This window comes from Pseudopodoces humilis, chromosome 5 (assembly GCF_049639895.1).
Source record: "Pseudopodoces humilis isolate 2021_Gansu_Grassland_sample_001 chromosome 5, ASM4963989v1, whole genome shotgun sequence".
Taxonomy (NCBI): domain Eukaryota; kingdom Metazoa; phylum Chordata; class Aves; order Passeriformes; family Paridae; genus Pseudopodoces; species Pseudopodoces humilis.
The window spans coordinates 44575063-44696958 of NC_142204.1; the positions used below are offsets into that span (position 1 = coordinate 44575063).

General features: G+C 41.0%; 1 protein-coding gene across 3 annotated transcripts; it reads left to right on the top strand.

Moving 5' to 3' along the window:
* The first annotated feature begins 53767 nt into the window (after positions 1–53767).
* Positions 53768–119168, top strand: PRICKLE1 (prickle planar cell polarity protein 1). Of its 3 annotated transcripts, none has more exons than XM_005519289.3 (8): positions 53768–53932; positions 109777–109955; positions 112092–112205; positions 113044–113181; positions 113676–113879; positions 114372–114558; positions 114698–115561; positions 116937–119168. In XM_005519289.3, exons 2-8 carry the CDS (start codon positions 109824–109826, stop codon positions 117791–117793), a joined length of 2496 nt encoding a protein of 831 aa, XP_005519346.1. In that variant the 5' UTR covers positions 53768–53932; positions 109777–109823; the 3' UTR covers positions 117794–119168. The 3 variants fall into 3 exon arrangements, with proteins under 3 accessions (XP_005519346.1, XP_087911886.1, XP_087911888.1); XM_088055760.1 differs by lacking the exon at positions 53768–53932 and adding an exon at positions 103917–103989; XM_088055762.1 differs by lacking the exon at positions 53768–53932 and adding an exon at positions 104254–104366.
* The last annotated feature ends 2728 nt before the right edge of the window (positions 119169–121896 follow it).

Genomic DNA, 121896 nt, shown 5'->3' on the forward strand with positions numbered 1-121896 from the left:
GTAACCCAGTGTGTAGCCTTCACTTTGATTGGATGAGAAGGAAGACTTTGTCAACAAGAAAATAAGGAAAAATGATTAATTCATTTCCCATATGAATTTTAACGCATTCAGAAACATTCATACTAAAATTCATGAGACTTTGGGGATTTTTTCATACCAGGAAACTTGTTTCAACTCATTTTTATAGAGACAGACTTAGTGAATCACGGACCAGTGACCAGCTCAATTCTTTCATAATTTTTTAGTAAAAATCTTTTCCTCCATTTTTTATTTTTTGTATTTGATGAGACTTATATATGTGTGTGTGTGTGTGTGTATACATGAGAACATGAGAAATACATTTCTACGTAAATAAACAGGACTAGGAAAAATCATGTCATGGATAGGAAATACCATAATGGTCATGTTCTTGGAAATTTATAAGGGAGGGGATGCTTTTGTGACCAACATTGCAGTCTTTCCAGGTACTCTGCCCCCTGAGCTTTCCTAAATGGAAAGCTGAACTTACAGGAGAATGAATCAGACCAAACTTTAGCCATTCAAAATTTAGGCACCAGTTAGGCTGGTCAGCTGGATGGTCCTTTGCACCCAAAGGGAATGGCCCCTCCACAACGCAAGTGAGCCCACCAGTCCCAGAAAGGGACAAAACACTATCTGGATTATTTATCTCCATCTATGGGGAGGTGGGACTGTGGGGGCAACTTAGGCAAATAGCTTAGTGAGAAACTTGAGTTTCATGTACTTCAGCATAAGTCAGATGAATCTCAGCCTTTTGTCTGAACTTGGGAAAATAACCAAGTAAGTAAGGAAGTCATAAGAGATTCAATCGGGGTTTTTATTGCACTCTACAAAGCTTCATATAAATGCTGGCTAAGGCATTTCTCTATACAGAACAATAACATGAACTGACATTGCTGGCTGCAATTTTTTTCTCCTTTCATTCTGCAGAGGCTGAACATGGAAAACAAGTCACTGGGAGGGAAGGAAGCGTGAAAAATGTGTCTCTGTCTGCAACTGCAACCTTTTGCTTATTAATTCTCAAAGGACTCAAAGCAGAATCTCATGGAAGTTTAAAATCTGACAAAGCTTAAAAACAAAAAAGCAAGTCTTAAAATTTTTAAGGTACTAAATCATAGTCTTAAGATTGGCCATTTTTTAGAATGTCAGTTAAGAAGAAAGAGCCTGAGAAAGAATAAAATACTTGGTCTTTTTTAATTATTATTTTTCCTAGTCATCATGCCTGTGTTTCTCTTTATTTTGCATACAGAAAATCCATTTCTCTCAGTGTAACTTACAGATAAATTGACATTTAGGGACCCTCTCCACTCATTTGTCTGGGTCAAGGTGTGAGAAACCTGACAGTTCACTCATGGAGAGGCACTTGGCCTGTCCAACCTGCTGTCCTGCCTCCAGCAGCGAGGCAGTGGCCATCAGCTGATGCCTGAGGAGGATGCTGTACAGCCATGCTTGCCCTGTTCCTGCCCCACCTTGTGATGTAATTGCTGCTGTCTTTGTGTCTGATGGCCCTTGATGGCTTTTCCTTCTGTGGCCTCCCCTTCTTACATCATGAACAAAGCCAGTCTCCAGGGATATTTGCGTGCCTAAAGGAGCAGCAGGTCCAGATCGAGGGGCCAGCCAGGAGCAGAGTGGGACAGGCTTTCTGAAGGGCTCCAGGTGCCTCAGCTCCACTCCAGCCTGACAGAGGTGCTGAAAATAGCTAGACTCAGTCTGGCCTCAGGACTTCAATGTTCCTTTTATTGCTGAAGCAATAGCATAAAACATCTGAACAACAGTTTCAGAATGCAATCTAACACATTGTTTTGTTTGCATCTTTTTAAAATGAAATTACTAGGTTATAAAGGCATTCTGTGAGTTATGCTGGCTTTCATGTGCACTGGAATATGATGTTTGAATAAGAAAACTCAGAATAATAGTCTGCTTTGTTAGATACCATATTCACACAGTTAATATAGTGTTATCTTATGATCGGAGAGAGGACATTTCCAGAGCAGACATACTTTGGGTTTTTCCTATTAATCTCCGTAACTCTGAGCATGGATGTTACAGATGAAGCAGAGATGTTCCCTCAACATGCTCTTTAGACCTTCCATGGGGGTTCAGAAGACCCTCTCTCAGCAGCCACCTTCACAGGACACCTCATTGGTCCCTCTCATCACCCCTTCAGGAGCTCAAAGCAGATGGTACAGCTACCCCAGAAAAAGCTGGATTTTTCAAAAGACTTCAGCTCCCATGAAAGCTGAGAGCATTTAAAGTTTCATCACCTCATTTAGCTGCCTACGTGGGAACTGGTGGGTGCTGAACTCTTTGGAAACGCCTGTCCTGTGAAACGAGCCTCCAAGCATTTTACATCACAGCTGACAGTGTCAGTGTCAACTTCTACATGTTGAATAAGTAAGGTCCTGACATAATACACTATAATGACTCCCTGTGCAGCCCTTTAAGGCTTTTATGTAAAGATATACTTAGATGTCTTAATAGCTCAGAGTTGTTACTTTTACTGCTCATAGCTGTCTTACACATGTGGGTTCATATATCGATTCACGTCAGTGTGGCTGCTAGGTGAACATATTCACGTAAGCCTTGGAATTTTTCTTGGAAAATTCACCAAAGCTTTTCCCCCTCCCTGTGAAATAAATTATGTCCATTTGATGAAGTGCTTTCTCTGGTATTCAAAAAAGGCCATTGCTACAAGAGTTATTCAATTATCTGCCAAAAAATCAGTTGCAAACATATGCCTGTCTGGGTACCCACTAAGGTAAGAGTTTTATAGTCTGGTAAACTAAGAACAAGTCTGCATTTAAGTCTCAGGTTCTTTAATTAATCATTCTTTCTTTCCAGCTTTGGAGAGGTTTCTTCATCTAACTGTTGAATTAATGAAAAAAAAGGAGTTTATGTCTGGAGCTGTATGGTAACAAGAGAACCTTTAAACTGTATGTACATTTTAGACAACATGTGTACTTTACAAACACGCTCCATGTGGCTGTGTTTAACAATCTAAAGTATATCGTAATGAATGAACATTTAAAAGTAATAATGGAAAGGACAGGGTAGACCTCTGGATTAATCACTATAACTGTTGGGTGGTCCACGATATGCTTGTAAAATTTTATACTAAGCAAATTTAATATTATGTAGAAAAATCATCTTTGCAGGATATTTCACCTCTGCATTCCTGTGTCTGCCTTTCTCCCTAGCAGAGCCAACATGGCCTCAGGCACTAACAGGGGTTCAGCTCCTGGGAGTGGAACTGCTCTGCAGACCCTTCACCGCTGCAGGACTGACTCTGCAAGCATTTATTTGTTGGTAGATGATGGATTTTTCCACTGGTACTTGCCAGACTGACAAACCAGCTCCTCTTCTTTCAAATGGATTCCTGATGCTTCTGAGACTTTGAGAAAGCCTGTCTATTAATGTGTTTGGCTTCATTTTTGGCAAAGCAGACTCTCTGAACTCAACTAGGACGAATGCTTTTTTCTCCCTTTAGCCTCTAGCAATATGTAAATAGGTGAAATCACCTCTTATATTTGAATAATAATTAAAAAGGTAGAACACTATCTAGCTAAATCTACTTTTTTCAGATCTGGCATTTATTTCTTTCTCTGTTTATGAAAACTAGGTCACACTGTGTGTTCATTTCAAAGAAAAAAAAATTTAAATATACTTTTCAAGCACAAATTAATGCTTCCCAAATTATGCCTTCCTGTGGTGTTTGAAAAAAGTTTTTTAAAACAATAAATTTAGCATAGCAGAAAAGAAAACATTTCTATTAAAAGAGAAAGGCTATCATAATTTGCTGACTAAAACTGTGAAGTTATCAGGTTAAAAGTAAAGTAAGGTAAAAAACAAAGTAATAGAGCTAGAAGCATCTCTCAAAGGATAGATTTATTCACAGACAGTACTGGTTTTGCTACAAACATGGAGCTATTAAAGCAATAATAAATTAAAAAAAAACACCAAAACTGTCCATGAAGAATGAATGAATGAGTGGGGAAAAATGTTTTTCCATACAAGGATATGATAATTGTTCTTGTTATAAATGTCTGCCTATCTATAGAGATCTTCTATTCAAGTAAGAGAATAATTCAAGATCCAAACTTTCTTGCCACTGATATTAAATCTTCCAGGATTTCTTCAGCTGTAATGGCAAGAGAGGAAATAAGAAGGCAGGGTCTTTGGTTCTCTCTTTGGTGTGCTTCCCAAGTGTCATAAGCTGCATGTAGAGTTCAGCATGCCAGCACCCCCCTCATACCAGCACAACAGCACTGGGATGGCAGAAAACACAATTTCCTCCACATTATTATTAATTTTCCAGTGATCATAGAATAATAAAATGGTTTGGATTTGAACAGACCTTAAAGATCATCTAGTTCCTAACCTCCTGCCATGGGCAGGGACATCTTTCCCTAGATTGGCTTGCTCAGAGCCCCATCCAACCTAGTCTTGAATATTTCTAAGGATGGGGCACCCACAACTTCTCTGGGCAGCCCATTCCAGTGCCTCACTATCCTCTGATAAAAATAAATAATTTTTCTCTAGTGTCTGACCTAAATCTTCCATCCTTCAGCTTAAAGCTCTTCCCTCCTCCCCTATCACTGCACAGCCTTATAAAGTGTCAGGTCAGAGAAAAACTCTAGGTAGAGACCAGTAAGAAGAGCTGTGTCCCTCACAATGCTTGATACAGCTGTGGTTCCCTTCAGAGCCCAAGGAAGGGGATATGTGTTGATTGCTACCAGCAGAAGTTCTTGTCAGCTTCAGGAATGCACGAGTTTATTCCCCATTCAGCTGAGACCTCTTGGCTGGATGCAGATGGTGAGAGGCAGTGGCAGAACAGAGCATGCACACACCTCTGCTTGCTGCGGTCTGTGGCCAGATAGGCACCAGCTCCCAGTTAACATCTGAAGGAAGGAGTGACTGAAGCAAGACATCACCTCTGGCATGCCTGTTGGTGGTCCTGCCAGAGTGACTCTTCACCCAGGTGTGGGTCCAATGCAAAACAGCCCTGTGAGGGCCAAGGCTGCAGGGAAACTGGAGGAAAACTTGGCCAAGAGACCAAGCCAGAAATTTGCAGTGCTACTGCCCATATTGACTTGACTGCATGGATAAAAAGCTTGCACTAACAAATAAGTGCATTAAAGCTCTTTATTTTTTTTATGTCTCTCTAGGTTCAGTCCCATTGTCTTTTATCTCTCATGGTTTGACCCCAGATGGCAACTCAGTTCAATGCAGCTGCTTCCTCAACCCTCCTGCGTGCCTGGTGAAATAGGGAGGAAAATCATAGGAGGAAAAATATAACACGAGTGTTGAAATAGGAGCAGTTCAATAATTGAAAAAAAGTAAAATAATATAACAATGGAAATAGTAATGATAATTGTGATAAAAGGGGGAGAGAGCTAAACCCCAAGAAAAACAAATGATGCACAATCCAATTACTCACTACCCATTGACTGAGGCCTGGCATGTCACCAAGTAGCAACTGGCCCCTTCTAGCCAGCTCTCCCCAGTTTATAAACTGGAAATGCCATTCTATGGCATGAAATACTCCTTTGGCCATATCAGATCAGCTGTCCTGGCCATGCTCCTTCCCAGCTTCTTGTGCAGCTCCTCCCTAGCAGAAAGGGAAACTGGAAACTCCTTGACTCAGGGTAAGCACTGCTTCACAACAATTAAAACATCACTGTGTTATCAACATTAATCTCATAATGAATCCAAAACAAAGCATTTTACCAGCTGCTAAAAAGGAAATTAATTCTATTTCAGCCTAAACCAGGACATTATCACCAAAAAAAAAAAAAAGAAAAAAGAAAAAATTCAACTCAAAACCCTTTTCATTGCTCTGGCTAAGCAAGGTACTAAAAGAGGATAGGTGCTGAAAAAAACTGTTTCAGGCAACACCACTGGCAGCACAGATGTAATCAGTGAGGTTTTCACATGGGAAAACCTGCTCCTGACTACCTTCATTTTGAGATAGCTCTCTAGCACTGTCATTTTCCAGCTCACATTCAACATGTAGCAGGACTAACAAGTCATCCTCTAGTCCACTGGCTGCAGAGGATACCTCTGCGTTTATGTCCACAGGCAACCATGTATAAGTACAAAAAAAGCTGGTGTTCCTGGCCCCTGTTGTTTAGAACTGGCAGCAGAAATAAAGCAATAAAACTGTTAATAAACATTTTGAAATCCCTACTCAGTCACAGCTAAACCAGACCTAAACTCAGTATTTTTTGGAAACAGGAAAGAAACAGACACTTCATTTCTGTGCCTCAGCTACACATGAGCACAGCCCTTGTTTGTAAACCTGGCAGGCTCAGGCTTATGGACCTTAAAGTTACAACAGCATGATGTGCAGAAAGCTGTTTCCATTCACCCTTAGCAATACCTAATTGTATGTCTTCTTTTGGCTTTTTCCACACTATGCACAAAGAAAAAAATGCAAAATGCCTGGGATATTAATGGAGAGGTGAGAACCCAGAAGACCTTTTCCCTCAGCCTGGAAGATTTTTTTCAGGAAAGTAAATTCTCTGAGAACTGACATAATTTAGGACCTATTCCAGCTGTAATTGCAGATTAATTTTTTTTTTTTTCATCAAATATGGGGTGAACTGGATCAGCCTTCATTTAAGATGAGCTACAGATATTTATTTGCCTCTCCTTTGCAATGGAATCATCCCTAATAATCACTCTCTAGAGGATCCAAGCCCCACTGATCAAGGGACTGTACACACAATAAAAAGACTATCTAAGGGAGTTTAGTCTATCTAATGTACAATCACAGAATCAGCTGAATGCCAGCTGTATTTACTTAGCTGTTTTTTCTATCTCAAATATACACAATATGTGGAATTTCTTTTAAGATCAGCTGAATATTGGTTAAAAAATTACCTAATAAATAAAATGGTCAAAATATATTACAAATACATTCATTCACTGATTTTGTCCACCGGTTATTAAAAATAATAATGTATGATTAAAAATTGTTTAGGCTAAACTGAAATATCAGTTGTCCCAACCATTAAAATGTCCTGGCTGTGCTCCTAGGTGATGACAGTACTATATTTAGTCACTGAGTACCACCAGCTGTCTTGCTAACAGAAGTCTGGCATTTTCCTTAATTGAGAGATGCAGTATGTGTGAAATGATACCACTCACACTCACTCATGATAATACTAGCATGACCTAGTTGAAAGCTTTTGATTTTTTTTGCTTCTTTGTTCAGAAGAATAACAGTTGGTTCAGTAAAATGCTAAAAACTGAAACCTATCCAAAAGGTTTATAAGGAATTCACTGCAGATTATGATCTAGAAACCTCATTTTTCTGAGTCCCCTGGCAAAGAAGGGCAGGTGGGGGGCTGAAATTGAAAATATAGCCTTCAACATTTGACAATTACCTTCCCAGTCACCCATACTTTGCAAGTCTGTGTGATGTTTCCTTAGGTTTTTTTCCCCTGGCTGGACATTGGGCAAGAGATAGCTCAGAGTGTTACATTCTGGCAGACATTTCTGTCAGCCTTCTACTTTACAAGCAGTGGTATAGGTGGAGGTGGATGATGGTTTTTGTTGCTGAACAGTTTGTCTGTCCGAAAACTTTATTTGTGAATTCTGATTTGAATTCCTAGAGCATAAATTTCAGAGATGAGCCAGTGGTCTTTTCCCCAGTCTCACTCCAAACTGTATTTCCCAGAAGGTAGGAGAGCACCAGGTCAGAGACATAACTAAATGTGCTGCTTCCCAGGAGAGCTCCTTGGCACTGGGGGCTGGGTGGTGGGTGATGTGGGTCATTTGTTCTCTCTTGTTAAAATGCTTCCACTCATATTCATAAATAAACATGCACTGAAGCAGAAACCAAAAACCTGAAGTTCCCCTTGTCAAATGACTTAAAGATTAGAGATGTATATTATTTTTTTATCCAGCAAGTATTTAAGTTTTCATTGTTAAGTGGTCTAGGTATAACAGAAGAGCCATGAGACCCCTGCCTCAGCACACACTGCAGCCTAGCACTTGTGATATTTTCTGAGCGGGTCAGCCTGAGGCTAAAATTCCTGCTGTTGACCAGACAAAAAGGGAATTGGATCCAAGGTTTCCCACATATGATGTGAATGTCCAGCCTGGACTGGGATCTAGGGCATGGGAGGAAGGAACAGCTTTAATACCAGCTTCTCTGGATTACCTCATTCCTTTTGTGAATCTGGCCCTTGGGTTATTTTTATGAAGTCCCAAAGTGAAACCAAATGACTCAAGGTGAATTAAATGTTGCAAGCAGTCCAGAACTGGTTTTTTTTTTGATTCAGTGGAAATGTTGAAAAGCCTTGTCTGGGGGAGCAGTCAACTACAACAGTCAAAAAGGATGGAGGAATGGTTGTTGAGCAGGGAACATCCTCATTCATTGTGCCTGCTCCTGAAGGGCCAGCTGGAGCTGGCATGTGCAGCCAGCCATCCTTACTGAGAGTGTGATGGCCTGTGAATGGGCAAAATAAATATTTAACAGCACTTGCAGGCACTGCAGGCAGGTGAGGAAGCTGATCCTGAGCCGGAGACTCAGACCTGAATTCAGTTCCCAGCTGAGCTACAGAATTTCCACACAACCTCAGGTGAGTGGTTTACTCCCTGGATGTGCAAATGTAATTCTTGTAGCTCTGTAGGTTTCTCTGCTTTAGTGCACCAGTTATACCAGCTGGAGATCTCACACAGGCACCTCATGGCCCTTGGTATAATAAGGTGAATAATGCTTTCCTAGATCTTGAGACATGAGACTAATGATAAAGTCACTAATGGGTCTCATGTGTGCTTATTGTGATGGGCTCATAACGGCCTAAAAAACCAGAATGAGTAAAACAAATAACATTAATAGCAATTTATTGCATGATACACACCAGCTTGCTGTGTACAATTTCAGGCTGCAATTGTGGCCTTTAAATCTTTAAACACAGGATGTTTTCCTGCTCTCACACACTCGATGCTTCCTTCAAATGAGGAACTTCTGGTGCATATGGCAGATCAGCCAATCACATATTCATTGCCCTGTGAAGTCACATTTTACAGGAATTAAGTTGTGACTTTTTGCTTTAGAGGTGATTAAGAAGACAGCTGAACCCATGCAGCTTAGCAAAACAATGTAGTTGGTCAGAACTCCTCACCATGTATTAACTGTGAAATGTACTTGAAAATTGAGATTTTAATTAAAAATCAGTGTTCTTACCTGACATCACTGGAGGGTCACTGAGCAACACAAGAATGCAAATGAGTTCTGTCCTGCTTCAGCAGTGGTTAACAAGCCAAAGAAGATTATAAGGTTTCACAGAATGCCCAAAGAGCTGAAGAGGAAATGTACAGTGTCAATAAATAAAGATCATCAGATCTGTTTTTCTGCTTTTCTGTTCCACATTTTTATCTACCTGGGGAAAAATCTGGAAGGGATGAGCAGGCTCTCAGTCACTGTTTAATTACCTTGCTTTTCACAAAATCGTGAAACAGAAGTGTTTTGTTTTGTTTTTCATTGCAATTCACAGCTTCTGCACACTAAATGCCTTCAGATTCCTGCAGAGAGCTAAATCCGGTGCACAGGCTGCAGCAGGTAAACAAGGTATATCTTAATGAACTGCCAAGTAATAACATGAAGGAGCTTTTTAACATGGCTTTACTTTCATCCCTCATGCTATACTCCATGAGTGCTCCTATAGCCTCTAAGCCCTGAAAAACAGTGTTTGTCCCTGTGATTCCTGATGTAACATGACTAGGAGGCACAAACCTACCTTAATTTTGCATGGCTGAGCCACATGACTTTACAAAAAGACTAGGTTAATTTTTATTTTTGCTTTTTTTTGGAAAAAGAGGAAAAGAGAAAAAGTTAAAGATCTACATTTAATCAGCAAAGATGTTTGGTTCCAGTACTGTGCCCAGCAGGATGGCATTTAGTAACAACATTTTCTCTTCTAAGAGTAGCTGCTCAGAGTAGAGGCATCCAGCTCTACCTGCTATACAAACATAATGTGAGAAATAGGTCCTTTCCAGAATATTTTAGGATCTCAAAATAAAATGTAACAAGCTGGTACAAGCAAAGAGGTCTTGGAAGGGAAAGAGGTCAGGGAAAAAGGAAGTTCACATGACAGGATGGTTTGGCTTACTGTAACTTGGGCACACACTCTTTTAAGAGGAGAAACAAGAGATCCCAGTAGCATCAGTAAGCACCTCCCATCAGCCAGCACTTTGACATGGACATTGTGGTAATAAGGGCTCTTGAAAACCAACCTAAAGGTCAAGACAGAACCCCGTTATCATGGAACGGCTGGGGCTGAAGGGGATCTCGGGGGTCATCTGGTCCAATCCCCACGCACAGGCAGGGACATCTAAGGCAGGTTGCTCAGGATCATGTCCAGACAGCTTCTAAATATGTCCAAGGATGGAGACTCCAAAACATCCCTGGGCAACCTGTGCCAGTGTTCACCCACCCTCATAGTGAAAAAGTGTTTTCTGATGTTCAGAGGAAACCTCCTGTGTTTCAGTTTGTGTCCATTGCCTCTGGTCCTGTCACCAGGCAACAAGCAATAAGTAGGATGTTCTCTAGGAAGTGGTTTTCACGCATAGATTGCAAGACTCCAGGTCTCTGTGCTCACAAAGCATGAGATGGATGACTTGATAAAATTCTTCCCAGATAATTCACAAAACACAGCATTTAAGAAGCAACAGGTCTGCTGCTGACACTAAACTGAAGACTTTTCTTGAAAAACAAGCATACAAAAATTTGGACATTTTTTATCTAGTATGTCACTTTGCAGTAAGCCCGGGGCTGCTTGTTCCATTTGAAATTGCTTTGCTTAGGATTTCTATCAGGGTTGCTCATAATGCCACACTATTATTTCATACACTTCAACATAATTGTTCTCCTTTCCAAATCAGCACCTTATTCTTGCTCCAGAAATCTAAGCTTTCATTTTGAGCATATTAAAATCATTAGCATAATTAACATTAAAAGAAAATGCCAGGTAGCCAATATAAGTTCTCTGATGTTGCAAACACTGTGAAAACAACAGCTTTGTTATGTGACCTACACTCACTCATCTCAGTGCAATATTAACAATGGAATATTAATTACAAGCAGAAGGCTACTTCTTACATCAACATTTTAATCTATTTTAGGGGTCACTATTGTGGGAACATCACCAGCAGTAGCAGTTGTTATGGAAAAGTACAACAGGCTGCTTGCTATTGTCATTCATGCTGTAGGTCTCAAGCATTTTTTGCCAAGGTATAAATTACTCACCAGAAGGAGAATATTCTCCAGATTCTGCACTAAAGGAATCTGCACTTGCCTTCTATTTCTAAAAATCACAACCAGGTTACATATCTCTGTGTCTCTCAACACAGTGGTTCTCTCAAGTCCATTTCCACAGTGCATCCACAGTACAAAATTTGCCATATGACCCATAACTAATTTAGCTTTGATTGTATTGTTTCAAGTGATGGTACATAGCTCACTCCCATCCAGCTGCTTCCACCTGGCCCTGGATTATTTGCTGACTCACAATGGTCTGTTTCTTAATAAGCATTGTAAAAAATTGTTAGCAACCAAAGCAGACCTCCACAGCAGAACGTCTGTATAATGTTCTCTACACAGAAGCCAGATGTCCAACACCACATACTAATGGAGAAAAGTGGGTTTGTGGTTTTTCTTCCCTTATGTGGAGACCTAGCTTAAAAACCCAAATATCTGATGGAATTTGCACAGGAACCTTCTGGAGATGACAGGCTATCAGGAGTACTGCTTAGGCAATGCAAGGCCCCCAAGGATATGTCTGCAGCATCTAAACTTGCCTAAAATGATTTAAGGACTTGAAAATATTTCAAGACTTGAATACCTTTAAAGACCTGAATCTTAACACTGGAAGCTACATTTCTGACAGGTGCAATTTGTGACATGATTGTTGTCCAATTCTAAGGGCCACAAACTACAGAAGATGAAGGTTTTTGATGCCTTTGGGAACAGGAAAGAAAGTGATTGGGGAGCTTGAGGGTGAAGCAGCACCTTACCATCTTCTAGTTACTAGGTGTCTTCCAGCTTCAGAAACCCAGCTGTGAAGGGCCTCTCAGTGGGAAATAGGGAAGTAGCAGGAAAAGTGGAAGTGAGAAAAAAAAATTAGTGTTTGGCAAGGTCTTCCATTACATCAGAAATTGGACAGCTAAATGTAATGAATGATGCCAGAAATTGCTTTGAGCCTGCATCTTTGCCAAACACAGTGACTGTGCAGAGACCATCCCCATTTCTGTGAGCTGTGGACTTAGAGGGAGTTGGGTAACACATCTTAACGAGCAAGGCTGGCAACTCTTGCAGAGAACCCAAGGTTGGAAGCTCTGTATGAATCTGAGGATGTTAAGCCCTCTCTAACCAAATGTAGTTTTTACAAGTGAGCTTCTCCCCTTTTCCATATTCTGCCATGAGGAGAAAACAGGCCAGTTTCAAGCTAGGCATTTTTTCTGGCTTTGCTCTTTCTTGACCAAGCTAAGCACAAATGAGTAAGGAAAGCATAATAAATCACATAACAGATTAGCCTCAATAACTGAAGCAGAAATCAGAAAAATAAGTAAGTAAATAAATAAATAAATCTGAAAATACAGAAGGATCCATCCATAAAAGTGTACGCCTCTTTTGCATTTTTCATTTTTCACTTTCATGTGTAAATTGCATTGGGATGTCTTCAGTATTTTCCATGCCCATTTATCTTATGATATTTTACTGTTCTTGCCTTTTTTCCTCCCTGAGACTTTTCTAGCACTGTGGTTGGAGAGTGCAGCTGGGATACAGCTGTGTACTGTCCAGCTTTGATGAGCTATAAATGTTTTCCCTTATGCTAACGTTGTGACATTCCCTACTGCTTTGGTTTCTTGAATGCTGATGCTTAAAAGGCAGATTTGAAAACCCCAAAACTGCTCTTTTTAGCCAACAGTTGCTCTCTGTTTGTATCAGCAGTTTCTAATTAAACAGTACCATACTAGAAGACCTAAAGGTCATTAAAGGTGCACTCAGGGTGTCCAAGAAAAGCAACACAATGCAGGTGTTTTTTCCTCAGTTCAAAATGGACTGGTCAGTCCCTCATTGATTAACAATTGTGCTAAATGTCATATAAAAGCCTGACCCTAACACTGCTAATACCTACGGTCAGCCAAATAAATTCTTTCAAACTTTCACAGTGGAAAAAACTTTCTATTTTATGATTTTATAACCCTGTCATTAGCAATCTTTGAAACAGCATTCCACCCCCAGGTTGCATTCTGTGGTTATGAACTTCATTTGATCACTGCCCCATCAATTTGACATTAACTGCTACAATTTACAACTGCTCTGGCTTTCCCTCTCTTATTGCCGTACCTCTGCAAGTGCAAAAAACTGCTGCCCAGGGGAAGTCTGAAAGAATGCAATGTCTTGTTAAAACCTGAAAGGGCAACAGGGGTGGGGGAACAACCTCCTAGAAGAGAAAAACCAAAGGCTGATAATGAATAATGCTTCATTCTCCACTGTGAACATGGGTGACCTGGCATGTAGACCACAGCAAAGTAGTGAATAATTCACCTAGAGAGTCATAGACCTCCTGGTAGACCACAGCATTGCTTTGTCTCACAAATATGTTCTCCCACAGAACAGGGCTCGACAGGATGTTTCAGTCTACAAATGTTTAAACAAAGGCAGGTGTGACAGGGTATAGCAGGGGAGCGCTGTGCATGGAGCAGGCCCAAATGCATGGATGTTTCTCCACTAGCAGCCGATTGATAACTCCCCAGGCCCTGGCATAAGGGTGAAGGAGAGAAGAATGGCTTTGGTGGAGGTGAGGCACACAGCTGATGTCCAATTTCTAACCCAGACAAGTAACCAACTGCACTCTCAAAGAGGAATATTGAAGCAGCATTAACTGTCTGAGCTGAAGAAACAGGAGCATGGATATTTTGAGCAGCAGCTGGAATCCAGGCTGATTTCCTGACCTTTGTGCTCATAAAAGGAAAATTATCCAAAGGAACCACTGAGGCTGGAGTATGGTTCCAGTCTCCATGTGAGTTTCTTTCTTTGCTTTTGTGGGTTTCTCAGTCTGAGAGATAAGTATGAGGCCAGATTTGTTTCTGGTTTAGTTTGCAAATGTTCATGTTGCTGAACACTATTCAGTTTCTACCTCCATTCATCTCTGAGCCCAAGGCTGTGAATGTGGGCCTGGGTCCTGGGGGCTGTGCTGGGGACAGAAGAGTGGTGCAAAAACCCCTAAATCCCAGCTCTGCTCTGGGTTGCCATTGTGTTTGGGAACAAAGCTAGCAGGCACTTTTTGTTAACTTGGATATTAAACTGTTTATAGAAGATAACATTTTAACAGCTTTAGCCATTTCTCTAGCTTCTACACCTTTGTAGCCAGAAATAGCCTGATCACAGGCTTATAGAATAATCTTATGGAATATCTGAAGTTTAAATTGTTTGATCTGATGGGGCTACTGAGTGAGTCACTTCTATATCCATATCCTCTCATGTTACTTTACTCAGACTAAAAAAGACCTTTTGATTTAATTGTGGTCATTTCCTGCATATAAGATAGTTCACGTCTAGCCTGTGCTTTATTTTTTTCTCTTACCCAGACAGACTGAGATATTCTCAGGCTCTGTAATGTCCCAAAGTATCAAGCAAATATTCTTACATTCTTCCTCTTGGTTATCCTCCCATGTTACACAACCTTCTATAGATCTTTATTCTAACATACCAGGCAGCATCTTATTCTCTCACATAGTGGAGGATATGTCCGGTCTGTCAGCCAGGAGGAGGTGTCCTGTGACACCTGTGACAGGAGGAGGATGTCCAGATGTTAAACTTCAGTTTGGAGCCATGTGCTTTGGGCATGGGGCAATGAGGCAGGGGACACAAGTTCCCACGAGCTGGTGACTGCTGTACCTGGCTCAGGAAGCCACTGACAGAAGAAATACTTCATGTTGTCACCATGCTTCAGAAACCAGCAGGGTGCAATTGTCAGTGCATGGGCAGGGAATGCAGGGACCAGGACTCTCTGCAGGACTCTCATGCTGTGCTTGGAGCCTCCAAAGGAAGGAAATCATGTTTTGCATGAGACATCTTTCAGTCCCCTTCCCTCTTGGCACTTTTTCCTCAGCCTCACTGCTACTGGCTGATACTCTCAATGACTCAGTTCCACTCAGCATCACACCACAGATGAAAACAGACATTTCTGTTGTGATTCTATGTCAAAAAGCTTTCTGACTTTTCTCTTTACAGATCACAGGCTGGGAAAAGTATGACAACTCATTCAGAAAATCACCTTTCCAATCCATGCAGTTCTGCTCATGCTTGCAGAGTCTCTTTATCAGAATGCTCAGAGTAACCTGGTTTAACAACTATAATGAGAGAATTATTTCAATTGTTTTTCAAAATAGTTGATTTTCGCTCCGTACTCCACATCTGTATAAAAATTTAACTTTTATAAATGAAGACATTTTGGTGTGGCTGCAGAAAGATGACTGTTCCATTTTTTTATGGTGCTTTTAACTCCCAGATCAGATTGGTTCTTTTCTCACTTAGCAAAGCCATAAATGCTCTGTCAAAACTGATACATTTATTGCAGTTCTCAAAATTATTTAGTCACTGTTTTGACTGGTTCAAATGCATTTGAGAAGCTACACCTAATATATAAAAGTTTCTGGTGTAATTTTTTTATTTTTCCAACCATCAAAGTCATATGGTCTGCAAGTTAGCTCATGGAACACCACTTCCTTAGCATCTTTTTCATTATTTCCATCTATTATATACTACTCTCAAGCCGAGAAGAAACTTTAAAAGCACACAACTAAAGAATCTTTGTTTATTATTTGGAAAAGTTTGGATGTATTTCCCTTGGCCAGATATTACTGACTATGACTGGAGGACTAAATGTTCCTGTTATTTCCAGTAAATAAGCTTTAAAATACAATTTTCTGACTTGTGGATAAAGCAGAAAACAAAGCTAGTATTAGTATCAAATGAGCCCTCATATTTTTCCAGTTGATGGATGACTGGCAACTTCTATGAGAATATTATCTGAGAACAGACTTACTTATTGTTCAGCTTCCAATGGCAGGACTCACAGATGTGATCCTGCCCCTCCTGTTTTCCTGCTTTCTGGGGGGGCCTGGTTTGGCTTCCATGGCGCCCAGGGGAACCTGGAGCACTTTCAGCCTCTGAGAAGTCACTCAAGGCCTTCAGGGGAATGAGTCCCACATTTTCATGGATGGCTTAGACAATCTGAATGCGCACAGAAGTAAGAGAGCTGCAATCCCATTTCAAGCAGGGATGCTCTGGCAGCCATTGCACAATGCCTCCTGCAGACTTTAATAGGTGTCCCACCTCCTTCAAGAGAGACAGTTACCACCACAGTGCAACTCCAGTGGTTACTACACTGCTATTTCAATCTGCTTTTTTATCAGGGTGCTTGCCCTGCCGTGAGGGCATCACTCGCTGTTACCGACTTGTTAATGAGACTCTACGTACTGACAGTACAGGCCAGGACCTGTTCCCATGGTGCACACTGAGAAGAGCTTTCCTTCTCCAATTACCCCTTGGAAACAGGACAGACAGAATCTAACCTCTTGCCCTATAAAAATTGCATGTTTTTCTGAAAGTCAAAATGCAAATTATTCATTAATTCTGTAACCATGTTTAAGGGAAGAGGAAAACAGTAGGCAAAATTGGAGTCTTCTATTTTTACCCATGTGTCTAGTTGATTACATGTCATTCTTCTCACACAGAACTAAATACCTTAAATGCAAATAGCCAGAGGTTGTACGTTTTTTTGCCCTTTCCACAGCTGTTCATTACAGAGCTCAACAGCAGCTGACAGCAGGTGAATGTGTGGATGATGGGCCATGGATATATTCTGTTAAATAGAATGAATAAACCATTAAATGATCTTGTTTCTTGATATGCCTAAATGCAAGCTGCACCTTCAAGCAAAGCAACATTAAATTCTGTGTAGCAAATCCCTCTTGTATTTTGCAGCACATCAGTCATGCAAATTTTATGCTATAATCTTTTAAGCAATTATAACCTCCATTTATTTTTAATGATATAGTGTATACCTTTGCTTTTAGTTCTAGACAATTGAAATAAAGATGCATGAACCTGGAATACTAGACTATTTGTATCTGGTTCATTTCATAAACTATATTTGGTATTTTATATAACTTGTTTTACCTGGGTAGAAATGAGTGACAATATATCTTCCCTTTTTGAGAATCGGTATCTCTGAGTTTCACTAATATGTTAATTTAGCTGAATGTCTGTATGCCATTGCTATCATAGGAATTGAGAATGATTGGGAGCATTATTTTAGAGGGAATGCATATTGCAGGTATGTAATATATGTGCATGAATACAAAGTAGATATAAAATAAGAAAGAAATTATAAAATTATTCCCAAATCATCATCTAAAAAAAAACCCAAAAAGTTTTAACCACTTTTTGATTTAGAAATCGGATGCTGGATTTGGAAGTGTCTCTCTTCAATGAAAGGTTTATATTTTCTGTATAAATATTACTTCAGATGTAGATCTGCTCTCCATTTTCTCAAAAGGGGATTTATTTTCCCATGGCTCTGGGAACGAAGGACCTCCAACTCTTTCCATGACACACCATCCACACAGGCATGACCCTCTTCCAGCCCAAAGGCTGTTTGATCCACAAGAGTGTGGGTTTTTGGAAGGTCAAACAGAGCATTCTTCTGTATGAGGAAGAATTAAGAGGGAGAAACACAGGACCAGACTGGGCTGGGGACTTCATCTGAGGGATGGCATCACTGCACAGCTATTACTCTACTTCCAGATGTGAGGCTTGGGAAAAAAAGTGATCAAAGACCATTAAAACGTTAACCATCCCTGCTCTTGTGCCTTCTTGCTTACTCTCCCTACCTTGCTTGCACAGTAGAACTTTTATCTGGATTCCAAAAGTTGGGAATAAGCCTTGCGCCTTCAGAGTCCAGCACTGCATTATCCACTCCGGGAAATACAGGAGAAGACATTTATCTTGGATCAGTAACATCTGCACCTGTAAGACTTGCATGAGCAGTGTGTAAAACAGGATTGACTGCAAAAGCGAGTCGTTCCAATAGCACTAAAGGTCAGGAGGAGGAGATGGTATTTGATATCATGAGGAGTTTTCACATTCCTTCCTTGTATACAAGCAGAAGGCAGTGTGAATTTCTTCTCCTTCCATTCAGTGAAGCTCAGGTAGAGCAAGATTTACTAAAACCAAAACAATAGGGTGTATGATTTACAAGCTTTAGTAAACCTGAGATATCTTATCCTGCCAGCCCACCAGAAAGTCAGACTCGAACCCTCCATAGCCCTCTATTGTATTTTGTGTGGAATTAGATTGCATTGTACAGCTGGCCTAGTGATATTTCTTTGCAGCCAACTGTGGACTAGAAGCAGGTGAGAGAATTAGTAAAGTTTAATCCATTTTTTCCTGCCAGCTTCTGGAAACATGTTGTGTGCTCTATATTTGGAATTTTCTTTCTTTAGAAAATTCCTCTGTAACCAGCTTCCAGGGAAAACTTTTTTCCTGTCATGCTGCTGCTGTTTGGCCGCAATTTTGACCTGATGTTCTTTCAGAGACAGCTGTATCATTTCTCTTAAACATTTGAAATCCATATAAAAGTGATACCGTTATCTGCAGAATTGTCACAGGTTTAGAGGAGTGGGTTTTGCCACTAGCAGAATTAAAGAAGCTTGGTAACAGAAGCATATAAAATATGTTAATAAGAAGATATGGAGACAAAAAGCAAAAATAAAAAGTTACATGTAGGCTACAAAAATACTAACTAGATGGAGATTTATGTATTAAAACATACTTTAGTAATGTTTAGAGAAGTTGAATAATAATGAAAAACAGATACAAAACTGTCCAGCTATATACAACACCACAGATTTGTGCGTGTAAAACTATCAATAAAATGAACATTGAAATAAACCCAGATGAACAGACCAGAAAACAAAGAGCAGCCCTGTCAGCATACCAAGTTGCAGTAAGATTAATATGTGCTGCAAGTGTTGTTCCCAATGTATCTCTCCACACTCATCCATCATCTCCCTCCATGAAGCCAACACAAGCTTGTGGCCTTTTTGCTGCCTAAGGCAACCTTGTGCTTGGGAGTAAATATAGATTATTAGTCCAGTCCCCAAACCAACAGTGCTCACACAGTTGTGTGTCGCCCTGAAAACTCAGTTTTCTGAGCTTGTTGACATAGTTTTCTAAAGACTTTCCCAGGACAGTAACTGTAAACATAGATATGTGTACATTCTTTCTGTTACACGTCTTGTGATGGGCATCTCTCATGGCCAGTGCAGTGAGAAAGTGTTATCCTGGCCATCCAATCCCTGGCCCTGGTCAGAAACCTATAAATCCTGGGAGAAGAAATAAAGTTCTCTCTTCCTTTCACCACACCCTGAGCCATGTTTGTGTGACCTATTTCGTACCCAGCAGCAACAGTGGTTAGTCAGTAGGAGATTTTTCTGTCCCCTTACTGAGAATATCCAGGCTTTCTCCTGTTCTCACCTTCACCTCAACTATGCTGTGCTTTTAAAAAAATTGGTCTTTCAGAGTCCCACACTGAAATTGGTGTGAAAAGCTGGACACTTCTAAAGTCAGGAAGTATATAGACACTTATTTTAAAACTATGAAAGGTATCATATTTACTGTGGAGGAAGCCTAAGTGTCTAGCTCAAGGTAGACACCCACTTATGCATGGTTAACATTGAGTTAATGTGGTGCTTAGGAAGATGTATTCAAAGCCCACTGCACATACAAATAGCTGCTACAGTCCACCTGAACCAATCCATAGCCCGAATACTCATTAGACCAACACCTGAAAAACACCATAGGCTCACTGGCACACACTGGCTGTGGCTTGAAATGAGCTCAGATTAACTTGCTCCCTTCTTTCTAATAAGAACAGTAACTCATAGTGATACCTTTACAAGCCCTTACATACAGCATTAGCATCCACTCCCAATTCCCCTGTCTGTGTATACAGAGCCCATAGTTCATGCCCCATGTTCACAGCAGAGACGAGGGAGAAGTGGGAATTCTCAGAGCCCCCTCAGAGTTTGTAGTGCAATCTTGTTCCTCCCTCCCCAGATTTCCTCTGGTGTCATCTCTGATGTCATTACCAGCACAGAGTGGGGCTAACACATATCTCACAGGAATGTTGTGGGTGTTAATTAATAAATGCTCATAAAATTATTGGAAACCTTCAGGATGAAAAATGAAAAAAAAGCTTTCTTAGAAATATGTTCTTATTTTCTGTATCCAGATACTATGTCTCCTGAGGTCTCTGGAATCTGAAAGTAGGTCAAAACTTGGCTCTTAATAAGTTGAATTGGGAACTCAGAAATTTTCCTCCAGACACTGTTTTGAACTACTTAAATTAAGAAACATGAAGCTCGCTTCCCTGTACCCAAATTGTGCTGTACAACAGCTGAGGATAGCAATGAGGAGCCAAATGTTGGCCTCAAAGTGTCAACCAACCCCATGCTAACACCTCAGCTTCCATGGACTTACAGGTTTTTGTGTTTTGGCTCCCCCAAAAAAGTCATTTGTGCAATATATCATTCAGAGCATGAAATGCCTCCTTTTGGAGGAGCCATGGTGAGCCAAGTGGATGCACACATTTGTTTCATGTCATTTAACCAGGTAAAACATGGGCTGTTAAAATTCTCTGTATGTACCAGCTGGAGTGGCATTAACCCCTGCAAGAAATACACAGCATTGAGCTTTTCATTTCCATTCTGTAGGAACAGACATGGCTGAGACATAGGGTGTTTCCTGAGGTTAATGATAACCTGAGGTTAATGGTTCCTAGCTGAACTTTAGGCCCTTGGCTTCCCCTAACCTGTCATTAATCCCCAGGAAATGCCTGAAACCAAGCGTATTATTTAAATCTGGCAGCAATTAATTTATCTCTGGACCTTACAGATGCTTATATTAAATTAAAAAGAGGATGATTTATGGAGGACACAATAATGTCCAGATCTAGGCAAAGATAGATGTTATCCTTAATATTTAAAATTCAGGTTTCCTTTTTCACTGAGTCGTTATCAGTATTAAAAGGTTTTATTTAATTATTCTATCAAATAGGATCTTTTCCTTAATTATTCCTTTTAAAAAACACTTTATCTTGTATATTCTGCCAGCTGCATCATGATTTTATGTCTTTTCCTCTTTGGGAGTGTTTCATGAACATTGTTCACTGTTGCTTTGAATCAGAAAATAAATGTATTTTTAGCAACTTAGTTTAAAAAGAAGCAATCAGAAGAAATGCAGTGCCATTTGTAAGAAACAAGAATTATCCTCCCTCTCAGCATTAGATCTATAAGTCTCAGACAAAATAACAGCTGTGGTTTTATTTCTACGTATTAAGATGGGCCAAAAACACAGTGTAAGGTTCTCGGTTTCTACAGAGCCAGAAGGTGAAGCTCTGTATTGGTTTCTATACTGTTTATCTCTGGCTTTTAGGCTGAGGCTGCCAGCAGTGTGTACACTCTCTGTTAAGGCTTCTGAAGCCGTAGCAGAGCTCTCAGTGATGTGGTTTGGCAATAGGTACCACTAAATCACCATCATAGGCGTCAGTGCAGTTGGCTCCGTAATTGCAAGCAACAGCCATAAATCCATTGAAACTAATCCATGTACCAACCGAAATAAAATCCTTAATCTCATCTACTTTCTGTTTTTCAGCTTTCACTTTCAAGTCTTATCACAGTATAGTGCCATTAGCTCTACAGATAAAATGGGATCTTCCAGACTGCTTAAAATCTGAAATTCTGCTGTAAAAACAGCTTAAGAAAAATGGACCTTCTGAGTTAAAGGTGAACTGCAGGGGGACAAAAATCAGAGTTATGGATTTTTTTTTCCCTTCTTTGCAGAGAATTCATTGAGTAATATGTTTCATTAAAAAAATGGTTATTGAAAAAAAAACAGTTTATGCTTTAATATTTCTGTAAACTGATTAAACCAATTCCCTACAGAAAAATTACTGCCTGTATTGCAGTATGAGCTCTACTGATACACAGGATTACTCCACTCTTAGAGAATAAGAGGAACAACCTCACATGTGTACATGTGGTCACACATCTGGCTTTATGCAGCATTAGTACTACCCTTCCTGAAATCAATCTCTGTTGAATATTTTTTCCTTAACAGCCTCTTCTCACATGTTGGTTCTGCTGCCTCTCAGCAGTTTCTTGTATAACCCACCCGAGGAGAAGAAGACAGGGCAGGTGCAGTGGTTGTGTTATTCTGGTCAGGCTCCTCCTCGCCAAGGAGGGTCTCAGCCTCAGCACTGCCCTCCCTGGAGCAGCTCCTGATCCTGGTAACGCCAGTCTGTGCATGTGGAGAGGACACAGACACTGCTGTACACGTGTGACCATCAATGCTGCTATGAACATTCTTGTGAGGAATGGAAGACAGACTTCAGCCTTCCCCACTAATGTGTGGCTCCCCCATGTCTGAAGAAAATTATCTTTCTCCAGGTTCAGATCAGGGAGTCTTTTTTAACCCCCTCTTTTTTACAAGCTTAGCTTCATATGGCATAACTTCAGCATCTCTTTTTGTTACAATATTTTGTCTTCGTTTTGAAAATACCACCATAGGTGTTCCAGCTACAGGTGTTGCCCTATTCATAATAACTAATTAAAATATATGTACTGCAAGATCACTTTCTAATGGCTAAGAAGGGATTACAGAAATATGTTTATAAAATATCAGTCAGGGAAGACAAGGGCAGTTATGTCACAGCTGTACCTGCCCTGTTCCTGCAGGGAATGTACAATGTCCATTTCTTCCAGCATGCAATTGAGCAGCTACAGAGCTTCATCAGTGCACTGGAGCCTCCTGTTCCAGCTGGTACAAGCAATTTTGGGCTTTTTCCCTTGGAGGAATCAAAACCTTTTAACCATGATGGAATAACTGAAGTTTCCACAAATTTTAATGAGCTAAAGAAAACATATTTCAAGTGTTCCTCTAAACACTTAGGATCCAGTCTGTATCCAACATAATTTAGGAAGGATTTTCTATGCACTTTACTAAACTTTGGAGTGAAAGAAGATAGAGTATGTTATCATGCATGCTTTGTGGAGATCTTTGTGGCAAGAGTCAGATTCAGTGATGTTTACATGCTGCTTGGCAAATAAATGCTATTCCAAGGAAAAAGAAGCCAGCTATCAATATACTGCTGCATTTCTTATGGTTTCCTGATTTTCTGCCTTTTGGTATACCTAAATCCTCTAAATATGAGCTACTGAATCAGCATTTTGTATGCTCAGATGTAATTGAAGCTGTTCACAGGACACGGATTCCATTTTGCTCTAAATTTCAAGGTTTCAGAATTTGTTTTCACTATTCGGAGGAATGAAAAGAACCCCCTCAAACATTTTTGCAAATGGAAATTGTTATGAAATGTCTGTTTATGGATATAAAACCTGATCTTTTCGGCTCAAGTTCTTCCTCCTCTGGCTGTAAGTGACAAGGGAACCCCAGGCAAAAACTTTCTCAAGAAATGTTTGTCAAAACTGATATGTTGATACAACATTTTGGCTTTGATGAAGTGACATATTTCATTTCACTGAAAATATTCTGACCAGCTCCAGATGGGATTGACTTATTTAAGCTAAGAAAATGATTCATTGTGAGAGTCTGAATAACCCAATAAAATAATAGAGTAATGCACGGGGGAGTCTAAATAAGCCAATAAAATAACAGAATAAAGCAATATTCTTCAAATCAACATCATTGGATCTGAACCCTTGTCTTTATGTCTGAGATAAACTCATAAAATATAAACAGATTTAAATAGTAGAAAGGAAGTTTATGTCAATCCAATATAGAGTCCTGGATAATATTGGCCTTTTCCTTTAGAATCCTGAAGCCATAGGAAAGTAAGGTCTGAATCCAACTTTCTCCTATGCTGAAGAGCTAATAAAAAGAGAAGACATCTGAGAAAAATTTGTGAAACATATTTCTTGAGTTTTTTGTTAGAGGCGAGTCTAAAACCTACCCAGATAGTTATTTCTTTACTGTTAGGATGGGCTGATAATTGAAAATATTTTTCTACAATGTAACCTGATGAAACCTCAGATAATTAGTTTAAGCAAAAGTTTAGAAGATCATCCATTCACTTAGAGGATAATCAATAATTTTAGCAGTTCCAGGTGTATTTTGAATATAGTAAAACTTCACAAGGTCCTCACTTGTAATTAATCTTTCTTAAGTAAATATAACATTTCTTGAAGAGTTTCCCAACTACCTGTGTTTTCTGCATTTTTTAACTTTTTGAAGAGAAGAGAAAATAAAAAAATATTATGCAATGATTTTTGAATCATCTTCATATTATTAATTTCAATACATAACCATATATTCAAGTACTTGAGTAACATTTTCTACATCAGCTTCAGCTACTACGACACATTTAGTAAGGGGCCTCAACCTCCTTTTCAATGAGAGAAAGGTAGTCGAATTGTCCCGCCAGTTCACCACTCGCACTGTCATAATGATGTCTGGATTTAAGTGGAGCTCTGACCACCAGAATATGTTATGAAAGCCTTGACACAGCCACCAGATGCAGAAAATGTAGGATGGCTGACTTCTCATGAACTTCACACTTATCAGGGATTGGAAATCCCTGCCTGAACTAGAGCTTTGAGTATCGGCTGTGGAATTTCCCAAGCCATCTGACAAAGTGCAGGCATCACATCAATAGCTCCTGCCAAGCCATAGCAGTGATCCAAACACCTTTTCCTCTTAGTGTGTCAAGAAGATTGGTGTGTTATCAGCCCAGGCTAGAATTAAATCACAGAGATGGTTTTGCTGTGAACAGGACAGAGGGGATAAATAATCATTTGCTTTGTTTTCAAAACCAGGGAAAACCAAGACTTGCCACACTGATTTTCAATGAAAATGTGATTGCCTAAGCAAGGCTCTACCACCGGCAACCAAAGAAGATAACTTTAAAAATCAGTTTGGGATGTTTGCCTAATTAATATAATAGCAGTATCTAATCTATTTGATCCAGAGCTAAGGCAATTTGGGTAGGGTTCGAGGGTCAATAGGGAACAAAGCCTGATTCCCACTCTTGTCTCTTGGGAACAGGCTGCCCAAGCCCACATGGACTGGAAAATCTAACTCACACTGTTTTCCTTCAAGAAAATTCCTGGGGCCAATGGAAACACATGAGGTTTTATATCAGGTCATTAAATTGTCATGCTTTGTCCTTTGATTTAATTAACATCTTCTTAGTTATTCAGACTTCTGTGCTGCAAGCTGAAATGTAAATGAATGATAAGATGAATGGTTTAATATAACATCTACAGCTCCGTATTTCTTCCTACCTGAGAAGTTAAAATTTGATAATGTATTTCAAACTCCACACCATCATCACTTCTCAGTGTTCAGAGTTACTGCTTGTGTTAGAAAATGATAAAATATATTTTATAGCTTCTATATTACAAATACGCAAAATAAAATTGTCTTCTCTTTTTCTATCCAACAAATGTTTAAAATTCTGTGGAGTTCAAGGAACTGAACAACATCATACAGACTATTCTGATGTTTTCCTATTTTGACTAAATAAGCACACAATTGGATTGATATACATTATAATTCAGTATCTTCCTTTTTTATTCCTTTGTTGAATAGAAAAAGCACTTATTCCCATGACTATAATCTATTTTTTAGTATACCAGTAATGATTTATTATAGGTGTCTCTCAGGAAGAAGAATGAGCTTCTTCTGCATTCTTCTGATGACTTCAGTGATATAATTAGATATTTTATTTTCACTGATACCACTAAGTTCTAGAATTTAAGCAAAAGGTGTATTCCTCAATACCACAGGAAACATTCAACACAGATGTTTGCATTCTGCATAATGAATCCATACGTATTCTGTTTCTAAAATCTCTGCTTAGTGTAGATGGCAAACTACTCAATTACTTTCAGAGTATTTTGCTCTTCCAGACATAACATCTGCAATTCAATTAAATGTTCCATCTATTTTCTTCCTGTCATTCTAGGGCATAGACCTTGATTCTGTTAATCCAGTGTTGATGCTTGTTGTGGAAAGGACATTTAAAAAATGCAATACTTAACAAATGAGAAGAAAAAAGAGTATTTTGATGCAGGAAAAGCTACTGTGGGACCAGATCAGTGATTGCTTCATAACCACAGCTTTTCCCTGGCAGGCAATTAGAGAAGATCATATATGCTGAATTTCTCTGAGGGCCCTGAAATGCTTAGTTTCTGTTCCAGCTTCAACCAAGAAAAGAATTAACAGCTCTACAGATTAAAATTCTGTGAACAGTCTTTGTTATTCACCTGCTTTTTAGATAATTTTGCAATAATTTCTGCAAGAACAAGTCAAGCTTTCAAATGGGGGATTTGCAGGAAGAGAACTCACATGGATTACTGTGGAGAGATTACTAGATCAATACTAGACAACCTGCAAAAATAGCAAACATTTCTACAGATAGGATAAGAAATGCTTGCTTGTCCCAGATAAATACATTTGCAGTCTATTCTGCATTGCACTGACTTTCATAAGACCTTGTCATGATGCTATCTGAGCACATCTAGGCATTATTGGGTGAAAGCATTAATAACTGTTGCATTTTCTTCCATTGCCTGTCATTTCTTCCTTGTAGGGACAGTAGAGGACATTTATCTGTTTAAGTCCATTCACTTAATATGTCCAGTGCTTGTATGAGCCCAGTCACTTTGGAAAGTCAATCCACTGTCTCCAAGGAGGTTCCTCTGCTCCTCAAGGTCATACTGAGGTGTGTGGCTGCCACTCACCACTGCTCTGGCACATCCCTAGGGGTGTCACCCCTCTGCTGATGGAGAGCGCCAGGGAGGGTGGGGCACAGCAGGCAGCCCCAGGACCTCTCCTGTGGGAGGTTTTCCTGTGCTACTCTGGCCACCAGCTCTGTGCTGCTGCTTGCTGCCTTCCCTGGGGACCCTCAAACACTTCCTTTTTTGAGGTATCTCGAAGGCTAACGCTAAACACCGGGTTTTGCCTTTTGTCAAGAAGACTATATTTTGGAACTCACTGTATCTGCCCACACCCAGACTCTTTCACCAAGCTAAACCTGGACATAGAGCAGTTTAGAAGAGTTCTACATCCCAAAATTGTGTCCTTTACTTGGAGTATGTGCTCGTTCCCCAGCCCCATCTTTTTTCTTCTCCTCATTTACATCATGCATCAATGCATTTTAAGTTTAAGCTCAACCTACAAAAATCAAATTACTCAACCAAACAGCACACAGAGGAGACAGCTTACGACAATAGCATCAAGTGTTGATACTCAGGGATTATTACTTTATAATAGAAGCTAGAAGCTAGAACAAATTGTTTTTTGTGAAAGGAAGTCTACTTTCTCAAATGCATGAAGTTTATATAATAGTCAGAAAATGGCCAGTTCAGCAGATTTTATACACATAAATATTATATGTAATATTTTATGTATAAATGTTCCAAGTTTACTCCAGTGTAAAGCTTTCCTTTAAAGAGTAATTCTCACCCCATAATTCACTTTTATGATTTTCTTAGGGCTTTAAGTGTAAAAGCTCAATCTGGTTTTGTTTTATTCTTCCTTAAAAAAAAAAAAAAAAAAAAAAAAAGCACAGAACAAGTTATTTTTTACATTGAATGTGCCAAAGGCATGTTGTCACATATGAAGCTAAACATGTCCCTTTTGCAAACACATGCATAGACACATATGTACATCCAGATACACAATGACTTTTTAAGACTTAATGACAATAGAAATGGTTTCATGTGGAAAAAGGGAGGCCCTGACCAGAGCCGTTGACTGCAGCAGGCTGTGCTCATTCTTGGGCTGCTCTCCAAACCTCCCTCCAGCCCTCCTGTTTCACATCTAGTGCAAAGATATTTCTGTCCCCCATACAGTTTCTCACAAATCTGAAACTTGGGCTTTCTGCCAGATACTGGATCTTAGGCTGAGTCTTTTGCTTTACTGCGACCCTTCCCATGTGCTGTCCCTTCCCTTTGGTCTTGGAGAGCTGCAGCAGACAGCAACAGTCAGGTTCTTTGTTCATCCTCTTCCTCTCCTGCCCTGTATGAACAGAGGAGAGCACTGATTCCTGCTCAGCCATGGGCACATATTCTCCGGTGTTTTAATATGAATCCTCTCAAAAGAGAGGGTTTGGTGAAGCTAGCTGAGGAAATCACGTGTGTTTGGGCTGGAGTGTTATCAGTTTTGAACCACCACGGCTTCATGAGGGGAAAGTCCTGCTTATCGAACCTGATTTCCTTTTATGACAAGGTGACCCACCTAATTGATCAAGGGAAACCAGTTGATGCAATTTTCTTGGATTTCAGTGCAGTTTTTGATAGTGTCTCTCACAAGATCCTTCTGAACAAAATGTGTAGCACATGGCTGAATAAACACATCATGTAATGGGGGAGCAACTGGCTCGCAGGTTGGGCACAAAGGGTTAAGAGAGACCCCAACAAGTGAGAGGGCGGGGCAATCACCAAACATATGAAATTCAGCAAGGGAAAGTGCCAGATTCTGCACTGGGGACAAGGCACCCTGGATGTACAGACAGACTGGGGAATGAGAGGCTGAGAAACAATGCCATGGAAAGGGACCTGGGAGTCCTGCTCGAGGAAAAGTTGGATATGGGTCAGGAGTGCCCTGGGTCCCCAGGGAAGTAGTCAAGCACCAAACCTGACAGAGTCCAAGAAGCATTGGGACAACGCTCTGACGCACATGGTGGGATTTTTGAGAAGGGCCAGGAGTTGGAATCGATGATCCTTGTGGGTCCCTTCCAACTCAGCTCATTCTGTGATTCTGTGATTCGTCAAAGTCAAGGATGCGGCTGCAGGGATGTCTGCTTTTTCAGTCTCCCTGTTTCTTTGACAGCAGTTCAACTTTCAGACATACCCTGTAAACACACTCTTTTTTGCCCCAAAATATTCTATTTTAGACGGAAATTATGCCCAGTATATTACAGGATTTAAATTATAACTGGCTGAATTACAAAACCAAAGCCACACGTGGTTTGCATTACCAGAACTGACTCCCTTAGGATCTGAAGTCCTAATACATTTTCTCCCCATGTAGACAGTGCTGTACTCAGGAGCTGCAAGGATTCCCTTTGCATTCTACTGCACTTTCTAGCAGTAAATAGAACTTTTAACTTGTGTGACTTGCTGCATGGAAATGCTTTTACCATGGGGACAACTCATAAAAGTGTTTAAATCCCCTGCTCATTCACACAGGGGTTTCAGCACAAGTAATGGCAGAAGACACTCTACAGGTACCTCCTGAGTCCCTACCATCTTATTTCTATGGCAATTTAATAGGATGATGCTTAGTGAAGCAACGCTATGGGATCAGACACTAACGTGGTCTCAAGGTTTATTGCATACATAGCACATGGAGCAACTTACAGGATTCTTGCTGCTCTTGAGCAGCTTACAGGTTTTGGTGTGAATATTCCTCAGTTATTTTACCATTTTTCTTAACAACCACATTTTTAGATGTGATTTCAGATGTGTAAAAGTCTATTTGCTCAGATAACAGATTTTTTCCAGTCAAAGGAGATACATGCAGTATCATCCAGGGCAGCATTCAGATTGATCATCTGAAATGAGAAATAAGATTTGGTCTCACAGGATTGCAGAGGGTTCCTCAAATCACTTACAGTCATGATTATCCATGGTGCTCATGTCCTGGTTTACTTTTCAAGTACAAAAATTATGCTCCCCAAGGCAAAAGACGGGTGCAGTTTCAGAGACAATTTACTCCATGAACTACTGCTCACTGCAGCAAGCTTGGCTCCCAGCAAGCCATGTGGTACATGCTCACACACATGCATGCAACTGATAGTATCAGTACTCATAAAAACACCAGTTTGCAACATTACCTCATATTTCATGCACCTTACACTGAAAAATTACTAGCAAAAATAGACATGTGTACACACCTGCACACACACATACACGCCTTATGGTCACAGAAATGCTACTGGTGCTCTGCTGTAGAGAAACTTCCTCAAAAGTGTGCAAGGGAGATTGCTCTGTCTGTACTGTTTGGGTACTGCTTGGTCCCATCCTGCATTATTCTTGCTGTACTGGAAGAGACATCTTTCCTTGGAGCACTTCAATCAAAAAAATTTAACAATTTTTGCATAACTGCTACATGAAGTGAGTGTGATCCTGTAAAGAAAAACATACAAAGAGCACAGCAAAGGAAGGGAACTATGTTTGCACAAGCATCTTAAATTTGGCATTTCCTACCCTAAGAGTGACCTCAATGTAGATTTTGTATTGTGTTTTACTGTGAAAATTCCCATCCTCATTGTAAGGATATTTTTCCACTACAGATCACAGAAAGCTTGAAGTGCTCCAAAATGGAAGTTCACCATCCTTACATCTTTAACTCTTTTTGGATCCAAGCCAGAACTGACTAGTTTAATGTGTCACCATAACAACTGCTGAGCACTTCAGTTTAAGCATATTTTCTCTACTCTTTTGTTCAAGGAACCAGTAGCTGAGCCATAGATTTCACACTCTTATTCTGAAACAGGCTCAAGCAGACCAAGACAACCATTTTCAACTGTTTGCCCTTGACACACAATAGACCACAGGCTAAATGTTTCCTTGTCCCCAAGGGGTAAAGCTGTTGAAGAACAGAGTTTAAATGTGTTATTATTGTGTGATCAGAACAAATTCATACTTCTGACAAAACATTTGTTTTAATTACCATTTTTTGAATATTTCATTTCCATTCCTAGCAAATCTTGAATAAAAAAATATATCTAAGCAACAGATTTCACATATCAATATTTTCAAGGAGATTTATTTTTTTAGTGAGTACACCACATAGATTTTCAGATGAGCTTTAAAATGCTGGTTTCTTTACAAAAATTCCTTTACTGGAATCAAATACTGGAAACTGCTTGACAAAAATATTTACCTAAAGTAGCTCATAATAGTTTCAGTAACAGACATGTTTCATCTCCAAAGCATTTAAACTTAACAGGATTCTTAGTTTTAGAAATGTTAAAATAAAATGCATCTGTTTAATAACCAAGATTTTGTCATATATATAAAAAATATGAAAATAATCATAAACTTGCATGAGAGATTTCCTATAGAACCCTCTTTGCTTTACTCACCTGTTGGGGCTGCAGACAGCAGACACTGAGACACCTGTGGAGACCAAGCTTCTACTTGCATTTGCAGTTCAGATATTTAACTATGCAAATAATGTTGGAACAATGTGAAGAAAGAAAAGTCTCAAAAATATGTGATGCAATATAATTTGGAAGAGGTTTCCAGCTTTGTCAGATGCAAACATCAGGATTAATTTAATGAAGGAGGCAGTTCTGCCATGGCCATAGTGCTATGCACACATGAATAGCGACACGTGTCAGAAAGCTGGGATGCAAGACAAAACATTGACCAATATCAAACAAAAGCAGATGTGTATCATGCCCTTGTTTTTTACACCACTCCTTTCGAGTGGCTGCATAACATGAAGACTTTTTCATTTTATGTTAGAGATGTCCCTGGTGGTATAAAAAGGCAGAATAACATCCCGAGTGCTGAGATCTTAAAGCATTGCTGAGGCCTTTGAAAGCTCATTTACACTAATTCAAATATCAGGTGTAGCTATCAGTCAGTGTACTTCTTAAAGACGCTCTCTAGCACACTGTGAAAGGGTAAGATGTAGACCAGCTCAAGGCAAATCCTTCTGTGGTCTTTCCACAGATGGGGCTGCAGCTGAACACCTGTAGGAAAGATTATGGACAGATGTCTTCAAAGACTCAAAAAGAGAAGAGCATTAAGAAAAACAAGGTCCTGTGAATTCAGGAAACTATATTTGGATCACTACAGTCGCTAGAGCACTGCTGAAGTCAGACTAATTTGTCACCTAGAAAGCTACAAAAGCTAGACCTGTCAAATAAATGTGAACCTCCACCAGACCCTATCCTGTTTCAAGGCTAGAAATAGCATTTGATTAAGTAGCTGAGAAAAAAAAATAATTAAAAAGTAATATAGCAGCTTGCAAGATCATAGCAGTTTTCTATCCCAAAACTGTGTAGATCTAGGATTTATTTACACACAGAGGGGTCATTCATTGCTGTTTTTCAGGGTTAAGACACTAACTTTTAAACAACACACAGTAATATATGTATTCACAAGCATTTTCTCAGACATACAAATTCTCTCAAGTCTTGATTTTGAAAAAGCAAATGGATTTCTAGAGTATGTAATGATACTTTGATGGTGAACCTAAACTTACTTTCAGTATAAATGTTATCTTGTGCCCTCACTGCTCAGACAGAGGTCTCTTGTCATGGCAGTAAAAACATTTAATCTCCACTCTTCGATATGATTACCTACTGACTCGTTGAGGAAAAAACTCAAAAGTTCTTATCCTGAAAAACACAGATTTAATGGCAATTCAGTTAAAAATATTTCATCTCAAATTCAGTTCTCTTGTAAATTAGTTGAAAATATAGGACAAGCTTGTCTGGCTGAGGCAGATTAAATCATCAGGAACATACTGAAGTATGCCCTACAGATCTTTAGAAATTCTGGCAAGATCTCCATAGTTGATGATTGTTATCTTCTCCATAACTAGGCAGGATGAAACAATGCAAGGAAAAGTGATCCAATTTCAAAATAGGATGCTCCAGATACTCTTTTCTAACAATCTAACCACAAATTCCTGTCCTGCATCTGATTCCCTGTTCATAAAACAGTTTACCTCATTGCATAGGATGTTATAAAGCTGTCCACATTAAACAGTGCGATTGATTCCACAGTACAGTAATCCAAAATCCTAAAATGAACAACAAAAAAGAACATGAAGTCTATGAACTCCATTCTTCCATGAGTAGGAAAATGTTCTTAAGGAAGGATTGCTATTAATTTGGAACAGAAGGGAAAACACTCTGGTTTTGAGGGGAAAAATTCATGGCTTGAGCTGTATAGGCATTTGTTTGCACTCAGTGTGCCAAGGACCACTCACTACTCAATGCCCTCAGGCCATGGGCCATATTATTCATATAATTCAGAATAACCATAAATCACAACCCCAGACTAAACACCTTCTACAGCTCCTGAAAGACAAATTCAGCATCTCGTATGTTGTTGTTATTTGTGGTGCTGTTAGTATGCAGGGAAGCACAAGGCATAATAAGGAAAATTTTTCTACTATGCCCTATTCCCACAACCTTCTTCATATTTTCTTTAAATCCCAGGCATGCATTTCTTTCATTATGGAAAATATATGCTTAATTTAAGGCCCAAAACTGAAATGCTGCTTATAGTAATGCTTTCTTGAGTCTTATGAACTTTTGGTGGGTTGCCCAGCACTCAGAGCAGTTTTTCTGTTCTTTTCCAAGCTACATCTAAGTGTTTGTCTCAAGGGCCTGAGGGATTTTTATAATTTTTAGTGAGGGAAAGTCTCAAGAACAATTTTTTAGTGTAGGTCATGTCAATTACAACTGCATTTCTCTCTTTATTCTAAGCTTAGCAGTTCCTGTATACTTAACAAGGGAAGCATTACTCCAATTCTAGACGAGCGATGTACAGGTTAGCTGATGTGCTATTCCTTCTAGAAGCCTTGGGAGTGAGAAGAGGGCCTGATCCACACAGTGGGAATCTATACCCAAAACTGCTTCTATTTCAATGACTCAGGATATTACACAAAGGCCTCAGCAGACTCCAGGTGAGCTGCAAGGCAGTGCAACAAGTACAACACAAGCTTTTGCACCTGTCATTCCCACATAGACAAGCATCCATGAAATGTATGTATAAATCCAAATAATATCCAAATAATGGTCTTTAGCTAGCAGCATTCACAGCTAAAGATGAACCATGGACAACATGGATTATTCAAGTGTGCATGCTTGGACAGTGACAGACCTTCCTTCTTTTCCTATAAAGCCCATTTGTGTAAACAGTATTTCTTGCCCTTGAACTACCTGAAGTGAGACCTGCAAAGTAAACACATTGCTGATGGGATGTGAGCGGCTTAGATTAGTGTATCTTACAGACTACAACCTCTACTTCACCATATACTGGACAATGTTTAGGTGATGGTACATTTCCTGAACCATGCAGGGCAAAATTCATTTAAAAACCATCTCTGACCTTGTGAAAGAAGTCACAAGCTACCCCTGATGCCTGAGGAAGCAGCTGCAGTGTCAGTCAGAGATGCAGGAGCATCAGCAAGTCCCCCTGCCTTGTGCAGATGAAGTAGAACCACCTCGCACACGGCTGAGCAACATGAAGGTCTGTGCTCAGATTCAGCTCCTGCTCCCACCCAGAGCTAGCAGCTGGTGTATACTTTACCACTGTATTTTGCCTCACCAGTTTCTGGAAAACTTGAGAGCAGGATAGAAGATTTTAATTCTTTCTACTTTTTATCCTTTTTCCTGCTGGAAGCAAAGCTCTTTTGTGTTATCCTTTTCAGATGCCTAGTGTGCCTACCGATACAGTAACTTCAAGCCACAGCAGCACATAATGATGCCAGGAGTCCTGAACATGTATTGCCTCAGCAGGAACCCGAAAATCAAACATGGCAAACCAGAAGCTCTTCTTTCAGCAAGCAAATGTCCTGAATTTTCTTCCCAGGGATCAGAGCTTCTCATCCTCCAGCATCTGCTTCTTGCAGAAGAAAACTACTTACATCTATAAACTCCAGAGATCTGCTTGACTAGAAGTGGTCCTTAAGAGCAATCTGGAGTAGACCTAAGTCCACAATATGATTACTTTATGAATGTTATGTGAGATAACCTTTCAATAACCTTCTAATGCAACTCCAAGATTAGGGGCAAATTTGTGATAGCAATAATCACTATGGACATGGATCTGCAAAGAGCAGCCAGGCTTGCTCTTTAATACGTATACAAAATAGACACAGACATATGCTTGAGAAGAGTCCAAAAGAAAAAATTGTATCATGTCTTGCTTGTTTATTTCCTGTGGAGCAGGGAGTGTGGGGATTAATCAATACCTCTGCAGGGTGGATGATGAGAAGACCTCTTGGAACAGGGAGAGAACCAGCCGGTGTGCAGCCCTGTGCTGAGACAGCTGCATGTCACTGTCCTGTGCTGCCCTGGAAACCTGCACAAGAAAATGCAGACCTGTCATCCCATGGGCCTCCCTTGTGTACCAGGCATTTCACTCATGGAAGGAGGAGCTGAGATTAGCTGTTCCTGACTGTTCCCCAGGCTGAGCCTCCTGCACAACACTCAACAGCAACACAACACCAAATCAGCCCACTCAGCTCTGACACTACCCAGACTGGGCAAGTTTTAAGTCTCAGGCTAAGCTTTGCAGTTTACAGACAGTTCTTTTAGTATGTGCTGGGTGATTTTATTCTATGCGTAATGTATTGTAATTCACTATATATTCCCCTTCTCACTGCAACTTCAAAGAAATAAACTTCTTATTTAAAAGTAATTCATTCATTTGCAGCTACAGGCAACCTTAAGTGACCCCAAAGGCAGAGACAGGTAACAAAGACAAGACCTAACCTTGAGCATGTTAATGCTGAGTTTTTTGGGAATTCTGTGAGAGCTGCAATAAGAGCAACTGGCTGCAAAGAATTTATGGAAGCACAGCTCTCTCAGAAAATGGAACCTATTGAACTTTTCCTAATTAGCAATCAGGCTCCTTTCATTCATCTGAATTACAAACATCAGCAAGAGAAGGAGGGAAAAACCATACTGATGCTTTACATCAATTAATTCCAATGGAACATCAGATATTTTTATTTTATTAAACCTCCTATATAATTATAGCTCTCGCAGTTGTTTGCTAGGTATGTAAAGTTATCCCTTTTTTTCTGTATCACTGGTTTCATTTATTTCAAAATTTTAGCTGTCATTAATAGTTCTTTCTCTTTTTCTTTTTTAATATAACAGTTCTTTGGTTCTGATTATCCATATTTCATTGCTAACATTGATTTAACAGCAGTAATGCAGGACCAGACTCTGGTCTCCTTACTCACAATAGCCAAAAGTTGTGCAAACCTCTGCTGACTTCAGTGTAACCTCCTGCGTGAGTATCTGTCCACCAGTGGAAGAGCTTCACAATCTGACATGTGCTGCTTTCTTCTGAGTTCAGCCAACTTTCAAAAAGGTAGTGACTTATTCTGTCATTGATTTACATCTTGACAGTCTTGTAAATAAGCACAGGTAAAAGAAAAATATTCCTATTAGCCCCATTTTATAGATTAGAAAAGGTGCACAGAGGGATGATGCACCACATCTAAGCCTTGCTTTATGGGTATTTTAGAAATAAGACAGAAAGCGATTGCAGCACTCAGTACTGTGGCTCATGGGCCATAAGACAGATTGTTGGGAGACTACTGTCTGCAGCTCCTGGGCTCATGCCTTCTGAGGCCAGGATGAAATCCAGACCTAGGTTGTTCCTATCTATTATTTGTGTATTTATAGGGTGTCAGTCGCTGAAGTACTGAAATGCCAGACTAGCCCAAGGCCACAGACTCAGCATCCAACTGGAATTCAGATCTCAGGAATTCCTCTGTCCCATTCCCATGCTCTGTTGCCTCCTCTGTGCCAAATAAAAATAAAAATAAAGTTCAGGCCACCTTTATCTCCAGGAGTATTTGATTTCATACAATAGACACAAGAACACCATCACTGCTGCCAGAAAAATGTTTATCCATTTTGACCACATTTCTATAGGAATTTTATGATGTAAAAGAGCAGTGCTGCAATCATATAAATTAGGAGACTTATTTCAGTACTGTGATAATAAGCCAACAGCATTCCCCTTGCTTGGAGTGAGCATGGAGGAGTAAGAGAAACAGTGGTGATAGAAAATAGATGTTAATATTCAGCCATATCTCCAGTGTTCTCAGCAAAGTGCTTGTTCATTGTCTTAATTCACTCTCAAGTTCTTTTTTGCCCTTTTCAAGACCAAAAAATACGCAGCTTGGGAAAACAGTGAGGCAGGGCAAGAAAGGAACAGCTGCTTTTTAAAAATTTTTTTATTGCTCTAATTTATGATTTTTTTCTAGTAATAAAAATCATGTTATGAGCAGGGAAGGTGACCTTTTATAAAAGTTTGGCAAACTACAGGGACTTGGGTACCTCAAATCTAAATCTGCTGAGGAATCTAGAGAAGTTAACTCCTTTATTCTCCTCTTGCTTCAACCAGGATAAATCAAAGACAACAGAGCAGGGCTCACCTAATGAAACATATCCCACTGTATCTGAGTGAGTTATCCATGTTTCCTTTACTGCAAACAGAAAGAAACAGACAACTCAGCTAAGGAGGGCCAGATAAACCTTACTCTATTTCTTTTTCTTCAGTAGTTATGTGGGGAGTTTGTTTGCCACCTTAAACATGGCTATCTGTACTAAAGTCCTATGAGACATAATCCCAGATTGAGTCACCACAGTTTCATCAGCTTCATCATTATTGTTTCTGGATGATGAACAGTTTAACACAAGGCAGAACTGTATAACCATTTATTTAATCTGTTTGAAATAAATATTGTAGCTTATCATTTCCCTGTTGTCTGTCAATGACTCAACCCAAAGGGTTGAGTACTCATGAGGTACCACTGAACTACAACTTCTCTTTAAGGAGTAAGAAACAAGTGCCAAAGGCTTGAGCTCACAGAGCTTCTCTGCCCTCACGTCTTTTAACTTCTCCCTGTATTCTTCTCTCTCACCTAAGCTCTCATCACCATCTACAGCTTTTAGCAGCTGGTGGCCATGATAAAGCAGGTCAGCTGCTGAAATTCTTCAGATAGCTTTTGACAGTCAATTTGGATCAACAGTCTACAGGAATAGTGCATTTCTGAAGGCCACACTCATTTTATACACGAGTGCAAATGGCTAACGTTCAAATATGTCAAACGGCTCAGGATTAAGTGTACTGGAAAGTATGAATTTAATTTCCTCTGTTTAAGAATTAGGAGAGAAGCTTGTTTTTAAATTTCCCAGTTGAAAAATAGTAATTTCATTTTATTTCAGGCTTGTTCTCTGTGAGGTGGGGTGGTTGGTACCATGTACAGCATTAATTCAAAAACATGCTTAAGCACACAGAGTTTTAAGTAAGCAAGCATTAGCTCTAATGAAGTAAAGAAATTAATATTACACCATTCTTCAGTAGTCAAGACTGAAAAAAATAATTTCTATTTTCATCCCCACAGGAAAAGCAATAGAAAAACTTTTTTTTTTTTTAAACCTATTCATGGAGTAACTAATGGCTTGACTTTGGACTGTGCCACTGTCATGATAAACGTTCTTTCCAAGATACTGCTTAGTTTACTCTGGACCAGGGAGAAAGTGAGCACGCAAGAAAGATTGACATGGGGTTGTGCTTGAGGCCAGATTACCCAGAGGCAGAAAGTAGTGGGCAGCCTTCCTTGGGACCCTGTTCCAGTGACATAGTATGTCTTTTCATTAGAGAAAAACTTCTTTCAAAGGCATCATAGCAACTCCTGAAGGACACTCTGACATTCAATATGGGACAGAGAGTTTACTGTTTAACACTGAAATACAGTTTATTAGATAAACATTACATTTAAGTAGCAAGAAAGCACATGAAGCCATTGCAAAAGTTAATGTATTTTCTTTGCTGCAGCTTTGTCCTTCATGTTATTTTTCTTGAAGAAAGAGTTTAGTATTGAAGAAAAGGTTCAAAAAGCAACAGCAGTATAACCCAAAATTTACTTGCTCAGTAATTAATACTGTGTATTCACCAAACTGCTCCCTCACTGGTTTCAATGTTTACTCCTGAATAATATTTTTCTTTTTCACAACTCAGGGATCTTCTCATTGGTGCAGGAAGAAAGTAAATCTTCTGCGTGTGTGACAACAATCTGCTGCCACAGCAATGCGTGTCATCTTACATGCAACTTTTCAGGCTAAATTCTGCTCTTAATTATACTTGATTCATGCTTTTGGCTTGCATACTTTTACAGGAATTTCAGAGAGAGATCTCTTGTACGACTGTTATGAGTACAGCTCTACTCCTTTGCTAATCTTACTTCACTGGTCTCAACCAAGTTGCTCCTGATTTATATTAGTTTACCAGAGATCAAGTTCAAGCATGAAAATCACCAGGAAGTTATAGACCTTTATTCAAAATAAAAATATCTTTTCTCATTAATCAGGAAAGGCAATGGAAAAAGTAAAGAAGTGACTTTACATTTTGTTGATATGTGAGAACATTTGTCCAAGTACTAAATCCCCCTTTAAAGAAAAGTAACATGTGCTAAAGCTTTAAAAGGAGTCCAAACAGAGGATTAATTGAGGAGGTTGATTTCAGTTCTCCCCACCTTAGTTTAATAGGCTTTTTCTCAACTGGATTTTGGGGAGTTTGGTCTTTTAGACCACTTATTCTTAACAGCAGTAAGGAAGAAATCTGGAAATTGATTTATTGTGAGGATTTTGCATTGAACTCAATGGACATTCTGTGCTGCCTTGTTTCTTGCTTTTTGTGGGGTTTTGGTTTTGGTTTGGGGGAGGTGGGGTTTGCCTACTTTTTAGCTAATATGAATCTGTTAGGGTTTACACGTTGCACCTACAAATATGATATATCTTCTTCTGAATACAAAAGACTTGGACTCTGTATTTTAAAAAAGAACATTTCATGCTGCTATTTTACTGCAATACCAGTATTTTCAATACAGTACAATACAGTATTTTCAGTTTGCTTGGAATTGAGAACTTGCTGATACACTTCTGTGCTTTAGAAATGCTGTGTTAGCTGAGGAGAGTAGAGTTAGGTTAAACCTGAGAACAAAATATCTCCCGTTACAAATGTAGCATTTGACCAAGGACCAAATCCTGGTTTGGTTTTGGGTCATAAAGGTGAAAGCCCCTCATCAATCAAGTTCTTTTTTGAACTGATCTTATTCCAGGACATTAACTCTTAAGAGCCCCAGGAGCCAAAACAGAGAGGAAATTACTCCTTTTAACAGAGGATGCTCTTGTAACTGCAGCACCACGACACACCGACAAAGGCGGCTGTGTCCACATCTCAGGAGCCGGAGCTCAGGGCAGCTCTGCTCAGGGACCTACACTGACTCCTGGTCGTATTACGGGTGGGGACACACACTCAGAGGAAGCTATTTCTTCGTGTTGCTCTAACCTCCTGCTGTTGGAATCTCTGGCACAGAGCAGCCTGATCCAGCTTTACTGCAGCTCTGCTAGCAGATTTGGTCTGCTCCGTGTGCACCGGTGTAACTCAGAGCAGTCAGACACGCCAGACCCTTGGCTGCATTCACAGACCACACACCAGCAGGCTTAGCCTTACATCAGCTAGTAACAGCTCAAGCTGCTCAGAAACCAGGAGGTGAGTGCTCCTGGATTTTTAACTTCATAGCTTTTAATTGTGAAAATGTTCTTCCAGGTTTATTCAAGCCACAAGAGATCAGAATGGCTGGCAGGGCATCAGCTCCCCAGAATAGTATTCAAGGTCAGGTTGGATGGGGGTTTTAGAAACCTGGCCTAGTGGATGGTGTTTCTGCCCATGGCAGGAGGGGTGGAAGTAGATGATCTTTGAGGTCCTTTCCAACCCAAACCATTCTGGGATTCTATGAAGAGTAGCCCAGGCACACCTCTTTCTCTCTAGGAAGAGATATGTCCATACCATGGCCAGAAATTGCTGACTCTGTGATGCAAGCACATGACCTGGCTCCTGTACTACATTTCCTGTCAAAGCTGTACCTAGAATTTATGAAACTCTGGTGATTTTTTTTCCCTGCTCTGTTCTGTTTTAGATCAGGCTGAGAATACATCTGAGCATTCAGAGATTTTTAATATTGTCTTTTTCTGGCTAAACAGATGTAATGTTTTATTATTTTCCCACACTTCAGGCTTTCCAAAATGTTCTGCTCTTATAAATATAAATGTAGGGGAGGAGAGAAAATGGGCAATTGTATCTCCTATCCTTTCTTATCAAAGCTGTGTGTTGGAAGAGAGGGAGAAACTGTGAAAAAAAATAAGAATAAAATTTATTGCAGACCTTTCCCAGCTGAATGTCTTCCAACTGAGCTTCCTCTCCCAAATTTTGTGATTTTGAAGATGGTGCATGATATATCTTATATACAAGCATTTAAATGTGGGAGGGTTTACAGTTCAAGAAAATAATGTTTCCAGCCTAACCAAACACCAGGGGAAAAAAGTGTGTTCAGTGATATCTCACAGAACTACATCTGCATTGTGATTGTATAGAGATTTTTAAATGCCTGGCCTGTCTATAGAAACCAGCTGGGGAAAAAAAACCCAAAACCCTGTTACTACAGGAACCTGAAGGAAAGCACGGTTAGTGGATGTTCTCACTGGCTCTCCAAACACTATAGCATGTACTTCTTTCCCCAGGACATATATTAGTGATCTCAAAGGAGCAGTTGCCTCTCACATTATACCCTGGAGCTTTGAATCAGTATTCGCCGACTCCTGTCAACCTCAAGCACTTACATGTCGTGACTCCTACCCTAGGCCAATGTATGATGATCTCCCAAATATGTGGATGCTTTTTCCTGACTCTTCCATTTTTCATTAGAAAGTTCAGATCTTATTTTTAGATCTTACCTTTCCTTGCCAGATACCCACGTAATGTTTACAGCACTGCCAGATTCAAAATATTGAGAATATTGAGAAGTACTTTTGGAAGTTCTTTACAAGACTCCCATTTGGGAGCCACATTTGTAGTCAGCTCACCATGGTTTTGTTTGGGCATTATGTCTCCCTCACTTCCACACAAATTCAGGGACATTCATTCCCACATCTACAACTTAACTTTCCACGCAGCTCAACCCAGAGAGCAAAAGCAGGCACACACTCTCTAGTTATAGGTCAGTTCAGCCCACAGACTCACATCTGTTTCTTGACCTAGCATCACCCCTGCTCCTTTTGCAGCACTGGAGGCTCCACATCTTATGGGGTCAATCTAGGGAGAGTTTTGTCCCTTCCCATCCTTTTTGGCCTGAAGAGGGAGACGCCTCCTTCTAAGATGGTAAGATGAGGAGGGAGTGGTCAGCAAGGCCCTAAGTCTTTCTGAACTGCTTGGTAATTTCCCTGACACCCTCTTTTTCTTCTCTCCTCTGGGGTTAATTTGGGGTTATCCTTCTTCTACATTCCTAAGAAAATGTTTCCTGCTCATGCACAAGTGGGAAGGAGTTCTGTTGGCTGTCTCCAGCAGCCCTGCTGTCTTCCCTGTGGCTGCTGGGGACGTGGCAGAGGCAGCAAAGCAAGGACTGCAAAACATGCAAGGACTGCAAGCTGTCACTCACCCTCCTGGGACCTCAGTGTTTGCTGCACATGCTCTTAATACCGACTCCTAAAACGGGACAGTGCTATTTCTTTCCTCCTGTCCCTTGAGAGCCCCAGTCAGGCTGGTTATATTCAACCACACTTGCAGGAGAGATGAGATGCTGTGTCTAAAGCTGCTTTGCAGTGACTTCTTTAATTTCTTCAACTGGAAATTTCCTGGGACTCCATTTCATAAAATATCCAGTTTATCACATTTCTTATTACTTTTAGTGACCAAGCTGTACTTAAACATGCAGCTACCAGTTACCCTCACAGTTCATACTCTAGTAGGAAAATTGGCTAATTAATCACCCATGTGAGAGGCAAGCTTCAGGTTTGGCCTCAGTTTCTGAGGCAGATTATGCAGTTCTTAGTATAAATTGTAATTATACTATTCAATTATAACCAGATATTGGAGTTACCACAGTACTAGTGAGAAAATGTGGAAATCATGATGCAAAACAATGGTTTTTCACCCTGCATACAGGCATAGAGCATTCATTAAATTCCTTGAATGGAAATTGTACAGAATGACATGGGTGTTATGAATTGAGACAAACCACAGGGTTCATATGAAAGATCATGTGTGTCATGGGAATTCAGGTTTGAAGTGAATGTTGGGTTTGGGGGGTTAGACTTTTCACATTTTCCAATGCACCTTCCTCTTCTACATCTATTTTATGGTGATCTATTTGCTTTCTGAAACTACAGCACTGCACAGGTAAGAAAGAAGAATGGTTAGCTGTTTATGGGTATAAATTCTACCCAGTCAATGTGATGAAGTACCATGAACACTTCCACACAGCAGTATCTTTAAAAATAGGTTCAGCCTGACAAGTGGGACTGAAGAGGAAATATCTGGGGAAGAGTGCTGTTGCATCCCAAATCCTTATACTTTAGTATCTGAGAAGTTATGAAAAGCATGTAGGCAGGGGAGGTTCCCTAAGATTTAAAGCAAAGAATATGGAAAATATGAAATCAGATTGAAACACTCAGCAGAATTAAGAAGCCTAGCAATCGAGAGGCAGCTAGCTGGAAAATGGTAGGGAGAGAAAATAGCGAAGAAGGTTTTCTATGAAATATGAGTAGTTATTAAAAGGTTTGCTACTGCTGAATTGAGTGCAATAGGACAAGACAGGACGCTGTTGAGAAACTCAGTAGGGTCTGGTTACTCTTTTTGTGTTGGAGGTTATTCTTTCTATATTTTCCTTCAATCATGTGGCCCTAGGGACTGGATTAGCAGCCTTACATCTTTCATTACTACTATACTTGTCAAAGGAATTGTACTTAAATTATTTACATATTTTTATCTTTGGAACTCCTCTTAAAGGATCCGTCTGTGACTTGGATTTTGCATGCAGGACATGAAGAATTGCATGCATCTCAGAGTTTCAGGGGGACAGTCATGGAGAGCAGAGCTCTCTGCATATTGATATAAAACAGGAAATCAGTCAAAGGAATCGAGTGAAGTGTTACACCTCAACAATATCCACGATGCAGCTGATTTTGATGATTGTGTAAAGCTTTATCTTCACTGTTTGATATTTCCCTTCTTGAATGCATTTACTAGCACACTCTCTCACCCTCCACTACACCTTCTGCAAGCCTGCTGCATTGAAGAAGTATAATTTTGCACACTGATAGTAACTCAGCCTCTCAAAGGCACAAAGTCAACTTTTTCCATTTGAATTGGGAGGGGAGGCAGATAAAGAAAGAAATGTCTGCAAATTTCCAGCAGTGAAGAAAGTAGTGTAGTCTCTACTAGATTCCGTTTTCAGGGCAAAACTCTGCTTTCAGAGTAAAACAGCCACTGTTCACTGACCTCAGCAGAAGTCATGGGTGAGTATCTGAGGGTGGAGCTTGTCCCCTTGACATTTTTGTGAATCAAGGAGCGAGAAACTAGTTGTTCCAGGATTTCAAGGTCCAAGTAGTGCACCAAACATACCCACTACTTCACATACATTTTATACATACAAAATGTATAGTACAGTAGCCTGTGCACCTTGTATTTCACTTTTGTCTGTGAAACAAAACAAAACATAACAAAAAAGAAGGATGTTTCTCTTGCAAAACATTTCAGTGAATAACAAATCAGACTCTAAAGAGGTCATAAATTTTGCTTATAGGAGTCAGATTGATAAAAACCTTAGTGGCTTATAAAACCTTTTGTGGACACAGTGCTGCACCCCTAATTTTTGAATGCTCTCTTCCTGAAGAGGAGCCTGTTAAACAAGCACCCTGGCCCCCAAAAAGGGAATAAGGGAGGGAAAAGCCCTTCACTGCAGCTGTCAAAGCTGTATCACCACCCAAGGACCCTGTGTCCTGTGCTTCCAGTATAGTTTTCAAGTCATTCTTCTGCAAGGTAGGAGACATTCATTTCAGCCCTTAAGCTGTGAATGGAAGAGAAACAAGATAGTCAAGCCTTGGGTTCTGGTGACCAGATGTATGAATATGATGTATGAAAGATGGGAATGAGACTCTCCACCAACTATTATGTGAATCTGAGCCTGAACTTCTCACAGTTGGCATGCAGCCTCTTGATTTTCCAAGCCAGGGACACCTTTTAGGAAGTATCAATACAGGTACAAATTTCCAAAGAGGAGTGCTCTCCTCACTGTCATGGCCTTGTCTGCAGTCTTGACCAAGACTTAACTACAAAAGTATATTCATTAGAAAAGAAAACACTTTCACTTAATTAATGTAATTTCTTCTCTCCCCCTCTTAAAATCTGTTTTCATTTTTTGTGTGTATCAGCTACATTTGATAAATCATGAGCTAGTGGTCAGCGAGATTTTGCCATGGCAAAGGTTTGACAAGTACTGACTAATCCTGACAGATTTCTCACTGATTACATTTCAAGTTTTGTCACTGAATCAAAGAATAGAGACTTTGTAAGGTGTCTTTGTGAGTGAGTGAATTTCTCAGATTAGTACAATGAGAAGAATGAAAGGGATCTGAGCTAACAGGAGCAAGAAAATACTGTTTTCTTAGTATGAAGGAAATGTACTGAAAGATTTTACAAAAGGTTTTGATCCTATATTTTTCGTACCCAATTTTAGGCACAATTGGCTCAATTGCTTTCCTTTGATGCAAATAAACAATGTACAGAATAAAATAATGCTGTATTACAGAGGATCTCAAAGCAATATTTTTGGTTCAAACTGAAAGAGGGGAAATTTAGGTTAGTATATGCAAGAACTTCTTTACAGTGAGGGTGGTGAGGCACAGGTTGTCCATCCCTGTAAGTGTTCCAGACCAGGTTAGGTGGGGCATTGAGCAACCTGGTCTAGTGGGACATGTCCCATGGTAGGGGGAGTGGACCTGGATACCTTTGAGGTTCCTCCCAACCCAATCTATTAAAGAGTACATTCAGTCCTGAGAAATTTTCTTCCCAATTAGCATCAAACTGGCCAAGTAATTCAGTGTAAGTTTGCCAAATCCTGTTTTGCTGACTCCTTTGTTTTGACTTTCTGGAGTTTCCATTATATCACATTTAACTACGTAAAAGCCAAACAAAAAAAATATAAGGTATATTTAACTGATAGATCAGGTGGCTTGACATATTTTCACATCAACTTTGACAGCTAGATAGGCAGAGCCTGAGAAAATTACATCTCCAAATGAACAAGGATGCCTTTTTTTATCCAGTACCTCAGCTTACTTAATTGTTGACATCTCAGAAAGGCAACTAATATCCAATGAACCTTACAGGATGGAAAATGAAAAAGTACAAAAATTTGGCAACACTCCCCTCTGACTGGATCTAGAGAGAGACTTAGTGTTAAAGGGAGCTGTCACGGAGATAGCAAATTGTGTTGTGACACTCCATGGAAGAGAAGAAAACTGAAACACAGATCAGTGCTTAATTATCAAAAACTGGGGGGGAAAAAAACATTCAAATTCTGTAAACATTTCTGATTTTCAGAAATGCTGCCACTCATTATTCTCTTCCCCTTCTGTTGGATTTCTGGCTCTTACCCATCTCCAAAGCGCATCCTTTGAGTAATTTACTCATGGCTTTTATGTTTCTGCCAGCTCCCATGTTACCAAGTTTTAGAACTCAAACATTTTCCGAAAATGCACTTCAAAATAATTTCAAATTGCTAAAAGAAGCAGAATCCTAAATTTGTCAATATACACACTAGCAGCACAGTGTCTTCAGCCAGTAAGTAAATAAAAATAATGTAATATTGCCTGATACATGGGAATATAAATAATTTGAATAAAGAACATCTTATTCTGAAAAAAAGATGTGCATTTAAAACAAAAAAAGCAGATTTGTTGTGTGGTTTCAATAATATAAATCTGAGGATTTTTTTATTTTGTTTGAGGTCTATTTTTTTCACACTTATTTTTCAAAGCAACTTGCAACAAATTTTGAAAATAACTGATTTGTTGATACTTAAAGACACAGTAAAATGTATTTTGTCTAAAAGAGAAGAGAGAGGAAATAAACAGTTCTGATGACATTACCATTTCTGCCTCACTGCATAGGTCTAGCTAAAATGCTATTTAAATGTGATTGAATTCTGTTTATCCTTCTCATTTTCCAAATCAGTGGCCATTTAGGCAATGGAATACATTTGCCCATGTGCACATATGTTACCTGCAAACACTGCATTTATGGATCTGAACTGGTTGTTATAATGCACGTCGTTAAGGCAAAAAGATCTTATAAACTGTGAGACAGCTCATATCTAAATCATAGTCCTAATCATAACAGAAAGTGTATTCCCAGTACATGAATTTCAAATCTACCTAAATATTTGTGCTCTGTGTATTACTGCATTCATCCTATGAGCATCAAAACAATGTCATGTGAGGTTATTATTTGCAACTAATAGCTGCATTCGGTTACATAGCCTGAATAATGATTACTTCCCAAGACCAGTTCACCTCTGGTATTAAAATATCCCCTAACTTTATCAATCCTTCTGAAGTATTTCTCTTTTAATTTGAAAAAGAAACATAATCTGGTACATTAGTGACCTTCCAGTTTACTTCTTTGGGTGGAAGACAATGTAATTCCTTTCACTTTTAGCATGATGGTCAAAAACTCCTGAATACTCGTAGAAAGTTTTGACATCTGCTGGGGACTGCTGTCAAGGTCAGATTTCACTTTGAGTCCAGCTGACTGACAAGTTATTTCATTAACAGTGGTTATGACTAAGACTAATGCTGAGGCTTTTATCTTTTATTATCTTGGAGAATCTTTTTCTGGGTATGTTATGTGACTGAAGACAAAAGGGTACTTCCCATTGATTTAAATGTCCAGCATGTCAGGTCCTTTATTCATGGAAATAACAAATCAATTAGTAAATTTAAAAATCCATAAGATTTGTAAAACTGAATCCTTACAGCAATGTAAATCCATGTTAATTTTTGGCACTTTGGATGAAAAACATAAATTAAGCTAAAGATAAATTTAGCAGAGGAATTAAATGTTTAATTTGTTTTCAATAATGTGCTTTATGTTTTGTAACTGTTGCATTGGTCACATATAATGGAGAAAATTAAAATCTATAATAATAACATCATGCTGGCATTAGACAGAAGTAATGCATGGGAAAAAGTAGAAAATATTTCAGGCATCAAATATTATCTCTGTCCCCATACATGAATAGGCTCGTTCAGATTACACTTTTGTACAATCATTACTCAGTGCCTCAATCAGGCTACTCACATTTTAATTTCAATTTGATTTAATTGCAAGAATTGTAATTTCAAAAGAAATTATCAGTACAGAATCCAGTAGTTTTATCTTAATTACAGCTTATTCTTCGTGTCATCTATTCTTCTCTGAGAATGATGAATAATTGATTACAAGATTTGCCACAATTATTTGATGAAAAATCAATGGTGTTCAATCAATTTGTTTAGCGATTGTACTTTGTAATTTACATTTAAGTAAAAGATTAAGATCTCTGCATAGTTAAATAACAAAATATGTTTAAAGAATGTTAAAACCGTAACACAGTGAAACAAAAGTTAATCAAGTTAGGGTTGTGATTTACACTTTTGCCATTATAGAGAAGGAAAAAGACAAATTGTGTGTCACATTATCCCTAACTTCTAACACCCTGGCTTCCTAAAGTGTCTTTTTAAAGCAAATTTGATTTACTAAGAACAAAAGATACTTAAAATAATCATCATTATTTATCTAAAATAATATTTATTGCCTTCTGTGAAACGATTTTGGAATTTTTTTCTGTGTAGCGCTTTGGTAACTGGATCAGTCTTGAAAAAGAGTTAATCATCAAGTGTCTTACTGCATGGGGGATCAGACATGCTCTCAAAGATATCTTATCTCTTAAAGGGGGGACAACAGAAGGTTGTTGGTGTCTCCTGTTCAAACAGAAACACCTCCATGCAATGAAGTGGCCACAAACTCTTGGGGAAAACACTGTGCAAAATCCTCTAGTCTCATACAGGCAGGAGACTGGTGGAACGGGGAAATGGATAATCAAAGAACCATTGGGTTTCTGAGTATTCTCTTGGAACTAGAGAAATGTAGGGGAATTCTGCCATTGTTTCTTGAATGCAACCAGATTCATCTGAGACCACTCAGAAAGCAGAGTAAAATCATCCATGGCTGGAATAGTTACAGAAATATTGGGATGTTTTCCAAGAGCTGCTCCAAACGTCACTGCAGCTCACAGGACTGACTCCAGCTCTGGCAGAGGGAACAAGGCACTGCAGCAGACCTTGGAAACAGGACTGACATTACTTTTATGTATTGTAAATTAAATGTTGCTTTTTTCATCTCAGTCAAATTGCCTGGTTTTTTCCTAGTCCACAGGAAATAACTAGGCTAGGAGAACCAATGGAACAGTCTGTGACCACAGACAGGGTTTGAAGCTTTTGTGTAAGGGTAACAGTTTGGCTGAGGAAGAACATAAAGAGTTAAACATGTAGGGAAGGTGCCTGTGAAAGCAATCCATAAGAAATGTTTTTTTGGCTGGCCATGCAAGGATTCAGCTGACTTTTAAACAGAGATTAGGCAGGACTATACAGCTGAAAAAGTTATGGGGCCATAACATAAGGCCAAAACAAACAAAACAGACAAAAATCACCAGGAGGGATCTTATACAAAAATGAAGTACTATTGCAAAAATAAAACAAAAAAGGAGATACAGTAAAGTGGAACAATACTTGAACAGGAAAACCTGAGAAGTTTTTCCTTCTCCAAAATGCAAGCATGCACTTCAGCTTTGTCCTGGCCCTGAGGCGGGATGCAATTCCCTCCCTCCTTGCATGCTTCACCCAAGTTTAGATGGGAAAAGAAATCAAACCTGGACACTGTAATGGGACTCATAGTACTCCTCAGTCTGTCCCTGCTTTGACTCACCAGTGACCAGGTTTTCAACTACCCTTCAAAACCATTCAGCACTCAGAGAAGGTTTGGTGTAGATTTTTAGGTTCATGCAGATACCGAAGACAAAAGTGGTACACCTACCAAGGTTAAAACTCATTATTAAGACTGGGATTTTTTTAAACCCAATTCTATAGAACTGATAAAGAACAAGCTGAAGAAAAGAGTTGGGTTTATAAGAATCGGCATTTGAAAGCTTTTACCCAATTGCTTTGGCTAGTCCACATTACTTGATTCCAGTGAAAATGTCCCAAAAACACCAAAACACCTAACATAAAGTTTTAAGAAGCTGCTCTTGTTAATATTAATAATTAATGTGCTTCCATACAGCATTTTGTCTGAAAAACTCTGCATAAAGATTAACTGACCCTTATATGACCCATGTGGTGTAAGACAGTTTTATTCTCTGCATGCAAACAGGGAAACTGAGGCATTCCTACAGCTGCTTAGAGGCACATATAGGAAAGGAAGGACCATTGTATCCATTATGACATCCTTTCCTGAAGAAAGACTAAGTAATAAAAAGAGAAAGTAAAAATCCATTGTACAGTGTTATAGAAAGAAAACAGCAGAAATTAAAGCACTGTTTCTCTCCCAAAATCCCCAAATGAAGCTGATCTATGCTTCACAACTTAGAAAAAAAGCTAAATGAAAACAACACAGTACAATTTGACCTTGCACAAAATTCCAATCTTGTCGCCCATTTAACAAAAATTTTGTTGTAATACGCAATCACAATCCCATCACAGACATCTGTGGAGTGGCTGAAAGTCAGTGTAAAAATTGCTGTGTTTCACTCAAAATTCTCCATCTCCAGGCATGGCCTTTTTCTATTCCCCAAACTTAAATGGCTTCAGTAATCAGCCAATACAGCCAGACCTGTATTGGCTGAATCCAACAGCTCCAGATCACAGGATCAGGGTTGGAAGGCACATCTGAGGGCCGTCTGCTCCAGCCACCTCTTCCAGGCCAGCCTCAAAGCTGCATCAGTGCTAGATTACACATTTGTTACACAAGGAGCTATTCTTGTTTGCTTACCTGCAGTTGCAGCTGGAACTGTGTATGTATGGTTTCCATATGTAAACATGGGATACTTTAAAGATAATAAGAAATATTTAAAGTATTCACTGGAAGAGGTAGGATTGGAAAAGAAGGTCTGATTGATTGCTCTAGGCATTTCCATCCAGGGTACCTGTATGAATCTGTACAGAGACTTTCCTCCTACTTCAAAATCACAGAAAAACGTCTCATACTTCACATTTTTAAATTTTAACCTTCTGCAAAATGGGCCAAAAAACTGCATTCCTCACATGATATACATGATAACTGCCAGCAATACTTTCTACAGAAAAATTCTAAATATAGAACATATTTTAGAAAACACTTTTCAAAAAATGGGCAACAGTCTCATGGAATTAGGGTTTATTATGTTATGGTACCAAAGGTGGGAATCAAACCCCTTTTAAACTTGCTCATCAGCAGTTTTTTGGAGTTTTTTCTTGCATAGATATTTTTGAAATATTTAACAGAAGTTTAAGACATACAAATAGATATTATAATTCTGGGCCTTTTTTATGTGCAAACTTTTCTTATACCCTCTTGCAACTGACTCCAGCAGCAGCCAAGACCCCATCCTCAAATTATCCACATTTCAAATGGATGAAAAGTGCATGCAATTAAAACCTGCGAATAGTACCTGAGGAGAGAATGCAACAAAAGCACAAAACAGCCAAGTGGTTCCCACAGAAAGTGAAAAGAAATGATGGAAATATTATTGTCCCTTCCTCACTAATTGCATTTGCAGGTTGTAATTTTTTATCTTTCCTGCTGTTTGCACTAGGTGTCTTTTCTCTTGGACACACCCAAAGTCCTGTAGGTCCAAAGAGAAAACTGTACTGTTTCAGGATTACAGTTGGTACCTTGGACATGCTTTATTTCTGTCCATGCTGTGAAAAACAGAGCAGGTTATAACACTTTTTAAACAGCCATGCTGGATTTGCATTGCAGACATGGCTGTAGAATGGCTAAATTACATTACTGTAGCAAACTTCCCAGGCTACCCATATGGTTATGCAGAAACTAGGAGTTTATAGCTTAATTAGAGGCACTTGTAAGTGAGGATCAGATAAACAGATATACAACTTAAAAGAGGGCATTGGCCATAAATTCTTTCATTCCAGATTCAGATCTGCTAATATATGACTTCAAACACCTTTGACATGGTTATTTAAAAGCTAAGCAACCTTATTTCCTATGTCTTTGGAACATGAACTGGGAAGAAGTAAATGACAAAAATCATGCAGTGCTGCCAGCAGAGCCTAAACATATTTAGATCTTTGTGATAAGTGATACAGAAATGCTTGAATAGGTGGCAGGAAGAACACAAGACAGGGGACAAACAGGTCTAAGGCAGAAGATGGCTCCTTTGCCACCCTTTTCTTCTCATTCCCTTTACAATTAATTTTACAACATTATTATATAATGATATTATAGTATATATTTTACAATATCTTTAATTTTTTTCAGACACCTGCTTCATCTTCTGTGTTTTTTCTTAAATTAGAGGAGAAATACAAACTCAGTCTGATGGAAAGAGTGAGAGAGGCTGGCTTTTTTGAGGTTTCCCATGTCTGTACAAGCATCTATTCTTCTTTTCTGAAAACTTCAATGATGAAATGTGAAAATATTTCTTTTCAGACCTAGTTAATATTTAAAAGGAATTGAAAAACTAGCATTTAAAAAATTGAAGAATTAAGATTTAAAAGAGCACCCAGGGTTTGAGTTGCAGTTGAAACTTCTAAGGTGATAAGTAGTTTTAACACTCCTGACTTTAGCAAAGCTGTAGCCTATGGTTGTAGTCTGAAGTTGTTTCCTGTGAGTTTAAGTTTTTATTTTTTCAGATGGAGAAAGATGATTTTGACCAGATTGGAATACAGATAAACTTATTCTGCTAACAGAGGAAAACCAAATGTGCTTCAAAATACTAAGAGAAAATTCTCGTTTCCATTTCCTCATGTAATTCCTTGTTTAGAGAATCAAGAGAGACACTGCCAGAGACACAGTTTTATATAAAACAGCTTTTGAGGCTCCGAGCACACTTGTTTCGCCAGGTGGGGAGAGTTTGTGACTGCCTAGAAATCACTCTGGCAAAATTATTCTCACCTTCCAATTTGCACCTATAGAAGAAATAGAACATGGAGCTAAATGCCACGTTATTCATCCTTTGGTGTTTCCATCGTGGGTTTAAACACTGGCACTAGAGAACCAGGAGCTCAATCCACGGTGCTTGAAAAGTGTTAGGTGCAACAGGAACAAGGGCTGCAGACTCCAGCAGCTTAACAGATACCAGAAGTGCCGCTGACGACAAAAGGAAAGGGATTTATACGTGTGCCTGGCTACTTCAGTGTCCCTTTAATGCCGATCGCCCTCGTTTTGCCGTCTCTTTAGTGTGGAGACCGGGCTGCTTTCCTTGGGGCGCGCCCACCCCCGGCAGCTCCCTCGGGTGGCTGCGGGCTCCGCACCGCCCTCTCTCCAGCAGCGCCCGGGTGCCAGCACGGCTGTGCTCAGCCCACCGGGAACAGCGTGGGCCGCAAACCCAGCCGCGACCGGCTCCATCGCACCCCTCTGCACACATCAGCGCGAGAAGTTTTTAGTTAACTTTCCCCGTCCCGCTCCCTCGGTGAAAGCTGTCGGCTTCAGAGTTCCGTCTGGCCGAGGCAAAGGGAGCGTCAAACGCTCCGGGCCCGCTCCCCGGCCTCCCCAAGCGGGGTCACGCCGCTCTCCCCTCAAGCTCTCCCGCACCCCCGAGCTCCTCCCGGCCGCCCCCCGCGCCCCGCCGCCGGGCCCCGCCCCCCGCCCCCCCCCCCCCGGCCCCCGGCGCCGCCCGGCCGCCCCGGCCGCACGGCGATTGGCGGGCGCGGCGGGCGGCAGCCAATGGGCGCGGCGGAGCGCGGCCGGCGCCGTCCCGGGCGCGGGGCGGCCGAGCCCCATTAGGGCGGGGAGCGCTCCGGGGCTCGGGCAGTCGCGGCGGGGCGGCCGAGGAGGCTCCGGGCGGTCCCTCCGCGGCGCTGCCGGAGATGCGCGTCTCCCGCCGGCGCTGACTCCGTGGGACAGAGCCGGGTATCCGCCTCCCCCGTCGCCTGTGTGACGGACCACACCGCCTCCCGGGAATACGTCGCCGTGGTCCGGCCGCGCTGCGGGGAGGGTAAGTGGAGGCTCCCCGGGGTGACGACTGACGGGCAGCCTGCCGCGGCGCGGCGCAACGCCCGGCGGGTTTGGCGGAGCGCTGACCGCAGCCGGCACCGTGCCGCTGGCGGCGGAGCGCTTCCCGCGGTGCGCCGGGGGTCCTGCGCCCTGCCCGGGGCTTGCGTCGCCAGGGCGCGCCGCTGAGGAGCCGCCCGAGCCCGGAGCCGGCGCTCGTCACCGCCGCTGGCGCTACGCCGTCCTGTGCCGAGTTGTCGGACGGGGCTGCGGGCTTGAGAGAGAGGGGAAGGCGGTGCGGAGCGCAGGGCGTCCCGCCGGGCCCCGCGGCCGCTGTCGGGGGAAGGTGTCGCGGCGCCGCCGCCGTGCCGGCTCGGTGCGCCCGGCGGAACGAGCGGCGCGCCGCAGTCGCCGGCCTGAGTGAAGGTCCAGATGCGGGAGCTCAGCTGTTGCCTGTCAGTGCGTGACAACCGGCCCTTTGCAGGCTTTCTCCTCCCTCTGCCTTAGCCTGAGCGAAGCGTCCGCCTCTGGGCGCCCTCCTGCCCCGAGCGGGGACCCCGGCGGGGTGGGAACCCCGGTCTGCCGTCCCGGCGGCATCTTCCGTGCTGTCCGCTTTAACTTGGGGGTAATCCCCACGCCCAGCCCTGCAGCCACGGACCTCCCTGAAGTATGTGTGTGTGCTTCCCTTTTTTAACCAAGAGAGCTCTGGAAGGGCGATGGACCGTCCGCTAGTCCCTTCTCCCAGAATATTGATGCCCACCGCGGGATTTCAAACTCCACCATTTATCAATCGGCCGGGCTGGGCTGAGTCCAGACGCCTTCGCTGTGGTCCGAGCCCGGGGCGGCGGGGTCTGGCCTTTGACAGGAATCTCTCACCGTAGCCCAGCGGGGGTGGCCCAGGAAGGCAAAAAAAGCACTCTCCAGTACCAGTGTTCTAAATGCTATCAGCTGGAGGGCGAGGAAACGCAGCGGGGGGTGTTTTACAAGCTCGCTGAGAAATGTTTATACAGAGAAATTTAATGGTTAACAATGCATATTCCCAACACGCTGAAACATAAAAAATGGCATAAATAGATTACTAGCGTTATTGTGGCGAAATTCCCTGTGATCATTGTTTAGCTGGTAACTGAGGTCCTACATGTTTTGCACGGCAAACTCTGGAGTAAGTACTGAGATTTTTCTAGTAGGATGGGGTTTTCTCCCCTTCAGCTGTAGTTCTTACTATTTCTAGGGGGAATTAAAGTAATTTGTACTATTTGTTTGTAGGACTGGTATGTCACAGTGGCCAGGTTTTCATCCCATGGTGTGAGTAGATCAGAATGAGTTTGGATAGGGAGTGGAAAGGGAAGGAGATGGAGAGAGCCGTTACTCTGATGCAGTGACAGATCCTTTCATTTCTCCCTGCAGTGCCCCGGATGAGCCGGGCTGGTGCAGTTCTGCCAACAGCACTGTTAATTGTGTCCTGTAAATCAAGGTCCACGGAGCTGCTCTCTTTCTGTACAACAAAAGGTTTTGTAATGAGTAAGCCCAGATCAGTCATATAAAAATTTTAACATCAACTGGGCAAGGTGTGTGTAAGGACCTTACAGGGTTAATAGCTAAACTATTAAGATTGGAGTCAGATGTGGGTAAAAGCAACAGGAGAGTCTGGTTTTTCCTAATATCCTGTAGTATGATAACTCTGAAAAAGGTAATTGTTTAAAAAAAAAAAATCTGTTTCGATTTAAGATTTATTAAGCAAGGAGAAACTTATGTAAACATGAGAATCCCTTTCTTGTTTGGAAAGGCAAGAAATAGCTAGAAATCTCATCTGAACTTAAAGGCTACAAACTATGTGTGGATTTTCATACATATGTGCAAGAATGTTATTAATCTCATTTTCAGCTAGCTTATTCTGTGTCTTAGGGGACTGGGGTGTTTAGCCCAGGCCTTTGGCAAAATGGCTTCTGTGCTTTTAGGTTGGTTTTTTTTCCCCCTAGCAAATGAGTTATTCCTAGCATTTAATGAGACTTTAAAATACAGGAGCAAGAGATAGCAAGTGCCTTCCAAAGAAGGAGAAATAGAGGGGGTGAGAGGGGGAGTCAAATTTTACTTACATATGTTATAAGTTGGGAATGTAAATTTGTATGTAAGGAGAAGATCTGAAGAATGACTTGGCGCACTAATGACCTGGCTTTTTGGAACTTCAAGAGTTTGGTCTGTCTCCCCCTATGGTTATAATAAGAGATTAAATGCATTTGGCATATTTAATTAATTAGCATATGAAAATAAGATGACTTCTACTTTGTCATTGTTTTCCTGTGAAACTTTTCTATGCTAATGAATGTCTACATTTACAGAGTAATTTAAATGTCTTTGCTCCATATTATGCTTTTGCAGAGTGGTTTGACCCTTCCTAATGCTGAAAGCCTTTGTATCGTGGCCTGAAAGTCCTTCCTCTTTGTCGTATGAATCTTGTGTAATAAATACATTGTCAATTACTGCTATACACAGCTTCTAACAGAGCAGACTGAAAGTTGCTCTTAAATTCAAAGCCTCTATTTGCTTGGGTGCTATGCCTTATGCATTCCAGAGTTAATTGGATGTGTAGTGATGAATTTAATTTAAAACAAACAAACTAGCTGTGTTGTGTTTCTGTTTTCTGTGACTGCTTTATCCTAAAGTAAAGAGATCCCTAGTGCTGGAGTATAAAAGCATGCTCTGAAACATTACTTTTTATTTTTTTAACAGTTGAGAAATATTGTTTGTATTTCTGGGAAAACTGTTGCATGATACAATATTGCACAAAGAATGCTGGATTGAGATGGGTCCCTAACGACCAAGTGGCTTATATCAATATTCAGTTTACCCCCCTTGTATTAAGGCTTAAGCTTCAGTTTGGCCAGCACTGGTTTTTGCTTATGCTGTTTAAACAGAAGTAAACTTGAGGTTAGCTCTAACCATTAGTATATGCTTGGTGTAAATCATGCAAGCTTGGGTCCTGCTCCTGGAAATGTTTACAGAAATGAGTAACTTTTACTTGTGTGCTTAAATTGTTTGGATTAGGAGTTGTATAATGGGAAGAACCAGCTTGGAAGGATACAGCACAGCTATTGCTCATCTTTTCCTCCTCCCACCTTATGGCTGAAGAATGATGGGAAGAAACATGTTTTGCAAGTAATAGCACACTGAAGTCGTGGCATTTCTGGCAGAAATTCCCAGATAGACTATCAAATCAGTTTGCCAAAATTACATACTTTTTTCAGAAACAGCTCTTTAGCTGCTGGTTCATTGACAAAGGATATTTCCAGCTACTGAAGAAAATTTCACAGGTGGTCTGCTACAGCTCTTCTTTTTTGTATTTTACTTATTTATAATATTCACAAAATACATTATATATTTTTAGCAGAACTAAAAGAACATTTGACTTCTCAGCAGAAACTGACAATACTCCTCAAGCATGTTCCTGTGCAAAGAGGTTTTTTTAAATGTACAAAATGAGTGAAGTGCTCATATACAAGAGGTAAGAGCCAACACAAACATTTTTAGTATTTTTAAAACGTCTGTAAATGACAGCATTTTGCTAGTTTACCTTTTCTTGGAACACTGCCTGGAAGGCTTCTTAAAAGTCCTTACATATAGCCATAAGGTTGGTGAGCTGCTTTTCAAGATCTTTATGAACCTATCAAGCCCAATGTTTTGCTAGCTAGTAAACCTGGGGTACACAGTCTTTCAGGTAGGCCTTTCCATTCCAGTAGATTACACATCAACAAATGCTGGAACTGTGTTATTTCAGTTGTTCTGTACCAAAGTCATGTACTCCTGTCTAAGGTCTGTGTTTGAGATGCTGATTTACAGCACCTGATAGCTCTTGCTGTTCTGTATTGTGTGCTTCCCTCCTTCATTTTCTCTCTTCCCCTCTGTCCCCTCCTTAAGGTGTAAGAGTACTCTGGAGTGTTCTTGTTGGTTTGTATCTACAACAGATATAACAAATTTTATTCAGTTGCCCCCCATTTATCTAAGGACTGATCCCACAGTTTGCAATTACCATCTTTGACTTCAGTCAGAATATTTTTTTAAATGTTTCTGGTTTCACACAGTATTAGCTTTGTGGAGTGGTTGCATGCCAGAAAAGCATTTTCAACTGCCACCCAAATACTGAAATATAATTGTTTGCTTTTATTTAAAATAATTTTGTTTTCTGTGATGTTTTTGTAACCACCTTTTTGAGCTTGTTGCCTTCTAATCTTGCATCAAGTAATCTAAGACTTAATATTACATGATTCCAGAATTAGGCTTCTCTGTCGGCAGCATGCCAAATCCTGTCTAATGTCTGTGTTAATGTGGTGTATATGAAAACTGACTTCTCTGTGGATTGGAGCACTGATTTGTATAATTGCAACCAGCATGATTAAAAATCTGCATGTCAGTATCATGATGCTTATAATAAAACTTGGAGGGTTTTTTTTAAGCAGGGTGATGTTAGTCCCTTAAATTTTCTTTGAGAGTCTTCATTGTCCAAACATCTTCATTTCTGAATGCGTTTGCATGTTTAAAAAAGAAAATAAGAACATGTATGGAGTTACAAATATAATAATTGGATCGTGCTGCATGGTACGACTGCACCCTCTTGTTCTGTAGGAAAGCTGCATCTTCCCTCACTAGTCTTAAAAAGACTTGTCTCTGAATCTTTAAGCATATCTAAATAAATTCTTCTATGCCATTCCTCAAAGCTCACATTCCTTGTGCTATTCCTGTGATCCCTGCTGGAGCCGTGCACGCCACCTCTGGCACAGGCGCTGTGATTGTTCAGCTTTGCCCGTTTTGCTGTCCCCTGATCCCGTCGTTAGCAGAGCAGTCCTGTGACAGTGGTAGTGCTGGCTCAGCAGCAGCTCTGCCCAGCCACTCTTGCTCAACCCGTTGAGCACTTGGGCTTGTTGGACAGACACTGCCCTCACCCATGGCCCATTTCAGTTACAACAGAGACGCACAATAACCACGGCACAAATTGAAAGCCACCTTGTGCTTTCAGGTGTGGATCAACTTGTCTAACAGCAGCAAAACCTGACTTGTTTTCAAGTAGGTTAAAAATTAGCGCATGATTAGTGAAGATTATTTTTTAAGGATCTCTTTTTGTAATCAAGCGTTAATCACCCAGAAGTTCAGAAGTGTTTATGTAAAGAAATTGCATGTGTTTGTGTGCATACTTTAGGATTAATACATTTTTACTTTCTTTCAGACTCTTTGCAGGAATTGGTATTTTCATATAAAAATAAAAGCTTCACATGCTGAGATGACTATTCAAAGTATGAATATTTATATACTTTAAAATTAATTTTATGGAGGCGCTAAAGAAATGTCTGAACCTTGCATATTTGCATCTCTATATACAGACTGCTAAATAAATTATGCTAGGTCTAGAACCTCACTGGTGAATTGCAGATGTCTTTTGTAAAAGTATACATATGGCTTTCTGAGAGCTTTGAACTGTTTCCTCGTGTTTTGCTCATCAGAAAGATGGTATGGATAACTTCATTCTGAGAGGGCATTTTTCCAGTCTTGTTTGCAGAGCATAGTGGATCTGTGTGGTAAATATTGAATTTTTATTTGTCCTCTGGCTGAAATGAGCTCATTCTGTGCATATGGAATATGAGAAAAATATATACAAAGGATATGTTTATATTTAATAAAATAAATAGTATAAAGCAAGTGCAAAGAAACTTACAAGCCTAAACAGCTTGGCAGGCCAATAGCCAGCGAATGTCTTAGAGTACTGCCAAACATGTAGAAAGCAGACCAGGCTCTCATCTGTTATGAGGTACCAAAAAACTTCCAGCCTCATGAGGATGTTGTTTACCCAGGATGCAGCTTTCTTCTGTTTGCTCAGCAGCTTGGTGTAGGTCTGGATTTCAGCAGGTGTCTTCTAGGAGGCACCACTACTATTCAGGAGAAATGTGACTGCCTGGAAGAACAAGTTGTGTTACAGCAGCTCTCCACAGACAGATCCCAGGGTGCTGAGTCCCCTTTTTACAGGGTGCTGGCCTCTCCTTGGGAGGCTCTAGGGAAGGAAGCAGTGTACCAAAGACTGGAGACAACATCTGCAGGGTAAGAGGGAGGCCTATAAATTGCTGTTGTGCTCGACCATGAGCTGCCAAAAAGCTGTAGAAGCGCTCTCAGCAAAGGATGATGCAGAGTAGATTACTGAGCTCAGTGATATCTTTAGCTGCTTGTGAATCCAGTAAATGTCAAGCTTTACACCCAACCTTTCATACAGCCCATCTGCTTGGGCAGTATTTGCAGGGTGGTGTGAAGCTGAAGTTCAGTGGTCCAGGTTAATACCCCATTTTGTTCTCAATATATGATTTTCCAGTCATATAAAAGTGTTGTTTTCATGCAAGAGCAGCTTGCATGTTTTTAGAGTAGCTGTTAATACACTGAAATTGAACAATGCATATCTGTATTTGATTGAACTGAAGTGACCATAGTGGCAAACAGGCACCTGTTTCATTGCTGCAGATTTATTGCTTTTCAGATTTCTTTGCAAAATGTCCCCCTACACTTGGAGCTCTATTGTCTAGTTCTCAATCTGCCACCTTTTAGGCTGTAATTTTGAAAGATTGCTTTTTTTAATGTCTCCCTGTCTGTCTTGTATTGTGCTGTGACTGTTCATAAACATTTCTGACCTATCAGGGGGATGTATTATTAGCCTGGAGCTGATGCAGTCAAGAGGTACTGGTATTATATTGGCTCTTTCACAAAGGTATACTTAGTGGCTTTATTCTAGGAACTGGGGTGGTATCAGGCTCCTGTTCATTTAAGGCTTTTTTTTTTTTGTTAGGTATTTTTTGTGCTTTTTTTGTTTGTTTGCGTTTTTGGGGTTTGGTTTTTTGTTTGTTTTGGGTTGTTTTTTGTTTTTTTTTTTTACTCACATGCATAAGTCAGTGTTTAACATCTAAATGGTAAGTCCAAAACAAAGTTGGATGTTCCAGGATGTATATCTGTTCTTGGGCCTCTTTCTACCTTCTGAGGGCTTCTGGAAGGAGACTTATGCTTTGAAAGGATATGCATCATGAAGATATCAGCAGGTACACCTTCAATTATGCAACATTTTTTTCTGCAGGTAGAAGTCATCCTCCTTTGTGCAATTCTCTGCATGTGCCATCATCCTGCTTTGTTGCATACTAAATCAGCTGATATCTAATGCAATTTTGAGTAGATAATCTAGACTTTTTTTTAAAAGGAAACTGTTGGCACATTGTCCTGCTGCAGTGCAGGGGGGGTTGACTTAAACTCTGCTGTGTGAGCTGCGACAGGGGTTGTGTACCTGAGTGAAAGAGGGGAAAAAGCATTTCCAAAAAATTACAGTAATAGTCTGTCAGTGTTGGACTCTGAATAAATATTAATTACTTCAATCTTGCATTTCTGTGGTATATAAAACAGTGAATTAAGTCTGTTTTCCCTCTGGAAAATACTCAAGCTGTTTCCCTTACACTGTGACGTAGTTGTGCAGGCATACCTCAAGAGGAGATACAGAGATATATTTTCAAACTTTTTTGTTTTAAGTGAGCTTCCCAAATCAGCCCAATTAGTACAGAACAGTACAAGGAGTATGATTGTGTGCAGTGGTGTGGTGGAAGAGGGGCTTCCTAACCACATGCTGGTACCAAGAAAAAAGAAAAGCCTAAAAGAACATACACTATAAAGATGTAGCTTCTGTTCTGCTATACCTCCAAACCATGAAGTGATTTTGTCACCTATGTCGCATATAGGACTTTGTGTGACTTGAATTCCAGTCTCAAGTGTTACTCTTTCTAACCATTGTTACTCTTTCTAACCATTGTAGTATTAGTTGTCCAGATGGTCCTGAAGTGTTTTGAAGATCATCTGCTTGGACTTGGGTGGAAATGATTATTAGGCACTGTTTCTGGTGATGCAAATAGATTTCCACTTTCTAGGAATGGGAAGTCTGCGTCTTCCACAAACAAAATGGCAAGCTCCTCATTTTATGGAATAACTGCAGGAAAATATAAATCAATGAAGTCTGAAAAAAATGCAATAGTTATCTCTAAACTTTATTTGGTTTTTTAGAAGCCTGTTTACTGACTGGGCTTCTGACTTGCTAATATCTGTCTGAAGCCTTAAAAAAGAAAAACCCCCAAACCCCTGGGTAAGCTGCAAGTTCTCTTCTTCCCCACCCCCAGCTAGAGCCTCCTTGCCTGCCTTTGCTTGTGTACTCTGTAGGTTTCACAGTTCATATACTTGTGTTTTTTTTTAAATCTCCCCCTGCACTCTGGTGGGAAGCATGTCTGCTGTTTCCTTTCAGGCGCACAAGGCTTGATTCTCCTCTCACAATGGCATAAATTGTGAAGAACTCCACTTGAAATCAATGGAAGTAAAGACATGTAAAATGGGGTGAGAGAAGAGCCCAGCCTCTGGTTTCTATTTTTAATGTTCAATGTGCCACTGTGAGTTTAGTTTGTAGCTATCAGTTACTATGCTTGTTACTTTTTGTACCTAATGTTTCATTTTCATATATAATACATCATAGCTAGTACCACTAATCAGGATGCATATGTATTTAATTTAATATCTTGGTACTATTACACCAATTTTGGTACATAATAAGTAATATGTATGGTAAAGTACTTGCCGTACTAGAGTCACTAGATCCTGCAAAAAGTCTGGGGTATAGCTGTATTCCTGTGCAGGCCTCAAAGGAAAGAAGGCTGGATTGGCTCTATCTCTACAATTTAAACTTCCTTTGCGGTTTTCTCTTGCTTCAGTAGTTCTAATCTGTGAATCTTTTTCCTCATTATCCAGGTGCCAAATACTAATTCAATATAAACAATACTTTCTCATTAACTGTTGTTTTTTTCTGTGCTTATGAAGTGTTCATCTCCATTCTTACATTTTTTTTAAATGCTTAAGAAATTTCGTAACTTCAAATTTTCTCTGAACAGTGAAGTACTTTGCAAGAAACCTAGAATATCCACACACGGGTTTTTTCTATTGCCTAAGTTTTGGTGGTTGTTCAATGTTTGTTTATTTTTTGGCAATGGATTATGGTCCTTAATTACCATCAGTAGTCAAATAACTGAATGAGATTATACAGCAGTGCTGTAAAAACTGTTCATGGTAGCTGTGATCTGTATATGTGTGGATATCTTTGAGAACAGTCACCTCATTCATTAACCAGTGCAACAGACTCCAACTTTACCTCTATTTAGTTTTTGAAATTAATGCAACCTTCTCTACCTAACTGAAACATTGCTTTGACTGCCTCTTTCTATAGTTTAAAAAATGCCCATTAAATAGTTGGCTCTTGTAATGTATTCAGACTTGGAGCAAATTTATTGGCGTTTTTGAATTTTTGTTTTCTGCATGAATAGCAAATCACAGGTGTCCACAAGAGAACCTCTTTAAATATGGAATAGACTTAATATATCCCTTAAATTGTATCTCAAATTTTATTATGATGAGGGTAAAAACCCTGTGGTATTTACCTGTTTAGTCACTGAGCTTTCCTCTTCCGTTTTAGTCCAGCAGCCCCCTCAAAAGCCAAGAGGTTGTCTGGCTAGTTATGTGGTGGCCTTATGGATCAGGGACAGCAGATGTCACAGAAGTTTGCTGTGCTGCGCAGAGTGGGAATGATGCAGATCTCAACATTCAGCATGGCTTCCAGCTGATGTGGAACTGGCTTCTGACCCCTCAACTACAGTTATTAATTCCAGTAGTGAATTCTTCCTTGTCCCTGATAGGTTTTGCATGACTTACCACAGGGAAAATGGTTTATCACAGTAAGTTCATTGTGACTTTTTTGAAGTACAGGTGTCAGACAGTGAGGTGGCATGGTGGAGACTGAGAAATGGTGTTAAACTGCTGCTGTGAACTGCTGTGGTTGTGAGCAGTGGTGCTTGTCTACAACTGATGTGAGGAGTGGTGGGGGGCAGAGAAAGGTGTTTGGTAGGGATGTGTGTGCTTGTCAATTCAATATGCTTTTCCTAGCTGGAAGTGGATACTTCTCCACTTTGTTAGTTAGATCCATCTTTGTGGAGTAGAGAACTGACAGCCTTCCAAGTGCAGAGATGTGCAGGTGATCTTCCTGGTGGCAGGCTTTACTCATATTTATTCTTATCTATACCATTTTGGGGGTATTTTTAAGCTCTTTTGAAAGTTACAATTGTGGAGGCTGCAATGCATGTCTGGAACAGAAACTAATTTTGGTGGTATTTTTGAAGCCTAAGGTCTGGTGTGCAAAAATAATTTTTGGGTATAAGGGAAGCAAAAGGTGATGTGGTTAGAATATGAGACTCTGTAGGGAAATTAGTCTTTAATACAGATTGGTATATACAGCAAGCTTGCAGAAAAACTGAAATCTTATGAAGCACCTTATCAGGTTTATGGATAAAGTGGCTTCTGTTGGAAAAGATATCGGAATAGAAGAGCATGTTTCTGGCCCTGTCATTAGTTGTAGTAGTCAACAACAAATCGAAGATAATAGTGTATATAATCAAGTGATTCTGAAGAAACTTAAGACTTTCTACCTGTTGTGGAACTGCTAAGACTTGACCTCAGGAAATGGAGATGGTTTTGGGGATCCAGAGCTTGAATCTGTTCATAGATACTTTTGAAGAGTTGTCACCAAAGAATACAGAGCTGATGGTGCAATTGCTTCTGCAACACAGAAATCTGTTCTGGAAGCAGCAGTATGCCCAGGGTAAATATTAGAAAGCAGTCCTTCTTGTAAATAATTCCAGAGCCATTTGCTTGCAGTCTTAATTTCTATGTAAGTATGCTAAAAACTGACTGCTGTATAGTTCACTACCTATTCCAGCCATCTTTAAAAGCTATATTTTTTTTCAGAGCAGCTTTCTGACAAGAGGCCTCAGATGGATGCTTGGTACCCATGTCTTCTGTGTCAGAAAGCAAAAATGTATGGGATCAGAAGTCTGAGTAGATGAATCCTTCAGTTCAGTTACAGGTCCATTTCATGGTAAACACTATAAGAAAGTGTTTAAAGCTCTTTTAGCATATTCATGTGTTAAGGACAAAAGTGTGTGTGGTGGGGAAGTAAAGCAATAGTTTAAATAATGCCAGCAAGCTCTAAGTTTTTATCTGTGTCCTGTTTAAGGAAAGTAAAAATTACTAAAAATTGGTATGCTGTGGAAGGGTGCATAGAAAATACATATTTCTTGACATCCTTCCAAAAGTACTATTTAAAGACAGTTTTATAACATTGGTGTCTTAGCAGCATTCTGTTAGCCTCCATTTTCCTTCCCCTGGAACAGTTCCAGCTCTCACTTTCAAATTAGCCTGTTGTGTGATACTTTATGAAAGAAAGTAAATATCAGGAGGACACGCTGCAACACTTACGTCTAAATTTGACTCCCGTATGCACACAGCTTGGTACAGCTATGAATTTTGTCCTTAAGAAACATTTTGGAGACCACCTGATCCTGTGTGCACGTGCTGCACCTGTACCACCATAGATGTACACCAGGCACACCTATATAAGGAAGCCTGAGATCCACACCTCCAAAGCTGAAATGTTTCTGTAACTGTTAGGTCAACAATGAAGGGTGCTTGGAGGGCAGAGCATACCAGCGTGAGGACTACATGGTCATCAAGTCAGTGCTGTGACAGCTTTCTGCAGCAGAAATGCTTGAGAAAAGTCACCTTGAAAATGTACAGATGAAACATATGCAGAATTAATGTACAGTCCTGTACATTTTCACTTAAATGCTAAAATATGGGGCTTGGATTCTTACTACACTTCTGACTCCACAAAGAAAATTAGAGTGGTGTGATAGTGCCTGCCTTGCCTGTCTTTCAGCTGGTGACTCCAGGGAGAAGTAGGGTGTTGCAGCTGGGAGGGTAGCAGCCAAGGCTGGTCAGGCAAACACCAAGTGCAGACTCAAAGATGGCAGAAGATGTATTACTTAACTGGTGGGGTACGGAAGGCTCAGCCTTTGGTTTTAGGGCTTTGGCTGCTATTAATGTCTAGTGTGGGCCTCACAGTTCTGGTGGAAAAAAGGCCATGTGCTGTTATCTCCCTGCCAAGGGGAGGTGCAGTGGAGTTGGTGTGACTTGTAATGGTGGCCTAATGTAGAGCTGAACACAAAGTTGATGGATGGTCATAGAATGGTTTGGGTTGGGAGGGACCTTAAAAATCATCTATTTCCAGCCCCTTGGCATGGGGCAGGGACCTCTCCCTCTCCTCAGAGGCCCCTCCAACCAGGCCTGGAACACTTCTGGGGATGAGGCATCCACAGCTTTTCTGGACAACTTTTTCTGGTGTCTCACTGACTTCCCAATAATGTCTTTCTTCCTAATACTTAATCTAAAGCTATGCTCCTCGTTTATTACAAATCAAATATCCCTTGTCCTGTCACTGCACACCCTTGTAGAAAATCCCTTCCAGCTTTCTTGTAAGCACTGGAAGGGCTGCTATAAGGTTTCCTTCAAGGCTTCTCTGTTCCAGGCTGAACCCCAGCACACTCAGCCTTGTCTTTATAGAAGAGGTGCTTCAGTCCCCTTCTCTTCCTGCCCTTCATCTGGACTCTCTCCAATAGGTCCGTGTCCTTCCAGTGTAGAGGACCCCAGAGGACCTCCACTCCAGGTGGGGTCTCATGAGGGCAGAATAATGAGGGGGGAATCATTTCCCTTGCCCTGTTGCCCACACTGCTTTCATGCAGCCCAGGACAGGTTTGTCTTTCTGGGCTGCAGGTGCCCATTGCCAGGTCACTTTGAGCTTCTCAACACACCCCAGACCTTCTCTTCAGGCCTGCTCTCAGTCCATTCTCTGCCTAGCCTGTATTGTGCTTGGGATTGCCCTGGCCCAGGACCTTGCACTTGGCCTTGTTGAACTTCATGAGGTTTGCACAGACCCACCCCTCAAGCCTGAGGGTCCCTGTGGGTGTCATCCCTTCCCTCCAGCATGGTGACCACACCACACAGCTTGGTGTCATCAGCAAACCTGCTGAGGTGCGCTCCATGGCAGTGTCCGTGTCACTGACAGAGGTGTGGCACAGCGCCGGTCCCACTGCTGACCCCTGAGCAGGGCTGGCTGGAGCCCGCTCCGGTTCGGTCCGCCCCGTCCCTTCTCAGCGCGGGGGCGGCAGCGGGGGCGGCTGTGCCCCGCCTGCGCCCGCCAGATGGCGCCCGTGCTCCGATCCCGGTCCCGGTGCGGTGTCCGTGCCCCGATCCCGATCCCGGTCCCGGTGCGGTGTCCGTGCCCCGATCCCGATCCCGGTCCCGGTGCGGTGTCCGTGCCCCGGTCCCGATCCCGGGAGATGATGTTAAGAAGCATTGCCGGGTGCGAGTAAAGGCGATCGCTCGTGCTTTTCTCCCTGTGCTCGTGGCACTGGCAGCGCATCTGCCAGCTGTGTTTTCAAGGCTGAAGATATTTCAAGGGCTGGCTCACAGTGCCACCAAAAGCAAAGCTTTTTCATTTATCTCAATTTGCTTTGTATGAGTGATGTTAAAATGGTTTTGAAGGACAGAGAGCAGCCTGTCCATGCAGAAAACACACAGAGAACTGGCTGTTTTTTCTGTTCCTCTGCTTGCTTTGTCTCTGTTAATTTGCCAGTGTTCAAAATTATACCAAAACCTAAAGGAGAAGGGAACAAGCGTGAAGGTCCTAGCCTATATGCAAAAAGATCTGCGCAGATATTCATCTTTCACCATGACATCTTGCTTCATGTTTTCTGTCAGGCGGAGATGGACATGACTTTCTAGGTGGAGCTGGAGAACAGGGACATAGCCCCTCTGGTTCCCCCAACTGGCTGGAGGGGTTGTACGGCAGGAGCCTGTCTGGCTGTGGTGCTCTGTGTTTGGAGAGTGAGCTCTTCCTCAGCAGGCTTTCACTGCCCAGAAGATGCTCTGGCAGGGTGAGGATGTGCGCCTGTTGTTGTGGTGCAGCTCCATGAGTGTGCAAGTGGTCTGAGCACGTAGGGGGAGACAGGAGCTTTCTCACAGGCACTCCACAAACACCAGAGACAGCAGAAGAAATCTAAGCACTTTGATGTGGTTCTCTAGGCCCCTGGTAAGCTGCCCAAACTAGTTTAACCAGGCCCAGAGGCAGAAGAGGAAGGAAGAAATGGTCTCTGCTGAATAGCCAAAGGAGCGCTTCCTTATCAGCCTCATTCCTAGGGAGCTTTTGCGCTGAAGTGAGCCTGTCCTGAAGGTACAGGAGTGATACAGGCCTGCCTGAGACTGAAGGAGACATGCGTTTTCTTATTAATTGAGAGGAGGGCATCCGGCATCAATAACTGTTGGCTCTCCTTTTGAAGGGAGGTGCTACATTCAAGTCTGCAGTGCAGTCCTGCTTGGGATGCAGGCTGTGACTGCCACCACATCCCACTAATGGCCTTAGAAGGAAAAAAGGGCACTGAGACTTCAGATGGACTGGGCCTTCAAACAGCAGTGTCCATATCTTTCCTTGGATGCAGGGTGACCATCAAATAAGGAAGGGATGTGACTCACCTGGCAAACAAGAGAGGTTGACAGCCTGTGTAGCCTGCAACCAGATTTGTGGATCAAAGCTGTCAAGCACCCTGACACCCTGTGTGTAATGGGTGAGCTCCTCCACCTTGATTAAGCTAGTCTAACCGCAGAAGAATGGATGAAGTATTCAGTATTGAGAAAATTTTCTGCTGAAAAGAAATGGGGAGGAATTGCTGGCACTGCAGAACTTGGGCATCTGGCCAACTTGACCAAAGTATTCTTTAAAAATAAGATGGTGGTTTTTCAGAATTTTAGGCATATGGTTTGAGAGTTTTCAGCTAAATCCTTGTAAACTTTATCCTGTTGTCATGAAGTGCTCATAGCTTTACAGACTTTCTGATGAGGCTGTGAGACAGAGGTGCTAATAGTGAATCACCTGAATGGCAGGTGTTGAAGCTATTCTCAAATAGACCAGGCTTTTTTTTATCTTTTTTTTCCCCCCTAATCTTCTACAAATACTGATTAGTGCTACAACAAACACGACCTGTCTCCTTTTTTACCCATCTTCCCACAGGAGAAAGAAAACATTCTTTCAGGAGTGGTAGGTTGGGGTTTTGGTGTTTTTTTCTTTTTTTGATTCCTTGATTCCAATCTTGTTAAAGGAAACCCTTGGTGGTAAATAATTGTGTTAGGAACTAGCAGGATTGGCTTAAATATAAGTGCCTTGTTCAGCTATTCATTACTTAATTATACAGTGGACTTTCTCAGCACTGCTTCCTGGTATTCATCCAAGTCCTCCAGCTCTGATACCTGTAAACAATTAGCATTCTCCCACATGGCACACAACCACTTGATCAGTGTTTAACAGGATATTTGTGTGTGGCAGCAGTTTAACCTCCTGAAGGAATCTTCCTGTCCTCCTTGTGCCTTTTGCTTCCATGATCTTTCCTCCCGTGTTACTACTGATATATTCAATTTATATGCAGATTCTCAATACAGCTGTTTATATGTGATGCTGCTGTCTTCTCTGTCCTAAGAGCTTTAATTGCACAAAAAAAGCCAGGTTTTAATTGCCTATCTCTAGTAGTTCTCTAATGTTCACACCTGCTTTTCAGTTTGTTATAGGAGTAAGCTGCTGATAGGAAGATCATGTTCCTCTCTCATACTGAAAAAAAATTAAATGGTTCCTTGGCATTTTGTGAGGTTCCTTTTATTGCTGTCCTCCTCTTGGGTTTGAATTACAGATTATGATGCTAGTTGCCTCATGACTGGGCAAAAGCACAGTACGTGGAAGCAAGAATTACCGTGAAATATACATTACCCACTATGTAGCTTGGCCATTGGGTGACATGGAATTAGACCTCTGGTGCTTAACCTCTTAAAAGTTGTTAAAATGGATTGAAAATCAACATATAATGAAATACTCCTAGCAGTACATTTCTGAATCACAGGACTCACTGATATGGAATACATACAAATGAGCAAAGTCTGGGAACTACTTCTTAGCCAGTGGTGAAGGGTAAGTAAGTACAAACAACCCCAGGTGAACAGTAGAAGTGGTCGACTCTTACGTGCTTCTACAAAATGCAAGGTGTCCTAAACAAGAGCTTTCTTTGAGTGAAGTATTGATCAGCCCCAGTGCTGGTTTTGTGTGATGATGAGACATGAAAATTGCCGTAGAAAAGTTCTCTGTGCTGCAGTACTGCCTTGAAAAAGAACCAAGTCCCACATTTGTGAATGTTGTTGCATTAGCTTCCAGTTTTCATCAGACAATACACCGCCTGAATAATGTGCTTACAAAGAAGAACTTTTTTTAAATTAATTGAAGTAATAGAAACAATGGGAGTTTGGCATCTGAGATGCCAGTCCTTTGAATATCAGCTGCGGTTGAAGCACTTCAGGATTTGATGTGTCATGCTTCTAATCCTCCTGGTCTTCAGCAACCTGTGCAAGAAAATGACTTCAAGGATTAAAGTTAGCCATATTTTATACCAAAAGATTGTGCAATTTACCCATCAGCAAGTATTTACTTGTCAATAAAGACCTTCAGAACAAGGGAGAAATTGAATGAGCTCTTTTTAACAGCTTTTTCTTCTTATAATGACTAATGTTAATAACTATGCTTTGCATTTAAAAGTAGAGATACTTTTATTTGGAACTTGGAATATGTAGGTCTTACTGCAAGTACTACCTCTATGTTTTGTCTGACTGACCATTTCTTATTAATTACAAAGCTAGAAGTAGATTGGGTTGATAAGGCATAACCCTGAAGCTGCTTCCTGTACAAGATCCTTAGTGTTTTTTAAATTCTTTTCTTATCACGTTCTAATCAGGTCTGGCATCATGACACATGCCTTCAGGGGATGACAGGCTGTGATCCGGTGGGATTCTTGTTTGTCTTCTAGCATAAATTTTAGGAAGCTTCTATTGACTAGGTAACACTTTCAACTTGTGGATAGCATGCTGTCTGTACCCTGGCTTGTGAAGACTAGTACAGGAGTATAAAACATGGACATCACAGGCAACAGTCTGAAGCTGATATTCCGTGGTTCAATGTTTGTTCTGTGACCAGAGCAAGCTAAGGTTCAGCAGGATTGTTAGCTCAAGGAAAGCCTAGTGAAGTAAATAAAATTCTCAGTGTTGCTTCAGTCTTAAAAATCTATCTAGAAGGTAGACAGCTCTTGCCCTTCACTGAAACCTGAACTAAATGTCAAAGAAATTCCTTGAAATAAGACTAAATGCACTGAACAAAAACTGCAGGGTGTTTCTGGTTTTTTTCCTGGAAGCTCTGGAAGTTGACTGAAGGGGTGATATTTCATCAGTGACTACTGCTGGTTGCTGTCTCCACACAGCACCTCTTTGCATCATAAAACCATTATTTTAATCAAAACCTGAAATATCTCCTATCCTTTACTGTAGAATGTATAGCTCTGGTGCCAATAGTTGAGGGGTTTTTGGTTGGTTTTTTTTTGTGGTTTTTGGTTTTAATAGGACTGAATTAATTTGATGGACCTAGTTTGTGAATTTCTCTTGTAAAGCCACCGTGTGGTGCATCAGGGCAGCATCTGAACAAAATGCTTCACAGAAGTATGTAGTATCACTGGGGAACCTAGCTCATAGAGCAAAATGAAGATCTAAACCACTGAAAAAGACCATCCTGTGTAGGATGTCCAGCTCACAGTTTCTTAACTCTTCTAAGCTGGTGTTTCATGAGGGCAACTCTTGGGCAAATTCAAGCTGTATAAAAATAATCAGTTAACAGTTCTGTACTGCTGCTGCCAAATCTTTGGAAGCTTCTCCCTTCAGACCAAAACAATGTTTAATCAACCATCTGTACACAAACAAGGCAAAAAACATCACTTTAAAAAAAACCCGCTGTTTTTCCTGAGGTGTTCATACTCAATTTAGAGTTAATGCTTAAGCTGTATCTGTTCATCTGACTTGTTTTTGGCTTGTTCAATAAAATGCTACTGCAGTATTGCTATGGAATACCTTAAATTTTTGGAATAGAGTGACATCTGGCAAGTATTGATTATTTTGGCGGATTTACACAAGACTGTTCCATCAAAAGCACATTTTTTCATCTACACTTTAAACTTAAAAAAAATTGGAGAATGTCAAGTTATTTGTTCTTAGCGGTAAAGTCTGTCAGGAGGACATTTGGAAAATTAAACTTCTTGTATAACAACTCTCATTTCCATTTAAAGAATTGCATATGTTCTTTCCTATTACTGGTTAACTTGGTCCATGCGTGGGTCTACTCTTTTCCCACTCAATGTCTTGAGTCCTTGATGATTAGAGTGGTGAATAGGAAAGGAAAATGGTGCTCAGGGGAACACAGGAAGAATGCAAGAGGTAAAGAATCTGGAGACACAGAAAAAAAGAAAGTAATTATCATATCTCTTTCAAACAGTTCCTCTTCTCCTTTCAATAGTGAGAAGCTTATAGTGACCCACTACAGCTGGTAATGAAATGGCAGTATAACTCTGACCTGGATGGGAGTTCTTCACTTCAAAGGATGACTTAAGTAGGGTGTTGTACTCATCAGGAGACAAAGTTATTGTATGAACAGTGCATGCACATTTCTACCACCTACTAGTTTGCTTGGAAAAACAAATGCAAGTACATTATGCTAAAAAATGTTAAAAAATCATTTTAATGGCGAATGACAGTGCTGTAGTGCTTCAAGTATGTTCTCACCAAACTGAAGTGGCCACCACATCAGGTTGGGAGAGTTTAATCACAGCTGTAAAACATCAGCCTTCACACCCACAGACCACTGGAAAACTCAGGATTGGACACTTAGATTTACTTTATCATTCACATACATTCGTGCCAGGTCAAATGAATGCAAGTCCTGTGAGAGAACTGGTGTAATTACTGTGTTACCCATGTAAGAGAAAATACAAGTTGTACAGATCTAAAATCATTCTGTTTGGAAACAACCTCTGAAGATCAGTTGATTAAATCTCCTCTCAAAGCAGGGTCAGGTGAATTCAGACCGCACTGTATCAGTGCAGCATTTGGATTTCTGCAGGATGCAGTGGGTCTCTTAATAAATAAACCAGTATTTCTGTGAATTGTGTCTTCATAAATTAGAATGCCTTTAGCAAATCACATGTTCTAACTGGAAGAATGGGGATAATATAAAAATGCAGGTTTTTCCCTTTGTGTACAGTTACTCTTTGAAGCTGCAGTACTGTATCATGATCAGTTGCAGAGTATGTTGACCTGTTTGACTGGCTTCATTTGTTCTTGGATGCCTGGTTGCTGAAGTAGCTAGCTTTAGGGTGACCTACTGGCACTTGACTTGCTATATCCTCCAGTGCTGTTAGATGGGATTAAGATTTAAGTAACCATTAAGTTGCTTTTCTTTTGAAAATACCTTCTGAAATATTAATTTTGAATCTATATTAATGAAATATAGGCTTTGTGTTACTGTTTAGAGACATGATGTTAAAGCATCTCGCTTGTTATGTGGGACAGCAGACCCTACTCATTTGTGGCCCATGAATGGTCAGGGATTTGTTCTTGAAATATTTGCAAGACTTTCAGGCAACTCTTCAGAAAGAACTGGTTGTAAGTAGCAGTCCAGGGTACTTTCAGAGGAATACATAAATAAAATGCAATTAAGATTTTCATCTTTTAAATCTACATGATATCAGCTAAGGTTGAGAAACTGGTTGTTCTGGATCAGTAGCAATCTTGCAGCGGAACTTGGACCTCTGAGTTTGTTTCATTTCCATATTCAGTATGTTTGCATCATGCTCCCATGCAAGTAGCCAAAGTAGTTGCATGTTTTTGTATACCCTATCAGGCAAAATTTTTATGAGTGTGGATTCCTTCCAGGTAATTTGATAGCAAAGGGAAAGTTTGATAAGTCATAGTTATACCTAAAAGAATAATACTGAATTTTTGGATGCCCAAAGATATGTTTAATGGTTTAGTGGAAATTGGATTTGGGTTGGAGATTATTGTGGAGGCTATAATTTGATTCGTGTTGGTTTTCTGGGTATCTGAGGCTGTTGAGGGAACTGCTTGAGGTATCTGAGTATACCAAGCCTATTGCCAGTGGGTACTGGTGGCACTGGTAGGTGAGTTGGCTGTGCAGGAAAAGCATGTCCTTCTAAGGAGTTCCACTGCTCTGCACTGATGCTGATTCACACTCTAAAGGGACCGTTGTATTTTCAGGGATTTTTGTGTTACTGTCTAGCATGTCAGTCTGTTACTGTTCAGTCAGTCTGCAGTGTTCTATGTAAGTAAGTGCAACTTCTTTATTCTTTCTGTAAGCTGTTAACCATTCTTAATTCTGTTTGTATAAAGTATTCAGATACTTCAGCCATAGATGTTCATATGTTATACTCTAAACCTCCAGTTGCCTTTGCTAATATAAACAGCTAATTCCTACCCAACAGAAATCTGTCTTGTGTTCTTCCTTGCCTACCCCAGAGTGCAACTGCAAGAGAAGAGAAAAGTTCAGGGTGTCCCACTGAATGTGAAAGTGGAATCACTCAACATGGATACAGCGATAATGGTTTGAGAACAGCAGAGGGAAAAGTGGTCACAGAGGACCTGGTTCCACTGGCTTAGAGTACTATTTAGATAAGTGCTGCTGTGGTCTGCCTCTCCCCTTGTAATGGCATTCCTGGTTGTCTAACCTCATGATGAACTGATTTAAAAAAATCAAATCAACAGGAAGTTTCACTTTTTTTTTTCTTTTTTTTTTTTTTTTTTTTTTTGGCAGCATTATCTTTCTGCTTGTTTAAATGTCTGCACAGTTCCACCATGCAATCAGCTGAGTGCCAGTGCTAATGCAGTGCCTGTGGTCAGTAAGAAAGAAGAAAGCAGAGTCCATGCAGCATCCCAAACATAAATGCAGTTCAGTTCTGTGTTAGGGGTCCCCAGTTATGTATTTCTTGTGCATCTTGCTTTGCCTTGTTCTTCACTTGAGCGTACTTCTCTCCTTCAACCTTGCTTACATGGCCCACTTTTATGACTTCACTAACAGTGAAATGTTCCTGAGAAATGTTGGCATGTGCTAAAATAGTTGGGAATGTTACTACCCATGGTTACTGCCCTTGGTGGTGCAAAGATTCTTAGGGATTGGAACCCTTTTCCTGTCACTTCTGCGTCACCCCTGGCCTCTTTGCCAGAAATTATTGCCCCTCCCCAATAGCAGTGGTGGAGTGTAGGGTGGGTTGAGGAGGTTTCAGTCTGAACCAGGAATAGAATCATAGGTCTAAATCCAAATGGTAGGTAAAGAGTACATGCTGTGGGGGAAAAAAGGTGAATTGTTTGGACCAGGATAAGGGAAGTGATTAAAAAAACTGAGATCTCCTATATGAGAGACTTTTAAAAAACAGTTTTCCTGTGTATAAAATCTGAGAAGACTTGTCCTTACTACCTTTTTATTTTGTGATGGAGTATGAGATAGAATTAATTCCAATTAAAAACAAACAAACAAAAATATGTATGTAACTAATTGTGTTTGAGTCTTAGGTTACCATCCAATCTTCTGAGTCTTTCTCTAGGTTACTGTACTTATTTTGGTTTGTAGGTATTTGGTGTTTTGGTGTGGGATTTTTGGTTTGGTTTGGTTTTTAAGTGCCAGGAAAAGATTCCAAAACTTGAGTTCACATTTTTCAAACAAAGGGGTTCGTGTGTCGCACTTTTGTCATAGTGATCTTCATGCTGATAAGGAGAGGAGTGGTAAGAGATTTAAAAATGCTTTGCATTCATTACCTTACTTGCAAGGTAATTGTCAGCTTCTGAAACTTGGCCAGATCTTGAATGCTAATTTTATTCTGCAGTGTATTTATGCTGTATGCTTTTGTAAACATCTCCTGATTTTCTGTTCTTAGTTTGATTGTTTGGTGTCCATTGCACCCATGAATGCAAACTCAGGTCTGGTGCTTGTAAACAGCTGCTTGTACGTATCAGGTGTACAAAGCAGAAAAAGGAAAAGGCTTAACAGAAAAAAACAAACAAACAAAAAAACCAACAAAAACCACCACCAACCAAAGAAAAACACTAAACATTCTTAATGCGTTCCTGTTGTGTGCTCTCTCATTTAAGGAGGACTTCAGAGATCCCACATTTAAGGGCTTCTAGAGGAGTGCTTTGTGATGCTTCCTCATTAAGTTTTACATCAGTAAATGGATTTTGGTGTTGTCAGAGAAGAGTTCCTTGAGGAAGGGAAATATTTTAGATTATTAAAGTTAATTGACTTATTTAAGAGATGGTGCTCTGACATGACTGTATATTTTTATAGATATCTGCATAAAATATTTTCTTGGTAGATCGGCTTTGTGATCTAATGGTTGTCAAAAATAATCATACAGTAAGTTCAAAATGTTTTTAAATTGTGATCACCACTAAATCTTTTAAATATTAGTATGTTGTTGCAGAGAGCAAACTTTGGATTGTAGTACATTATTGTGAGTCTCAAAAATTGGTGATGATAAACTTCACAAATATTTAAACTAAAGAGCGATTAAGCTTGATCCATGCAAGTTGTGGCTATGCAATATTTGCCAAAAATTGTTGGTTCATTATATTCTAGTCCTAGGGAAGGGGGATCCTGTATGCAGATGTGTTCTAAGTAGGCTACATCATGCTTTAGCAAAGAAGCCAAGAATATAATGTACAGAAATAAGTTCATTTGAGGTGATACCTATAGTTAAGTGATAAATTGATGTTAAAACTGTACATTGCCAGCAATCTGTGCTGTTCATACTGTAGTTAAATTTTCTTCTGTATTCTTGTAAATGTAGATCTTAGAAAAAAAAAAAAAGGCGTCAGAACAATTAATGCAATTAAAAAGAATACCGAACAGGCCATGCATCTTCACACAGCCCCACTGAGCTGCTGCACGATCTCTTCTACTGTTATGCTATGTGCAGAAAGTCAGGATCTTAAAAAAAATGATTGGACAAAAGAGAGCAGAAAAGGAGTGGAAAATAAAGTTGTCAGACTCTCCAGCTGCAGTAAAAAGCAAACTCAAATGCTAGTTGCTGAGGTTTTACAGCACTTGGCTAATAATGCATTATCTTGCTGTATTCTTGACTTTGAGCAGCTATTGTGCTAAAGTGTGGGTCCTGGCTGTCAAAGTCTTTCCCACTTTCTGTGTCCAGGAATGGCTAGAGCCCTGAGAGAACAGATTGTCTGGCTCTTTCTTTCTTTTTTTTTTTTAGCCAACCTTGTTTCCAATCTGGTCTGAATGCAATCAGTTATCTGTAGATAGCAAGCAGTGACTGGCTATGAATAATGTCTGTGTTACTTAGAAGTGACATCTGTGACTTGCCAGACTGCCTACGTGAAATGCCTCCAACGATCCCACTACTGCTCATGCACCCATGAGGGGACAGCAGCCTTAGTGCATGACCAGAGTGCTCTGCTTCACTCTCTTGACCTAGGTCATGCACTGCTCTAGCCTGAGATCCCAAATCCTGGTGTATGTGATCCACTTTAAAATGGCACCAAGGCTGGAGCGCAGCCACGTGCCACTCCTGTTGCTGATGGCTGTGCCCTCCTCTGCTGTTGTACAAGTGGGTAGTACACAGGAAAAGCAGGACTTCAGAAACCCTGTGTTCTGACACTTCTTCAGAACATTTCCTTTTCTGAAAGAGCTTATGTACTGAGCTTGACTAATGAGGATTTTGCAGAGAAAGCTGAATTTTCACTTCAAGGGTCAAAACACAAATCTTTTGAAAGTGGTAATATGAACAGTAGATCTGGTGGTGGCTGAAGAGTATATTTTAAGATATACTCTTAAAACTATAATATATAATATTATATTATATATATTATAATATATAATAATAAATACTAAATATAACATATTTATACTTATAAATATTTATAAAATATAAATATAAAATTAATATATACTCAGAGACTTCTGAGCTTCATCTGCCTCTAAGAAGGGAACAGAAGGATATTGCTCAACTGTAATTAAAACTAGTATCTAAAAGGCTCTAGTTCCTTTGCAGTGCAGGTGTACCTAGTGCAGTATAAAATAAAGTCTGATTCAAGGGGCTGCAGTTGCTAATTGCTTGCACTTAAAGCCTAGAGAAGACACTGATGATAGATTGCTCTCACTGCCATGGCAAATTCTTTATCCTACTATATTTCATGATGCTGTTAGACTTCAGCCTAGTGATCATGGCATTTTTCCCTACCTGCCCTGAAGTGTGTGTAGTGTTTGTGCTGTTTATGCTTGTAGGCGGGTCAGTGTTTGCAACCATTCAGAGGAGATAGAAATACCATTTTTAGGAGGGAAGAAAACTAACAGGGACAGTTAACTGAACAAAATCCACTTATTTATCAGTAACCTCTGACATCTGTTAGGTGTCCTGAGTGTTGATTTAGCAAGGAATCTAGAGATATGCTGAAGTACGGAAGAAGGCTTGTTTGCCATGCTCATGTCTTTCTTCTTGGTTGGTAGGAAGAGGAAAATTACTCTCATAAGCTGTAGTATGTTTTGCAGAGAAGAGGTTTTAGAAAGAGTTCTAATAATGAATTTAGCCTAAGAAGCAATAATTACAGCTTTGAAACCTACTGAAGCAAATGGCTGAATGCTGTCTGAGAGTGCTGTTATTTTGAGCTGGACCTGATGATTGTTTGGGCCACTACCAACGCAGGATGTTCTATGGTTTTTTTTAAAAGCAAATCCACACCACAAGATACTTAGAAACTCAAATAACTCATCAACACCAAGTAAGGAGTTTTTTAATCTTTTTATCTCAGTTCCTGTTGAGTTGTGTGTAATTAAAATGCCTTGTAGTTGGGGTCATGTTAACTTAATCCTGAACAAGATCCCCAAAGTGTAACTTTTATTTGTTTGTATCAGTTGATGGTGAGAAGTTAAGGTAACTGAGTTTAGTTATGCCTAAGTAAATCAGACAGGGTTGCAGATTAGGATGCCTCACAGTTCTGACAAAGTTTGTGTGTGATTTATCTCCTGGACATTCTTTGGGACTTCTGTTATGCACAAATAAATAAAGCTTTGCTGCTGTATCAGTATTTCTCAAGCCAGCAGGAGAGGTTTTGGGCTTGCAATTGACTTTATATCTGTACTCTCCAAAAACCTAGTAGCGAGCAGGATGGGTTGTTCTCCATCATCTGTGTAGTTATTAACTGGCTGATTGGAGGAACTACGGTATGCAGATATGAAGAGATATCCTTTGAAATCAACCCTTGAATCTGCACACAGGTCTCCTTTGGCAGTGGATGAATAACTTGTTCATACACGTTAAGACATGTGTTTACAGAAGTTCTGTTCCCCGTCTAGCCAGGAGATGGCTCTGTCTAGCCATTCCCTAAGCACATCAAGATTTCTGAAGCTAGAGATAATTGGCATTCCTTGGCAGAAGAGTATTTAAAATTAGCATTTTATGCGTCTGTTTCACTAGTTGCAGGATAACTGTACGGAAAACCTTGAATGGGGAGGAATTCTGAACAGAATTACAGTAAGAAAAATGGATGTATACTGACATGCTTGCCTGTAATTGGAAATCTGTTTGTAGAAGGTGAAGATAAAGGCCTTACAATAACCAGAACCTGGCTAAAAAAGCCTGGCAAGCAGTCACAGTATCATCTGGCTGCTGCAAACAAAGCCTTTGGCCTGAAGCATAAGCAGCTGTCAAGCATGGTTTTCTTATTTCTTTGCAAATGTTGTTACACGTAGTAGCTGCTTCCGCTGATCTTAAAATTAAAAATAAGAATGGTACATGCTGAGTGGCCTCATGCTGTTAAGCCACTGATAATTCTGCCCATGTCACAGGAAGAAATGGGAGGGCTACTGACACAGTCTTTGGTACTTAGTGGTCTAGTACAAGATTGAGGGACCCAAGAGGTGTGAATAAACACAGACTGTTTTACTAAATTGAAACACCAAGACAGACACTTGGGAACACCCATCAAGAGCAGTTGTGCTCTGCCTGCTGCAAAAAGTGAGGGATGCACAGGTTGAGAGTTATGTGCTGGACTGAGGGAAGTACCATATGAAGGAAGTGTTATGTGTATGTAGATTTTATAGTTAAGGAACTCAGCTAAAAGAGCAGATGCAGTTTGAACACGAGTTGTATTTTTGACTTATTAATGCAGGTGGTGAGGATCATAATTAACGCTTTTGTATCATCTAAATGTGCACAAGTGAATCCTTGATGATTAGGTCATGTGAAATAACTACTGAGTATCTTGTCTATTGATGTATCTTCTCAGGTCAAAGAAAACAGGGGTGTTTTTCTCATGGGCAGTTGGTTATTAACAGTTGCTTTTTTCCCAAAGTCAAATTAAAACCGGGTACTTGGGAAGTATAAAGCTCTTTATTGTTCTTGTGGTGTCTGTTGCATTGCATATGACTTGCTGAATTTAGATACAACTTTATAAATCTATAGAGTGTTCATCAAGCATGGGTTTCTTAAAGCAAAAGATTTTAGTCTAATTGTACTCTCTACTGGTAACAAACGTTGCTAAGACTTTACATAAGCAAACATTACAGAAAAAGGAGGAAACTTCAATTTCCAGCTAGTAAATATTAGAAAGTTTGACATTATTATTGTCCCAAATTCTAGACAGTCGGACTTTGCTGTGAGTTCTCACTGTGGTTGGTTTGTTTCAGCTGTGAATATATTTGCTTTTCTTTTTCCCCAGTGGTTTTCTGGGACTCAGTAGCTTTTGGGCATACCAGGCTGACTTGTTTGGATGTGTTGTTGTTGGGGTTTCTTTACCTGATATTTTAATATTTCTATAATAATACTCAAGTATTTCTGACCAGTTATAAAATCTGTATGGCTGAATGGTCTTGTATAAATGTTTTGCAGTGTGACAGCATATGAAGAGCTAATCAGTAGAGGGAGCTGTGTGGAAGATCAATTTTTTTTTACTTTTTGGGGTCCAAGTTCTGTAAGGCATAACAAGACTGTTCAAAAAGGTTTGGAGAACTGCCTGATTTGCTGTAAAATACCATTGGCTGTTTACTTGAGGCGCTGGTGTAAACTGATCTAAATGCATTTCTATACAAATAAGTATAACTGCAATTATCCTTTTTCAGATGTTCATGAAGCCAGAGGCTGATCATAGGAATGTTAATTTTGAGGTGCAGATCCCAACTTGGCCTGTACATATTTTGAGCAACAAGTTGCAAAAGAGAAAGAAAAGCACTGATTTTTTTTAAACCCTTGAGTGTCTGTGAGGCTCCTCAGTACAGGGAACATCTTTGTCTTTATTATGGAGAGCTGACTTGCAATGTACAAACACCACTAAGAAAAGTAATTGTACTTCATTTTTTCCCCCCACGCTCTTTAATTCTTGTACTTTTTATAGCTCTGAAGTAGGATGGCTTGACAGCTGCCTCATGAGCAGCTGAGACATCTTTATTACCATTCATCTTGGAGAAGGGTGGGATAGGCAGGTGGGGAAGGAATATTTACTACAGTTGTATAAAGAGAAGTTATTCCAAACTCTTGGCACATCTAAGATCAAGAGGATCTAGAACGCAGACTTGAGCTTTTTGTGATTCTTTGATTTACTTCTTCTGAATCTTCTAAATCTATGAGAATTAATGTGGGGCTTTCAGTGCAGCACTGTGAAATAGAAGGTTTGTATTAGTAGGCTCTTCACTTCTGATGCATAACAGCTGGTTGTTGAACATGTAATTTTGCAAAAGTTAAAATAAGTGATTTAAGAAAGAAGCTTTTGCTTGTAACTTGTGTATGCATGTAATTAGTAGGTTTAAATTTTCCATCTGCGTGATTGTTCTTTTGCATTACATAAGTCTTCAAGAACAGGTTTAATTACCTAATTAAGACTATGGTTATTATTTCCTGTGGAATATTTTAATTACAAATAAAATCTGAGGTGAAGTATCTAATGTTGAAGGAGAAAGTTTGTTCTGAGATTTTACAGCTATTTATGCTGGTGTAACTTAGCAAATGTTTCCATATGAAACCTGAAGGAGTGGGAACACTTGTTTACATATATCCACCCACAGGAGCAATTTCTCTAAAGGTAGCCTGCAGAAGACATATTTGAAGGTGCTCTCAAGCCACCTTTGCTTTGTCCCTCAAAGTAGAAGGCCTAGAAATAGTTGCAGTTAAGTGGTATCTGTTTTTTAAATAATTGTTTCTTGTACATGTGTTGGATCAGTTACCTACATCTTGATGGAATGGTGGTCAAGTTCTCCACAGCATGTGTTTTTGGAGGTTTGCAAGGTACGGGACAACAAATGGAATTTCTTCAAAATTTACATCCCTGAAGTATTAGAAGGTGTTAATTAGTTCTTTAATGACTAAAAAGGAATTCTCCATTTAATACATAAGATTTTTCTTTGTGATGGGAAGATAATAGAGAAAACACCTAGTTAGACTTTCTCTGAGTCCTGGATTCTCAAAAATGTTGATCTTTTGAATTAAATGTTGAAACCTGGGAGCAGATTGGCTGAATTCTTATTTGGTTCTTCAGATTTTATTCTTTTCAATAAGGCATTTTATGTGAGAAGATACTCTATTCTCTATTCCTCAACTATCAAGAACATGCAAGCCAAAACCTATATTTTTCCAGTTGTTTTTTTAACAAAACCAACAAAAAGCAGATAATGCTATGTGGCAATGGCTCAAGATCTAATGCTTGTACAATCACCTGAGTTTTCTGTTAGCCAAGACATGAAGCTTTAATGTGAGAATGATTTGCAAATAAGAAAAGCTTAGTTAGAAAAGGACGCTATAAAGATCAAGTCCATGAACTGCTTTTGTAGAGGAGGCCACATTCTCCTTTTTACAGGAAAGAAAGTGAAACAGATGGACCAAGTGGTTTGACAGAAGCAGAACGTTTTATTGTTGGAAAGGATTAGAGTTTAGGAATTTTAGTTTAGTGGCTTACACACACCCTTCTGACTAAGTACTTATTAATTTTTTTTAATAAGGATGTGGTTTGAGATGCCGAATTTCTTGAGGGGTTTTGTTGAGAGGTAGGGGAGATAGTCCTTCTTGACAATTTAATTCATATGTGCTTAATGCTGTGCTCTGGAAATGCAGCACAGACAAGGCTCCAAAGATGAGCTCCAGAAATCAATCTGCTGGGGAGAAGAATATCTGGGATTTGTTTGCCTTAGCAAAGTGAAATGTAGTCACAGATACGTGTTTGCATTCAGGCTTTCCAGTGACTGGAAGAGTTGTGGTGGAATCAAACCAGATTTTCATACCACTTCCCAGAGCAAGGGTGGGCCTCTTTTGGGACTGGCAAGAGAGAGAGGTTAACCAATTTCTTCTCTGTTGGTGAAGCTTTATGAAGTGTACTTTCTGTGGATGGTTCTTGTTCCCAGTGGATTTTTTTCTCCTTCAGCAGTCCGTGTCTGGCTCAGGGCCCTGGAGTGCAGCAAATCAGGTGGATGGAAGGGACGTGTCACCTGGCTGTTAGGCTAGTGCTTTAGGAAAAGCAGCCACAGCTTTACACAAACTATAGCATAGCTATTCAGGCTCTAGCCATAGAATGAAATGAAGGAAAAAATCCCCAGCAATTTCAGGCTTGTTAAGCTTGTTGGGGATTTCAAGTTAACGTATTTCGCAGCAAATGCCTCCTGTACCCACACAAATAATTAAGAAAGTTCTGAAGTCAGTTGCATTAATTACTCTGGAAACAAATTTTACTGAATACAAAATGAATCATTGCACCCTAAGTTAGATGGAGGTACTTCTTAGAATAAACTACTTTGCATCTTTTAGCTGTCAGCGTGCTCTTTAAATTGTGCTATTACTTGCTTGTATCAACCTGTCTACTGTTGTGTCCTTAAGTGCTCTGGAATTATGTTGCTTGCTCATAGCCTTACCCGTGTGTGTATACATAGATATACACACATGTGGCGTGTCTCCTGTTTGGAAGTAGAGCTAGAGCCTGCAGCCCAGCTTGTCTTCATTGCAGCTCACAGTCTCTGTGTTCTGCTTCCCTGTTGTCTTGGTTCAAGATCTTTCCCTCCCTGCCCTTCAGAGTCCTGTCCTGAGAATTGCGACCAAACTGCTGAGAGAGGGAGGGAGGGAGTATTTGGATGAGTACTGCAGTGGAGTTGTCGAAACTGAGGTGGCCCTGGGGAGAGAAATCCCAACGCCTGTATTGTGTCACTTATGGTAAGACAGATGAAGGGGCAGGTCCTCCTTTTCGCTAAGCAGACTGCCATGGATATATCAGAAAATAGTTGAAACCTGAAGCTCCATTAAGACCTTAAGCAGAAAAAATTCTGATACAAAATCTAGTTGTAGTGCTGAGAATCTGTTATTGCTGGGTGGAGGGGTGAGCAGGAGATGCTGGGCTGAGTGCAAAGCAGACTGCATTCTGCACTGAGCAGATCATCCTCTCTAACCATGGTTTTACTATGGCTTTCTGGCTTGCTCTTCTGAAAACTCTGCCTTTTCAGGAAAGGTGGCTCTGCACCAACTGTGTCTTTGCTGCAAGGGCAGCCTCTGGAAGTGCAGATGCTGTTACTGAGCCTGCTCCTGCTGTCCCTTTCTCCTTCCCTGAGATCTCCTGGCACTGCTGTAGCCTGGTGGACCAAGATCCAGTCTCAAACTGCCTCCAGTGCATGGCCAGTCCTCTCATCCCAGTACTTTTCCGTCCCTATAAGCAGTTCCAGTGATTTATGTGGCTTAGTGGAAGTTGTCCTCTGTTACCTTTCTCTTCCCCTCCACGCTCTGCACAGCAGTGCCTTGTGTTTTAGCCCAAGGCTATGAGCCTCCCTATGCAGCTTTCCTCACAGTTTCTGAGTCCTGGCTCAATCTGCTGCATTGGTGTTGGCCGTTTCCCAGCATTGCTAGTGCTGACTGTGTCGCTTATTTATCCCACTGGACATTGTTAAAATAAAACTTCAGTGTAATTTTTAGGCTATTTGGTAGATGAGTGCTGTTTTTACCTAAGCTGTCATAGTTTCACTGATATTTGGAGAGTTAAATGAAGGTAACAGTCCTTTCTACGTTCTGTCAAGTACTGAAGTCCTACCTGAAACCTACCCTTAGACAGCTTTGCACTTTGAACATTTCTCTTTGGAATGTTTTGGGTTTTTTTTTCCCTTGATGAGCGTCTGTTTCCATATTCATACTGTTGGTGTTAGCTCTCCTGTTCACCTGAATCACCCCTTCTGCTCTTGTGTCTCACAGCTCCTTGTTAGAGTGGGGGATGAGGATGGGGAAGGAGATTGGTCGTTAAATCTCTTCCTGTCCTTCAGCTGGCAGGAAGATGGTGATTTATCCTGTCAGCTTTCACTTGGAGCATTTCTAGATTCCAGATGCGTGTTCTCAGCATTCCCAGATTGGCTCTACTTTCTTGGAAGCAGAAGCTGTAGGGGAATGCAAGAGACTTCCAATTTTAGTGGCACAAGAGCTATATAAATGCAGCTATACCATTGCTGGGCCAAGCTGGATATCCAGCTGCACTGCATCATGTGGCTTTATGAGCCTGTGTCTCCACCAGCTCATGAGTCTCTGTTTCTGATCTGTTTCTTGGTGTCGGCACGCACATCTTTGCAGATGTGTGAGCTCAGGGGTCCTGCCCGAGACGGTTGTAATTCTTTATCTTGCCATTTGAAGCACTGGCTCTTGAACTGTGATTGGCAGGGAGCCAGCAGCCATGTGGTGAAGGGCATATTGCCCAATGCTGAATTCTCTTCACTGACTCCATTTGGAGTCATATCTAAGTTTTGAACGTGCCAAAGTTTTGGATGGACTAGCCTGTTCTTCCAAGTGCTTTGAAGCACTCTCACCAGAAACAAGTGAGCAACTGTGATCCTTAAACTACAAGGGAGGATTTTAAACTTTCTTCTTACCAACCCCATGAAATAAACTCTCCAGCAGGAATTTTTGTAGGAAGGTGTGCTTAGAATGTGATCAGCAACATGAGCAAACCCAAAAGGGTAATGAAGGAGTGACTTAAGACATAATAGCATTAATGAAGAGATTAGATCTTCTAGATCAGTAGTAGCTATTTCAGAAATCCTAGTCCACCAGTTTCTGATAAAACTTTACATATGTAATCTTGCTTTCTTTGGCTCCCAGGGCTATCCTGGGTTGCTTATATGTTACACTATAAAGTTAGGCATGTGGTATTTTTAATAAATGCTTGTTTCTGTATCTTGGTCTAATGAAGAGATGTTTCAGGATAAGCTGAACATTGCAAAACCTTATTTCAGTGTTTATTTTTCCTCAAATCGTGTTAGAAAATGACAGGTTGCACAGCAGCTAAAGCAGGGCTGTCAAAGGAAGCTATCTAGATATTAACTGATGAAATTTTAACTAAGCTTTTCATCATAGAGCTGTTTTGTCAGTCAGGTCCCTGCTTATGCATGCATTTGAAGAGTGGCATTAAACTAACTGGTCTCCTTGAGTTAAAACTTACATAGGTATTTTAGCCTGCTGTCCCATAGTTTTGTACTATAAAATTTGCAAATATCAATGCAGAATGGCATGATGATTAAATCCACTGTAAATTACTTGTTTTAAATAAATGTGTGCCATATAGGTAGTAGAAATTCATACCACATTGCTAAACTTGAAATCTTAACTCTAGCTTTTTTCTTCCTGTAAAGCCTACTAAATGTTGTTAGGTACCTGAGGATCATGGATTGTTTTTCAGTAATATTGGCTTCAGATTTCTTCTAAAGGGAGAAATTAATATGCTGCATCTAATTACTAACAGAGTAAAATGTCTGGATGGTCCCTGGCAACCACTGGAGTAATAAAATTCTTCCCTGAGCACAGGTTTAGAGCATCCTCTCTGAGTGCTGTACATGACTTAATGTTGAAATTCTTTCTATTTCAGCATGTACACCTAAAGCAATGTGTTTACAGAGGCACAAAGACTTACTTGTACAGATGCTCAAGTTTTGAGGTCCAAAGGAAGTGGGCAGCTCCAGGGAAGGCACTACTGGTGTACATGCTGGTTGTGTAAGCATCGCGGTACACACCTGGAACACTCAGGCACAACTGCTTGGTTTTAACTTTTGAGAGAATCTTTTCTGAATGTATTTGATAGAAACAAGCATAGAGGTTTCTAGCATAAATAGTTAAAACATCTACTAAATTCCTCCAATTTTGTCATCTTCTCTGAAAAGCAGGTTCATATTGAAAAGATTGCTCCTCCTAGAGAGAAGGCAAGCATTAAGTGTTTATAGATAAAAAAGATACAGACCTTTACCACGTTAAGGGATCAGAGAACTGTGTGTTTTGCTGTATTTCTGTGACTAATTGAAAGGTAATGCATTAGAAGGGAAGTGGGAGGCAGAGGACAAAAGAAAGGAAGAGGAAGACTATAGTGTGCAAGTCAAAACCACAAGCTGTACTACTTTGCTGCCGCAGGCATGGAAGGAGAGGGCACGTACATTAGCTGAGATGGAATAAAGCCTTGAGACAAAACTGTTTATAACTTGTGTGTTATCACACCTCAGCCTGTCAGCCGTGGAGGTTAGTGTTTCATTTTGCCTTGCTCAGTTTTACTAAAACTACAATGTTGCCCTGTGTTGTGGTTGTGCTCTGCCAGGTGTCATGTGTTGTCATAAACTGCTTTTGTAGCTCTGCTGCTGGGACAGGTGGAAAGCATGTGTGTCTCTGCTGGTGTAGTGTGTCTTAGTGGGATGTGATAATGTAATAGCTTTTGTTTGCATGTATTCTTTGTACTCATGCTTGCAGAAGCTGATATGGGACATCCAAGTGAAAGGGCTTTTTCCCATTAGAAGGGAAGTACAGTAACTGGAAAAAGGATAATTCCTTCAGTGAAGATTGAATCTAACCCATATCTGAATTTAAACTGCTTTTGAGAATTAAAACTTCATTTAGTCAGGGTTTGTATGTGCTATCAACAGGCATATTTTAGAGAAGATGACCTTGGTTTGCTGTGGGTCACAATGTTTACTCCTATGTGTAAATTGTGGCCTGTTGATCAGACAGGAAGCTTTTGTGTTGAAAGCTTCCTGTCATGTCCTCATTCATGTGAAAATGAAGCTGCTTGCTGTTACAATCCTTTCTGGCACATCTTCTTACCTGTGTCCCAAGGCTTACAAGCCAACAGGTTGAAGGAACTGCACTGCAGACATTTGAAAGAGACTGCAGCACTCTTTGTAAAGGATGCTGCTCTATCCAGGCAGATGTTTGGCCTGAAAAAACAAGGTTGGGACTCTGGGCTGTTGCTCCAAAGAAAGTGGTGAGAGAGTTAAGTGGAAAGGAATTTTTAGAAGAGGAATACTTCTTGTGCTCAGGCCAGCAGACCTATGCTTAAAACATATGGTTTATGTGTGAAGGAAGGTCACACTGAAGGCAGATCGAATGCAGGGAAAGGTCTGAAGCAAGTCGTCCAAGATCTAGATAAAGGTATGTGCATCCAGTGCTGATGCAAACTGGCAGATGTGGGATGACCACATACGCACCTTAACAAGCATGACCTATATCACATGATTCTGTGATAATTAGAGAGTGACCATGCTGACTGTGCCCAGTCTCCTCACCTTACAGCAAGATAAAAAACAAACCAAGCCCTTTTTTGTCTCTTTAATCATCCAAGGGAGCACCGGCTGTCCTGCCTATAGAGCCTGCTTAAAATAAATCCAGGTTGGTATGTCTGACATCAGCTAATCAACAGATCTGCTCTTGCATGTGTCCACTCCTTTAAGTCCTCCTCAGTCTGCATGTTTACTCCTGGGGGAAGGAAAGTTGCAGGTTTGTGGGTTATGCACAAGTCCTGCTGGACCTGCTGCAGCAGATTCATTGAACATTATCTTGTGGAAGCCCTGTTTCTCTCTTGGCCAGGTATGGGTTTCTCTGTACCTAGGAAAACAAGGGGACCTGCTTTGGGTGTAGAGGCATGTGATGGATTTGCTGCATTTCAGATGACTTATTTTATTACCTGTTTTTCATTTGCTCAGTAAGGACTCTGAACTCTACATGAAAAAGTCTGTTGGATAGTGATGGCATAGAGAACTTGGCAAAATCAAAGCATTTACAACATCTGTATCTTTGAAGTGCCTGTTTAATAGTGCCATTGTCATGCCAGTTGGAGGCAACACTTCTCTTTGCAATTGAAAGGCTCAGCAGAGCTAGCTGATAAGCACTGGTGCCCTGCTGGGAAATTGACCCTTTGAACTGGGAAGAATCTCTGCAGATAAGCAAGTAATGGAATTTTTATCAGGTCTTGCTTTTTATTGTAGCTTGTTTAGGGTTGTCAGGCTTTCTATGTAGCAAAAGTGTTTTCTCCCTAGTCTAGTAGGTGAGGGGATAATGTAACATTCACAAGCTAAAGATGCTGCTTCCAGGCTTGGAAGGGATAGCCATGCCATGGTCTCACAGAATAGAAAAGATACAATGACAGTATAACTTAAATAACAAACATATGTTGATTTAAGTGCCAAACTTGCTGAGCTACCTAACCTCCCAAGGGAGAGGTGTTTTGAGAATACTCTTAGAATCTTCATAGGACAGATGTAAAGTTTTTTCACTGTTTCCTTTATTTTTTTTTTAAAGCCAGGAAATTTATTTAATAAGCTTCCATTTTAATTTTGCAATAGAAATAAACTGAAATAAACTAAATTAAATAAATTTCTCTGCCTTAAACCTCATAGAAACATTTGTTTCTACAACGTAACAGTACTTGAAAGCAAAGCACTGTTAAACGCTGGGCTTTTTCTGTGAGGGTGAGAATCTGCTTTAATTTAAAGCAAGGATTGAGCTTTTCAAGTCTTTTCTTTCTAAGCCATAAAAACTGAACCATTAGACTTCTTGTCTCAAATCACAGTAACAAAAAAGTAATGAGAAGGAAACTAAAATTCAGACTTGACCTGGTTTTGAGTCGTGTTGTGTCCCTGTCCTGAACTGTTGATCTTTCCAGTCTGACCATTCCAGGAAAGCAGTGTGGGTCTTGTGGAAGGGCTGCTGTTGTCTGTGGGGTGTTTGAGTCAGCTTTGCACGGTCTGGGCTGGGATGTTGCATGTTCAGCCTGTGCAATCTGTTTAGCAAAGCAGCCATTTCTGGGAGCCTGCACATCCAATACAGATGGTTTGAGTTGTGAAGTTTGAGACAATAGCAGAGAAGAGATAACTCTATTAAAGATGTCAATTTGAACAAATCCATCTCGTGGATGACCTACAGATCAGAAGAAGGCTCTAAGGGAGAACACAGCAAAGTGATGTTGGAAGCTGCTGCCATTGCAGTGGGGGACGGGATGTGTTGCTCTGAGTACAAATTAATCAAGTTCAGGCTGACATTCCTTCGTGTCAGGTTTCCCCTTTGGTCTCCCTAAGACACTGCTGCAGTGAAAAACCTTTCTCTCCAAGTAGTTTTATTCCACTTAATTGCTCTTTAAAATGTGCTTTATTCCTTGCTAATGATGTAGCACTGCTGTGCTATATTAATGAATTTGTAATTTAAAGAAGGGGGGGCAGGGGCTGACATATGGCAAATACATGCTTTAGTTCTGGTAAGCACATGATTTTGAAGATAAACAAAGCTGTTTCCTTATCCTCAGCATGTACTTTTTTTTGTTTTGCTGATAATGAGAAAAAAATTAACAGTGTTAAACTTGATTGAAAACAGCAGTATCTTCTGAAGTTAATATCTGTGTGAATGACATTGAAAGTCCCTTTGCTTTTTTGCGTTAACTCTAGGGTTCTTTTGTAAGTGTAATATACATTAAAAAATCATCCAAACTCAAAAAATGAGTTTCACATTTCTCTGATTTTGTTTTCAGTCTAGTAACAATGGTCTCTCTGCATTTCTTCTCAAATGTATATAACTAAAAGCTATTTTTATTAAAAATTGGATTCTAGCAAAAAGTTTCCAAAGGATGGAGGAGTTTCTGAAAGCATTTTATAACGTAGATGTTTTGCATTGAAATTTATAATTGCTTCCAGCACTCAGGCTGGAGTAAATCATAGTTCCAAAATTTATTTTTATAGGGACATGTTTTAAAGACATGTAGATGCGGCACTTGGGGGACATGGTTTAGTGGTGGACTTGGCAGTGTTACATTGACGGTTGGACTTGATGATTTTAAAGGTGTTTTCCAATCTAAATTATTCTGTTATTCTAAGGAAACTTATGTAAGCCTAAAAATTGTGGGAAGGCAGCGGTTACACTGCTATTCCACATTTTATCCATGTTTATTAAAGTCAGTGGAAGACTTCTCAAAAGCCAGCACTATTACCTATCAGGGCAGTGTTTCATTTAGCAGTAACTGGTCCTCTGACCCTGAGACCAGATGTTAGAATGTCCAAATCCATTGCCCTTGCCCATCGTTTCCCTGCACCACACATGTGCCCTTTCCACAGACATTGCTCTGTAGTGGATTGTCTTTCTTCACATTCGGCATGTCTGAAATACTCATCGGGGAGCTGAGTGGGTGTTGTTGCATGTGTTGGGGTGCTACATGGAAGCATGGGCTCAAAGACTCTCTGGGGTGGCACTGGAGGACTGTGGAGGGAGGGTGGAGAAACCCAAGCCCAAGCCTTTCCTGGCCCACATGGTAGGAACAGCCCATGGCCTTTCCTGCATCCCACTCACTGCCCAGTAGTGCTAGTTACTCAAAACTAACCCGTGAAGTGTAACACCAGTGGAAGGGTGCAAGTGACTGCAGGCTGGGGCTTGCACTTAGGCCCTGTTCCTGTTTAAGTTGCTAGTGCAGAGATGGTTGGAGTGTCCTTTCCTTTAAAGGAGGGCCAGGGTACTCTAAGTGCTGATATTTGGGGTGCTGGGGGTATTTGACACTGTGCAGGCTGCAGCTGCACCGAAAGCTCATGGCCTTTGTCTCACTGGTCCTCCCAGACTGTGCTCTGACATGAGTGTTGTCCAGTGCCTCCTGGGCTGGGGGCTGAAGGCTTCCAGCAGAGGTGCACAGCCTGACCTGCCCACCCAGTCTGCCCCTGGGGGCTTCCTTTTTGGTGGCTGCCTGTCTCCAGGGAGACAGTGGGCCAGGAGTCCCCAGAACATCACTCTGCACCTACAAGATACAGGTGCAGCTAGTTTATTCTGCATATGAAGTACATGAGAAGTTAATTTAAGGTGTAAAAAGAGGAGCTGGGTTGAAGAAATGCTATGATGGGTACCCTTCCTGAGACTGAACTGTGATCAGTGGTCTGTCCAGAAAAGAAGTTTGGCAGGGCTTCCTTGCAGTAGTGTTGCAGAGGTAGCATCATCTCTAATCTGTTCTCAGTTTGTAAGATAACACCCCTTTTAATATAAAGCCCAGCCTCTGAAGTGCCTTCTCTCTGCCAAATCTGCAAAATGTCTTTGTGCCCTTGAGTTGTGGGAGGAAAAAAGAAGAGAACATGCTATTTGGGGTCATCCTGTGATTTTTTCTCTCCTTTATCTTTTGAAATAGAGAAGCGATCTATCCCTTCTTAGCTGTTTCCATGGACTGAGCTGCAGATGTAAATTTTTTTAACCCCTTGTTATTTATGCTGTGATGTTCTCCTACAAATTTGCTGCATTGTGAACAGCACAGTGGATTATTTTATATTTCTTCATAATTCTGATTAATGATGTCTGATTTCTTCTAACACCTCTCACACAAGGGTTTTATCTCTGCTCTTTGAAGCAGACATACACCTATGATAGCAATTAGATAAACTTCAGGGACTGAACTTGGTGTGCTCCTCCCAGAGGGTTTCTCCTCAGGGTGCGTAAGTGACAGAGCTCCATGCAGATCAAAATATGTTATTTAGTTGGAAAAGTGGATTCTATTGCTGCACTGGTCTTCTAGATAAAAGATGTGTATGATGAAACCTTTACTAATCAAAGGGCAAAGTTCCAGTCATTCAGAACAAACCAAGCTAATTGTTGCCAGTATTTCATGTACGCTCCTTTGCAGGTGGAGGCAGCAGCACTTTCAACATTCTTATATTGTTACTCCTTATGGTGAAACATGTTTTCTAGTAACATAACCAGAGTTTGAACAGTGTGACATTAATTTCTCTATTATTGTGAAAAGCTTTTCTTTGCTTTCATTTAACTCCATCAAAGTAGCAAAATGTTGATGATACAGTGATGCACTATTTCACAGTATTGTCAAAGCAGCTGTCAAATAAGTAATGAATCTGTGCGAGGAAAGGGTAGTATCAGCCCATCTTTCAGATGAGGAAAGCTGATAAAAAATTCTGGTGATGTATTAGGAGTCACAGGAAGTCAATACTTACCTTGATCTATATTTGATGAGTTTGGTTTATATAGGGTATTCTGTTCTCATAACTGTTATGCCTTTCTTTAAATGTTCTGTACAGGTCTGATGATACAGAAACTTCATTCTTTCTCATTGATTAGAACTGTAAGGGTAATACATAAGTATCTTCCTGGAAAATGTGACAAGGTATTACTATTTGGCAGTGGGTACAATTTCTGCTGCTTAGGGTAACTAAGAAAATATACAGCTCTGCTTGGGGTAGTCAGCATTGTCCCAAAATGAAAGCCCACTGTTCAAGGGATTCAGTCATTCCCAGGACAGCCCATGTGCTTAATTATTGCCTTGGTGTTCAGAGCAGAGACTGGCTTTCTAAACTGTGGGGTTTGCTTTGGGTTCTCATTAAATGCTGTATGCTGTAGTGTGACACACGGTATGCCCTGCAGTGTGTCATGTGCTGTGATGCTAATCAACATTCAATACCAAAGGAGGAGAGCAGCTGCTCCACAGTCAGCATGTCTGAACAGTCCTGCACTCAGCAGGGTATCACTTAATTCGTGCTAATGGATAAAAAACTGGCCTCCTAACACTTGTGTAAATGAGACTAATGATCAGGGAAAAAAATGCAAACTAGTTTTCATTTATTCATAGAGATACATGTAATTAGAGGTAATAGCTGGCTCAAAAAACTTGCTCTCCAGCTTTTATTTGTTGATAATACAAAATGTGAATGACTTGTTCCACTGTTTCTCTCTTGTGAAGTTATTAACTTCACACAGGACTTGAAATATGTATGCTCTTAAATTCTCATTGAGAGAGTAACAAGACTTAATGGCAAAAAGCTACAGATAATTGCATCTTGTAAACTTACCTCAGTCATTTTCAGCGTGGTAACGGGTCTCTACTGTAAAGCCACTGCTGGCAGGATCAGCATATTGCTTCAGGTTTTTGACCTTTTTCCATTAGCTCCACTGGCTTCTGTGGATTAGAGAAATCAAGAGGCAACTTGTCCATTGCAGTGATGGCAGCTGAGTAATAAGGTCACAATTAGGTACAAAAGTCTTATTTTGGCATCTAAGCTGTAGAGTACTAACTGCCCTCTTCCATTTCTCCAGCATTGTTCATTTTCATCATTCAGGAAGTCTGACATTCCATTCACAGGTGTGTTGTATCATACATGTCTTGAAGGATCAATCAGTCACATTGTGACATAGTCTAATGGTATCAAGCAGAAGTTGATCTACCTGAAATTTTAATAAGTCATCATCTTGGGTTTTAATAAGTCATCATCAGTTGGGTTTGCTAAGAAGTGCTGAGTGCATGCTTCTCACCCTGCTCTACACACTGGTTTTGACTGTGCAGACTTCTCCAAGAACCTGTGTGATGTGCAGGGAAGAAGTAAATCCAGCCTTAATCCAATTTACAGGAGGAAGCTGATCAACACTTGAGGCTCTGCCAGTCTGGGTTTATGTGGGCATTCCTTATTTTCTGTAGCCTAATGATGTGTGAACTAGCTACATAAAATTCCATAAGAATGGGTTTCACTCCTGCTAAGCAGGCCCTCTCCGGACCTTTGCATAGCAACTAAGTCTTGAAAAATTTTAGTTTTTTTTTTTATCTGACCGGTACACCAAGAATTGATTGAAGAAGGACATTTTAAATCCAACTGTATAATGGCACCATGTTGGTTGTCAGCGTTCTCCATTCTTGATTCATCCATTTCTTAAAATGGAAGCTGTAGCCAGTTTAGCTAGATGGTCTTTTCAAACCTTTTCTCTTTTTTCTTGTTCTCTTTTCTTTGATGTGCCCATTAGGCACATCTGTTAAGTTCCTCTTTCTGTGCATGGAGCTTACGCAGCAGTCTGAAGGTGTGTGTGTGATATCTGCTGATGAAGGCAAATCGTCCAAACCTAAAAAGTGATTCTTGCCCAAATCCCCACCCTCCTCTTCATTGGAAAAAGCGGTTCTTGCTTAAAAAGTTGTTGGGAGATTCAGTGTACCTTCAGAAGACTCGGGTTCTTGTTATCAGGTGGAAGTGCAGTCCAGGCCAGCTGTCAATTGCTTTTACAAAAACACTATTATTATCACTGAATTATCACTGACTCACTAGTTCTGCATATCAGAGAAGCATTAAGAAGGGGTACTGCTGCAGAGAAGGTAGCTGCTGACTGAGGAGGGAGGGTTGTGTGTGTAACAGAAAAATCCAAAGATTACATTAAGATGGAGAGTCATGTGTATATGGCCATTGTGAAACATTGATTCTCATTTTTCCTCTGCTTACTGATTGTCTGAGAGTTGATCTTGTCCTAGCAATAATTTTTGTAGACAAGAAAGCAGCTTGAGAAAATATGCAAGTATAAAGGGACTAAATTATTGAAAACATAAAATAATACTAAACATACATTAATATTCTCAGGACTTTTTAAATAGACTCTACATGTGATGAGTGCCATTTTTCAGACCTGTAAAAACACCATGTCTTGACAAATCACCTGTCATACATATCTGAAGTAGCAGATATGAGAAGCAGCTCTGATATTCACAGGTTTTACTTAACAAAAACCTGGTTTGTTGAAATTTGAGTTTGTATTGCTACCTCAAATATATGCTTTCAAAACGTATTTTAAAAACAATAAAATATTATGTAGTGGAGGATTGGATGCTTTTCTCCTGTCTCCTGCTGAAAGTGGTTGAACTTTTTTCAGAAACTGCAGAATTTCAGAAATTGATCTTGAACTGTCTTTGTGCAAGTGGCCTGACACTTGAGTAGATTAGCTCAGCCTCTGTTATTGGAACTGGTAGCAATGGTAAAATGGTTCACTTCATAGTGGCTGAATATAAATAAATTTTAAAAAATGGGGGTGAAAATTGCCAATTCTAGAAGCATGCATTGCATATGGCCATAGATTGCATTAGCACTTATTCACTTCCATTAAATTCTGGTACTTTTTTTCAAAGCTAGGCGTTACTATTGCAAGGCTATGCACCTGAAGGAATTCATCCTCCTGGGCTAGCTGCTAAGAAAAGCCAGGATGTGCTGGCAAGCCCAGGTGGGTGTAGCTTAAGCTCACCCCTTGTACTCAGACAGTATCTGAGTATCAGGTGTCAGGTATTGTCAAGCTGTTGCTATTTCAGCAGCTGACAGTGCTGTGAGGGCTTAGGGATCAATGGATGCTGCACAAAAGTCACTCATGTCAAGGGTACCAATTGAGTGTCTTAAAACAATTTCCTTTGTACTGTTTGCTTCTTACATAAAAATTTTCAGTACCATAAATAATAAAAAATACTTTGATCCTAAAATATCCTTATATATTAAGAGTCTACAAATATTTCTGTAAACACAGGTTGTGTTGGAGTTGTGTACATATGTGTTGGAGGCTCCAGAATTTTCTGTAGTAGTGTCATGTTGATGAGATGAAGCTTGCTATTTAGGGGATTTAAACTGATTTTCCCTGTTGTAGCTACAATTAATTATCTTGCCAGTTGGTGTGGACAGGATAATGACTTCTAGCTAAGAAATATAATTAACTAGATTTCTATTTGAATATTTGTTTAACTACAATCTTCAATATTATCCTACTGAACAAATAGATATATTGCATCTTGAACAGACACTGCCTGCCCACTTGGCCTTAAAATTCCAGTGCAGTGGAGATGAAGAGAGGGAAAGAAGCACTTCTATATTTCCAACCACCCAACCGTAAGCATCTGTGGAGAAGGGAATACTATTTCATAGTATCATCATAGAATCACAGAATGGTTTGGGTTGGAAGGAACCTTCAAGATCATCTAGTTCCAACCCCCCTGCCATGGGCAGGAACACCTCCCAGTAGACCAGGCTGCTGAAAGCCCCATCCAGCCTGGCCTTCAACACTCCCAGGGATGGGGTGTATCAAGCCATTGCAGCTCTTTGTGTGCCACTGTCCAGCCAATTTCTTATCCTTTCAGATGCCTGTGGGTGGTGACTCTGCTAGGTCTGAGGTTTTTATTGAACTAGCACTTCTTGCCTAATCTTTCTGCTCGGTTTATACCTGAGTATCCATAATCACAAGAGTATTTGGCATGCACCTGGGAAAAGTGCTCTTGAAGCCGTCTTCCTGACCACCTTTTGATGTGGCTTGGATGTGTCAGTGTAGTTATGATAGCTAGCTGCTGACCAGGAGTGGGACCATCCCTCTCGGTGTTCCTCCTGTTCCATTCCTAACACTGACAGCCGGACTCAACTCATCCTGCATTAAACCAGTTCTGGGAGCTAAACCAGCAGAGGAAAAACTAATCATGCTTACAGGAGAGAAAAACAAAAAAAAAAAAAAGGAGAGGGGAGAAAGAAAAGTATGTAACCTCTAGATCAGCATTTTTCACTCTGTTAAGCAGAAAGCCTCTTTGGGTTTCCCAAAAAATGTGCTCAGTTGTCCCATTGCCCCCCACCCCCAGGAAAAACCATCCATCTTTACCCCACACCTTATTTTGTCATACATTCATGTTATGAGGTAAAGTTTGTACTAAGGGTAAAAGCCCCTTAACACTGATTTTTATTTGCCCAGACATGTAAATGGGGGATGGTTTGTTGCCCATTTTGGAGTAGTGGGGTACATTGCAGTGCTTCCATTGGGAACCAAGATATTTTTTTATTTTTTAATTTTTTACCAAAATGCCAGCATATGGAGTTTCACAGTGCATTTAAGAAAGACATGGGAGTAAAACCTTTGTGACTCTCATTGAAGGAACTTAATTTTCGTGGGTGACTTTGTTTCTTCCCTTTTTAAGAAATTTCAGTGTCAGAGAGCATAAGAGAAAGAGAAATACAAGTATCATTTCTATTTTAAGGCAACACATTGCAAAACTAAGTGTTAGTTCTCAAGTCAGGGTGTCATTTGGCTGCTGCCTAGCCCGCTCCAAGCCTTTTTAAGTGTGAGGAAAAAGAAACCTTACACAAATCAAACTACAGTAACAGTAGTGGCAGACTGGATAGAAGAACAGCAAACCTTTGGTGAGGTAGAACCCTGTCCACCTTTGTTTGCTGAGCAAGAAGTGAGAGGACTGTTCCCAGGCTCACCTGGCTCAGAGAATTATTTAGCCATTGATCTTTCTATGCAAAATACTGAAATACTTATCATATTTTGGTGATGCCTTTTGTTAGAGTTTCATGGTCTTCAGTCTTGGCAGCTCATCAATCAGTTAGTGTCTCTTGCAGCTGCTGTAATAAGGAAAGCTAATAAAGGTGTAATGTATCTCATTATGCACCTGACATTTTTGCATCCTTCTTGCTTCACTGTCTGCCTTGAGGTTGACCTGTGACATTAATTTGGTAAAATAAAATAATAGTTAATATAAGTATTGTCCTCTTCCTTGTATTTGTAGTGTGCTGTACATATAGCTTGTGGAAAACAGCAGTGTAGAACTGTATTATTTTTGTTATTATAGTATTAATGGGTGCCAGCTCTTGGGTTAAATGTCCCTTTGTCTCCATGTATGAATGTTGACCACAGCAGAAGACCCACAGAGTTCATACCATTACCTTTTTTAATCTAAACCAATTTAGATAAATGGTGAGGAGTTCTTCGAAGGCAAGGCCTGGGAGCAGAGCTTGACACAGAGAAGATGACATTCACCATCTGCACAGGCACAATGCTATATTTGGCACAGTACTTGACTGAAATTCCCTCAATAAGCACACAGCACATTATCACGAGCTCTGTGACACCTTCCCCACTGCATAATGGTGTTTGTGCTGGGGTGTTATTAAAAACCCAGGCGGCGATTCCAGCTGTGCCAGCCCCTGCCACTGGCAAAGCACTGCAGGCGCCCCTTGTTGCTGTGCACTTTGCTGTGCCTCCTGCAGCCTGGGAACAGGGCACTGTCTCTATCCAAGGGTGCTGGTGTGCTAGGGGAGCCCCACTCACACCCCACAGCTGCTGGTTGCAGTGGGCACCTGGGTGTTTTCTTGTGCCCTGTATGAATGTGGGCTGCACCGAGCCAATTATGATAAAATCAAAGATTGCTGTCTTCAGAGGAGCCTGTGGGGTTAAGAGTTTCCAGATACAGCAACAGACCTGTTGGTTCAGGAGCAAGTCCTAGCCCGATCTGACAAGGAAGGGCATTTTAATGAAATTTTAATTCTTTGCTGCTGAAGCAAAGTAGGATCGTGGTTTTAGAAGGTGTGTTGGTCTTCAACTCTGAGAGCATTAAGGAAAGGAAGTAAAATAAACCTCTTAGTCAAGCATTCCCAACACACAGCAGCTTATGCCAGCCAATCCTCAGGCTGTTTATAGCTGGTGTAGCTCTCCAAAGCAAGCAGTAGTCATTGTTTCCCACCTTGATGCCTGATTGCTTGATGCCTCAGCAGATCTATGTACCATTGACAGGTGAAAATAAAAATGAGCTATTATTATTATTTTTATTATAAGTTTAGTGCTACTTGATTGTTTCCTGATCTGTTACCTGATGTCAGTATTGCCATTGGGTGTATTGACTGAGGCAGGCAGAGAGAGGACAGGCTGTTAAGATGACTGGGAATCACAAAGCCTTGCTGGCCAAAAGTCATCTTATTCTTGTATTTTTAACTTGTTGCATTTCACACACACGGTTCCATTTAATCCCCGTATCTCTTTACTGCATGTCATCTCTTGTGTTTTACATGTATGTCTCCCACAGAGGTGCTTTTCTCTGGATCTTAAATGTTATCTAAATGTTATTTTAAAACATTATTTAAAGATTGGCAAAGAGTCAGACTTTGGAGCCTTGAGAAGTCGTGAGATGCTGCCTCCACACCCTTTCTCTGCAACCTCAAAAAAGAAAATAAGGAAGACGCCAGTCAGTGGCACAGCTCAGAGGCCTCAATACATTGGTAACACCCCTGTTTTGCCTCTGCTCCCAGCAGCACATGGTGATCCACTGTTGGTGCCAAACTCCCCGATTTGGGGGGGCAGGAGGAAGCAGGGTTGAACAGGGAGAAGTTTCACCTGTGCCTGTAAGTGCAGGGTGGCCTTTGCCTGGTGGCTCACTGGGGTCCTTCCAGGTTTGTGCTTCACTTCAAGGACATCCCATGTGTCGGGTGTCTCCTGGTGACTGTCAATAGTGATAAAATTGTGCAAACTGTTCCCATCTATGAAGGCATACTTCCACACTCATAACCTGTGAGAGGAAACCTAGGGCTGGGTTTGGCAAGGCACTTCAGTGCCTAGAGGTGCAGGTGGATGTCCATTGGGGGTTTCTGAATACACAAAGGCAAACATGCTTAAAGTGCTCTTGGAAGTCAGGCCATTTTTGAACACCAGCTAAGCAAGTGTGTGCAAACAGCTAGTTTTTCCAGCCTCACAGGAATCAGGCATGGTTTTTTCTTGTGCCAACACTGGCAGGTCTAGGGAATTAGATCGGTATTCTTCTGTGAGTTGGGTTTTCCAGTAGATCATTTCAGATCATGATGAAATTGCTTTCCTTATTCTGGTCTTTTTGTTCCCTTGGGGCATAGGCCCAGGGCCACAGGGGGTGGAAGAGACCTTGGTGCTGTAATGCATCCTAGAGTTCCCTATGCTGTAGCCTTCAGGCAGGACCATACATGGTCGAGTCATCGTCCCTAAAATTCCTGAAGGGCATACCTGTCTTCATCAGACATTGCTTTGACTTGTGCATAACCACTGCTTGGGGAGCAGTTCTGACTCCTGCTCCATGGACTCTTCCTGTGCTGTCAGATACAAGGAAAACCTTTCCTGCTTTATTTAAAAATACAAAGCCTGGGTTATTTGGGGGAGTTTTTTCATTGATTTCTCTGAAAGAATCATTACTGAATTTTTTGTTGTTGTTTTTGTTCTAGTTTCTGTTCACCTTTCTGCATGCTTTCACCTTTCATAGATGAATTGTGACTTTTTATTTTAAATTAACGCATGAGATGATACTTAATTAAATGTCTTAGGATGGAGGTGTTGATCATTAAAGGGTGATGATGTAGATGGTGAACTCCTCTGTTTATCCACAGAACTTGAGAAGTGGGTGTTGTGCCACTGTCCTACCTAGACAAGCTGCCTCTGAAACACAAGAGGTTAATTTGTTTTCTGCTGCTTGGTCTCTCTTCTGTGACTGCCAACAAAGGTAGCAATTACCAGTGTTATCTCAGGGGATATTCCCTGATCTGGCTAATTTGGGATGGGGAAACCACACTGACAACTCAGCAAATTTCTTACTGGCCAGAGAATATCCTTGGCCTGGTCAGTAGTACGAGAAAGTTGTTACCTAGACTGAATTTGTGCTACTACCTTAGGGCAAAAGGTTCCATATCCATTACAGGTCCCTTGAAGCATTTGGTTATTTGAAGGATTCACTCTTCCCAGACACAGTCAAGGATGATGTACATTCTGTAAAGGGCGAGTCACTTTGTGCCTTTTTAGCGTTTTGGTTTTGTTTTTTTTTTTAAGGCAACTTCTGTGGCATAGTTTGTGCTTCGCATAATGAGTATGTATGCTGTCATATTTACTGTGTGAAAATAAAGAAGAAATCATACCATTTTGTTCTTGTGGAAGCAGCTGAAATCAAAGGAGGTAGTTCAGGAATGACTTTCACAATTTGCAAATGCCTAAGGGGAGTTACGATAGCTGTTTCTTTAGCCTAACATTCAAGGGTACCTAGAATCGAGTGTTTGAGCTCTGAAACACAGCAATCTGAAATGAAAAAAAAAAGAAAAAAAAATAATGTTAAGATAACTGACTACCTGAAATAATTTGACAAGGGCTGTAGATGGATTAGATTAATTTAACAGAAGCTGCAGTGGGTTTTTCATTACTGGTACTTTTAAATCAAGATAAAATGTTTTGTTTACATAGACAGGAAATGTAGGAAGATCTTACGACCACATTAGTTCAGACTAGAAGATCACAATAGTTGCCTTTGGCCTGATAATGTATAAGTGCATTGTCCAGAACAATATAGTAGTTTCTGTGCTCAAGTCACAAAAGGCCAGGAAAAAAATAAGAGCCATGTATCCAGCCATCTCTGTACACCCTCTGACACTTCAGTGTCAAGGAAAGCATTAGCAAAATGGGGGACATCTTGATTTTCCAGCAAAGTAAGTGAACATATCTTCTTTGGCTTCAGTAGACTCTTGGTCACAAAACTTGACAAACTTATCTGCAGCCTATGAGCTGGTTGTGCTGCAGAAGTTCCCAAAGGAGAGTCTCATTTTTGCAATTTGCTGTGCAGAGGCATTGAGCCCTCAGTGTGGGGAAGCTGCTGAGAAAATGTCAGGCACTTCTGGAAAAGGAGTAGACAATATATGCAAATTGTTGGTATTTATTCAATCATGTAGTGGGGGAGAATAAACATTATTCCTGACATTTCCATTTTTGATTAATGATGAACGGAGCTGGCAGATGTTCAGCTGGCCGCCAGATGGGGTCTGCTCAGTCCAACAACCAGCATAGGAACAGTCTGGGTCTGAAAAAGCCAGCACTCACAAAAGCTCTGACAAAATCGCCGGTTTATCCAAGTGATACGCCAATTTTGACCTCAAAACGACCAAGCTGTTTAAGAATGGAGGCAGTACAACCAGAGAAACTGCTTGTGGAAGTGAGATGGGGTGTGGAAGGATGAGAGCTGGTTAGTTTGCTGGAGTTTAGCAGGTTTTTTCCTGCCGCAGGAGCCACAGACTGCAGCTTTGATTCCCTGTGGCTGCGCGGGCCCTTCTGCATTCCGCCGCGGTTCCAGGTGTAATGGTCGTGTCTCTGGGCACATCTCCTGCCTTGGTCTGGGGACCGGCTGTAGTAGCGTCCTTGGCCCAGGATGGGCTGTGCCTCCCGGGATCAGCTAGCCCGGCGCTGGTCCTGGTCCCTGGGCCGGACTGGCTGCCTGCTCCTAGCGGTGGGGAACCAGCCCACAGGAGGAGTTGTGGAGGCTTCTCCCGGCTCGCCATGAGACCGTGCCGAGGGCAGCCCCTGGGGAGGGGGTGCCAGGCTGAGGACAAGGACGCTGCTCTGAGCACCTCAGCCCGCGCCCTGCCCGACAGGGCCGGCTTCCTTCAGCGCCCGGCGGCCGAAGCCATTCAAATCTGCAGAAGTGAATTTAAACCCATGCAAATTCGGTTCCTGGGGGAAGCGATAAGTGTCTGAGAAGCGCCTCGTCGCCGGGCCCGGGCAGATAAGCCGCCCTGGGCCGCGGGCCCTCGGCGGGGAGCGAGGGACGGGGAGCGAGGGGGCTGGGTGGCCGTGTCCCTCGCAGCCGTGTCGGGGCTGTGAGTGCTGCCGCTCTGAGCCCGAGATGCAGCGCGAATAAATTCCCTTTGATAATGACTTCCCCAGGGAGACAAAGAGCGGGAGGGAAGAGGAAATTTGACCGCGGTGTTCACGGTTACGTTGGCGGTGCCGGGGGGAAGCCGTCCGGCTGCCTTTGAAGCCGAACCGCCCGCCTCTCAGGGCTTTTTATGCCTGCGGGGGTGGGGGCAGTGGTAAAGCGGGGGCTGGCAGCCTCTTAGAAAATGCCCCGGCGCTACTTCTCTGTGCCTAAGCTGGGGTCGGACGCCTCTTTCCCACTTGGAATGTGCCAAGGGAAGCAGTGATGGACGGCTGCTCGCTGAGATCCCCGGCTTCAGATAGGGTTTATTATCTTTATTATATTTTTATCATTCACGTGCAGAGACCTAGAACAAATGTTTTCCCGTCCTGAACCGAGTCCTTCCCGTCCGGCTGCGCGGAGCGGCGGTGGCCGGGCCGGGCCGGGTCAGCCCGGGTCTGCGCGTCCAGGGTGGGGTGGGAAATCTATTTCGGGCGTAAACACCAACAAAAGCACGGTCGCCGAACCGTGTGTCCGTCGTGTCCCGAGCGCAGAATTTATTGCTTCTACAAGTCGCTCGGTCCCCTGGGTGGGCAGGCGGCCGGGACGGCGACCCTTCCTGCCTCGGGGGCGGTGGCAGGAGACGTTCCCCCTTCCCACACTCCTTCCCCCGCCTTGGGCAGCACTTTGAACGAAGATCGCCGGTGGCAGAGATTCCTCCCGCCGCCCGACGGAAGAGCGGTGAGGGGCGCTCGCCGGTGCGGGGCGAGTTCGGGGAGGAGCGCTGGGGAGCCCCGGCTTCGCCGCCCCGCGGGAGGGGACGGGGGGCGGCGCAGGTATCGCTCCCGCTGCGCTGCCAGCAGCCGGGACGGGGAAAGGAAGCGGCGGCGCCCGGCTGGAGGAGCCCCCGCCGTGCCTGGCGCTGGCCGCTGCTGCGGGCCTGGCCGGGACGGGAGGGAGCTGCCGGAGCCGGTCCGGGTGTGCGGCCCTGTGCGGCCCCGGGCTCGCCGTGAGGCTGCCGCGGCGGGACGCGGGTCCGGTCTGCAGCCGGCATCGCCTCTCCTGCCGCCTCCCCGGCTCCGCCAGCAGCCTGGCCGCTGTTCCGGTGCCGCACAGAGGTAATTTGCGGTAACTCGTATCCGCTCTCCCTCGCGGCAGCTCCGCCGGAGGGGCAGAGTAGACGGGTGGGTACCGGTGCCTTTGCGCATCCGGCTCCAGAGCGGGGGGACCCGGGGGACTGGGGCTGCCTCTGAGCCACCTTAACGTCCCTGAAACTTGGTCAGGATGGAAAACCCCCCATCCGCCCTTCAGGGATCGATCTCTGCCTGATGAGGAAGGCACCGTCCCGGCTCCTCAGAGATGAGGGCGCGGGGCTGTCAGCGTGCTCGGGGCTGGGCGCAAAATTTTTTTACTTTACTGGTTTTTTTTACAGTTCCTGTCTTGTGACTTATTGAACACTTTCTTCAAGTGTTTTCTCTGGAAACTTGTCTCAAATGAGGGCTGTGAGCCCTAACAAAGAAGGGTGTTGTTCGACAGCCAACAGGTGATGGGGTGAAACCTGAGTATATGTGTACATTGGAGTAAAGTCTGGCTGCTGTTTAAAATAGAATTTAAAAAATCAATGGGAGACTGTAAAAGGCAAGATTTCCTTCTTTCTAAATATGTACACCCTCCTAAAGGGGTGGGGGGAGTGTCCGTGAGAATACCTCTTTTTCGGCTGGAGGTTTGGGTCTTGCCTCATTGCAGTGTGTGCTTGAGTTTCCATCAGCGATGTGCAGAGCCAAGGATAACACGGCCAAATCAGATGTGTAGGCATGGAACGATGCTTTGTCACGGGGCTTCCTCCTTTTGCTAAATGCAGGTAGCCTGCCTTTGCAGTACAGCTGGTCAAAAGAAGATAGCCTAAGAAGGATGGTCTGACTTCCAGTTGGAAGAGTGATCTTTGCGCTAGGATGCTAGAGGAAAGCAGTTAGCTCCTCTGTTAGTCCTTGTATACTGGCTAACAAAAAAGGATAACAGTTCTTCTAGGGTCCATCTAGAAGTCTTTTGAATGAACAAGTAGACTGGCTCTGTTCCTTCCTGACTGCTCTGGGTAGTTCATTACTCAAAAGGGGCCAGCAGCTGTGTGCTGGTGCTGATGCACCTTATCAGGTCTGGATCCAGATTTTCCACACAGAAAGCTATGGAGCTCACTGCAAATATGTAATTTGTACTGTAGCTAGAGAATGGGACTTCCTGATCATGAGCGTAATGCATGTTGGAAATAGGCTTTTAATTAATAATAGTTACTTCATGGGAGTTTATTGCTGTTGTATTGCGCCCTTCCTCTTCTAATGTAGTTATCTTGCACCAGAGATTAAATAAGCAGGTGAATGGGCTGACCATGCTAATCTTAAGTCGTTGAGCCTTCATTGTGAATGGATGCATGTGATATGCATCTTGTATCCCCTATAGCCTTGTTAACAAGCCTTCTAACAAAAAAGTTGTTAAAACAATTTGCCCTGCAGGACGGAGTAAAACAGCAGGGGGTGGGCAAGGAGATGTTTGTCTAACTTCGCTTACAAATCATGACCTCTTCTATCTGGTCAGGGGGAACATAATCAATGAGCTGGAAATCCTAGCATGGGGATAACCTTCATGTGGGCTTCAGCAACAACTTTCTTCTAAGTTTGATATCCCAGTATTTTGTGTACCCATAGCTTTGTAATTAGGAGTGTAGTTTGTCTTTGCCTCTAAGGAATTTGTCATATGACTGTTTTAATTCATCGGTGGAAAAAAACAAAGTAATTGCTTTTCTTTTCAAATCAAATTTAGCTGTGTAACTCAATTATGTTATTCATAGTTGTCAACCTGCCAGTGAAAAACCTCCTTGTAGGCTATAAAGCCTTTTTAGAGAGGCAGTATTTAAACAGAGCTGAAACCTCAAAATGTTCCATGGACTTTAAGGAAGGCAAATCAAAACAACACATCCTTGCTGTGTTTTGTAGGTGTCACGGCAGGAGTAAAGACCACCTTTCTAGTCATCCCTTGGAAAGCACTTATTTTTTCAGCTGTTGTTTATATTCATTTGAATCCTCCTTAGGATGTAATCATTTTAAACAGATCACTTTGAAGGATGAGGGAGGCTGGGGGGCAGGGAGGAAGAACCCTGTAGTTTTAAAATGCAAACCAAATTACACTTTAACGGGAGAGGAAGAAGAACTCCTAAACAAGCAATTGCTAAAATAGTTCTTCAGATAGCCTGCTGTTAACACAGGCTGGATTAGAAACCTTGTTCTCAGCAACCATACAGTATTTGTGATGTGGCTTTATTTATATCTGGTGTATTGTCAATCATTTTATAGCCAGCTTCACATTTGCCCTATGGAAGCATTTTTCCTTTAAAGTGAATGATGTCCTTTGAGCTGTCCTAAGCTCAGTTCATTGAGCTTTGTGGACCTTGCTTTGAACATTTCTAATCACCTTATCTGGGAAGGAGAACTCTGATTGTAAATTACATTTGGAGGCAAGATATATTTTTCATTCATTCCCTATCAGCCAAACTTATAAACTGCCCTGTATGACTGGAAACTGGACCTGTGGGTCTGTAGTTTCCTCTTGTTGGAGCTGGTGTGTGTGCTTTCTGAAATGGATGTGTCAGAGGAGGTGCAGGCAGGACCAGTCTCTGCAGAAAAGCTTTGTCTCTCATAACAGTGCCTTCTCTTCCTTCGGAATTAGGCAACACTCCTACACTTATGTACCTTTGCTGTGCTTAATATCCTGACGTTTCCCAGTGCTGCTTTTTCACTGTGAGAGTAGTATGTAGCCTTAGTGTCCAAAATACTCGGAAAAGTTAGTAAGTCATCATGCATTCAGATTTTGGGTTGTCTCCTTGTCTTTCAAGAGAAATTGGAGAAGTTGATCTTCGATCTTGTGGAGAGAGGGTTTTGAACAATCAGTGTGAATTATTACTCAGTTACTCGGTGTGCTTGTGAGTGTTGGGTGTTGTGATAACAAGGCAGGAGTACACTCTGCTCTAGTGCCCAGGCACTACCAGAGCTGAACCTGTCTCTGCCTTAATTATCAAATCTTCTTTCTGTGGGATGTGGTTGAGGTTGTGCTGCCTAATGAAATACTGTCAAAGATGTTTATCCTACTGACTCCTTTTATTCCTGGGATTTTGGGCCGGAGTCAGTTCTTGAAATGGAACCATTTGACCAATACAAGTTCTTTCAATGCCCTAAGGATTGGAAATACCAGCTTAGGTGTCAGTGAGTGGCACATTATTGCAAACCAGGCATCTGCCCCTTTCTGAAAGGAAATGGAAAAATAGTTCATCTGCTGCTAAGGTCATCTTGGAAGAAATTCAGCTTCTCGACAATATTCCTAATGACTCTATTCATAATACAGTCATTAGAGTTTGATAATTTAAGAATTACTTGGATATAGGTGATGTGTGACACAAGTTGCCAAAGTGAGCATCCCTATCCATCAGCAACAGTGAACGTTGTTGCCTTTTTTTCCTAGAGTGATTTCCTAACTGCATCACGTTATTCCTTTGTCACTCAATCCTCACACCCCAGTTTTATGCAAACAATAACAAAAATATGCCTGATGCATGACTTTACTTCCACCAGTAAGTGGGAAGAGGAAACAGTTCTGTATTCCTTATCATTTGTTTCTGAGAGCAGCTAATTCAAGGGATACAGTATGTACCAGGAAGCCTGTCTTTCTATTTTACATATATAGGACTGAGCTTTTTACAGTTGAGTTTGATTATACTTATCTTCCTTGAGGAAGATTGTAATATGGTGATGTTAATCTCGGAAGCTGTTGTGCTAACCTTTAGTTCTTCAGCTTGAGTATGATTTCAGACATGTGCCTGACAGCTCACCAGCTTTCCAGAAATAGCCTGTTCTCAGCGGGGAAGTTGGCAGGTTTGCTTGCCCCATCAAATATTAAATTAATCTTCTGTTACAGTGCAGCTATGAAGTGTGTTGGCATCTTAGCAGTGCACCAAAAATAGTGTGTGGGTTTTTGAACCAGAAGTTTTGAAGTTAAACAACCTAATTTTTTGGACCACTAGCCCAGTGAAAGAGTTAAGTAATCCCATCTCTTTTTATGGGCTGCGGGAATGTACAGACATATTGAAAATAGGGCTAGATAAGACTATATACTGGATATTATAATTTCTCTGAGTTTGTAGCTTTTGGATACATATGGCTACTTTTTATGAAGCAGGTTTGGGTTTATGTGCTGAATTTTCAGAACCTGGAATTAACCAGGTTGAAGGAGAAACTCCAGTTGAGTAACCAGCAGAATATTTGGGTAAGCAGTCTTAAATCTTCCAGCTGCGATCTAGGAACAACTTGTTTTCTCTCAAACAGTGATGGTGAGACTGGAAATGTAATGTAGGATCCACTAGAAGTTTTTAGATTGCTCCTCTCGTTAGACCCACCAGCAAAATTTACGTCAAGGAGAATAAAATTTTCTACAGGTTGGATGTAGAAAACTTTGTAAACAAAATTGCATCTGTGTTTAGATAAACAGGTGAAAGAATGTCCTAAAACAGGGAAGGCACAGCTCAGGTGTAACATGGTACTGTAAGAACAAGCTTGTCCTACCCCAAGTGGTCAGGATATCTGTCATGTTAGGACAAATCCACTGTGATTTTGGTTAACTGTATTTCATTGAAATGTCTCATCTGAATTTCCTAAGAACTTCTGCTAGAAGTAATACAAAAAATATATCTTGCTAAGCTTTTTACTGCAGACTGCTGTGGATCTTGGTAAGAGCCTTCTTTGCCAGTTGGGACTCAAAACAACCCCACTGATATTAAGCTTTGCAGGCTTCATGAATCAACAAAACCATCTCCCTGTAAGGTTTTAAATTGACAGAACAATCATGATGTATTTTGCAGAGACTAATCTGGCATAATTGGATTTCACATATTTAACAGGGCCAACGCCCTTCCGCTCCCTTACAAACCAAAGTTCTCAGAGGAATCCAGCAGATGCTTGGTGCTCTGTGCCTGCCATCCAGCAGGATGCTACTTGCACAATTGTCTTTCCCCCTTATTTTCTTGAGTTTTTGACAAGTGTTTGTCATGTCTTTTGTTTTACTAGGTTAGTGGTAGTAATGACTTCAGGAAGAGCTTGTGTCATTCCTGTTGTTAGTATCTGGTCAATGAGTCTTTCCTAGATTTACCTCAATATATATATATATATATATATATATATATATATCCTGTGATGTGAAGGAAGCAGAACTGTAAAAGGTGGCAGGTGTTAATACTGAAATACATAGTGTTTGCCAAAAGTGGTCATCTGTGCCTGGGTTTCTGTTTTGGGCTTTTTTTTTTTTTCAATAGTTTTATTTTTGTCACTTTTTTGATCACTTTTGAATTGCTTGTAGCAAGTTGTAATGAAGCTTCACTAATTTATTGTTCGGGGCAACACAAGGAATACTAAACTGTTGTAAGATCATTTATACTGATAATTAGTTGTTCATGTTCAAATCCATTAAAGCTCTATTAATCTTTTTCTCCAGATCACTGCTTGATGAGCTGCAGCTGAAATATTTGACACTTCACACTTATGCCATTGGAGATGGAGCCCAAAGCCAATAACCTCGTTTTTGGGTGTCAGCGAAGCTCAACCTCTGATGATGATTCTGGCTGTGCCTTGGAGGAATATGCCTGGGTCCCCCCAGGCCTCAGACCAGAGCAGGTACCAACCGTGTTTCTGCATTTTAAAAATAAGCCTCGTAAGGACTGTCTGAGGAAGTGACATGCTGCCTCTATAAATCTAATTAAATTCTTATAATGTATAAAATTTTAATTCAAGTAGAACTTTTCACTTCTATTTCCTGTCCAATGAGGCTGTGTGTAGGGAGCTTAAAGTTCTCAGCCCTGAGGAGTTTTATGTTCCAAAAAAGTTCCCAGTCAAGGTTTTTCAAAAAGTACATTCTGCAGAGGTATGTATTGCCAAGTAAAAGCAGCATAGAAGTTTGCTTTCTTTTTGAAAGAAGTTATTAGGTTAAATTAAAGCTCATTGCATGCCTCATGACATTGTGCTCCCTGGCCAAGTATTTCACTGCACTTGTATGACTCTTTAAATAATTAGGCGTTTGACATCTAGAACATGGATGGTACAGCAGTGCATATAAATGAAAGTGTTCAGTCACTGTGACAGGTAATAATGTATTTTACGCTTGTTTAAATTGTTGTATGGCTGCCATTTGTTCATGCCAGGATTTCTCTTGCATGGTGTCTGGAGCTGACACTTGTGGTTTGTTTGGGCTGTCCTTTCCCCTCTCTTCAGTTCCCTTTCTTTATGTAACATCACATGGCAATGGGAGTAAAAGTGAAATTACTCAAGACTTCAGTGTTAAATAACCAGGGTGGCTTTGCAACATCTGCTAAAGGAGGCAGAGCAATCCTGGCAAGCTTATACAGTCCATAGTTTCAAAAAGTGCAGAAGATGTCTCTTTTTTGCAATGCAGAGATTTTCCTAATCATGAGTAAAGTAACAAGTCAGCAGGAATGCCAAATAACATGCTATTTTTAGGGAGACTCTTTTTATCACTTACTTAAGCATCTATAAGAATCCTGATGAATCAGACCTTAAGGCAAACAGTGAGCTAACATTCTGCCAGAACAATTAAATGCCCTAAAATATCCTCATAATCCCAGTTATCCCAAACCCACTAAAGGCAGGAGGGTTTTTCCCCCAGAAGGATTATTTATTTCGAGACCAGTGCAATAAACTTGAGAAAAAGGCATTAACTATTTTTAAAGCTTCACTTCTTGCTGCATGTTATCTTTTTCTGGAGCATCCTGAAATATAGTCAGTAGCAAGTGGGCTCACAGTAGACTTCAGCTGTTTAAATTTTGGTTAAATGAAGATCAAGTCATGTTTTGTACAACCTGTCTCTCATAATTTTGATTCCTTCCTGACTTAAGTGAGTGATTAATGCCTTTTTTTTTTTCATCTGTCTTGCACAGTAATAAGCTGTTGACCTGAGCATTATTTAAGTCTGTATGGCAAGTAATATTTTTGCCAATAGTCAGCTCTTACAGCCCTAGGCCTCGTGACAAGCTGGAAACTGCATAGGAAAAACAATAAATCTGTAGCTGTTCCACAAAAATATTTTTTGCCATTGGGCTTTGTCATGGTGTTCATTACAGCTTTCCTGTCATAATATTCTTCTGAAAAAAAAAAAAAAGGGGAGTGAAGACTGATACAAAAACATTCATCCCATGAAAATTTCCTGGTTAATTTGCATCTGATTGAAATGTGGCTGGATACAGCCTCCTCCCAAGGGAAGGATGTTTCCACCTTCTTACCAAAGCCCACATGGAAGCAATGAAAGCTGATGCTTTGGGTGAACCTGATCAGCAGGAGACTACAAAACAGCTTTTGTCTCAACAATGTGTAAAATGCAGAGAGCAAATTAAATTTGTTTATATAGTGACTGTTTTCTGGAAAGCTTCATGTCTTGTGTGGTAAATTGCAGAGGGAAATTTAGAATTTCCATGCAGTTGTTGACCAGCCCTGAAGGGGGTGGGAATAATGAGAACATTAAATGTGCATAATTTATGATACCCCCCTAATTGTCACTGCAAATTGCATTCCAGAAAAGCAATTCAGCAGCTGGGTGTGAGTTTTATCAGAGAATTCAGGTTTGCTGAGCTGGTTCATCTGGGTCTTGTATTTTCAGCACAAACCCTGTCACAGTTTAATGTAGCGTGACCTCTTCTTCCTTCGTAAATGAGACCTGAGATAAAACAGTAGCCGAAGGACACTGGCAGTGCTGGGGGCCTGTGTGTCCCTGGGTCTGAACTCTGCATTTCTCCTGGTCAGGTCCAGCTGTATTTTGCCTGCTTGCCAGAGGAGAAGGTTCCTTATGTTAACAGCCCTGGAGAGAAACATCGGATTAAACAACTTCTCTATCAGCTGCCACCCCACGATAACGAGGTAAATACAGAGTTGAGGATGCACCATCAGGGCTTGGGTCTCCCTGGCAGCTTTTCCGTGGAGAATTACCTACCTGTGTATTTATTACAAGCCTAAACCATGGCCTGCAGTGGCATCTGAGCCATAAAGCAGCAGAGTGTGTACACTGAGTCCATTGTTCAGCTGTCCACTTGGCTTGTGTGCAGATAAGAGCTGTCTGGAAGGACACTGCCTTTGCTTGTTAGGGAGGCTGGTGTCACTGCAATAAACTTAACACAAGTTGGTTTTATAGTGTTTGCAGCCACCCACCAATTACCAGGAACCTACAAATTCCTGGAATTGCATTGTGGCGCACAAAAAGGATGCTTTGTGATAGTAAAAGGTTTGCATCTCAGTTATGCAGTGTAATTTGGAGTAGAAGTGGAAATAACAAACAAGCTCTTTGTAAGGAAAGGGGCGGGGGTGTCAGTACTTAAGGTCTTGTGTATACTGCAACACTTAGTCGTGGGCACTTAACCATAAATCTAAAGGACAGTGTTATGGCTGATTTAGGTTCATTCCATTATTTTAGGTTAGCAGCAGATTTTGGGTTAGCTTCTAAAAATCTTTTTCTTGCCTAAACAACTCCTCAGTTTAGCATGGTGGGTTTTTTCCTGTAATGGAAAATAATCTCTCCACACTATTTTTGTGTTATGCCATATTGCCTAAATATTAAGATGGTAGAGAAGGCAAGCAGGAAAAGTCTAATGATGATTGGCAGCATGCCTGATGAATTCCTTGCATATATGCACTTACTTACTCATCTGTTACATTAAAAGCTCAGTCTCTGATGTAAGTTCTCCTGCTTTTTCACTGGAAGGTGAGATACTGCCAGTCGTTAAGTGAAGAGGAAAAGAAGGAGCTGCAGATGTTCAGTTCCCAGCGCAAAAAGGAGGCACTGGGACGAGGCACTATTAAACTGCTCTCCAGAGCAGTGATGCACGCCGTTTGTGAGCAGGTAACACGCTGGTGCCACAGGCTAGCTACAGGGCTGAATAATGTAAAACTACAGTATCTCAGTATTAAAATTTAAACTTACCTCTGTCTGTGTCTGAAAACAACAACAAAAAAAGATTATTTTTGAAACTGCATGGAAGAAGAAGGAAGGTAGTGCTTGCTTAAGCAAAATGTAACCTTTGATACTACTGGGAATGAACTAAGTCTTTGATATATTTTCCTACTCAAAAAAATCCCTAATGCTGACTCATACTAAAGCAATGACAAATAAAAAGCAGACATACACTTTAAAATGCTATTTAGTATAAAATAAACTTATAGTCACAGAAGGTTCATTGAGATGCAGTTCATCTAGACTAAAACTGATAATATTTTTTCCTTGTCAGAATTTTGGAACAAAATCTCATATTTGGTTTGGTGTTTTAACTTAGTTTAAATGCAAAAAGCTAGTAGTTTTGGATGGGAAGTGTGTTCACATTCTGGGTTTGTTCCTAGTGCGGTACAAAAGTAAACGGCGGTGAAGTTGCAGTTTTTGCTTCAAGAGCTGGTCCTGGTGTGTGCTGGCATCCCTCCTGTTTTGTGTGCTTTACATGCAATGAGCTTCTTGTTGACCTTATCTACTTCTACCAAGATGGAAAAATTCACTGTGGCAGGCACCACGCTGAACTTCTCAAGCCTCGATGTTCAGCCTGCGATGAGGTAAATAATTCACATTTTGCAGCCAAGCTACACTCCTGTTGTTCAGTTGACAAACTGCATCGCTTTGGAAATTCCTCACTCCAGATGCAGTCACTTAAGAAGTCACAAGTCTGCTGCGTAGATGCGTTTGAAAGCTAAGGAATATTTAATTTCTTGTCAAAATGGTAATGTTACAAGCAATAAGATGGTATTTAGAAGGCAAACACCTCTTTGTGGTTAGAATTGAACATTGTAAAATATTACAAAATATGATCCTTTTATAGAAGCTTCTTTGATGGTTGAGTTCCTAGGTTGCTTTTTTTTTTTCTTTAGATTGTACTGTTTTTCTTTATTTTTGTGGGAGATTGTAGTTTCTATCCTTGTATTCAAAAGGGGGAAAAATAAAAATAAACTTCGTGTTTGAACTGCAGAGTTAGGATATTTTATATGCTCTAATTCCCAATGTGAGATTTTTGCCACTTAATTAAAAGTATCCTTTTTATCTCTGAAAAGATAATTTTTGCTGATGAGTGTACAGAAGCTGAAGGTCGCCACTGGCACATGAAACACTTCTGTTGCCTCGAGTGTGAAACAATCCTGGGTGGACAGAGGTACATCATGAAGGATGGGCGGCCATTCTGCTGTAACTGTTTTGAATCTCTCTATGCAGAATACTGTGAGACCTGTGGGGAACACATTGGTAAGTGTGTCCTTTTTAAGCATTAAACTTAAAATTTGGGGAATAGACAATTTATGAAATGATTTCACATTCCAGAAGTATGAATTCTCTGAGTAATTTTTTAGAGAGACCCAGAGCATTGCTTTTTCTCTCTTTCCAGGTGTTGACCATGCTCAGATGACCTATGATGGACAGCACTGGCATGCCACAGAAACTTGCTTTTCTTGTGCTCAGTGCAAGACCTCTTTGCTTGGCTGTCCTTTCCTTCCAAAGCAAGGGCAGATTTACTGTTCAAAAACCTGCAGCCTGGGAGAGGATGTTCATGCCTCCGACTCTTCTGATTCTGCGTTCCAGTCGGCTCGATCCAGAGATTCCAGGAGGAGTGTCCGCATGGGAAAAAGCAGCCGGTCAGCCGACCAGTGCCGCCAGTCTCTCCTCCTGTCGCCAGCCCTCAATTACAAATTTCCTGGCCTTTCAGACAACGCTGATGATACTCTTTCTCGTAAGCTGGATGATTTAAGCCTTTCAAGGGAAGAGGCAGGCTTTGTTAATGAAGATTTCTGGAAAGGAAGAGTAGAGCAAGAAATGCCTGAAGACCCTGAAGAATGGGCTGAACATGAAGACTACATGACTCAGCTTCTTCTGAAGTTTGGTGATAAAAGCCTCTTCCAGCAACCCACTGAAGCAGACATTAGATCAAGCGAACACTGGATTTCTGATAGCATGGTCAAGAGTAAGTTTGACTTGGAAAAAAATAATCCAAGCCTAGCAAGTAAGAAGTATCAGTCAGACATGTACTGGGCCCAGTCACAAGATGGTTTGGGAGACTCTGCATATGGCAGCCACCCAGGCCCTGCCAGCAGCAGGAAAATCCAGGAGCTTGACATGGAGCATGGGGCCTCAGGATACAAACATGACCAAACACCATGGTATGGAGGTTCACTCGAATGTTTGTCTGACCTGAAACAGCAAGAACAAAGTGTTCGAGACTCCATGGATTCCTTGGCTCTGTCTAACATAACAGGTAATGGGGAAATAAATGAATGGTTTTGATGGAGAGGTCAACAAAAGCATGTGTGTTGGAGTATTTTGAATGAAAAGTTTTCATTTCGGTGATTTTTAAAAAGCTTTCATATCAAGTGATGCATGTAAAGTAGGCAGTAGCTTTTACCAAGCACATAATCTTTCACAGGATATGTTTTCGCTACTAAATTCTATTAGATTCTTCTCCTTTCCTTTTGAATTCTCTTTTTTTTGGCTTTAAACAAAAAAAAACACAAACAAAAAAACAAACATTGATGTTAAACAGAATAAGAACAGTCTTCAACTACACATTTATTATGCACAAACCACCACTTTTATGTACAAACCACTGCAAATGACTGTTTTTCCATACCTTATGTATAATCATTTTATGTATTAGGATGATATTAAAGATAATCTTCAAAACACTTCAGGTAACTTCCTGATTTGCTTGCAAAACTATATAGAAAATCTGAAAGGATGGTAAACTTCTTAGCCTTAGGCAGATAGATTTGTGAGATTATATTTCCCCATTGACTAAAGGGAAACTGATAATCCACTTTTGTGAACCTCCTTGTCAAACGTGATTGAAGTTACCAAAGGGATAAAGTGTGCGCTAGCCTTCCTTTCCTATTTCTCTACAAAAAGCCCGAACCTGGCAGTTAAGACCCATTTGAAAAGTTGTCTGATCATCATCTCCTTTCCTTTCCTTTCCTCCTGTAACCCAAATTACTGCAGCTCCTTGTCTAGCTGAGGCCCAACCACAGGCTGGCTGCATTTGCCAAGCAGCAATGAAGGAACTGAGGAGGGGAGCTTGGTTCAGGGGGCACAGGAGGAGGAGGAGGCCCTGGAGGTGTTTCACCTGGGACCATCACAGGGCACGTGATGCTGTTGTTGTGGGAATAAAGGGTCAGTGGACACAAAGGTAGAGGACAGCAGGCCAGCATCCTTTTGATGATTTTCTGAGAGTAAGGATCCTACTTTGCAAGGCAGTAAGATTGGCTTCCCTATTTCAACAGCTGGAATATGAATTTGGCAGTACTAGAAATGTGAAATATTTTAGCCTCAAGAATGGCAAGCATAGACTGCAGAATAATTTTAAGTAATCCTTTTTTCTTAAAAGGCATACCTATATGTATGCTTCAAAATTTTCAACCCATTGAACTTCTGCTCATAATAGCTAATTCTTTGGTCATCAGAGCTAACACTTAAATGTTTTAAGTCAAAACAAAGCTTATTCTACTATGAAGGGAGTCTTTTTTTAGTAATAGTTGAAACAAACACTTGGTGACAAGAAATATTTCCTATTTTGTTATACTTGTCTCTTTGGTACTCCTCTCATTTTCTTTTTCCTCCTTTCTCCATTCCCACCATAGGGGCTTCAATGGATGGAGAAGGCAAGCCACGGCCATCTCTCTACTCTTTGCAAACTTTCCAAGAACTGGAGGTAGAGGACTGTGAGAAGATGAGCAACATGGGAACTCTGAATTCTTCAATGCTCCATCGGAGCACTGAGTCCTTGAAGAGTCTGAGCTCAGAGTTGTGTCAGGAAAAAGTGTTGCCAGAGGAAAAGCCAGTGCATGTGCCTGTACTGAGACGATCTAAATCCCAGTCTAGACCACAACAAGTGAAGTTTTCAGATGATGTTATTGACAATGGAAGTTATGAGAATCTTGAAATCCGTCAGCCTCCAATGAGTGAAAGGACTCGTAGGCGTGTTTACCATTTTGAAGAGCGTGGAAATCGGCCTTCCCACCATCGCAGACGAAGTAGGAAATCTCGTTCAGATAATGCACTTAATTTGGCCACAGAAAGAAGATGCTCTCCAAGAGAGAGATTTCGTTATTACTCCCCTCAGGATCATGAAAAATTTACTCAGAACAGAAGCTCACGTGAGCTTCGGGCCTATATTCAAAATGCAGAGCTGTACGGACAATATGCCCATAGCAGGTCTGACTATGCGCTGCGGAATCAGGTGGTTGATAAGTTTTTTGGATTGTATGGTGAGGAAGATGACTCCTGGTGTTCAACTTCATCCTCATCATCTGATTCTGAAGAGGAAGGATATTTTCTAGGACAGCCAATTCCACAGCCACGGTCATTGAGATATCCATACTATACAGATGATCTTTCTGGTCCAACTACTGCGTTATCTAGTTCTCAGTTTGGACAAAGGACAACCAAATCAAAGAAGAAGAGGGGACACAAAGGAAAAAATTGTATTATATCATAATTAATTACTAGTATTTCTTAATTGGGAGGACCAGTCAATTCTGTATCTACAGTTTGAACCACATCTTTTTTTATTAATAATTGTACTTAGGCAAGTTGCTAAAGTTCATAATGCTTTGCCACTGTAAATGATAACTGTGCCAGAGTTTACATTGTAGAAGTAACATTCAGAAATGTCACCACGCCAAATGATCTGCTTAGATACTGCTAGGTTTACACACTGTGTTTCAGCTGTCAACATACTGTTACTGTAGTTTTTAATACAGACTTTTTGTTGACATTTTATTTTATGCTCACTATTCACCTACGTTGAATTATCTGAGAGGATTCAACAAAGATGAATAAATAAAAATGTTAGTCCTGTGCTGTAGCTATAGACACACAGAGTGATCTTTGATTTCTCCCTGTTGCTGCCAAGAAGGCTCTATACTGTGCCCTTTCTTCATGGATAAAGCTCACTCTTCCTCATTCAAGTTTCCATACAAAAACTGGATTCTTTTTATTTGGGAAAATGCTCCTTAAGAAAGCAAAAGTCATAATGTGGGAGCCAAAATGTTTGGAGCCGTGATGAATCCCAAAGCAGCAGTGAATGTTCTGTACATTTAATTTTCATGGTTTTTCCTCTACAATTTTTTGAGAAAGTGTGAGGTGGTTGATTTTGGTTTGGGGTTTTCTACATGCCTGTTTAAAGGAAGATATTAATTCAGCTTCTGCAATTGGACTTAGCTGCCAAGGAGTGGTGATGATTTTTCTGCCATGTCCCCCACCCCTCAGCAGTGAGAGAGGTACAACTGCTGGAGTCCTTTGCTCAGGCATGTAACCTCATTTAAGTCAATGGATCTACTTACGTAACAAATATTTTCATATGGGCTTAAAGGATTAGGCTCCAGAATTGTGTCTTTTCACATGCATTATCCAGGTTTTAAAATGTATTAGCTACAATTCTAAGTAAAAAAAAATTGATATTTATAATGTAGTATTTCATAGGCTTAAATGTATTCATAATTTAACAGTGCAAATACTAATGTACATATTGTACAGTTAAAATTTTAAAATCTGAATATTTTTATATCCCTGGATTTGAAGTTTGTTACAATATCAGACTAGATTTGTTAAGGGTTTAACAGCAGTGTTATGGTTGAAATATTGCTTGTATTTTAGTCAGGGGGTTTAAGTTGAAAAATGTTCAGTGCAAAACAGCTTAATTTTGTCTACTAGGTATTAAAAGCTCTGTATGCATGGTGGGGCTATGTAAATACTCTCTACGGCCCTCTTAATCTTGCAAGTATTATTTATGGGTCAAGCAAAATGTAAACTATATAAATGTAAAAACCACACAAGCTTGGAATATATCATTACAACCAGTATGCAACTTCTGTGGATGTGGATTTTTTTATTATTTTTCCCCCTTCTTCCCCAAAAATAACTTCTGAACTTTGCTTACCTAAAGGAAGAGAGATACTGAGTGGTTCTAGAAGGCAAGCTGGCAAAAACTATAAAGTAGGAGGTAATCACAGTAGTTGTCCTGAACTCAGATATGGAGCAGGAGCTATTTTAAGTTCTAATAAACTTCTTCCACTGTTTTAAATAAAGAGCAGGAATTTGTTAACAGTGAATATCCACTAATGAAGATAGTAAATGCTAAAGCCATTGGCTTTCTGATCACCTGAAGAAAGGAAACTAATGAAATAGTTGATGCTTCTTACAAAAAAAACCTGTCAATTGTAACTAAGCTTGTCCTTGAGGATAGAGAAGTATGGAAACAAAGTAAGGGACAGAATGAACGGAAGCACTGGTTTACACCAAAGAAAATTAGGCTACAGCTAAGGGTAATCAGACTAGCAGTTACTTGCTTGTATTTTTCAGGGTAAAATGAGCAGCAGATCCGTTCCTCCCAGAGATGGTGCTCACCACACAAGTCACTTTCCTTGTGGCTTTCCTAGGCCTTGTGGAGGTGACAGCTGATCACAGCCATGCCTGGTCCCTCGCGTGGGCACCAAGGGGTGCCTTGTGGGGTGCTTCCAGCTGGCTGCTGAGGGGCTCAGGCAGCTTTCCTAGCAGCCATGTGCCTGCTGGGCTCAAGTAGGTCACAGTCACCACACTGGTGTGACTTACGACGCTGGAGATGCTGACGTGTTCATAACTTTCTCCAGGATGCTCCAACAATGATTAGAGCCTTCCATTCTCACCTGTGTTTCTAAAAATGGGGAACCAGGATCCTCAGAAACAAAATGCTATGGTGCCACTACCGGTGTTGGACCAAGTAACTGTCTCATGGAGAAATGTCTCCACAAGTAGTTCTTCTGATGCCACACCATCTCCTGAGATGCAGCAGATGTCCTCTCCCAAACTGCACTACCTTATGGAATATAACAGTTCTCCTTTCCTTTTTAAAACTTCATTTTTTTTCAACTTGACATACACAATATCTTACTGGTTTTGACAATTTCTTATGAAAAATATTTCTAATTGATTCCTCCACCTTGAAGAGAATGGTATCGGACTGTGGTGGTTTGGGTTCACCGATCTGAATTTCCTGGCCAATGCACCAATTTATGTAGTGGGTCTGATGTTGGCCAAATGCCAGTGCACCCACTAGAGTATATTTACTCATTTTTCTGCTGTGAGATATGAATTAGGAGGAGCGCAAAACAGGCTAAAACTTTAAAGGGTATAAAGAAAACTTTAATTTTTAAGGAAGGAATTAAAAGGAAAAAAAAAAAATAGGAAATCAGAATAAACTTCCAGAACAGTTCTCTCCCTTCCACCTTCTTTACTTTCCCACTGATAATGTAAAGAGACAAAACCTGGTACTTTCAGTCAGTTTACCACCTCTAAAATAGTCTTTCTTCAGTTCTCTTAGGGAGAGGAGTCTCTCTTGCCATGCCATGGAGACTTCTCCACAAGAAACAGTTCTCTCATGGCTTTTAAATTCCACCAGTAGCCTGGAAATCTGCAATTGTGAAGTCCTTCCCATCTTTTGCAGCCTTCTTACGGCTGCGTTCATGGGTCACGTCAACTTATTGGGGTGCTAGTTTAAGGATGAGCTGTTCTAGCATAAAAACCAAAGTTCTTTTCATACACCCATGGTTTTCTTCTATTCCTGGGGTGAAGTTTCTCATCACTGTCTGTTTAAGCTTCTCATTGGATTACAGCTACTACAACATCTGCTTATTTCAACACTGGTGCTTCTGCTCAGGACTGTGGTTAGAATGCTACAACCCCTTAATGCATTTCATGAATTACAGGGAAAAAACAAAGTCTGATACACCAAATGTACCTTCAACCATAGCCTTACAAAAGAATTTCAGCCCAAAACTAAGGTGTCCCTTCACTCCCCTCCCATCTACAATTTGGCTCCTTCTTCACTGACCTCAGTGTCCCATGTTGTTTTTTCTATGTGTCTTCATCCTTTCCTCTTCCTGATGCAGGAGAGAATTGTTCTTAGGTTCATTTGTTCTCAAGCTTTATCAATTGAAACAGTTTGTGTAGAGTTCTGCAGTGCTGAAAAGTTGATCTCATCCAGGCTCTGCAATCGAGGAATTGCTGTCTTTCGCTGCCGGCACCGTGCGAGTCGCGCTGGCTGCTGGCGCCATCCCTGCACCTTTCCATTGTGTGGGGCACCAGAAACAAGAAAAGCTGCTGCTGCTGTTTTTGTCCTTCTGCCCACAGCATGACTGGCTGAAAGCAGCTAAGCAAACAAAGTTCATCACGAGCCATGCCAAAATAGCTGCAGCTGCATGGCACTGCCCCGGTGTGCGATGGCAATTTCGGCTGCGCAGTCTTGGCCATGCGGCCACTCCCGGCCTTAGGGCTGCCCCCAGTGCCAACCATAGGGCACTCCAAGCTGTATGGTTGCTCTCAGCACTGGCTCCCGGTGGCAGCACTAGAAAAAGGACCAAGGGGACTGGGGGCAGGAGCTCTGCCACCCCTGGGAAGGGGCCCAGCCCCACCAGGAAGGGGCCCCAGCTGCCCCACTGGGACGGGGCCCAGCAGGCTCTCCGGTGAGGGGCTCGGCAGCCTGCTCTTCACCCCTCAGGGGGCAGAAATCTCAGCCCAGCTGTCCGAGCAGGACAGGGACATAGTGTCTGTGACCAGCACAAG

What these genes read in the sequence shown, in the direction of transcription:
- PRICKLE1 (XM_005519289.3), top strand. Translation starts at nt 109,824, where the DNA reads ATGCCATTGGAGATGGAGCCCAAAGCCAATAACCTCGTTTTTGGGTGT. An exon ending in CAGGCCTCAGACCAGAGCAG is followed by an intron (nt 109,956 to 112,091) that starts GTACCAACCGTG and finishes TCTCCTGGTCAG; the next exon opens with GTCCAGCTGTATTTTGCCTG. An exon ending in GATGTTCAGCCTGCGATGAG is followed by an intron (nt 113,880 to 114,371) that starts GTAAATAATTCA and finishes ATCTCTGAAAAG; the next exon opens with ATAATTTTTGCTGATGAGTG.